Source organism: Mustelus asterias, chromosome 1, assembly GCF_964213995.1.
Source record: "Mustelus asterias chromosome 1, sMusAst1.hap1.1, whole genome shotgun sequence".
In the NCBI taxonomy this organism is placed as follows: Eukaryota; Metazoa; Chordata; class Chondrichthyes; order Carcharhiniformes; family Triakidae; genus Mustelus; species Mustelus asterias.
The window spans coordinates 157,680,749-157,824,927 of record NC_135801.1 but is presented as its reverse complement, the minus strand read 5'-3'; the positions used below and the strand labels follow the sequence as shown (position 1 = coordinate 157,824,927).

The 144,179-nt window shown below is 42.4% G+C and overlaps 2 protein-coding genes across 3 annotated transcripts in view; both read right to left on the bottom strand.

Annotated features, from left to right (window-relative positions):
* Positions 1 to 33,458, bottom strand: part of pdzd2 (PDZ domain containing 2) — a 486,622-nt gene extending 453,164 nt beyond the window's left edge. The window contains exon 1 of the mRNA XM_078221651.1: positions 33,279 to 33,458. The gene's annotated coding sequence lies outside the window, so the exon portion shown is untranslated. The remainder of the gene's footprint in view (positions 1 to 33,278) is intronic.
* Positions 33,459 to 58,249: 24,791 nt separating this feature from the next.
* On the bottom strand, positions 58,250 to 135,474 carry LOC144499539 (Golgi phosphoprotein 3). 2 transcript variants are annotated; one of them, XM_078221631.1, is made up of 5 exons: positions 135,044 to 135,474; positions 85,387 to 85,518; positions 80,503 to 80,617; positions 62,609 to 62,716; positions 58,252 to 60,786 (listed from the first exon to the last, which is right to left on the bottom strand). In XM_078221631.1, the coding sequence occupies exons 1-5, from the start codon at positions 135,239 to 135,241 to the stop codon at positions 60,362 to 60,364; spliced, it is 978 nt and encodes a 325-aa protein (XP_078077757.1). In that variant the 5' UTR covers positions 135,242 to 135,474; the 3' UTR covers positions 58,252 to 60,361. The 2 variants fall into 2 exon arrangements, with proteins under 2 accessions (XP_078077765.1, XP_078077757.1); XM_078221639.1 differs by lacking the exon at positions 62,609 to 62,716 and having other exon boundaries at positions 58,250 to 60,786.
* Between the last annotated feature and the right edge of the window lie 8,705 nt (positions 135,475 to 144,179).

Genomic DNA, 144,179 nt, shown 5'->3' with positions numbered 1-144,179 from the left:
TCAATGGTAACCCCCAGGATGTTGATAGTGGGGGATTTGGCGATGGTAATGTCATTGAGTATCAAGGGGTGATGATGATGGAGGGAAGACATTGATGAAACAGCTGAAGATGGTTGTGCCTAAGACACAATCTTGAGGAACTCTTGCAGTGATGGGGAGGTATTGGCCTAGTGGCATTATCGCTGGACTATTAATCCAGAAACGCAACTAATATTCTGAGAACCTGGGTTCAAATCCCACCATGGCAGATGGTGGAACTTGAATTCAAGTAAAAATATCTGGAATTGAGGATCTACTGAAGACCATGAAACCATTGTCGATTGTCAGAAAAACCCATCTGGTTCACTAATGTCTTTTTGGGAAGGAAATCTACCATCCTCACCTGGTCTGGCCTATTCCAAAGTCATAGCAAGGTGATTGACTTGCAACTGCCCTCTGAAATGGCCTAACAAGCCACTCACTAAGGGTAACTAGGGACGGGCAATAAATGTTGGCCAGCCAGCAACGCCCATGTCCCATGAATGAAGAAATAAAAGAACATGGAGACAACCTACTAATTGGCCCAATGAACTCAAATCTAGGCCAAGAGCTGAGATCGCTATCCTGTAAATTTTCAAGTCTTCATATTTTACGACGTAAAGATTTTCTTGTAACTTTGTGCTAATCATAGAATCCTACAGCACAGAAGGAGGCCAATCGGCCCATCGAGCACCGACCACAATCCTACCCAGGCCCTATCCCCATAACCCCAGGCATTTAGCCTTGCTAGTCTCCCTGACACTAAGGGGCTAAATTGCATGGCCAGTCCACCTAATCCACAGATCTTTGGACTGTGGGAGGAAACTGGAGCACCCGGAGGAAACCAAATCAAAATGAGGCACATTTGTTCTAAAGAATGAACCAGCCCCTCCATTTACAGACACCCAGTATCAGCATCAAGCACACGCACATGAGATACAGCACACAGTAAAAGTTCCCTTTACTCTGCCCAATGTGCCTCAACCTCAAACTCATTGGGCCCTATTTTACCATTTTGATTCTAAGTGCTGAGCGGACTTGAAACTGGGAGTGTTTCAGATCCGACTTTTAGACCCGTTCTCAGGAGCCCCCATACGCACTCTGCCTGAATAAAATATCAGCGAGTCCGAATCGCGCTGCACAAACCTGTGGGCGGGGCTTAACACACCCAAAATCCTGCAGCTCCGATTGGCGCCTCCAACTGCGCATGCGCAGAAAAAAAATGATAGAATGCGACTCTCCTACCACATCCTTCCCAGGCCTCCCCCTGACCCCCACAGACATTGCCCCACCCGCACAACATTACTGACCCCTTTATCCACCCTCCCCTTCCCCCTCCACCGATCTCAAGCAGCGTGGCAGCGGACCCACTCTCCCCTTCCCCCCCCCCCACCGATCTCAGGCAGAGTGATCCACCCTCCCCTTCCCCCCACCACCAATCTCAGGTAGAGTGATCCAACCCCCCCCCCCCCCCCCCCCCCCCATCAATCTCAAGCAGAGAGCCGTCAGACTCTAGGTACTAACTGGAGCACCCAAAATGGACTTATAAGGAGCATGTCTGTTTCTCGCCGATTCTGGATGGGCGAACGCAGTAGTAAAGGGGGAAGTGTCAGTAAAGTCGGGTGTGCAGCCCATTAAGTCAATTTAAATGCATGCACAAGCATTTAAATGGCTGTCACGTCCGTTTTGGGCGCGTTCCTGATTGCGACCATTTTCAGGCCTTGGTAAAGCCAGCGTGGAGGCGGGTGCAGATCGCGCTATTCGCCTCACGCCCAACTTTACCAAATTTTCGCGCCTGAAAACGGGTGCAACGTGATAGCAAAATTGGGCCCTTAGTATCCTTTAGCACATTGGTGTTCCATTGTTATTTCAGATTCTCGCCTCTTTCGAGTGAGAATATCAACTTAGTGAAAAGCTATTATTTTGTATGCAATTGTTGGTCAGTTTTTCAAGTTAACTGACTGCCAGCAAACGGTGTCACTGTCATCACATTAATAGATTAATAGTAGCAATGTTGTTGCTGGAAATGTTTTGAGAGATTGAAAACTTTGCTGTCCACCACAAGACAATTTCATTGCTGATATCTACTCTTTCTTGAGTTCCAATTGTGGGGTCAAGATGTGAACTGGAGGAACCTGAATTTCTGATGAGAGCGAAAGTGGTAGAAATGAAATTGGTGGACAATGCCGCTGAAATGGAATATTCCTGCCAGTAAAAGGAAAATGTTCATCAAATTTAAAATATCAAAAAGCATGCTTTTGTAGATTTTCAATAACATGTTTTTGTTTATTTGTGCTCAGGATGTGAGTGACATTAACAAGGCCGTATTTACTGTTCATCCCTAGCTGCCCAAACAATACAGGCACTGTCTCTTTTATAATAGGACATTTTTTGTCCAAATTACAGCGCGGGTTCAAATACCAGACATATACTGTTTTCTTACAATTAAATCACTGAGCCAGCTAACTGTTGGATTAGGGATTTAAGCATTTAGGTAGCAAATAAATAGCAGCTTACTCGGCTAATGAAATACTGTTGGCGCTGTGTTTGCTGCCAGAAGATTCAAGTAGTTGATTTTCAGCTTGTTTGCCTAGAGGATGAGAGACACAGCTGGTCCAACACCCATTACTAGGATAAGCGGCATGTTCATTTCCGATAGTCTAGAAACTTTGCTAATCCGCGGAAAGACAATACTCAACCACTGGCAGCTTACTTCAAAAAGGCACTGTTCAGTCCCCAAAATGGCTAATTGCTAAGTGCGTTGTTCAACATAAAAATGAGCCACAGAGATGAAGATTCAAGAACCAATCCAGTGGGGCACAGTGGTTAGCACTGCTGCCTCACAGCGCCAGAGATCCGGGTTCGATTCCCGGCTTGAGTCTGTCTACACGTTCTCCCCGTGTCTGTGTGGGTCTCCTCCGGGTGTTCCAGTTTCCTTCCACAGTCTGAAAGATGTGCGGGTTAGGTGGATTGGCCATGCTACATTGCCCCTTAGTGTGAGGGGAACTAGCTGGGGTAAGTGCATGGGGTTATGGGGATAGGGCCTGGGTGCAGACTCGATGGGCCAGATAGCCTCCTTCTGCACTGTGGGATTCTATGATTCACTTGAGTCAAATCACATTCAGGTTTGGAGGGATGAAATTTCTGTCAGTAATGCAAGAGCCCCAGCTAAGAGACATCGATAGACCTAATAGTTAGGTCCCCCATGGCGAAGCAACCTGCTGATGCAGATAGTCGCAAGCTGAGAAATCTGACGGGCCACTTCTGGTCCTCGATCCAGCTCCTGACAGGGTTTGGCCTGGCAGAGAAACTATCACTGCCGCTCAGGCTGCCAGCAGGTCAGGTGAGCCCTAATTAACGTATTAAAGGAGAGTGGGTATGGTGGTGGGCTTAGCTGCCTTCCAAGTAGATGACCTGGGTTCGATTCCTGGCAATCACATTGATAATTTATTGGAGCGGCACAGTAGCACAGTGGTTACCACCGCTGCCTCACAGCGCCAGGGACCCGAGTTCAATTGCCGGCCTGGATCACTGTCTGTGCGGAGTCTGCATGTTCCCCCCAGCGTCTGCGTGGGTTTCCTCTGGGTGCTCCAGTTTCCACCCACAGTCCGAAAGACGTGCTGGTTAGGTACATTGGCCATGCTAAATTCTCCCTCAGTGTACTTGAATGGGCATCGGAGTGTGGCGACTAGGGGATTTTCACAGTAACCTCATTGCAGTGTTAATGTAAGCCTACTTGTGGCTAATAAATAAATAACTAAATGGGTGACCTCCACTCCTGCCATTTTGAACTGCAGGTAATCAGGTTGGGTCAGAAGAGGAAGGGGTTCAGTCTGCCACTACCCAGCCCTCTCCTGTCCCCATCCTGGTTTATGCTGGAAAGGGAAATTAAAACCAGAGCTCAAGAGATCTTAACCTTTAGTCAGAGAGAGAAGCATGCAGCCTGTAACAGAGTGAGAAGCCAGTTCTCTTGGGAAGAGAAAGCTTGAGATATATTTTGGTTTATTATTTTAATATGCACAGAGTACAAAATACATGTATCTCACTGGAAAACAGTATTCCATACATTCATATATGTGGAAAATAAATCAGCTCATTTGTTATAAGTGTGTCTCCACTCAGTTACAGTAGGTAGTCTCACACACCAGGTTAAAGTCCAACAGGTTTATTTGGTATCACGAGCTTTCGGAGCGCTGAGTGACTCACCTGATGAAGGAGCAGCACTCTGAAAGCTCGTGCTACCAAATAAACCTGTTGGACTTTAACCTGGTGTTGTGAGACTACTTACTTGCCCACTCCAGTCCAACGCCGGCAACTCCACATCATGGAGTCAGTAACACTTAGTAACACTTTTCCATAAAGTTAAGAAAGCCCCACCAACACCTCTACTTTCTCAGAAGACTAAGGAAATTTGACATGTCAGCTACGACTCTCACCAACTTTTACAGATGCATAGAAAGCATTATTTCCAGTTGTATCACAGCTTGGTGTGGCTCCTGCTCTGCTCAAGACCGCAATAAACTACAAAGGGTCATGAACGAAGCCCAGTCCATCACTCAAATCAACCTCCCACCCATTCACTCTGTCTACACTTCCTGCTGCCTCGGAAAAGCAACCAGCATAATCAAGGACCCCACGCACCGCGGACATTCTCTCTTCCACCTTCTTCCATCGGATAAAAGGTACAAAAGTCTGAGGTCACATACCAATCGACTCGAAAATAGCTTCTTCTCTGCTGCCGTCAGACTTTTGGATGGACATATCTCGCATTAACTTGATCTTTCTCTACACCCTAGCTATGACTGTAACACTATATTCTGCACTCTCTCCTTTCCTTCTCTATGAATGGTATGCTCTGTATAGTGTGCAAGAAATACTTTTCACTGTATACTAATGCATGTGACAATAATAAATCAGATCAAATCAAAATGGGGTATGTAGGAACAAATGTGAAGGATGAGAAGGATCTGTCAAGCCTGTCTCACACTTCCTACCACAGCTTGCACCTAAGCCCTTCCCCAGCCATGTGAATCTAGGCAATAGGCGAAAAACCAAGGGAAATATGAGAACAAAAATACTCCGAAAAATTCCTCTCCAATCTCTTCAGGAGATCAAAAGCGGTCAGGAAATCACAAAGACCGCATAACCCTGAACTCTTAATCCACTTATCTTTACACATTGCTATCTCTCTTCCATTACAGAAGCAATCCTGCGCTTTCTTGAAAACATGCAGAGAGTTAGCAGCCACCACATCAGCCAGCAACACAATCCAGAGGCTCACTACTCTGTGAGGGGGAAAAGTGTCTAATATCTAATTAATTCCTGCTTTTACATTGTTTAAATATATGTTGCCTGACCCTCCCCAGTCTGTTTAAGTGAATACACTATCATGCAGTCTTGCCATTTCACAGTGCCAGGGACCCAGGTTCGATGGGGGGGGAGTGGCACTGTTGATCAGGGATAGTGTCACGGCTGTAGAGAAGGTGGACGCCGTGGAGGGATTGACTACGGAGTCTCTGTGGGTGGAGGTTAGGAACAGGAAGGGGTCGGTAACGTTGCTGGGTGTTTTCTATAGGCCGCCCAATAGTAACAGAGATGTTGAGGAGCAGATGGGGAAACAGATCCTGGAGAGATGTAGGAATAACAGAGTTGTCATGATGGGAGATTTTAATTTCCCAAACATAGATTGGAATATCCCTAGGGCTAGGGGTTTGGATGGAGAGGAGTTTGTTAGGTGTGTCCATGAGAGTTTCCTGACACAGTATGTGGATAAGCCTACTAGAGGACAGGCTGTACTTGATCTGGTGCTGGCTAATGAACCTGGACAGGTGGAGCATCTCTCGGTGGGTGAGCATCTTGGGGATAGCGATCATAATTCTATCTCCTTCACGATAGCATTGGAAAGAGATAGGATCAGGCAGGCTAGGAAAGTGTTTCTCTGGAGTAAAGGGAAATACAGTGTCATCAGGGAGGAAATTAGACGGGTAAATTGGAAGGAGGCATTCTTGGGGAAAAGTACCGAAGGAAAGTGGAGGATTTTCAAGGAATGTTTGTCTGGAGCTCTGCATGACAACGTTCCGATGAGACAGGGGGGTGTTGGTAGGGTACGGGAACCGTGGTGCACGAAGGTTGTGATGAACCTGGTGAATAAGAAAAGAGAGGCGTACAGAAGGTTCAGAGAGCTAGGAGGTGTTAAGGATTTAGAGGAGTATACGGGATGTAGGAAGGAGCTTAAGAAGGAAATTAGGAGAGCGAGAAGGGGTCATGAGAAGGCCTTGGCGGGTAAGATTAAGGAGAATCCCAAGGCTTTCTACAAATATGTCAAGAGTAAAAGGATGAGATGTGAAGGCATAGGACCCTTAAAAGGTGAAGGGAGAAAAGTTTGTGCGGAACCGTTAGAAATGGCGGAGCTGCTTAATGAATACTTTACCTCGGTATTCACGGTGGAAAGGGATCTGGGTGGTTGTACTGCTGGTTTGCGGTGGACAGAAAGGATCGAGCATGTGGACATAAAGAAAGAGGATGTGTTGGAACTATTGAATGGCATCAAGGTTGGTAAGTCGCCGGGACCGGATGGGATGTACCCCAGGTTACTGTGGGAGGCGAGGGAGGAGATTGCGGAGCCTTTGGCGATGATCTTTGCATCGTCGATGGAGACGGGAGAGGTTCCGGAGGATTGGAGGATTGCAGATGTGGTCCCTATATTCAAGAAAGGGAACAGGGACAGCCCGGGAAATTACCGACCGGTGAGTCTAACCTCAGTGGTTGGTAAGTTGATGGAGAGGATCCTGAGAGACAGGATTTATGATCATCTAGAGAAGTTTAGTATGATCAAAAGTAGTCAGCACGGCTTTGTCAAGGGCAGGTCGTGCCTTACGAGCCTGGTTGAGTTCTTTGAAAATGTGACCAAACACATTGACGAAGGAAGAGCGGTGGATGTGGTCTATATGGACTTCAGCAAGGCGTTCGATAAGGTCCCCCATGCAAGACTTCTTGAGAAAGTGAGAGGGCATGGGATCCAAGGGGCTGTTGCCTTGTGGATCCAGAACTGGCTTGCCTGCAGAAGGCAGAGAGTGGCTGTGGAGGGGTCTTTCTCTGCATGGAGGTCAGTGACCAGTGGAGTGCCCCAGGGATCTGTTCTGGGACCCTTGCTGTTTGTCATTTTCATAAATGACCTGGATGAGGAAGTGGAGGGATGGGTTGGTAAGTTTGCTGACGACACCAAGGTAGGTGGTGTTGTGGATAGTTTGGAGGGATGTCAGAAGTTGCAGCGAGACATAGATAGAATGCAAGACTGGGCGGAGAAGTGGCAGATGGACTTCAACCCGGATAAGTGTGTGGTGATCCATTTTGGCAGATCCAATGGGATGAAGCAGCAGTATAATATGAAGGGTACCATTCTTAGCAGTGTAGAGGATCAGAAGGACCTTGGGGTCCGGGTCCATAGGACTCTTAAATCGGCCTCGCAGGTGGAGGATGCGGTCAAGAAGGCGTACGGCGTACTGGCCTTCATTAATCGAGGGATTGAGTTTAGGAGTCGGGAGATAATGCTGCAGCTTTATAGGACCCTGGTTAGACCCCACTTGGAGTACTGCGCGCAGTTCTGGTCACCTCATTACAGGAAAGATGTTGAAGCCATTGAAAGGGTGCAGAGGAGATTTACAAGGATGTTGCCTGGATTGGGGGGCATGCCTTATGAGGATAGGTTGAGGGAGCTTGGTCTCTTCTCCCTGGAGAGACGAAGGATGAGAGGTGACCTGATAGAGGTTTACAAGATGTTGAGAGGTCTGGATAGGGTAGACTCTCAGAGGCTATTTCCAAGGGCTGAAATGGTTGCTACGAGAGGACACAGGTTTAAGGTGCTGGGGGGTAGGTACAGAGGAGATGTCAGGGGTAAGTTTTTCACTCAGAGGGTGGTGGGTGAGTGGAATCGGCTGACGTCGGTGGTGGTGGAGGCAAACTCGTTGGGGTCTTTTAAGAGACTTCTGGATGAGTACATGGGATTTAATGGGATTGAGGGCTATAGATAGGCCTAGAGGTGGGGATGTGATCGGCGCAACTTGTGGGCCGAAGGGCCTGTTTGTGCTGTGGCTTTCTATGTTCTATGTTCTATGATTCCCGGGCTTGTCTGTGTGGAGTTTGCACATTTTCCCCGTGTCTGCGTGGGTTTCCTCCGGGTGCTCCGGTTTCCTCCCACAGTCTGAAAGACGTGCTGGCCAGGTGCATTGACCTGAACAGGCGCCAGACTTGGCGACTAGGGGAATTTCACAGTAACTTCATTGCAGTGTTAATGTAAGCCTTACTTGTGACTAATAAATAAACTTTACTTTACTTTTTTCATTATTTTATAAGATTTACTCTATGTGGGGTAAATAGACTCAGCTGTTTAAGACTATAGGGTAACTAAGATTTATTAAATTAAGAATCATTGACACAGTTCTCCGTTGAACCTTTCTCCTGTAATTAACTCGGGCACAGTACACCAGATTTGGTACAACCAGTCTGTGCAATAGCAAACTGAGGCCTTTTGATTTGCACTGAATGGTTTTATAAATGCAAGTCAATATTCTATCAGCTTTAGCTACAGCTCAAATATCTTTAAGGCAGAGTTGATAGATTCTTGATACACAAGGGGGTGGGAAGGTTACCAGGGGTCAGCAGGAATGTGAAATTGAGGTTACAATCAGATCAGCCATGATCTTGTTGAATGCCAGAGCCATACAAGATGCACTGCAGGAACTCACCAAGCCTCCTTAGACAGCACCTTCCAAACCCACAGCTGCTAACATCTAGAAGGACAAGGGCATGGGAACACCACCACCTGGAAATTCCCTTCAAAGCCACACGCTACCCTGACTTGGAAATATATCACCATTCCTTCATTGTCACTGGGTCAAAATCCTGGAACTCTCTCCCTAACAGCAGTGTAGATGTACCTACACCTCAGGGACTGCAGTGATTCAAGAAGGCAGCTCGCCATCACCTCCTCCAGGGAATTAGGGATGGACAATAAATACTGGCCTAGCCAGCAATGCCCACATCTCATACATTTTTTTTTAAAGTCTTGAGGGACCAAGTGGCCTACTCCTGCTCCTAATTTGTATGTACGTACAAACCAGAAATGATCTGTTGGTTAGCTCCATTGGCTGGTTGATGATGCAGAGCGACGCTAACAGCACAAGTTCAATTCCCGTAGTGGCTCAGGTTATACGAAGGCCTTGCCTTCTCAGACTTGCCCCTCGCTGGAGGTACGGTGACCCTCAGGTGAAATTAGCAGCTGTTAGTCATGCCTACAGTCATCTGGGAATGCAGCAACTTTATCTTTTTTTTTAAATGATCTGTGGGTAAGGATATCTGGATCTGTTCTCTCTCAAAGACTTGCAATATCATTCCCCATAAGTCAGCTGGTTCGGGAATCAGTTTAGAAGGGAACATGATAATTTACTCAATAACTGTTCTGTTTTATTTCAATGTTAAATGCACTTGGTAACTAAGTTAAAGCTTCTCACAGTGGCTCGTTCACTAAGTATTTGCATTACCTGTGGCTGCACTCAGCCATACAAACCAGGACGGTCGCAGGTTGATTCTTGAGCCAGGTTAAATGGCTTTGGCTATTGCAGCAGACTTACAACTCACTTTGGTGTTCTGCAGAAGGCAGAGAGTGGTTGTAGATGGGTCTTTTTCTGAATGAAGGTCGGTCACTAGTGGAGTGCCCCAGGGATCTGTTCTGGGACCCTTGCTGTTTGTCATTTTCATAAATGACCTGGATGAGGAGGTGGAGGGATGGGTTGGTAAGTTTGCCGATGACACGAAGGTTGGTGGTGTTGTGGATAGGTTGGAGGGATGTCAGAAGCTGCAGCGTGACAAAGATAGGATGCAAGACTGGGCGGAGAAATGGCAGATGGACTTCAACCCAGATAAATACTGGGCGGCACGGTAGCACAGTGGTTAGCACTGCTGCTTCACAGCTCCAGGGTCCTGGGTTCGATTCCCGGCTCGGGTCACTGTCTGTGTGGAGTTTGCACATTCTCCTCGTGTCTGCGTGGGTTTCCTCCGGGTGCTCCGGTTTCCTCCCACAGTCCAAAGATGTGCGGGTTAGGTTGATTGGCCAGGTTAAAAATTGCCCCTTAGAGTCCTGAGATGCGTAGGTTAGAGGGATTAGTGGGTAAAAATATGTGGGGGTAGGGCCTGGGTGGGATTGTGGTCGGTGCAGACTCGATGGGCCGAATGGCCTCCTTCTGCACTGTAGGGTTTCTATGATTCTATGATAAATGTGTAGTGGTCCATTTTGGCAGGTCAAATGGGATGAAGGAGTATAATATCAAGGGTAAGACTCTTAGCAGTGTAGAGGATCAGAAAGACCTTGGGCTCCAGGTCCATAGGACTCTTAAATCGGCCTCGCAGGTAGAGGAGGTGGTTAAGGCGGCGTATGGTGTGCTGGCCTTCATCAATCGAGGGATTGAGTATAGGAGTCGGGAGCTAATGATGCAGCTTTATAAGACCCTCGTCAGACCCCATTTGGAGTACTGTGCTCAGTTCTGGTCGCCTCATTACAGGAGGGATGTGGAAATGATTGAAAAGGTGCAGAGAAGATTTACAAGGATGTTGCCTGGATTGGTTGGCATGCCTTATGAGGATAGGCTAAGGGAGCTCGGTCTTTTCTCCTTGGAGAGACGAAGGATGAGAGATGACCTGATAGAGGTGGACAAGATGTTGAGAGGTATAGATCGGGTGGATTCTCGGAGGCTTTTTCCCAGAGCTGAAATGGCTGCTACGAGAGGACACAGGTTTAAGGTGCTGGGGAGTAGGTACAGAGGAGATGTCAGGGGTACGTTTTTCACTCAGGGGGTGGTGGGTGAGTGGAATCGGATGCCGTCAGTGGTGGTGGAGGCAAACTCGATAGGGTCTTTTAAGAGACTTCTGGATGAATACATGGGACTTAATAGGATTGAGGGTCATAGGTAAGCCTATACATAAGCCTAGGTAGGTAGGGACATGACCGGCGCAACTTGTGGGCCGAAGGGCCTGTTTGTGCTGTATTTTTTCTATGTTCTTCTATGTTCTAAGAGGAAATTAAGCCAAGAACACTGATTGCTTTTCACTGGATTCTAGTAGAAAGCTTGCATGTATGACCAAAGGGTGAGAAAATGACTGGCCTTGGCCTTGATGCCTGTCTGATGTCTGGATAATTTGTTGAAATCTCAACCTGGACATTAGAAGTTAAAAGGAAAGAAGGATTTTAGCCAGACCACACCAGGAGTAAGTACGGTGTACAGCTTGGTCCACTTTTCCATGAAACATATATTTGCCTTAGAGAAGATGCAACAAGTTCACTAGATTGACTTTTGGGATGAAAGAATTGTCCAATGAGGAGAGATCGAGTAGAACGGGCCTATATTCTCTGGAGTTTAGAAGGATGAGAACAGAAATATACAACATTCATAGGCAGCTTGACAGGGTAGATGCTGAGAGGTTGCTTCTCTGGCTGGAGATTCTGGAAATAATGGTCATTTAGAGGCCAGCCAACACTGAGATGAAGAGAAACCTTCACTCAGAAGCTGGAGAATCTTTGGAATTTTTCTATCCGAGAGAATTGTGGATGCTTAGCCATCAGGTATATTCTACACTGAAATCTTGGGATGCTAATGGAATCAAGGGGTATGGGGGTGGGGAGGAAAGTGCAGTTGAGATAAAAAATCAACTATGATCTTTGATTTGATTTATTATTGTCACATGTATTAGCATACAGTGAAAAGTATTGCTTCTTGCACGCTATACAAAGCATACCGTTCATAGAGAAGGAAAGGAGAGAGTGCAGGATGTAGTGTTACAGTCATAGCTAGGGTGTAGACAAAGATCAACTTAATGTGAGGTAGGTCCAATCAAAAGTCTGACAGCAGCTGGGAAGAGGCATAACTGAATGGTGGAACAGACTTGAGGGGCCATATAGCCAACTCCAATTTCTTATGCCTTTATCTACTTGCATGCAGATGAGCTAATGAAACCTTTGGAACTGTCCCCCACCAAAGGTCACAGTGGAAACAGGGAAAAACTGAAGCTTAAGAAATGGTGCCAGATAACACTACATTTTACAATCTTCCATTCGATTTTGTCCAGTTAAAATTCCATGGAGATCCTCCCACTCCACCCACCATAACTTTGGCAAAAAGCCTGCAGAAACACCGGAACATCAGCTTTCCCAGTGCATGGATAGCTCAGTTGCTGAAGTTACAGATATAGAGCGAGTGGGAGAACCTGAGAGAACAGTCCCATTCTCAACTCCAGAAATAACCCAAATCCAAAGTGTCAATTCAGAGGAGGGACCTACAATGTTATCATTAACCTGTCTTCTCCCTTTTCAAATGCTGGCAGATATACAGTGCCCTGAAGAGGAGTCAGACAGGCATGAAACATTAACTCTGTTTTTCTCTCTCTCTTTCCACAGCTGCTGCCGGACCTGCTGAGTTTTTCCAGCATTTTCTGTTTTTATTTCAGATGTGCAGTACTCTCGGTTTCTATTATCAAACCTTTTCCCCACTGACTTCCATTGTTCAGGTTTCCTGATCCCAGTACAAAATTCTAATTTACCAAACCTATCCCATTGATAGAATTCCAACTTCCCAAACCACTTCTCTTGCGCACCCATGTCCAGGTTTCCCGGCATAAGTGTCAAATTTAAAATCTTTGGTTCTCCTGTTTTTCATCTTTACCCCTTGTAAAAATTACTCGTCAATCTACTACTAGCTTCCTATTAGGACAGTAACACAATTTTAGTTCGAATTCCTTCTTTAGGATACATCTGAAGAGTTACTATCCATTGCTTGTTTTTTTTAACATTAAGGTTTTAAATGAATGATGTGTAAACAGCATTGAATCAGAGTACTATCATTTATCTAATTTACTCTTTGTGAAATCTGGATGTGTACAAATTAGTTTCCATGTTTGCCTATGAAATAATAGTAACCGCACATCAAAAATAATATATTATTGTGAAGCACCCTGAGAGGTACTAAGTATTTGCAAATTCTTTTTTAATCTTTCTACCCTAGTCATTTTAATCAGGAGAATTTTTAAATCATACTTCATTATACTTAGAACCAAACCAATATATGCCAAATAAAATCAACCAGCAATGACACTTGGCTAAAATATTCCTATCTATATTTTAAAAAATCACTTCTGCAAGTACTACCTTAAACTTTTTCCACTGTGCCTTCCTCATTTAAAACGGAAACTGCCTACGTACATTTATTGAAGGATCTTAGAATGGTTACAAGGGCCGGTTAGCTCAGTTGGCTAGATAGCTAGTGTATGGTTTACAATAATGCCAAAGGTGCAGGTTTGACTCCTGCTCCAGCTATAGACTTGGCTCCTGCCTCCTTGCTCTATTCCTGAGAGTGGAAGCAAATCACCATTGACAGAACTGCCCAGGAAAAAAGCTCAGGATGAAGTGTCAGCAGACATCGAGCCAAGGATCTGCCTTCAGGCAGAGCGCACATGAATGAATGAAGAATGGTTACTGTGCAGGTATTTGGTATTAGGTTACATTTACGTTCCTCTCTCAGTGGAGGCACTATAGATCTTCGAGGAGTAGTATAATCACAGATGAATGAATTTACCAAGAAATGCACAGAAGTTACAACACTGAAACATTTGGTCCATGTTGGCATTTACCCACCAAATTGTGCTAACTGCATTATCCACCTTATTTACATATTCAATCTAATCACAAATGTTGGTATAGTTGTTGCTTCAACCAGCACACAGTTTCACACTCTCACAACTCTGTGTAAACGGGTTTCCCTAGCCCAAGGCAGCACGGTGGCGCAGTGGTTAGCACTGCTGCCTCACAGCAAGAAGTTTAACAACACCAGGTTAAAGTCCAACAGGTTTATTTGGTAGCAAAAGCCACACAAGCTTTCGAGGCTCTGAGCCCCTTCTTCAGGTGAGTGGGCGCCAGGGACCCGGGTTCGATTCCTGACTTGGGTCACTGTCTGTGTGGAGTTTGCACATTCTCCTCGTGTCTGTGTGGATTTCGTCCGGGTGCTCCGGTTTCCTCCCACAATCTGAAAGATGTGCTGGTTAGGTGCATTGGCCATGCTAAATTCTCCCTCAGTGTACCCGAATAGGTGCTGGAGTGTGGTGACTAGGGGATTTTCACAGTAACTTAATTGCAGTGTAAATGTAAGCCTACTTGTAACTAATAAATAAACATTACATTACTTTAACATTACTTCTATTTCAAATCTCTAACATTTCATATTGTATCTATGGCCTTCCTTCTTAACCATTTAACCACTGGAAATAGTCTTTGGATCTACTTAGTTCCATTGTTCATAATCTTAAGCACTTATATCACCACACAGTCCATGTTGTTCAAATGAAGGAGGACCGACTACATTTCTCAAATCTTTGCACTTGTGTTTCCTCAGAACAATGAGTCTGTGTTGTAAAGCCTCTCTCCTATAGCATGACACCGAATACTGCACACACATTCTAGTTTTGTTTTTAAAATCCATCCTGCCCAATCCTGAATTTTAATCTGAAATCTATTTTTTTTTAAATCAACTCGGAATACAATTCTAGTGCAGGTAATACTGTTCTCTATAAACAGGTGCTGTATTGATCAGGATTTAAAGTTGCTTTGGGCATGTTGTATGGTTCAAAATGTGATTATTACATTATGTCCTATAAATGGTTTCAGCCTGGAAGACCTTTGATGATTGCAAACATTTTCTTGTTTCAGCTTTAAAGCATATCTACTCCAGGACTTTCTCAGCTGCTATCATGAACCTTTATCAACTTCAGTTAAACTTCATGCTTGCTTGGTTCAACTGACAAAGTTCCAAGATCAGGGAGCGAAACGTCCTAAAGTATGCACTGTGCGTGCATGTGTTCGGTGACACAAAGTAAAACAAAACTGTGGCGACATTACACTACATTATGAAAAATAATTCTGTTGTTTGCATTAAGAAATTGTCAATTTTCCTGGTTCCACAAAACGTTTCGCCACAGCAGAGATAAAAACTATTAAAGGAGAAGGAAAGTATACACCACTAAACGTCTGTCTGTGTCATTTACATATTTTAGAAAAAAGAAAATTCTAGAAGGTCGAATTCCAATCCTTGAAGAACCTTCAGCCCAGACTCCAGTGAGAAAACATATTTATCCGCTCTGACTTCACTTCCACCTCAGAACCCCATTCCCCACCCTCAATTTTCCATTCTCCAAATCACATATGTTTATAACCTCTCAGAGTTTGACAATTTATGCAAAATGGTGAGCAATTTAGTACTGTCTATTCATGGTCATTCGAAATTATGCTAAGACTGTTAAGATATGCTTCAGCCAAGTCCCTGCCTGACAGTTTGCAGAGACTCTTTAATCTTATCAGTGTAGGCTGGAAACAAATCCTAGTCCCGGACTTAAAAGATAGTCTGCTAGTCCACGTGGCCATTCAAACTTCATTAAAATAACTGTCTCTACAGGGCTTAGTGTATTCAAACAAAGAATCTTTTGGCCAGTTTAAGACAAGTTACCTAAACAATGATATAGACCAAATGTCCTATTAAACTCGCATGAGATAAAGTTTATTGTCACAAAAAATTAAATCCCTTTTTGGGAGATGAGACACACATGGAGAATAATAATGTGTGCGTGTGCGTGCATGTGTTCGAAGAACTGAAATGAAACAGTATAACATCAGACAAAGTGAAAAAAAATATACAAATTCTGTAAATCTGAAATAAATACATCAGCCAGTACATCTCTCTCTCAAAGAAAATATCAACTCATTCTCTGGACATCACCTGCACTGATAGCATGATTTATTTTACCTTCTGCCCATTTCCTGCATTACTCTCTTTATAGTAAGAAGTCTAACAACACCAGGTGAAAGTCCAACAGGTTTATTTGGCAGCAAAAGCCACTAGCTTTCGGAACGCTGTTCCTTTGTCAGGTGGGTGGGAGTTCTGATCACAAACAGGGCACAAGGACACAAACTCTTAGGCGGTGCCTAATGCTCTCTCCACTCATATTGTCTGTACCTTTAAGACTTGATTAGCTTAAAGACTCACATTCCAATCATTATTCATGTAAATTGAGTTTGTGTCTTTGTGCCCTGTTTGTGATCAGAACTCCCACCCACCTGATGAAGGAACAGCGTTCCGAAAGCTAGTGGCTTTTGCTGCCAAATAAACCTGTTGGACTTTAACCTGGTGTTGTTAGACTTCTTACTGTGTTTACCCTAGTCCAACGTCGGCATCTCCACATCATTACTCTCTTTATGCCAGGAAGCCAACCCTGTGTGCTATATAGGCAATTTGCATTTATATAGCATTGCTGATTTTGGTAAAGGATAAATGTTGGTCAGAGCAAGAGGAAGAACCCCCCCCATCCCCCACTTCATATAGAAACATGGGGTCTGTTATGTACCCAAAAGGCCAGATGGAGCCTTGGTTTAATATCTTGTTCAAAAGATTCCTCCTTTAGACAGTACAACATTCCTTCAGTTCTGCAAGCTTCATCTTTGTAGATTATGGCATCTCAAATATAATCTCCAGGCTACCTATCCCGTCTAACAATTCCTAGGTTAGCAGTCTGGTGAAAAGTGAAAACAGAAAGGTTAGCTAACCATGCATGGGATAGCGATTCCCCATTTGATTTGAGTTATTTAGCTAATGTGTTGTTTAAATAAGCAACCACAAAATAACCTGTTAATGAACAATTTTACTGCTAGGCAGTCCACAAAAGTCTAATCTACGAGTATGACCTTTGTCTCTGTTCAGGAATATTTTGTAGGATGCCGGTCTCAAGCCCTTTTAAACTCTACAACTTGTGCAAAACAGGTCCTGCGTTAATGTTCTTCTTTCTATTCACCTTTGGATCTGTGCTGAAGGCTGTAAACTAAGGACTTACTCGACCCTGTTTACCTCAGAATGTTAAGGCAGCATCAAAAGCATCCATTTAACTCAAGCAATCAACAGGCTGGATGCACATTGCTACAAAATTGTATAATCAACTTGCCTAAGCACTAAAAATAGCATGTCAACAAATCATTCATGCAATCCAAAATAAAATTAGAGGGCACACTCCTTGGGAAGGAGAAGAGTCTTTCACTATGATAATATCACATTCATCCAATAATATAATTCAGATCATTTTTTTTCAAATAAATGAAAATATATCCACAACGCTTTTCTGTGAAAAATATTAAAGTTAAAGTTTATTTATTGGTCACAAGTGAGGCTTACATTAACACTGCAATGAAGTTACTGTGAAATTCCCCTAGTCGCCACACTCCAGTGCCTGTTCGGGTCCATGCACCTAGCCAGCACGTCTTTTCAGACTGTGGGAGGAAACCGGAGCACCCGGAGGAAACCCACGCAGATATGGGGAGAACGTGCAAACTCCACACAAACAGTGACCCAAAGCGGGAATGTGCTAGTCTTGGAAAGGGTCCAGAGGAGGTTCACAAGAATGATCCCTGGAATGAAGAGCTTGTCGTATGAGGAACGGTTGAGGACTCTAGGTCTGTACTCGTTGGGGTTTAGAAGGATGAGGGGAATCTTATTGAAGCTTGCAGGATACTGCGAGGCCTGGATAGAGTAGACATGGAGAGGATGTTTCCACAAGTAGGAAAAACTAGAACCAGAGGGCACAACCTCAGGTTAAATGGACTATCCTTTAAAACAGAGATGAGGAGGAATTTGTTCAACCAGAGAGTGGTGAATCTGCGGAACTATTTGCCACAGAAGGCTGTGGAGGCCAGGTCATTGAGTATCTTTAAGACAGAGATAGATAGGTTCTTGATTAATAAAGGGATCAGGGGTTATGGGGAAAAGGCAGGAGAATGGGGGTGAGAAAAATATCAGCCATGATTGAATGGCGGAGCAGACTTGATGGGCCGAGTGGCCTAATTCTGCTCCTATGTCTTATGGTCTTACGGAATCGCACCCAGGTCCCTGATGCTGTGAGGCAGCAGTGCTAATCACTGTGCCACCGTGCTGCCTACATGTGCCTTTACGGTCACAATTAACTCTCCCTCTTCATTCCCATATAACAACATATTCCTGATTTCCAGGCCTTGGTCATTAACCATAGCTGCTAAGAAGTGTGTAACCACATTACAAAATGACACTATCTTCTTCAAACGGTGCATCCCATGAATGTATCAAGTATCAGAGGAGGTTCAAATTGAGAGCTCTCAAGTCTCCAAGTCGTCAATCAAATTGTCAGGTGTATCCCTATCATCATCTCCTTCTCGTAAGAGAGGAATCTAGAACAAGATAACCTTTGATCCAGAAGCAGTTTGGTAAGGAAAATTTGTAATTTCTTTGAAAGGTGTGTGGAATTCAATTGCTTTTAAGAATGTTTGAAAAGGACTTAGTGTTTGGATCCATTGTCATTTTCTTTGATAGTAGAAAATAATGGTCCATGTGATCTGGGAGCAGCACCAACAAGAAGAAAGTTAAGAAAGAAATACTTAGAATCATCATAGAATCATAGAAACCCTACAGTGCAGGGAGAGGCCATTCGGCCCATCGAGTCTACACCGACCACAATCCCACCCAGGCCCTACCCCCATATCCCTACATATTTTACCTGCTAATCTCTCTAACCTACACATCTCAGGACACTAAGGGCAATTTTAGCATGGCCAATCAACCTAACCTGCACATCTTTAGACTGTGGGAGGAAACCAGAGCACACCCACGCAGACACTGTGTCTCCCTGTGTCTGCGTGGGTTTCCTCTGGGTGCTCCGGTTTCCTCCCACAATCCAAAGATGTGCAGGCGAGGTTGATTGGCCATTCTAAATTGCCCCTTCGTGTCCCGGGATGCATAGGTTAGAGGGATTAGTGGGTAAATATGTAGGGATATGTGGATAGGGCCTGGGTGGGATTGTGGTTGGTGCAGACTCGATGGGCCAAATGGCTTATTTCTGCATTGTAGGATTCTATGATTCTATGAGACACGAGGAGAATGTGCAAACTCCACACAGACAGTGACCCAAGCCGGGAATCGAACCCAGGTCCCTGGAGCTGTGAAGCAGCAGTGCTAACCACTGTGCTATCGTGCCACCCACTGTGGCTGGCAAACACAAAGTAGTTGCAGACAAAAAGGAGAGCTATAACTGGAGGAGCTGGGCGATGAAGGCAATTAATGCACAGATGCAGATTTTTTTAAAAAGCAGACAGAGACAGAAAGAGGAACACAGAATTCATATGAAGAGAAGAAGCAAATCACTCTCAAGGAGAGGTCAGGGAGAAGGAGACAGGAGCTCCTGGAGGCAATGTGCAAGCTGGCTATAAAGATTTAGAAACTGGAAAACTGTGTGACTAGCACAGGGATGCTAAAGAGCTAGGCATTTTCTCAGAAGTGGTCAAACCATGGACCAGGGTGTAATGGGTTGATCAACTGAAATTCTGGAAAGCTGCACCATCCAGATTGTCGCATCTTGAGGGAGAGAGCATTCGTAGGAGTATGCCTTGCGGAGGATTAACATACCTGTGAAACTGGAAGGTGAAAGCTGTTGTCGAATAGGATTCCTGACCTACCCTGTGTGAATAGAGAACACAGTAAGAAGTTTAACAACACCAGGTTAAAGTCCAACAGGTTTATTTGGTAGCAAAAGCCACACAAGCTTTCGGAGCTCTAAGAGAGCTTTTAGAGCTCCGAAAGCTTGTGTGGCTTTTGCTACCAAATAAACCTGTTGGACTTTAACCTGGTGTTGTTAAACTTCTTACTGTGTTTACCCCAGTCCAACGCCGGCATCTCCACATCATGAATAGAGAACTGCAGACTGTGTAGCGATGTCGTGCCACATGTCTGCAGGAAGTGATGCAAATGCTTGTGGTTGTGTAAGACATGCGTTTGTTGTATCAACTGTTTAAAGTGAAAACTACCTCAACTTCAAGTTTTTTTCATTTGTTTCTCCTTTTGCTTTTCTGAAAGTTGTGATAGTAGGGGATTTTAATTTTCCACATATAGATTGGGACTCGCATACTGTTAAAGGTTTAGATGGGGTAGAGTTTGTAAAATGTGTTCAGGAGAATTTTCTACATCAGTATATAGAGGTGCCAACTAGAGAGGATGCGATATTGGATCTCCTATTGGGAAATGAGTTAGGGCAGGTGATGGATGTGAGTGTGAGGGAACACTTTGGATCCAGTGATCATAATGCCATTAGTTTCAACCTGATCGTGGATAAGGATAGATCTGGTCCTCGGGTTGAAGTTCTGAACTGGAAAAAGGCCCAAGTTTGATGAAATGAGAAGGGATCTGGGAAGTGTGGATTGGCACAGGCTGTTCTCTGGTAAGGATGTAAATGGAAAGTGGGAGGCCTTCAAAGGAGAAATTTTGAGAGTGCAGAGTTTGTATGTTCCTGTCAGGATTAAAGGCAAAGTAAATAGGAATAAGGAACCTTGGTTCTCGAGGGAGATTGTAACACTGATTAAGAGGAAGAGAGAGTTGTATGAAATGTACAGGCAGCAAGGAACACATCAGATGCTCGAGGAGTATAAAAAGTGCAAGAAGCTACTTAAGAGGGAAATCAGGAGGGCTAAAAGAAGACATGAGGTTGCTTTGGCAGACAGAGTGAAGGAAAATCCAAAGAGCTTCTATAGGTATGTTAGGAGCAAAAGGATAGTGAGGGATAAAATTGGTCCTCTTGAAGACCAGAGTGGTACACTGTGTATGGAACCAAAAGAGATGGGGGAGATACTAAATGGTTTTTTTGCATCCGTATTTACTGAGGAAACGGGCATGGAGTCTACGGAAATAGGGCAAACTGGTAAGGAGGCCATGGAACCTTTACAGATTAAAGGGGAGGAGGTGCTCGCTGTCTTGAGGCAAATCAGAGTGGATAAATCCCCAGGACCGGACAGGGTATTCCCACGGACCTTGAGGGAAGCTAGTGTTGAACTTGCAGGGGCCCTGGCAGACATATTTAAAATGTCAGTATTCACGGGGGAGGTGCTGGATGATTGGAGGGTGGCTCATGTTGTTCCGTTGTTTAAAAAAGGTTCCAAAAGAAATCCGGGAAATTATCGGCCAGTAAGTTTGACGTCGGTGGTGGGCAAGTTATTGGAAGGTGTGATAAGGGATAGGATCTACAAATATTTGGATAGACAGGGACTTATTAGGGAGAGTCAACATGGCTTTGTGCATGGTAGGTCATGTTTGACCAATCTATTAGAGTTTTTTGAGGAGGTTACCAGGAAAGTGGATGAAGGGAAGGCGGTGGATGTTGTCTACCTGGATTTCAGCAAGGCCTTTGACAAGGTCCCTCATGGGAGGTTAGTTAGGAAGGTTCAGTCGCTGGGTATACATGGGGAGGTAGTAAATTGGATAAGACACTGGCTCAATGGAAGAAGCCAGAGAGTGGTTGTGGAGGATTGCTTCTCTGAGTGGAGGCCTGTGACTAGTGGTGTGCCGCAGGGATCGGTGTTGGGTCCATTGTTGTTTGTCATCTATATCAATGATCTGGATGATAATGTGGTAAATTGGATCAGCAAGTTTGCTGATGATACAAAGATTGGAGGTGTAGTAGACAGTGAGGAAGGTTTTCAAAGCTTGCAGAGGGATTTGGACCAACTAGAAAAATGGGCTGAAAAATGGCAAATGGAATTTAACGCAGACAAGTGTGAGATATTGCACATTGGAAGGACAAACCAAAGAAGAACGTACAGGGTAAATGGTAGGACTCTGAAGAGTGCAGTTGAACAGAGGGATCTGGGAATACAGGTACAGAATTCCCTAAAAGTGACGTCACAGGTGGATAGGGTCGTAAAGAGTGCCTTTGGTACATTGGCCTTTATAAATCGGAGTATCGAGTATAAAAGTTGGAGTGTTATGGTAAGGTTATATAAGGCATTGGTGAGGCCGAATTTGGAGTATTGTGTACAGTTTTGGTCACCTAGTTACAGGAAGGATGTAAATAAGATTGAAAGAGTGCAGAGAAGGTTCACAAGAATGTTGCCGGGACTTGAGAAGCTGAGTTACAGAGAGAGATTGAATAGGTTGGGACTTTATTCCCTGGAGTGTAGAAGATTGAGGGGAGATTTGATAGAGGTGTATAAGATTTTGATGGGTATAGATAGAGTGAATGCAAGCAGGCTTTTTCCGCTGAGGCTAGGGGAGAAAAAAACCAGAGGGCATGGGTTAAGGGTGAAAGGAGAAAAGTTTAAAGGGAATATTAGGGGGGGCTTCTTCACGCAGAGAGTGGTGGGAGTGTGGAATGAGCTGCCGGATAAAGTGGTAAATGCGGGGTCACTTTTAACATTTAAGAAAAACTTGGACGGGTTCATGGATGAGAGGGGTGTGGAGGGATATGGTCCAAGTGCAGGTCAGTGGGACTAGGCATAAAATAGTTCGGCACAGACAGGAAGGGCCAAAAGGCCTGTTTCTGAGCTGTAATTTTCTATGGTTCTATGGTTCTAATCCAATTCCAGTTTTTTTTATTGTACCTGAATCCTAGAATTTATATTGATCACCTTTTTCTTGCTCAAGGTTCAAATGTTGAGCCAATAACTGGAAGAACAGAGCTTGGAATGGGGGCCCAAAGGGCAGATCTAGGCTTAGAGGGTGATGAGAGGACATAGGGCGTGAGTGGAAGGCAGGGTTGGCTTGGGGGATGAGGGGACAATGTGAAATGGAAAGGGCATGGGGAATGTTTGGAGCGTGAAGGCAATGTGAGGACTTGAGGGGCTATTTGTGTCTTTTCATTCATTGGGTGGGCCTGTTAAGTAGCCTCATTTTAAATGACTCCAGCTTACACTCAGTCCCTGGCAGTGAAAATCCCGCCTTTATGGGTATTTTCTCCTGAGGAAGGTGGTTTCCCAACCCATCTGATCCACCCCAAGGATGAAAATCCAGGCCTTAGTCTCAGAACTGTCTTTCACTCCCCTCCCCCACCCTGAGATTCTTTCTTGAGCGCAAGTTGGGCAACTCGTCCAGCCTCATTTTAATTCCTCATGAATTTGATCTTTCCAATCCAAGCATGAGCTCCCACCCACATTATTTACATAGTGAACCAGAACATTGTGTTAAATATATAGCTGCACTCCCTCTCCCAGATCCTGGCAGACTGACCTGGTCTGAGAATCTCAGGGTCATCTTAAACCTTTTCCCAGTCAAAAAGCATTTCCATGACAACGTGCATCGTATGGGTCTTGGATCCAATCAGAAATGCTAATTAGCTATTTTGAGTCTCCATCTTTCTTTTATCTTGGAAGTAATTGGACAGATTAAAGCACAACTATTTGCAACCAGATGTGCTCAAACTTTTCTGGGGCTTTGGAGGTTCATAGTCTACATACCGTTCGCACACATTGCGCTTCTATTGTCTCCACTTCTTCTCAATAAAACAATCTGCGTTCCCTTTAATTTCTAACACTCAAACTATTCAGGCTTGCTGTCAGACATTCAGAACAGGGTACATAATTCCCTTCATTTCACCTGAAAATAAAGGCAGTTCCAAACCTAATATTTGTAACATGAGCAACGTGACTTCCAAACTGAGTTCATCTGACAGAATCAAAAAAGTATATTTCAATATTTTTCTCGAGATGGGATATCGCACAGGAGTATTTCTAAATGACACAAACATTGGGTGGGCTTTTCCAGTCCCACCTGCCATGGGAATCGTCACCGGTGGGATGGAAAATTTGACAGACCACCAACAGTCCATTGACTTCAGATGGTTTCTGTAACGTTAGCTCAATAAGCCAATAACACCAGAGGCCCACACAAAATAAATTAATGTAATAAACATAAAAAACAAGTGACCGGGAAATCTTGAACTCACATAAAATATTAACATAGAAACAGGAATAAACCATAGAATCCCTGCGGTGAAGAAGGAGGCCATTTGGCCCATTCAGTCTGCACCGACCACAATCCCACCCAGGCCCTTTTCCCGTAACCCCACATATTTACTCTGCTAATCCCCTGACACTAGGATCAATTTAGCATGGCCAATCAACCTAACCTGCACACCTTTGGATCTTTAGTCTCCCAAGCTTATTCTGCCATTCAATCAGATCGCGGCTGATCACCTAACTCAAACGCCACCTTTAGCTCCATATTCTTATTGCCTTAGGCAAATAAAAATCTATTAATCTCCGAATTCAAGATAACTTACGATCTAGCTTTAATTGCCATTTGCAGAAAAGAGTTCCAAACTTCTACCACCGTTGCTGTAGAAGAGTTTCCTAATTTCACTCCTGAAACAAGGAAAATTATTAATTTTACATCTGAGAATGTTAGATTTTTGTAAACCAAATACATTAAAGGGAATGGGACAAAGGTGAGCATATGGAGTCAGGTCACGGATCCCACTGAATGGTGGACTGGCTCAAGAGGCTAAATAACCAACTCCTGCTATCTTAGACCTGGTTCTGGGAAACGAGCCCGGACAGGTGATTGATGTTTCAGTGGGGGACCATTTGGGGAACAGTGATCACAATTCTATAAGTTTCAAAATACTTGTAGAAAAGGATAGAAGTAGTCCCAGAACGAAAGTACTAGACTGGGGGAAGGCAAACTACGACAGTATTAGGCAGGAGTTAGGAAATGTAGACTGGGGCAGCTGTTTGAGGGTAAATTCACATCCGATATGTGGGAGTCTTTTAAAAGCCAGTTGTTAACAATTCAGGACGAGTATGTCCCTGTAAAAATGAAGGGTAAAGATGGCAAGATTCGAGAACATAGAACATAGAACATAGAACATAGAACATTACAGCGCAGAACAGGCCCTTCGGCCCACGATGTTGCACCGACCAGTTAAAAAAAAAAAAACTGTGACCCTCCAACCTAAACCAATTTCTTTTCGTCCATGAACCTATCTACGGATCTCTTAAACGCCCCCAAACTAGGCGCATTTACAACTGATGCTGGCAGGGCATTCCAATCCCTCACCACCCTCTGGGTAAAGAACCTACCCCTGACATCGGTTCTATAACTACCCCCCCTCAATTTAAAGCCATGCCCCCTCGTGCTGGATTTCTCCATCAGAGGAAAAAGGCTATCACTATCCACCCTATCTAAACCTCTAATCATCTTATATGTTTCAATAAGATCCCCTCTTAGCCGCCGCCTTTCCAGCGAAAACAATCCCAAATCCCTCAGCCTCTCCTCATAGGATCTCCCCTCCATACCAGGCAACATCCTGGTAAACCTCCTCTGCACCCTCTCCAAAGCCTCCACATCCTTCCTGTAATGTGGGGACCAGAACTGCACACAGTACTCCAAGTGCGGCCGCACCAGAGTTGTGTACAGTTGCAACATAACGCTACGACTCCTAAATTCAATCCCCCTACCAATAAACGCCAAGACACCATATGCCTTCTTAACAACCTTATCTACTTGATTCCCAACTTTCAGGGATCTATGCACACATACACCTAGATCCCTCTGCTCCTCCACACTATTCAAAGTCCTCCCGTTAGCCCTATACTCAACACATCTGTTATTCCTACCAAAGTGAATTACCTCACACTTCTCCGCATTAAACTCCATCCGCCACCTCTCGGCCCAACTTTGCAACCTGTCTAAGTCTTCCTGCAAACTACGACACCCTTCCTCACTGTCTACCACACCACCGACTTTGGTGTCATCAGCAAATTTGCTAATCCACCCAACTATACCCTCATCCAGATCATTAATAAATATTACAAACAGCAGTGGCCCCAAAACAGATCCCTGAGGTACACCACTTGTAACCGCACTCCATGATGAATATTTACTATCAACCACCACCCTCTGTTTCCTATCCGCTAGCCAATTCCTGATCCAATTTCCTAGATCACCCCCAATCCCATACATCTGCATTTTCTGCAGAAGCCTACCATGGTGAACCTTATCAAACGCCTTACTAAAATCCATATATACCACGTCCACTGCCTTGCCCCCATCCACCTCCTTGGTCACTTTCTCAAAAAACTCAATAAGGTTAGTAAGGCACGACCTACCTGCCACAAAACCATGCTGACTATCACCTATCAATTCATTACTCTCCAAATAACTATAAATCCTATCCCTTATAATTTTTTCCAACATCTTGCCGACAACAGAAGTGAGACTCACCGGTCTATAATTCCCGGGGAAGTCTCTGTTCCCCTTCTTAAACAATGGGACAACATTCGCTAACCTCCAATCTTCTGGTACTATACCAGAGGCCAACGACGACTGAAGATCAGAGCCAGAGGCTCTGCAATCACTTCTCTTGCCTCCCAGAGAATCCTTGGATAAATCCCATCCGGACCAGGGGATTTATCTATTTTCAGACCCTCCAGAATATCCTGCACATCCTCCTTATCAACTGTAATACTGTCTATTCTACTCCCCTGCAACCCAGTGTCCTCCTCAGCTATATTCATGTCCCCTTGCGTGAACACCGAAGAGAAATATTGGTTCAATGCTTCACCAATCTCCTCCGGTTCCACACATAACTTCCCTCTGCCATCTATAACTGGCCCTAAACTTGCCCTAACCAACCTTCTGTTCTTGACATACCTATAGAACGCCTTAGGATTCTCTTTAACCCTATCCGCCAAAGTCTTCTCATGTCCCCTTTTAGCCCTTCTAAGCTCGCTCTTCAACTCCCTCTTAGCCAATCTAAAGCTTTCTAGTGCACTACCCGAGTGCTCACGTCTCATCCGAACATAAGCCTCCTTTTTCTTTTTAACCAACAAAGAAACTTTTTTGGTGCACCACGGTTCCCTAGCCCTACCAATTCCTCCTTGCCTGACAGGGACATACCTATCACAGACTCGCAGTAGCTGCTCCTTGAAAAAACTCCACATGTCGGACGTTCCCAATCCCTGTAATCTCCTAGTCCAACCTATGTTTCCTAATTCTCTCCTAATAGCCTCATAATTACCCTTCCCCCAGCTAAAACCACTGGCCCGAGGTTCATGCCTATCCCTTTCCATCACTAAGGTGAACGTAACCGAATTGTGGTCACTATCACCAAAATGCACACCAACTTCCAAGTCTAGCACCTGGTCTGGCTCATTTCCCAGCACCAGATCCAATATAGCCTCACCTCTAGTTGGCCTGTCTACATACTGAGTCAAAAAACCTTCCTGCACGCTTTGAACAAAAACTGACCCCTCTAACGAGCTAGAGCTATAACAATTCCAGTCAATATTAGTCAAGTTAAAATCCCCCATAATAATTGCCCTATTACTTTCACTCCTAAGCAGGATTGACTCCGCAATCCTTTCCTCAACCTCTCTAGAACTTTTAGGAGGTCTATAAAAGACTCCCAACAGGGTGACCTCTCCTCTCCTATTTCTAATCTCCGCCCATACTACCTCAACAGATAAGTCCTCATCAAACCTCCTCTCTGACACTGTGATACAATCTCTGACCAATAATGCTACCCCTCCCCCTCTTCTACCTCCTTCCCTACTTCGACTAAAACATTTGAACCCCGGGACCTGGATGACGAGAAAGATTGTGAGCTTAGTGAAAAAGAAGGAGGCATACATAAATTTCAGGAAATTAAAAACGGATAAGGCTCTTGAGAAATACAAAGATAACAGGAAAGAGCTTAAACAGGGACTTAGGAGAGCAAAACGGGGCCATGAAATGTCCTTGGAAGGCAGGATTAAGGAGAATCCCAAGACTTTTTATGCGTATATAAGGAGGAAGAGGGTTGCTAAGGGAAAGGGTGGTACCACTCAAGGACATTGGAGGGAATTTGTGTGTGGAGCCCGATGAGGTGGGTGAGGTCCTTCACAAGTTACATTGCATCGGTATTCACAAAGGAGAAGGATGTGGTAGGTGATGAATGTAGAAAGGAGGATGTTGACATTCTAGGACATGTTGAGTTAAAAAGGGAGGAGGTATTGGAGGTTTTGAAGAACATTAAGGTGGCAAGTCCCCAGGGCCAGATAGGGTCTATCCCAGAATACTGAGAGACGTGAGGGAAGAAATTGCTGAGGCCTTGGCCAAAATCTTTATATCCTCTTTAGCCACGGGTGAGGTATCAGAGGATTGGAGAGTAGCTAACATCGTTCCTCTGTTTAATAAGGGCAGAAGAGACAATCCAGGAAATTACAGGCCTGTGAGCCTCACATCAGTGGTGAGGAAATTATTGGAGAGGATTCTAAGGGACAAGATGTACTCACATCTGGAAGAGTAAAATTTAAATTAAAGAGGCTTATTAGCGATAGGCAGCATGGTTTTGTGAAGGGGAGGTTGTGTCTCACAAACTTGATTGAATTCTTTGAGGAAGTGACAAGAAAAATTGACCAGGGCAGGGCAGTGGATGTTGTATACATGGACTTTAGTAAAGCCTTCGATAAGGTTCCTCATGGCAGGCTGATACAGAAGATGAAGTCATGTGAGATCCGAGGTGGGCTGGTAAGATGGATACAAAACTGGCTTGGACATAGAAAGGTTGTGGCTTTTGCTACCAAATAAACCTGTTGGACTTTAACCTGGTGTTGTTAAACTTCTTACTGTGTTTACCCCAGTCCAACGCCGGCATCTCCACATTTGGACATAGAAAGCAGAGAGTAGCAGTAAAAGGGTACTTTTCTAACTGGAGATCTGTGACAAGCGGAGTTCCACAAGGATCAGTGCTGGGACCTCTGTTGTTTGTAAGATATATATAAATGATTTGGAGGAAAACGTAGGTAGTCTGATTAGTAAATTTGCAGATGTTACAGAAATTGGGGGAGCAGCAGATAATGAGGAGGATTGTCAGAGGATACAGCAGGATATATATCGGCTAGAGACCTGGGCCAAAAGATGGCAGATTAAATTTAACCCGGACAAATGGAGCGGCACGGTAGCACAGTGGTTAGCACTGCTGCTTCACAGCTCCAGGGACCTGGGTTCAATTCCCGGCTTGGGTCACTGTCTGTGTGGAGTTTGCACATTCTCCTCGTGTCTGCGTGGGTTTCCTCCGGGTGCTCCGGTTTCCTCCCACAGTCCAAAGATGTGCGGGTTAGGTTGATTGGCCATGCTAAAATTGCCCTTAGTATCCTGGGTTGCGTAGGTTAGAGGGATTAGTGGGTAAATATGTAGGGATATAGGGGTAGGGTCTGGGTGGGATTGTGGTCGGTGCAGACTCGATGGGCCGAATGGCCTTTCTCTGTGCTGTAGGGTTTCTAAGATTCTAAGAAATGTGAGGTGATGCAATTTGGAAGGTCTACTGCAGAAGGAAAGTATACAATAAATGGTAGAGCCCTTAGAAATATTAGCATACAGAGGGATCTAGGCGTGCAGATCCACAGTTCCCTGAAGGTGGCAATTCAGGTGGACAAGGTGGTCAAGAAGGCGTATGGCATGCTGGCCTTCATCAGTCAGGGCATTGAGTATAAGAATTGGAAAATCATATTGCAGCTGTATAAGACTTTGGTTAGGCCACATTTGGAGTATTGTGTACAATTTTGCTCGCCACACTACCACACGCCACACGATGTTGATGCATTGGAAAGGGTGCAGAACAGATTTACCAGGATGTTGCCTGGTTTGCAGGATATGGACTATGAAGAAAGGTTGAACAAACTTGGATTGTTTTCATTGGAGCATTGGAGGATGAGGAGGGACCTGATAGAAGTTGACAAGATTATGACGGGTTTGGATAGAATGGATAGTCAGAGTCTTTTTCCCAGAGTTGAAGAGTCAATTGCTCAGGGGCATAGGTTGAAAGTGAGAGTGGGAATGTTTAAAAGAGATGTAAGGGGCAAGTTTTTCACACAGAGGGTGGTGAATGCCTGGAACGTGCTGCTGGAGGAGGTGGTGGAAGCAGATTCTATCACAACGTTCAAGAGGCATCTGGATAGATACATGAATAGGCAGGGGATAGAGGGCTATGGACCCCATCGAGGCAAGAAAATATTAGATTAGAGAGGCATGTTAGCACAGACTTGGTGGGCCAAAGGGCCTGCTCCTGTGCTGTACAGTTCTTTGTCCTTTGCTCCTTCATTCCTGTTTTGAAATAAATATGAAATAAATAAGCTTCCTTGAAGTGATATATTTTTCCAATGAAGATCTTCTAATAACGATAACCACAGTGTGACATTTGAAAGGTGTTGGTGTTTGAATGAAGCTGGAAGAGATGATGTTTTATAAGCTTGGCTTAAAAAGGAAGATTTATCAGGAACAGATGTAATTTGGAGCTTGTTAAATCTGAATGAATTTCATTTCATGATTTTGTCACTGAAAATCATCAGGAACTATTTCAGAAAAGGACTGCTTGAACTTGAGTGAGAAGCCCACAGATCCAAGTCCCAACAATTTCAATCAGCAGCTGCAAACAATTTTCTAGAATACAGACCTTACTAAAACTGCCAACTCAGACCACAAGCAGTGACTGATTAGTTACTCCAAGATGCAGGTGTCCCTCTAACTTCATAAAAGTTAAAGTTTATTTATTATTGTCACAAATAAGGCTTACATTAACATTGCAATGAAGTTACTGTGAAATTCCCCTAGTTGCCACACTAGGAGGACAGCACGGTGGCACAGTGGCAGGGACCCGTGTTCGATTCCCGGCTTGGATCACTGTCTGTGTGGAGTTTGCACATTCTCCCCGTGGCTGCGTGGGTTTCCTCCGGGTGCTCCGGTTTCCTTCCACAATCCAAAGATGTGCGGGTTAGGTGGATTGGCCATGCTAAGTTGCCCCTTAGTGTCGGGGGACTAGCTGGGGTAAATGCATGGGGTTATGGGGATAGGGCCTGTGTGGGATTGCAGTTGGTGCAGACTCGATGGGCCGAATGGCCTCCTTCTGCACTGTAGGATTCTATGTCTATGAATCTATGTCTATGATTCCGGTGCCTATTCGGGTCAATGCACCTAACCAGCACGTCTTTCAGAATGTGGGAAGAAACCGGAGCACCTGGAGGAAACCCATACAGACACGGGGAGAACGTACAAACTCCACACAGACAGTGACCCAAGCCGCGAATCAAACCCGGGTCCCTGGCACTGTGAGGCAGCAGTGCTAACCACTGTGTCATATGCAAGACTAATGGCTCTCCTAGTTATAACTGAGCAGCCTGTTTGGAGTCCAGATATTTCTAGTTGGACACAATACACCTTTTTAAAAAATAAAAAAATTGAAGTCCATTTTCTACTCACTTTTATCTTGTGGAGATATTGCAAATGTGTTTAAGGATTTCAGTGAATTTTTGTCACCAGCACACATAGAACTCAAGGCATCTCACCCATACCCACTGCCTGGCCTCATCCAAACCCCGCCTTGTTTTCTACTTAATAAGAACTTCCAAACATTTGTTCACAAGACTATTAGAACTTATTCATAATCGCATCAAATGTGAAATATAATCCCTCCCATTCATTCCTAACTATCATGCCTTTCTCTCAATGGGGCAATAGCTTTAACTGATGAGTGACATTCTTACAATGACAGTAAATCTGGGCGCAACAAAAGCTGATTGTCTCTCTTTTTCAGTGTCTGAGCAAAATTACTAACTTTATAATTAGAACCTGGCAGCACACAGGAAGCTTAATAAGCTTACTTGTCACTCATCCCTGGCAAGGACAGCACAAACACTTAGAAATCTGGCAACTATTGTAGGCCGCCAAGAGCCTAGGAGCTGACTGGAATCGAGTTTGAAAATATTATGCAAAGCAACTATAAAACCTTTTAAAAAAAGCAACCTGCCTGGTTCGGCCTTTGATCAGAGATATACACCAAGCAGGTGGCAGGTGTTTTAGTGTCCTACCAAAATGTGTTGCAAGCACAGCCCCAGAAGTGTGTGCGTGATGGAGGGGGGGGGGGGGGGGCGGAGACATTGGATTTTTATTGGGCCCTTCACAACCTCAGTGTTGCGAAATGCCTTACGGTAACTTGGAAGTGTAGTCTCTATTCTAATGTGGGGGACATGATGTGAAGATGCCAGCGTTGGACTGGGGTGGGCACAGTAAGAAGTCTCACAACACCAGGTTTGGTGTAGTGAGACTTCTTAATGTGGGGGGAAAAAAGAGTGTGAAGACTGAAAAATTAATAGAGGGAAAATAATTGAAATTAGTTTTGCAGATGAGGCTAAGGAAATAATAAGGATTAAATTGTTTTATCTGTAGAAAACTGTAGAGTTACAATCCACGCATGCATCTTTGGAGAAGCACCCATGATGGTAACAAGCTGGAAGCTTCAAAAACCTTTGTGTGTTATGTTGATTTCAGTAAGTACAGAGCCCCCACTGGTTTTGAGAGTACATAGCTGCACTGCATCATTTACCACTGGAGAGGTTTAAAATTTCCCCGGTTGGATCTGCTCAGTAGGAGACAGATTTCTGTTATTTCAAACTCTTTGGCTTCCAGCGCAGAAAGCTGTCATGAATTCCTACCATCATGCAAATTTAAAACTGTTTCTCTCTGAGCTCAGCAGCTTGGTCCAGTAATTTCTCAACCATGGAAGAGAACCAAACAGTAATATTCACTGAGATCGGAGCACCAGAACCGGGAAACCCTGATGGAATATTGGATAAAAGAGATGGGCAGATTTCATTTGCCGCTTCTGTTTAACTGTGCTTATTATTTCTTCACATAGGACTGACACCTATAACATGGTGAGAAAACAGTCTGCGGAAATGTTAAAAAGTTAGTTTGGATTGAAAAAGAGGGAAGGTTCTGAACCTATCTCTGCACTTTTCCAATTCCAGATTTGAATTGCCCCACACAATTTGCTCTGACAAAAAGTCACCCTGACTCCTAAGGTTGGCTCTGCTCTCTCTCCACAGATGCTATCAGACCTGCTGAGATTTTTCAGCATTTTGGGATTTTGATTCAGATTCCAGCATTCGCAGTATTTTGATTTAATTGCTCCGCCATCGGTGCACCTTCAGCCGTCTCAGGCCAATCCGAAATTCCCTCCCTAAACCCCTTCAGCTCCCTTTCCTCCTTCAAGATGCCTTTATCTGTCTTAATACATTCTTGAGTGACTTCGTGTCAAACTTCGTTTCGTAACGTTCTTAGGAAGCACCGTGGCGGGGGGGGGGGGTCGTTTTATTGCGTTAGAGGCGCTTTACAAATGCAAGTACTTGTCGCTGAACCCAATACTGAGCTGATCATCCTTTCTCCAGCCATGTACTGGGGACAGCACTGAGTGCGAGCAATCTCGACTATCATTTCCGCGGATCCTAATCAAACCCAACATTTCTGCTCGGGAGTTTGTGTTACAAGATCAGGAGAACTTCCGCCAACCGGCAACAACCAGGATAAAATAGACGCGACAAGATCTCAGGGATGAAACGGAGTTGGCCAACATTCACCTACCTGAAGGAGTTGCTGCTCTCTCTGTTATTGGGCTCCAGTTACGCTTCTCCTCAAACACTTGGTATTTTCTTGATCTCGCCACCCCACTCTCTCACAGTCTAGATACTTTAGCCCCGGTGATTTGATCAGTGGTTGTGCTAAATGAAGGGTCGGCAGCGCTGAGCCTCCCGCCGCTGCTCTGGCCAGTTTCTTGCTGGCGATGCCTCTCAGTCCCGCCTCGCCGCTCCGGCTCAGCCCCGCCCCCTGCCTGCTCCCGCCCCTCCAATCACAGCCCGGCCCTGCTGACTGACAGCTCGCTCTGCCCAATCAGCTGCTGCGGCCGCGTGCCGTCTGTCCAATGAAAGCCGCGGGGCGGGACTCTGGTGCCCAACCTGGGTTTGAATGGGTTACACCAGAGAGTGTGGTGGGCAATTTATAATGGTGATCTGTCAGGATCTAATGGTGATCTGTCAGGATCTAATGGTGAGCTGTCAGGATCTAATGGTGATCTGTCAGGATCTAATGGTGATCTGTCAGGATCTAATGGCGATCTGTCAGGATCTAATGGTGAGCTGTCAGGATCTAATGGTGATCTGTCAGGATCTAATGGTGATCTGTCAGGATCTAATGGCGATCTGTCAGGATCTAATGATGATCTGTCAGAATCTAATGTTGCTCTGTCAGGATTTAATGATGATCTGTCAGAATCTAATGGTGATCTGTCAGTATCTAATGTTGATCTATCAGGATTTAATGGTGATCTGTCAGGATCTAATGGTGATCTGTCAGGCTCTAATGTTGATCTGTCAGGATTTAATGGTGATCTGTCAGGATTTAATGGTGATCTGTCAGAATCTAATGGTGATCTGTCAGGATCTAATGGTGATCTGTCAGAATCTAATGGTGATCTGTCAGTATCTAATGTTGCTCTGTCAGGATTTAATGATGATCTGTCAGAATCTAATGGTGATCTGTCAGTATCTAATGTTGATCTATCAGGATTTAATGGTGATCTGTCAGGATCTAATGGTGATCTGTCAGGCTCTAATGTTGATCTGTCAGGATTTAATGGTGATCTGTCAGGATTTAATGGTGATCTGTCAGAATCTAATGGTGATCTGTCAGGATCTAATGGTGATCTGTCAGAATCTAATGGTGATCTGTCAGTATCTAATGGTGATCTGTCAGGATTTAATGGTGATCTGTCAGAATCTAATGGTGATCTGTCAGGATCTAATGGTGATCTGTCAGAATCTAATGGTGATCTGCCAGGATCTAACGGCGATCTGTCAGCCTCTAATGTTGATCTGTCAGGATCTAACGGCGATCTGTCAGCCTCTAATGTTGATCTGTCAGGATCTAATGGTGATCTGTCAGAATCTGCTACAGCTTGCTCTGCCCGTCCCCCCAGGATAGTTACTAATCCAATGACTATTAGCAGTTGTGGTGCAGCCACATCCTCTGTGCAATAAATACCATGATGTGGAGATGCCGGCGTTGGACTGGGGTGAACACAGTGAATTTCCACTCCATCTGACGAAGGAGCTGTGCTCCGAAAGCTTATGGTATTTGCTACCAAATAAACCTGTTGGACTTTAACCTGGTGTTGTGAGACTTCTTACAATAAATAACAGCCAACCCATAATTCACTAGAACAGATCTTTTCTCTTAGGCAGGCAAAACGTTTTCATGTGTGGGGGTCTCTTTTTAATGCGTTCAGAAATAATAACGATCAGAAACTACGCAAGGATTGAGTTTTTTACACATCTGTAATGATTCACATTTGGGGGAAGGAGGGAGTTTAAGTGGACATTCAGGAACGGTTAGCAGGAACTATGAACTGAGTCGACTGATTCCTAATCCTCAGGCAATGAAGTGTAAAATCTGTCACTTCAGAAAACAACATGAAACAACGCGTAGCGTTAGCTTTAAAATTACATCTTTATTTGTCAAGTTCAGTGGGCTTCAGTTAGAGCCCGAGGTAGATAAAACCCAGATAGGTAGAAAATACCCAGGGAGATAGGTAGATAATACCCAGGGAGATAGGTAGATAATACCCAGGGAGATAGGTAGATAATACCCAGATAGATAGGTAGATAATACCCAGATATATAGGTAGATAATACCCAGGGAGATAGGTAGATAATACCCAGATATATAGGTAGATAATACCCAGGGAGATAGGTAGATAATACCCAGATATATAGGTAGATAATACCCAGATATATAGGTAGATAATACCCAGATATATAGGTAGATAATACCCAGGGAGATAGGTAGATAATACCCAGGTAGACAGGTAGATAATACCCAGATAGACAAGTAGATAATACCCAGATAGATAGATAGATAATACCCAGATAGACAGGTCGATAGGTAGATAATGCAACAGCCTCCAAGGGCAACGTTTCTACTGCATGTAAACTTCACAGAATGTGTCACTGTGTACGAACCTATTTATTTTGCTGTCATATTAAAGGGCCGCTCGCAGGCACACAAGATCCAGAAAGGACCGCAGATCCGCGAGTACTCAGAGTAAGGCTGTTGCCCTGGGAACAGCTGGAAGATTGCGAGGGGATATTCATCACAAAATATCCGCAGAGGTTCATTTCTTTTTAAAAAAGGCTCAGCAGCAGCGGCAATGAATAAGAACAGAATACGATATAGACTGCTGGCGTAAGGGAAACTCCAACCCGCCCCTTCTGTGTATTTCACTGCAAACCAGATTCAACACCCTGGCACTTTGCACAAGGTAGATTCTTATGCTGTGGTGAAATTGTGGTCCACAGTATTACAAAAAAGCCCACAACCATCATTTAGCCAGAAGGGGCACCAATCAATATTCCATTGTCCTACAAGTTCAATTCATGCAAACAGGACATTCTTTTCATTGAGGACTCTTCTTGACTTCCCTGCAGTGCTGGCACCCACTCAGCAGTTGGGTAAACTGGAGTTTCCTTGAGTCCTTAGATCAACAAATAACTGGGGGGTGAAGAGAATTAAAAGTCCAAAATCTAACCACTGTAGCATAGCAATCTCCTGTTTCTGGCAGTATTTACATTATTTAGTATTTTTGATTTATTTTACAGCCATTCATTAAATTAATTGATCTTCGACCTAGTTTTCACTAATGAAAATCGGAAGCATTATGCCATACGCGTGACATAATACATGCAGTTAGTTGCAGATTACTGTCTATCTTTCAATATTCAATGATCCTTTGAGCTCCAGGGTCTTATCTTTGTACTTACCAATACATCTTCGTAACATCCCCATCATAAAGACAAATAAATATTCTAATCATTACTTGAAGCAAAATTCCTATCTAAAAATCCAACCATTACAATTAATTAACTGAACCTATTTTGAATCATGTTGTTCTAAACAATAATTACATATTTTGTCTTACCCTCCAGTTGATTGTATGGATCTGGCTGGACCACATCAGGTCCCACTCTGTTCTGACAAAACTGTTCATCACCCTGGATTGCAAAGATAATTGTTGGATTCTTTTCTCTACTGCAAGCCATCTTCTATAACCCTACAACCATATACACCTATAACTGTGTGGCCAATTTCCCCTTCAACTCAATTTTCAAGTTTGCTGATGACACCACCATAGTGGGTCGGATCTCAAACAATGACGAGACAGAGTACAGGAAAGAGGTAGAGAATCTGGTGAACTGGTGCGACGGCAATAATCTCTCCCTCAATGTCAACAAAACAAAGGAGATAGTCATCGACTTCAGGAAATGTAGTGGAGAACATGCCCCTGTCTATGTTAATGGGGATAAAGTAGAAATGGTTCAGAGCTTCAAATTTCTAGGTGTCCAGATCACCAACAACCTGTCCTAGTCCTCCATTCCAATGCTATAGTTAAGAAAGCCCACCGACGCCTCTACTTTCTCAGGAGGCCAAGGAAATTTGGCATGTCCGCTACGACTTTCACCAACCTTTAGTGATGCACGATAAAAAGCATTCTTTCTGGTTGTATCACAGCTTGGTATGGCGTCTGCTCTGTCCAAGACCATAAAAAACTACAAAAGGTTGTGAATGTAGCCCAATCCATTACGCAAAACAGCCTCCCAACCATTGACTCTGTCTATACTTCCCGTTGCCTTGGAAAAGCAGCCACCATAATTAAGGACCCCACACACCCCAGACATTCTCTCTTCCATCTTCTTCCATCAGGAAAAAGATACAAAAGTCTGAGGCCACATACCAACCGACTCAAGAACAGCTTTCCCCCTGCTGATGTCAGACTTTTGAATGAACCTACCTCGGATTAAGTTGATTTTCCTCTACACCCTAGCTATGACTGTAACACTACATTCTGCACTCTCTCGTTTCCTTCTCTATGTATGGCATGCTTTAGAACCAGAGAACCATAGAACATTACAGCACAGAAATAGGCCTTTTGGCCCTTCTTGGCTGTGCCGAACCATTTTTCTGCCTAGTCCCACTGACCTGCACCTGGACCATATCCCTCCACACCCCTCTCATCCATGTACCTGTCCAAGTTTTTCTTAAATGTTAAAAGTGAGCTCGCATTCACCACTTCATCTGGCAGCTCATTCCACACTCCCACCACTCTCTGTGTGAAGAAGCCCCCCCTAATATTCCCTTTAAACTTTTCCCCCTTCCCCCTTAACCCATGTCCTCTAGTTTTTTTCCCCCTAGCCTCAGTGGAAAAAGCCTGCTTGCATTCACTCTGTCTATACCCATCATAATTTTATACACCTCTATCAAATCTCCCCTCATTCTTCTACGGTCCAGGGAATAAAGTCCTAACCTATTCAACCTTTCTCTGTAACTCCGTTTCTCAAGTCCCGGCAACATCCTTGTAAACCTTCTCTGCACTCTTTCAACCTTATTAATATCCTTCCTGTAATTAGGTGACCAAAACTGCACACAATATTCTAAATTCGGCCTCACCAATGTCTTATACAACCTCACCATAACATTCCAACTCTTATACTCAATACTTTTGATTTATAAAGGCCAATGTACCAAAAGCACTCTTTACGACCCTATCTACCTGTGACGCCACTTATAGGGAATTATGTATCTGTATTCCCAGATCCCTCTGTTCTACTGCACTCTTCAGTGTCCTACCATTTACCTTGTATGTTCTACCTTGGTTTGTCCTTCCAAAGTGCAATACCTCACACTTGTCTGCATTAAACTCCATCTGCCATTTTTCAGCCCATTTTTCTAGCTGGTCCAAATCCCTCAGCAAGCTTTGAAAACCTGCCTCACTGTCCACTGCACCTCCAATCTTTGAATCATCAGCAAATTTGCTGATCCAATTTATCACATTATCATCCAGATCATTGATATAGATGACAAACAACAATGGACCCAGCACTGATCCCTGTGGCACACCACTAGTCACAGGCTATTGATTCAGAGAAGCAATCCTCCACTACCACTCTCTGGCTTCTTCCATTGATGTGGAGATGCCGGCGTTGTACTGGGGTAAACACAGTAAGAGTTTTAACAACACCAGGTTAAAGTCCAACAGGTTTATTTGGTAGCAAATGCCATGGAATGCTACCAAATAAATCTGTTGGACTTTAACCTGGTGTTGTTAAAACTCTGACTGTGTTCTTCCATTGAGCAATGTCTAATCCAATTTACTACCTCTCCATGTATACCTAGCGACTGAACCTTCCTAACTAACCTCCCATGCGGGACCTTGTCAAAGGCCTTACTGAAGTCCATGTAGACAACATCCACTGCCATCCCTTCATCCACTTTCCTGGTAACCTCCTTGAAAACCTCTAATAAATTGGTTAAACATGACCTACCACGCACAAAACCATGTTGACTCTCCCTAATAAGTCCCTGTCTATCCAAGTATTTGTAGATCCTATCTCTTAGTACTCCTTCCAATAATTTACCTACTACTGACATCAAACTTACAGGCCTATAATTTCCCGCATTACTTTTTGAGCCTTTTTTAAACAATGGAACAACATGAGCTTTGTCTGTATAGCACGCAAGAAACAATATTTTACACTGTATACTAAGACATGTGACAAGAATAAATCAAACAAAATCAAATCAAACCCTACCCCCTCCACCCTCCTCTTCAACAAGTGTGAGGAATTCATATGCTTCATGATGACTGACATTTCCTACCCTCCCCTAATCCACTGGGATAGACTTCTTTTAAAGAACCCCCTGCCCTAGGCCTGAACTTGCATCTTTCTCTAGTTTCTCTCCTATCTCTCTCTGGTCATGTCATCTCCGAGCTCACCTTGGCCATAATAACTATCTCCTGCTCCCTCGTCCCAGTTCCTTCTAAAATCTGACCAGCCAACTTCCATTCCCTGTGCCTATGTTAGTTCCCTCTTTGGGTATTGTCCCTCTCTGCCATCATCACTTCACTCCTCAAATCAAAATAACCCTTGACCCATTAATCCTTGAAAACTTTTGCCTCTTCTCCAACCCAGTGGTGTTAATCCAGAAGCTCAGCTAATGTTCTGAAACCTGGTTTCGAATCCCGCCACAGCAAATGGTGGAATTTGAATTCAATAAAAAAATCTGGAATTAAGAATCTACTGATGACTGTGAAACCATTGTCAATTGCCGGAAAAACCCATCTGGTTCACTAATGTCCTTTAGGGAAGGAAATCTGCCGTCCTTACCTAGTCTGACCTACATGAACTCCAGAGCCACAGCAATGGCGGCACGGTAGCACAGTGGTTAGGGCGGCACGGTAGCACAGTGGTTAGCACTGCTGCTTCACAGCTCCAGGGTCCCGGGTTCGATTCCCGGCTCGGGTCACTGTCTGTGTGGAGTTTGCACATTCTTCTCGTGTTTGCGTGGGTTTCCTCCGGGTGCTCCGGTTTCCTCCCACAGTCCAAAGATGTGCGGGTTAGGTTGATTGGCCAGGTTAAAATTGCCCCTGAGATGCGTAGGTTAGAGAGATTAGCGGGTAAAATATGTGGGGGTAGGGCCTGGGTGGGATTGTGGTCGGTGCAGACTTGATGGGCCGAATGGCCTCCTTCTGCACTGTAGGGTTTCTATGGGTTTCTAATGTGATTGACTCTCAACTGCCCTCTTAGGGTAACTAGGAATGGGCAATAAATGCTATAAGAAGTTTAACAACACCAGGTTAAAGTCCAACAGGTTTATTTGGTAGCAAAAGCCACACAAGCTTTCGGAGCCCCAAGCCCCTTCTTCAGGTGAGTGGGAATTCTGTTCACAAACAGGGCATATAAAGACACAGACTCAATTTACATCAATAATGGTTGGAATGGTTCTGACCGAAACCTGACATGTTTCTCCCCTAAAACAGTCTGGTTTTCACTCCAGATCTTCTGACACTTTGCCAAAGAAAATCCATTCGCATAATGGGAATCAAACCAATAGGGTTTTCTAGAGGTACTGCAAGGTGAGCAGGTGGCAGACCTTAAAGTTAAAGTTTTATTTATTAGTCACAAGTAAGGCTTACATTAACACTGCAATGAAGTTACTGTGAAATTCCCCTAGACGCCACACTCTGGCGCCTGTTCAGGTCAATGCACGTCTTTCAGAATGTGGGAGGAAACCGGAGCACCCAGAGGAAACCCACACAGACACGGGGAGAACGTGCAAACTCCATGCAGACAGTGACCCAAGCCGGGAATCGAACCTGGGTCCCTGGTGCTGTGAAGCAGCAGTGCTAACCACTGTGCCACCCCATCTTAACCTTAAGGCCTAGGTCAGCACAAAGTCTTTGTAAACTAAATGCAGGCTGATCATTCTTATTTAGATCTCAGTATCTAACATTATCAGAACAGTAACAATGGTCACATTTACTGACATGAACAGAAACATAAGATGCCCCAACAAGAACTCTCTTTGAGTATCCACTAAAAGTGACCTCCATGTACCAAACCTTTAAAGTAACCCAGGAAACATTAAAAACGTATGCACTTATTATGCATAACGCAGTAAAAATGTTCACAGGCTTTTTCGGGTTATGCCAGTGACAACTATTTTATAACAACAGTTGCTGTCTCTACTTGGGAATTGTGCTTGTTTTGACATGTTACTCTTTGTGGATTAGAAGAAAGATTTTACTGGAATTCCCCCTTATCTTCATGATGTATATTAATGACCTAGATGTTGATGTACAGGGTACAATTTCAAAATTTGCAGACAATACCAAACTTGGAAACATTATGAACTGAGGGGAGGATAGTGTTGAGTCGTTCACAGGAATTATACCACCACGCCCGCCCCAGAACCGGGGCAGGCACGTCTCGCAGAACAGAATTCTCCAATGGCCTCGGGCAGGATTTTACGAGCCTCGCCCAAGCGAGGTTGTAAAACACCGGCTGTTGTTCTCAATTTGTGATCCATGGACTACTGGTGATCCGTGAGGGTACTGCAGGTGGTGCGTGGGGAAAAAAATGTACCTCACATAGATGAACGCTTTTTTGAAGATAAAGTTATATGAAAATAAAGTGGAAAAAAAAGTTGCAAAAGCATGCAGCGTAGTTGGTGCTGTGTGACGAGGAGAGAATCTCAAAGATTCAGTTGCTGAAGTCGTTAAGCAGGACAGGTAGAAAGACCTTCTACTGCAGACTTTAAAAATACGGTAAGTACTCTGAAAGATACCAGAATTAATTCAGCCCTGACAAGTGCTGCATTGCCATCGTGCCCAGATCTCATGAAGTTGCTTAGCCATACACCTCATCTGGTTCTGCAGGAGGACTTACAAAGTCCAGCTCAGGTGTTCTCTCACATGGAGGTGGTTCCTCTGGCTACAGAACTGAGTAAGAGTTTTAACAACACCAGGTTAAAGTCCAACAGGTTTATTTGGTTGTTGATATGCGCGATCTTCTTGGAGATCCTCTCCACTTGGAGCCGGCAGTTTGCGGCGTTGATGGTCGTCATGATGTGGAGATGCCGGCGTTGGACTGGGCTAAACACAGTAAGAGTTTTAACAACACCAGGTTAAAGTCCAACAGGTTTATTTGGTTACTGTGTTTACCCCAGTCCAACGCCGACATCTCCACATCATGACTACTACAGAACTGAGCCAGCCTTTAATACCATTGCCGACCCTCTCTCAGAGTCTAAGAGACATGAGCAAACTGAATCCACACTATCCGTCTCAAAACGGATGAATGATAAATTGATAGGAGGTGTACAGAGCTTCACTGCAGTGCCAGACAACCAATTATGTCATTTGAGTTGTGCTGTCGCTTGCTTCTTGCACAGCGCAGAGAAATGTAACTACAAAGACCTGACCAAGGCAAATGTTTCTGAAATTGGCAATATGATTGGAGAATAGAAGCGAGAGCTGCAAAACTCTCTTGATAATAAAGAAACGAGCATGGCTGAAGATTCAGTGGCCACCAAGTCCCAGAGGCAGATAGACTTCCCATTTATTACCTTCAATGAGTACATACAGGTAGCAATGAGTCAACGCAGCTCAAATTCCTTAGCATCATAAGCTATTACAAATAGCTGCAATTTTAATACCTGTTATATAAGAATCATAGAATCATTTCATAGAATCATACAGTGCAGAAGAGGCCCTTCGGCCCATCAACTCAATGACATATGCACCAACACATTAGAAACACCTGAACTCTTACCTAATTCATCTGCCAGCACGTGGCCCATAGCCCTTAATGTTATGATATGCCATGTGCTCATCCAGATACTTGCTAAAAGATGTGAGGCAACCTTCCTCCACCACCCTCCCAGGCAGCGCATTCCAAACCGTCACCACCCTTTGGGTAAAAAAGATTTTCCTCACATCCCCCTAAACCTCCTGCCCCTCACCTTGAACCTATGCCCCCTCGTGACTGACCCTTCAACTAAGGGAAACAGCTGCTCCTTATCCACTCTGTACATATCTTTCATAATCGTGTACACCTCAAACAGGTTGCCCCTCCATCTTCTCTGTTCCAACGAAAACAACCCAAACCTATTCAACCTCTCTTCATAACTTGAAAGTTCCATCCCAGGCAACATCCTGGTGAATCTCCTCTGCATTCCCCTCCAGTGCAATCACATCCTTCCGATAATGTGGCGACCAGAACTGCACCCAGTACTCTAGCTGTGGCCTCACCAAAGTTCGATACAACTCCAACATGACTTCCCTGATTTTGCAATCTATGCCTCGACTGATAAAGCCAAGTTTCCCATATGCCTTTTTCACCACCCTACTAAGATGCCCTTCCGCTTTCAAGGATCTGTGGACAAACACACCAAGGTCACTTTATTCCACAGAACTTCCGAGTGTCCTACCATTCATTGACTACTTTCTCGTCAAATGACTCCTCCCAAAGTGTGTCACCTCACACTTTTCAGGCTTAAATTCCTTCTGTCACTTATCTGCCCATTTGACCATTCCATTGATATCTTCTTGTAGCCCAAGACACTCTACCTCACTCTTAACCACCCATCCAATCTTTGTGTCATCCACAAACTTATTAATCCTACCCCCCCCCCCCCCACATAGTCATCAATGTCATTTATATAAATGACGAATAATATGGGACCCAATACCCTGTGATAAACCACTGGACACAGGCTTCCAGCCACTGAAGCAGTCTTCTGGCGTCACTCTCTGTCTCCCCCTGAGCCCATTTTGAATCCACTTTATCAAATTAGCTGGTACTCCGTGTGAATTTACCTTCTTTACAAGTCTCCCATGTGGGACCTTGTCAAAGTCTTTGCTGAAATCCATATAAACTACATCGACTGCACTACCCTCATCTACACACCTGGTCACCTCAAAAAATTCAATCAAATTTGTTAGGCATGATCTCCCTCTGATGAAGCTTTGCCTCTCCAAGTGGAGATGGATGCTCTCCTTCAGAAGTTTCTCTAATAGTTTCCCTATAAGTTTGACTCCCACCAACCACTGGCAATGTAAAAAAAATGTTTAAAATGGCTTGTGATCCACAAAAGCTTTTGATGACAATCTAGTGGTCCACATGGAGGAAAGGTTGGGAATCCCTGGTGTGGAGCTTGAAAGGAGCTGCTGGAACGGGCAACAACTGGTAGATGAAATTTAATGCAGAGAAGTGTGAAGTGATCCAATATGGTAGGAAGAACTCAGAGATAATACAAATTAAAGGGAACAAAATGAAAAGGAGTGCAAGAGCAGAGGGACCTTTGTGTGTGTATATGCATAAATCATTGAAGGTGGCTGAACAGGTTGAGAAAGCAGTTAATTGTAAAGTAAATAAAGTAAAAGTATAGTAAAGTTTATTTATCAGTCACAAGTAAGGCTTACATTAACATTGCAATGAAGTTACTGTGAAATTCCCCTAATCGCCACACTCCAGCACCTGTTCGGGTCAATGAACCTAACCCCGCACATCTTTCGGACTGCAGGAGGAAACCGGAGCACCCGGAGGAAACCCACACAGACACGGGGAGAACGTGCAAACTCCACACTGACAGTGACCCAAGCCGGGAATCGAACCCAGGTCCCTGGTGCTGTGAGGCAGCAATGCTAACTACTGTGCTACTGATGCAGCATCCTGGGCTTTATCAACTGGGGCATGGATTACAAAAGTATGGTTACAAAATCAAGGAAATTAGGTTAAGTCTGCATAAAGCACTGGTTCGACCTCAAACTAGCACACTGGGTCCAACACCTTAGGAAGGGTGTGAAGTCATCAGAGAAGGTGCAGAAAAGATTCACAAGAATGATTCTGGGGATGAGGAACTTCAGTTTCATTCACAGACTGAAGAAATTAAACTTGTCCCCTTTGAAGAAGAGAAGGCTGAAAGGAGGTTTGGTCGAGGTATTCAAAATCATGGGGGTCTGGACACAGAGAGAAACTCTTCCCATTGGTGGAAAGATTGGGAAACCGAAGGCACAGATTTAAAGTAACTGGCAAAAGGAGCCAATGACATGAGGAAAAATTTATTCACGCAACAGATGGTTAGGGTCTAGAATGCTGCCTCAGAAAATGGAAGGCTCAATTACTTCATTCAAGGGGGAATTGGATTATTATCTGAAGAAGAGTGTTCAGGGCTCCAATGCAAGGGAATGGCACGAGGTGAATTGCTCCTTCAGAGAGTCAGTACAACCATGATGGGCCAAATGGCCTTCTGCGCTGTTATGATTCTGTGTTTGTTTACTTAATTGCTCTGATATACGTGATCTAATATGAAAATAGATAAAAATAGAACAAAATCCTTTCTATCTATGCTTTGCTAAATTCTTGATTCAAAGTTCAGATGAGATATTTCTTGCAACTAGATCTTACAGGGACAGTGGCAGTTAAGGATTCTGTCACATTCCTAGGATTTATTTTATTCCATTATTGGTTTTCTACTGTTGGTTCACCATGGAACGACACATGATCACAACTAACACTTGGACTTCAGCTTCACAGATTAATTATGTGTCACTCTTTGTAACTTGCAGTTTCAGCCCCTGTACAAATCACAGAGGGAAGGGGGAGGGGAGGGAAGGGAGGGGGAAGAGGGGGTGGAGGAAGAGGGGGAAGAGGGGGTGGAGGAAGAGGGGGAAGGGGGAGGGGAAGAGGGGAAAGGGGGGAGGGAGAAGAGGAGGTGGGGGAAGAGGGGGAGGGGGAAGAGGGGGAGGGGGAGGGGGGGAGGGGGAAGAGGGGGAGGGGGAAGAGGGGGAAGGGGGGAAGGGGGCAGTGTTGTTGCCTGGAGGCAGCTTCCCAGAAATAAACTGAGGGCCCAGCGCCTCAGGCAAACTGAAAAGCCTCCTCGCTTGCCTGGCTTCAAGCTGCAATATGGGCTGCCTGACGATGATGTTGTGGAGATGCCGGCGTTGGACTGAGGTAAGCACAGTAATAAGTCTCACAACACCAGGTTAAAGTCAAAGAACAAAGAAAATTACAGCACAGGAACAGGCCCTTCGGCCCTCCAAGCCTGCACCGATCATGCTGCCCGACTTAACTAAAACCCCCACTGGTAGCACTCTTGCCTCCAAATATCAAGGTTGTGGGGTCAAATCCTACTCCAGAACCTGAGCACAAAAATCATGGCAAACACACTACTGCAGTACTGAGGGAATGCTAATTTCTAGATTTGACATTAGATTTGTGCACTTTCAGGTGGTGTAAAAGACTCCATGGCACTATTGTGAAGAAAAGCATGGGAATATCCCTGGTATCTTAGCCTATTTATATTCTACATTTCCTACATTCCAACAGTGACTACACTTCATCGTTACTCAGTTGCCTGGAAAGCACTTTGAGATGGTTGCAAAAGAAAGACTAGCATTCATATACCACGTTTCATGACCTCAAAACATCCAAAATATGTTACAGCCAATAAAGTACTTCCGAAGTGCAGACACGGTTGTATTGTAGGGAACACGACAGCCAATCTGCACACAGCAAATTCCTAAAAACTGTAATGTCACAGTGACAGATAATGTGTTTTTGCCATGTTGATTCAGAGATAAATATTAAAGATGCTTCATAAATGTAAGTCTTACTTATGTATGACTTAAGTAATTTAAAAACTCTATTACAGCTCCTCAGTGAGGGTTTTTCCAACAAGATAAACAGCATTTAGAAGTGGAAAATCATTTCAAATCAATGATATCAGATTGAATTCCAACAGCACGCACCGAGTCCCTACTCCTTCACAATGACAGCAACTTCATAGAATCATAGAATCCCTACAGTGCAGAAGGAGGCCATTCGGCCCATCGAGTCTGCACCAACAACAATCCCACCCCAGGCTCCATCCCCACAACCCGACACATTTATCCTGCTAATCCCTCTAACCTACACATCTTGGGCAATTTAAAATGGCTGATCAACCTGACCCACACACCTTTGGACTGTGGGAGGAAACTGGAGCACCCGGAGTAAACCCACACAGACAGGGGGAGAATGTGCAAACTCCACACAGACAGTGACCCAAGCCGGGAATCGAACCCAGGTCTCTGGAGCTGTGAGGTGGCAGTGCTAACGACTGCCAACTTCCGCATATAACTGCGTATGTGCAGATGCCAGAATTTACTAAAATAAAAACAAAAAATACTGCGGATCCTGGGGATCTGAAATAAAAACAGAAAATGCCGGGAAAAGAGTCATATTGGGCACAAAATGTTTCTCTTCCACAGAGCAGCTGAGTTTTTCCAGTAGGTTGTTTTTATGCCAGAGTAATGAAAATGAATGGTGACAGTTTTATCACCATTTAAAACAAAATCCGGGCCATCAGGGAGGTGATGGCCTAGTGGTATTAACGCTCGACTACTGATCCAGAAACTCAGCTAATGTTCTGGGGACTGGATTTGAATCTCACCACAGCAGATGGTTGATTTTGAATTCAATAAAAAATATCTGGAATTAAGAATCTACTGATGACCTTGAAACCAATGTCAGAAAAACCCATCTGGTTCACTAATGTCCTTTAGGGAAGGAAATCTGTCATCCTTACATGGTCTGGCCTACATGTGACTTCAGAGCCACAGCAATGTGGTTGACTTTCAACTGCCCCTTAAATAAGGACAACTAGGGATGTGCAATAAATGCTGGCCCGGCCAGCAATGCCCATGTCCCATCCAGGACTAAGCAGCCTGCTTGATTGGCACCACTTCTGCAAACATTCAATCCCTCCACCACCAACGCTCAGTAGCAGCAGTGTGTACTACCTACAAGATGCACTGCAGCAATTCACCAAAGATCCTTAGACAGCACCTTCCAAACCCACGACCACTTCCATCTTGAAGGACAAGGGCAGCAGATACATGGGAACACCACCACCTGCAAGTTCCCCTCAAAGCCACTCACCATCCTGACTTGGAAATATATCACTGTTCCTTCGCAGTCACTGGGTCAAAATCCTGGAATTCCCTCCCTAACGGCATTGCGGGTCAACCCACAGAACGTGGACTGCAGCGATTCAAGAAGGCAGCTCACCACCACCTTCTCAAGGGCAACTAGGGATGGGCAATAAATGCTGGCCAACCAGCGATGCCCATGTCCCACAAATGAATAAAAAAAAGGATGCATAAAAATTGATAATCCATACATTTTATTCACTCAGGAGATTGTGGTGTTTTTTCTTAAAATCTAAAACAATGAAACTCGAATTGACTCATTTTATATTTAAGAGATGAAACATCTCGCCATCACGTTTAGCAGCTACTGCGATTCATCTGCTACTCAAATCTATATTCTCATACAAAACGCAATCACACAAGCAATTGAACAATCACTGCTTTGACTCATGACGTTGAAAATTAGTATTTATACCTAAGGAACAGTAACAACAAATCTTTCAAATAAGTGGATCTTGTGGGAAAAGAGAAACTATTTGGTATTTTTGTTTGAAACTCTATTTTTGATCTGCGGGAAAGAGAGAATATGTTATGTTTTGAAGACGGGCCAAGAACAAGCAGGTTACGAAGTGCTGCACAAAATCAATTTTAAGACCATATTGATAAATAGAACATAGAACATAGAACAGTACAGCACAGAACAGGCCCTTCGGCCCACGATGTTGTGCCGAGCTTTATCTGAAACCAAGATCAAGCTATCCCACTCCCTATCATCCTGGTGTGCTCCATGTGCCTATCCAATAACCGCTTAAATGTTTCTAAAGTGTCTGACTCCACTATCACTGCAGGCAGTCCATTCCACACCCCAACCACTCTCTGCGTAAAGAACCTACCTCTGATATCCGTCCTGTATCTCCCACCACGAACCCTATAGTTATGCCCCCTTGTAATAGCTCCATCCACCCGAGGAAATAGTCTTTGAACGTTCACTCTATCTATCCCCTTCATCATTTTATACACCTCTATTAAGTCTCCCCTCAGCCTCCTCCGCTCCAGAGAGAACAGCCCTAGCTCCCTCAACCTTTCCTCATATGACCTACCCTCCAAACCAGGCAGCATCCTGGTAAATCTCCTCTGCACTCTTTCCAGCGCTTCCACATCCTTCTTATAGTGAGGTGACCAGAACTGCACACAATATTCCAAATGTGGTCTCACCAAGGTCCTGTACAGTTGCAGCATAACCCCACGGCTCTTAAACTCCAACCCCCTGTTAATAAAAGCTAACACACTATAGGCCTTCTTCACAGCTCTATCCACTTGACTGGCAACCTTTAGAGATCTGTGGATATGGACCCCAAGATCTCTCTGTTCCTCCACAGTCTTCAGAACCCTACCTTTGACCCTGTAATCCACATTTAAATTAGTCCTACCAAAATGAATCACCTCACATTTATCAGGGTTAAACTCCATTTGCCATTTTTCAGCCCAGCTTTGCATCCTATCTATGTCTCTTTGCAGCCTACAACAGCCCTCCACCTCATCCACTACTCCACCAATCTTGGTGTCATCAGCAAATTTACTGATCCACCCTTCAGCCCCCTCCTCTAAGTCATGATTTTAAAAAGCCTGAAGCCATAAACAGCTATCTAAAACAAATAGCAAAAGATAATTAACTCAATAAAATGTTGAAGGAGAAAGCTTATATTACTTTAAACTGGTGTCACATTTTACTCATGCTAATTCTTTATAATAAAGAGCAAAGACTGGAGGAGAAACTACGTGCTTTGACATCACTGATGGAAGAAGCAAAAAAGACACAGGTTCAATCTTGCAAGTACTCATTATTCAGCCTAAACAGTGACTGACAACAGCACGTCTTAGCTGTGCAGCTGTAAGAGCCTGGAGCATGTACTATCACTCCCACCTCGCACCCCCCCACCCCCTTCACCCACACATACACACCTACTTCACGTTCCATTCAAGGGTATTTAGCCATATGTAAATATTAACAGTAGTCATTGTCCACAATGAGATGTAGGAGTCTTACACACATGCAACTGCTGTCTTTTAGAGACAGTGCTGCATTAATTTTTGTTATGTCTTTCACTATTGTATCATGGTCTAAATCACTAGGATTGGGTTCTGATATCTCGTGATCTTGAGTATTTTAACCTATTACTAATTAGCAATTTAAAGTGATACATTTCAGATAAAATAATGAACGGAACTCATTATTATAATTTAGCTAACCTTGCTGATAAAAGCATTAAAATCCTGGTTATGCAATGTGAGACAATTAAATATTAATGATGCAAAATCTAATGGAACTGAAGAAAGGGCAAAGCATTTTTAAAATCAATTAGAAATGCATAGTTAACTTGCATTGAGATTTAAATACATATAGGTACGTTAATTGAAAACCATGATGGAGAACATATTTGGCAGAATGAAGTCTTGAGAAATGATGAAAAGCATTGTGTTTTTATAGGAGAGTAATGAAAATAACTCAGACTCGAATATACACATGGGGAAGGCCAAAGGGGTGGCAGGAAAGAACTTTGGATCTAAGCAACTGATATGGACCTAGAGACCTACTTTTGTGTGTGTGTGTATGGGGGTGGGGGTGTCTTTAATATCCTGGCAGGGAAGATATTAGGCCCAAGCCACAATCAACCTGTGTAGGTTCTCAGCTTCTACAGAATGTGGAGCAGCTGCAACTCCATTTGCTGCTAAAGGGGGAGCTGTTGGCTTGAGTGAAAATTAAGGCAATTACTACAACACAGGTTGTGAACCTTCAGAGACTCATACAACATTTAAGTCTCTCTCCAGCTCAACAAGAATTCAATATGGTATATACATAGCATTACTCTTTTGCAAAATACTAAATTGAACTACATTAAATGAAATAAACAACCCCCACAAAAGAATTGTGGTATGTCGTGTAAAGGGACGCAGAATTAAGGTCCTTGTCTGGCGAGTAACAAGGAAAATGTCCTCCTCAACCTGACAGCATAAATCTTTAGCATTTCCTCTCTGACGTGCTTAGGAAGTTGCACAGGTCTTTTGTCTCAGGCTATAGATATAAACATAGAAAATTGGTGCAGGAGTAGGCCATTCGGCCCTTCGAGCACCACCATTCAATATGACCATGGCTGAACATGCACTTTCAGTATCCCACTCCCGTTTTCTCTCCATACCCCTTGATCCCTTTAGCCCCAAGGACTACATCCAGCTCCCTCTTGAACATATCTAATGAACTGGCCCCAACAGCTTTCTGTGGTAGAGAATTCCACAGGTTCACAACTCCCCGAGTGAAGACGTTCTTCCTCATCTCAGTCCTGAATGGCTTACCCCTTATTCTTAGACTGTGACTTCTAGTTCTGCACTTCTACACCATTGGGAACATTCTTCCCACATCTAGTCTGTCCAGTCTCATTAGGATTTAATACATTTATATGAGATCCCCTCTCATTCTTCTAAATTCCATTGAGTATAAGCCCAATCAATCCAATCTCTCTTCATATGTCAGTCCTGCCATTCAACAAATCAGTCTGGTGAACCTTCGCTGGACTCCCTCAATAGCAAGAATGTCCTTCCTCAGACTAGAAGACCAAAACTGCACACAATACTCAAGGTGTGGCCTCACCCAAGCCCTGTATAACTACAAATCATCCTTACTCCTATAGAGTCATAGAGGTTTACAGCATGGAAACAGGCCCTTCGGCCCAACTTGTCCATGCCGCCCTTATTTATTTTTAAAACCCCTAAGCTAATCCCAATTGCCCGCATTTGGCCCATATCCCTCTATACTCATCGTACCCATCTAACTATCTAAATGCTTTTTAAAAGATAAAATTGCACCTACCTCTACTACTACCTCTGGCAGCTTGTTCCAGACACTCACCATCCTCTGTGTGAAAAAATTGCCCCTCTAGACACTTTTGTATCTCTCCCCTCTCACCTTAAACCTATGCCCTCTAGTTTTAGACTCCCCTACCTTTGGGGAAAGATATTGACTATCTACCTTGTCTATGCCCCTCATTATTTTATAGACCTCACCCCTCAGCCTCCTACGCTCCAAAGAAAAAAGTCCCAGTCTATTCAGCCTCTCCTTATAACTCAATCCATCAAGTCCCGGTAGCATCCTAGTAAATCTTTTCTGCACTCTTTCTAGTTTAATAACATCCTTTCTATAATAGGGTGACCAGAATTGCACACAGTATTCCAAGTGTGGCCTTACCAATGTCTTGTACAACTTCAACAAGACGTCCCAACTCCTGTATTCAATGTTCTGACCAATGAAACCAAACATGCCGAATGCCTTCTTCATCACTCTGTCCACCTGTGACTCCACTTTCAAGGAGCTATGAACATGTACCCCTAGATCTCTTTGTTCTGTAACTGTCCCCAACACCCTACCATTAACTGAGTAAGTCCTGCCCTGGTACAATCTACCAAAATGCATTACCTCGCATTTGTCTAAATTAAACTCCATCTGCCATTCGTCAGCCCACTGGCCCAATTGATCAAACTTTGCAGACCAACATTAAGATCAATAATATACATCAGGAAAAGCAACGATCCCAATGCTGACCCCCAGAGGAGCTCCACTACAAATCATCCTCCAGCCTGAAAAATAACCATTATTCACTGTTTCCTGTTACTTAAGTCAATTTTATATCCATGTTCTTATAGTCCCTTTGTATCTCATGAATTGTAAATTTGCTCACAAGTCTGTTGTGCGGCACTGTATCAAATGCCTTTTCGAAGTCCATATACACCACATCAACAACATTACCCTCATCAACCCACTCTATTACCTCTTCAAAAAAACTCTAATAAGGTATTTAAACATGATTTTTGCTTAATAAACTCATGCTTGCTCTTCCAAGTCAAGTCTCACTTTTTCCATTAGATTATTAATTCTATCCCAAATAATTGTCTCTAGAAGTTTCCCCACCACTGAAGTTAAACTGGTCTGTAATTGCTGGGCTTATCCTTATAGCTGTGGCCAAACGGGCCATCTAAAATGGGACAATTGGGCAAGAACTAAAATGACAGGCTGCAGCCTAAAAGAGATAACTATACTTAAATCCTCTCGCTATGAAGGCCAGCATGTCATTAGCTTTCCTCACCATTTGCTGTACCTGCATGCCAACCTTCAGCGACTGTTCCACCATGACACCCAGGTCATGTTGCACTTCCCCTTTTCCTAAACTGCCACCACTCAGATAGTAAACTTCCTTCCTGTTTTTGCCACCAAAGTGGATAATCTCACATTTATCCACATTATGTTGCATTTGCCAAGTATTTACCCAATAGCCAGCCTGTCCAAGTCACGCTATAGCCTCTTAGCATCCTCCTCACAGAACACACTGCCACCCTGCTTGGTGTTGTCTATAAACAGGGATGAGGTAAATTTTCATGTAGATAAATTAACAATGAATCTATACTTAAGCAATAATATTAGTGCATTATAGCTGGTTTGTGTTTATTTGAATTATTTTACATTCTCCCATCTTATAGACCATCTGGAAATGTGAGAATGTGTTTCCAAATATTCACTGATCTCTGCTCATCTGTACAAAATCAATACAAAACAGATCAATACTATTGTTGCTATAAATTTGCTTATAAGAAATTCAGCAATGCCCTGTAAATTATTTATTTTTGATGTGTTTAGTTCAGTTTAAAAAACACACAAAACATTAAAACTTTATACATGCTTTGATAAATTTATATTGAGAAAGTTGTCATTAAATGAGATAAAATAACATTCATGTAGGCAAACATCATCTTCGGTATTGCTTAATGAATTGGGGATTGGGGGCGGCATGGTAGCACAGTGGTTAGCACTGCTGCTTCACAGCTCCAGGGACCTGGGTTCGGTTCCCAGCTTGGGTCACTGTCTGTGTGGAGTTTGCACATCCTCCTCTTGTCTGTGTGGGTTTCCTCCCACAGTCCAAAAATGTGCGGGTTAGGTTGATTGGCTATGCTAAAATTTCCCCTTAATGTCCTGAGATGCATAGGTTGGAGGGATTAGCGGGTAAATGTGTAGGGATATGGGGGTAGGGCCTGGGTGGGATTGTGGTCGGTGCAGACTTGATGGGCCAGATGGCCTCTTTCTGTTTCTAGGGTTTCTATGAAGGAAGAGTATTAAATCATGTAATATGTGTTTTTTAATATTCAGTTTAATATACAGATAAAGTAAGGTTTGGGAAACCTTCATTTATGAAATGCTATTACATGTACTTCGGCAGAACACAGAAGTGAATCTTGCCTCAAGACAATCAAGTCTAATCTCTGCAATGACATCATTTGTGGGTTTTACATATCCCAGACTACATTGAAAACTTTCTTTTGAGTGAAGCTGTAAGCACCTACAGAGCACACTGATCTGTCAGTGTTCATTTATGTGATGCATCAGCCTGATAATCCATAGCTCAAATGCTGTCTGTATTCAGTCATGTAGATACAGGAAAATAGTTAATTTCTCAGCAGATTTGAAGAGGAATCCAGCCTAGTTTCTCATTGAGGTTGATCCTTGCTTTGCACTGCTTTTGTTTCAGTAAGAAGTCTCACAACACCAGGTTAAAGTCCAACAGGTTTATTTGGAATCACGAGTTTTCGGAGTACTGCTCCTTCATCAGGTGAATTGACTCACCTGATGAAGGAGCAGCGCTCCGAAAGCTCGTGATTCCAAATAAACCTGTTGGACTTCAACCTGGTGTTTTGAGACTTTTTACTGTGCCCACCCCAGTGCAATGCCAGCATCTCCGTATCATGGCTGTTTTTCATTAATCTTTTTAACAATGAAAAATAGCTTAAACAATTGGCTGTTACATAGAACATAGAACAGTACAGCACAGAACAGGCCCTTCGGCCCACGATGTTGTGCCGAGCTTTATCTGAAACCAAGATCAAGCTATCCCACTCCCTATCATCCTGGTGTGCTCCATGTGCCTATCCAATAACCGCTTAAATGTTTCTAAAGTGTCTGACTCCACTATCACTGCAGGCAGTCCATTCCACACCCCAACCACTCTCTGCGTAAAGAACCTACCTCTGATATCCGTCCTGTATCTCCCACCACGAACCCTATAGTTATGCCCCCTTGTAATAGCTCCATCCACCCGAGGAAATAGTCTTTGAACGTTCACTCTATCTATCCCCTTCATCATTTTATACACCTCTATTAAGTCTCCCCTCAGCCTCCTCCACTCCAGAGAGAACAGCCCTAGCTCCCTCAACCTTTCCTCATATGACCTACCCTCCAAACCAGGCAGCATCCTGGTAAATCTCCTCTGCACTCTTTCCAGCGCTTCCACATCCTTCTTATAGTGAGGTGACCAGAACTGCACACAATATTCCAAATGTGGTCTCACCAAGGTCCTGTACAGTTGCAGCATAACCCCACGGCTCTTAAACTCCAACCCCCTGTTAATAAAAGCTAACACACTATAGGCCTTCTTCACAGCTCTATCCACTTGACTGGCAACCTTTAGAGATCTGTGGATATGGACCCCAAGATCTCTCTGTTCCTCCACAGTCTTCAGAACCCTACCTTTGACCCTGTAATCCACATTTAAATTAGTCCTACCAAAATGAATCACCTCACATTTATCAGGGTTAAACTCCATTTGCCATTTTTCAGCCCAGCTTTGCATCCTATCTATGTCTCTTTGCAGCCTACAACAGCCCTCCACCTCATCCACTACTCCACCAATCTTGGTGTCATCAGCAAATTTACTGATCCACCCTTCAGCCCCCTCCTCTAAGTCATTAATAAAAATCTCAAAGAGCAGAGGACCAAGCACTGATCCCTGCGGCACACCGCTAGCAACCTGCCTCCAATCCGAAAATTTTCCATCGACCACCACCCTCTGTCTTCGGTCAGACAGCCAGTTACCTATCCAATCGGCCAACTTTCCCTGATCCTTTATGCAGAAAGTTACATAGGGAAGTAGCACTCCATGGTGTCAAACAGGGACTCGACACTCCATGTGGCTGAATAGGGAAGTAACACTCTCCATGTGGGAAGGTAGAGAGGTAGCACACCATGTGGAAAAGTATAGAGGAAGCACACCAAGACTGAAGGTAGGCAGATGGCTTTAAAAAAAAATACATACATGCAACTTGCTAAAAGCAGTGGTTTCTGCGAATTGCATTTCAGTTTTTTGGCACAATTCCCTTGCTCTAGAATGTGTTGTTTTAAACATTATAGGTCTAGCTTGAAGCAAATCTGTGGAAAGTCAAGTTTATTTCTTATTCAATGTTTATTTTAGAAATGTATTTTAAGGATTAAATGCTCGGGCCATTAAGAAATTAAGATGGCAGTAAAAATCGCTGATAACTGTTTTAAGCAATTTATTAGCTTTGCAATGCTTCCCAATTGATTGGTCTTATTTTTAAAATTTGTAGTTTTAAATTTAAGTTTATTTATTAGTGTCACAAGTAGGCTTACATTAACACTGCAATGAAGTCACTGTGAAAATCCCCTAGTCGCCACACTCCAGTGTCTGTTCAAGTACACTGAGGGAGAATTTAGCATGGCCAATGTACCTAACCAGCACCTCTTTCAGACTGTGGGAGGAAACCGGAGCACCAGGACACAGGGAGAATGTGCAGAGTCCGCACAGTGACGCAAGCTGGGAATCGAACCCAGGTCTCTGGCACTATGAGACAGCAGTGCTAACCAGTCAGATATGCATCCTGCAGTTATTTTGCTGTGCAAAAATAGATTTTAAAAATGTAGTGTGAAGAGGAAGTTCTCATAACATTGTTTTGAAAAACGTAACCACACTTATACCATTTCATCTATTATTTTATAGACTTCATTTAAAGTACAAGAGATATGCTAATTTTATTCATAACACAAAATTGGGAAGCTTTACTCTCTCGATCTAAAATATCAATACCAAATTAAGAATTCCATAATGAAAGTCTCTGTAGATTACAAAGTAGAGGCATTTTTCATCTATTTAAACACAATTTCATATTAGTCTGCTACCAGGAAGTCTGTGCACAGAATTTATCATCATGACCACAAATAAAATTGTTGCAACTTGCATTGTTTAAGTTTTTCGCAGGAAAATATCTTAAACACCAGAGTTTAAGTTTTCTGGCTGCCTGAATGCCAAGTTATGAAATAGAAATAACAAAAGCATGGAAATGCAGTTAAAATTAAATCAGATTAACACAAGTGTTTATAGAACATAGAACAGTACAGCACAGAACAGGCCCTTCGGCCCACGATGTTGTGCCGAGCTTTATCTGAAACCAAGATCAAGCTATCCCACTCCCTATCATCCTGGTGTGCTCCATGTGCCTATCCAATAACCGCTTAAATGTTTCTAAAGTGTCTGACTCCACTATCACTGCAGACAGTCCATTCCACACCCCAACCACTCTCTGCGTAAAGAACCTACCTCTGATATCCGTCCTGTATCTCCCACCACGAACCCTATAGTTATGCCCCCTTGTAATAGCTCCATCCACCCGAGGAAATAGTCTTTGAACGTTCACTCTATCTATCCCCTTCATCATTTTATACACCTCTATTAAGTCTCCCCTCAGCCTCCTCCGCTCCAGAGAGAATAGCCCTAGCTCCCTCAACCTTTCCTCATATGACCTACCCTCCAAACCAGGCAGCATCCTGGTAAATCTCCTCTGCACTCCTTCCAGCGCTTCCACATCCTTCCTATAGTGAGGTGACCAGAACTGCACACAATATTCCAAATGTGGTCTCACCAAGGTCCTGTACAGTTGCAGCATAACCCCACGGCTCTTAAACTCCAACCCCCTGTTAATAAAAGCTAACACACTACTGGCCTTCTTCACAGCTCTATCCACTTGAGTGGCAACAGGAATAGGAAGATAATTTTAAGGAAAGTGGCCATATTTCAGATAAACCAGAGTAACGCCCCAATGTATGGCACATAGCATTCTCTAAAAATTACCAGATTAAATGCCACCATTCTATAATTTGATCTCCATCATGTTTGAATTCCCAAATTAAGATAATTTGGGTTTTTGCATTCTCCACCGCTATCATTACTGTGCCATAATGAGCCAACAGGATGATAGCAGTCTTTGTTCATCAGTTTTGCTGAATCTCGATGGAGTATTCCATTATGTCAAAAGAGAGAATGGAGATTTAAGATTCAATTAGATCTTATATTTCAGCATAATGCTTCCTTGCATGATATTTCAAAGAGAATGAATAAATGTATAAATGATGTGCGATAATTCAGGAACTTTCAAAATCATAGTTTATTAACTGAAAGGTAAAAAGCTAGTATACAGATCAGGGATCCCTTTAATTTCAAGTCTACAGTTCTACACCATCTAGCATTTTTGCTTTGAATATTTAAACAAAAATAATTTCCAAACACCTGTAAGCCCCATCATTAGTATGCAGTATACCTTGAATCACTATTTCTAATCATCTCCTTGTTATATATACATCTGGTGAAACCAGCAACAGTGAAGCAAGCAATGGAAAGAGCTCACAGGTTTAAAAAGCCAATAATTTCATAAGATAATATGCTAAATCAAGTTATATATAAAACTAAGAAATTTTGTGCCATAATTGGAATATTTGCTATCCAACAAAAGGAACATCCTTAATACAGTGGCTGTCATTGCTACAAACAATTCACATGCCATGCCTATAAAGGAACATTTCTAAAGCTGGTATTAATTAAAAGTTAGTAATATTTGCAGAAAATGGAAAATGTGATTTTACATCCTTTTTCAGTGTACAAAGAACAGAGAAATGAAAAAAATTGCACTCAGCTTGCCATTGGTCACAAGCGTTCTTTGACATGAAATATATTCTTTACAATGACATAGAATCAACTCTTACTGTACATTGAATAACATAATAAAAGGCAATGCATAGGTCAAAGTGCCTGAAAGGTACTTTTCCACATACATCAAAATCACATACAAGAGTTTTGCACATGCTTTACAGAAAAAGCCCCTTTTCACCATAAATCAGTGGCTAAGCACAGATGAGGTCAGGTGTAGAATTCATTGTGTCTTGCAAAAAACTAGGATGGGGTAGGTAAATATACAAGTTGAACTATATACATGATATACTGGAATGTTGGCTATCCCAGAATTGCTTCCATTTAAAATTGTGAATTGATGGACCATTGTTAGAAGGCACCCTCTGCCAACTAAGTTGATGTAATAATTTAAAAACAGAGATGCCTTACAAAAAGTATATATGTAACAAAAACATATAAACTTACAAAAACCAACAGAAATCTTCAAACTTTAAAGAGATTTGTTCTTCTGTTACTGGGGCAGGATTGAAAAGGGAGAAGAAATGCACACTCACAATCTATTCTCAATAGAGAAGAATCTCGCTAAGGCAGGAAAACACTACTAAATTGTGACTATGTAAATACTTTCCCATGTTCCTTTCAGACATGAACCAGGAAAATAAAATCTTTTCCTGATCATGTTTTATAATTTTGTCAGACTTGTGCAAGCTTTTTTAATGTTTTATGGTTTTATTAATTTACGTGCACACACCTATTTTTCCAATGCCCATTGTGAGCAGTATTGTCACAATAGATCAATAGTTTCACTACTGTCAAAGCAATGAACACTTAGTCTCAGTGGAATGAAAAGATCACTTCTGGTAACATTTCAGAGTTAATGCTACATAAACTATAACATAATACTGCAAAGCTTTACTTAAACCTCTAAAATGTAGTGTGCACAGAACACCTAAATGTGAGAAACTGATTTTAAAAGGATGGTATGGAGGAGAGGAAACAAAACACTAGACATATTCTCTTACGTATCTCACCTTTATAACAATGACATTTTAAACTGTAGCAGAAAACACTGCAGTTAAAAGGCAGATCTTAAATGTTTTACACTGCAGCACTTAAATTTTCTTTTAAAAGGTAAGTGCATATGATGGTCATTCTAATTGGCAATGCAGCTTACAGTCCAGATAAATACATATCTGATTTAAAACCTACCTTCCCCATACATTCCTATTACATAAACAAGACAAAATATCTTGGTAGACTGGCTCTGGATTTATCAGAAATAAACTGCATTTGCTTTTCTTTTGACACGATGAATCAATTAAATGCACATGGGGATAGAGAATAGACAGGCCACAAAAGAAAGTATATTGTATTTCTTTGGCTGTACTAAATGCAGTGTTTCATAGGCCATTTATGATCTTCCTGGATTAATTGGAAGCAAAGCCTTTAGCAGCTTTGGAAGGAAAGGACACATTTCATGGATAAAAAACTACAGTTTAGGGAGGGCATGAATAATAGTGGGGGAGAAGAAAACAGGAAAAAAATATATACTTCACATAATTCAATAAATTTTACTTAGTAAAGGCTGCTACTACAGCCCAAAGCAATTCATTTGTATTCGGCTTCATAGATTCAACTTCAGGATCCAAGTCCAGTAGCTGTCGTACTCTTTTCATGGCCAAGTCATAGTGTTCATCCAAAAGTGGAGCAAAAGCATTCTCCAGCACATCTGAGGCATGGGCTAAGTAAATGAGGGCAAGCAAGCGCTTGTCCATCCGGTGAGGATCATTCACCCACTTATCCAGCACTGCTTCCTGCACTTTTTTGATGAGGCGTTGTTTGATGACATTGTTGGTAAGTGGGTGAGTTGTCATGTCGAACAGCAGGAAGTTCTGTTTCTCTGTAGTCAGTACACCTTTCTCCACCAGATTTTTAGCCAACCGTTCACGGACATTTCGTAACTGATAGTGTAACTTTAATGGATTCCATGTTTCACCTTGGGGTGTGAGAGAAAAGAAAAAAGAAAATGCACAATTAGTACATCAGCTTTGTAGGGAAGGAGTTAGAATAAATTGTGTAACTTTCAGAAATTTATAACAAACTTGAAGGTCAACTTATTTCTGAATAACGTCAGAGGACCCACTATTCACTGATATTTTCTTTCCAAGTATTATGATTATAAAATAACTGTAGTAAAACAGGAACAAAGTAACATTGAACGTTGTATCTAAATTAAAAAGCCTATATATGAGAGAGTCTGTTTCAATCATTGTAAGGAACCTTAGGTAACACCTAAATCCCATGAATTGAAAGGATCGTGCATGTTAGGTTGTGCAATGAAATAACAAATTGACGATCGTTTCAATTCATGGGACTGGTTTCTAAATCTGCCCAACCAACAAAGCAAGTTTCCTTTTCGCTGGCTGGAAATGTCTCCATTACCTATGGGGTCCAACAAGTGGCTGCGAGCACTGTCAAGGTTGGTCTGTATAAGCAATAGGGAAAAGAATCAAAGAGGTGCAGTGGGTGCCCTTCCGTGATTAGAGTCAAGGCACACTGGACAAGATCGTTATTTTTTGCAACTAGCTACATTACTCCTCATCAGACAGCACTTGTTAATAAAAACTTCATACGTGTGGGGTGAGGCATTTTGCAATTCCAACAAGCTAGGACAACGATAGGCTGCTAATTTGTGGTGCTTATGATACAGCAAGATACTGATGTTATAATGGAAAGGTGGCAGGTGAAGGCCAGTTTACCTGCAGGAGGAATCAACCAAGTCAGACTCACTAATTCTGGTGGGTATTACCAGAGAGACAATCCAAGGCCATGCTGATTAACTAATTTTATTAGCCCAGAATAACTATAGAATAACTATGAACAACAAACAAAACCAGGATGAGTATAGGAAATGTAGGGTAGGAAAAGGCCATTCAGCCTAAAGCCCATTACTGTGTGAATCAAGTCACTAATAGTTTCATGTCCTTGGTAGGTTATTCTGAATACTTATCATTCTTTAAGTAATAAACTTTTTACCAGAATACTGATTCTAAATTCTGAATGCCACTAGTTTTTATCTACATCCCCCAGACTTATTTGATAGTGTTACTAGGTTTCATTGAAACATCATAATGAGCACACGAATATTTCCTACCAGCGTCCCCTTCACTTAGAGATGGCACATCCGCATTAGCGCAATTTGCTAGGACACTGGCTGGATTTAAAGGGGGAAAGTGTATTGCTTGAGCCTCCAGAAGGAAAGTCTTTTCCAAGCCAATTGACTTCTAAAAAAGACCGCCCCACAGCGATAACATAATCTGGGTAGCTTCAAGAACTGAGAGGAACTTCCATCCCTCAGTGGAAGGAAGCCACACCCTCAAGCGCTGCAAGCCAAGCAGCAGCAGAACTCAGCAGTGGGCGCTGTTGGGGCTGCTTCGCTTGTAATCTCCGATACATTCAACAAATTTCTCTGCCTGAGATACTCTTTGCAACTTACGGTATATTGTATGCCGAGGAAAATTCATTACAAACTTTCCAACATATAATTCATCCGAGGTGCGGTTTAATTATTTGAGTAACGGCAAGTTTCTCTTTATGTGGCATAGAGTGATAGTGCATAGGACCATAATTTACTGGCTAAAATATTGTAGATTAGAAAAATAATTGCTTTGGTTTACCAATTTCCTGCAGAATATGTATACAAATGAGAATAAGCTAACAGTTAAAAATACAAATTAAATGGAATAATGTATTCAAGTTTTCAGTGTAATAGAAATAATAATTGACGTAACACTTAATTGCCAAGTACAAGTACTAACATAAAACACGTTCTCTGGCCGAATATTTTCCAACATCACAAGCTGGGTACAGGAAGTTTTCAAAATACAAAATTGCTGGAGGAAGCCCCACCTCAATGCTTGTGAAATCTAAAGGAAGGATAGGTGACAAGTCAAAACAAGTGTGTTAGTGTTCGATTCTGAATGTTATTTGCAAAATAAGCGTAGAGAATCGTGTCCTGGATTTGCTATTGTTTGTTCCCCACTTTTAAATGGGTGGTTCTTATGTAGACATTTTAAAAGGCAATGGTACTTTTGTACATAAGAAATTTAATTTTAAACCCAGATATTAGCAAAGATGTGTCTCCACTCACAATTACAATCTCAGCAGAGAAATATGGCCCATTTTCAATTGAATAGCTTGAGTGTATTACTTAAAAATTGGATCAATTCAGTCCAAAAAGATTACATCAAAAGCTTCAAGAGGAATCCATTCTTTAAACTATTTATTCAGGTCCTCATTAAATATTACCCACAGCAAGTTACTTATAAACTGATGCTAATTTTGCATAAAATTCATATTCTTTTTTATTTCAGAACTTTATTTTTACACTCACAATATTTCAAAAGAGACACACAAAACATTTTGCAGTGATATTAGTATTTTTATTGCAACTGAACTACCTTAAATCCCCATCCCATGCCATTTCAACCCCTTCCATTATGCATCCAACTCCCCATGCCATTCCATACCTGTCACACCATTTGTACCACCCCAAATGTCATCTTATCCTCTCCCCTCATGCAGTCTCTTCCAGCCAAGGTAACTTTTTGTCGTGGGTTCCCCAACTGTATCCCGACAGAGTGTCAGCAATGCCTGCATCAAACAAAATGGACTGTCCTTGCCCACATTTGGCTCCAGATTCACAGCAATGTGAAAATGCCCTCTAAAATGGCCTAGCAAGTCACTCAGTTCAAAGGCAATTTAGGGATGGGCAACAAATACTGGCCTAGCCAGCGACCCCCAAATCCTGAGAAAGAATAACTTTGTGCTGGACAGTGTTGACTTGAAGTGTTGCTGTATTACACTTAAACAAGTGGCAAGTATTCACCACAGTCCTGGCTTGAGTTTAGTAGTTGGAAAGGATTTGATGATCCAGGAGATGAGCTATGCATTGCAAAGTACCAGTTCCTCTCCTGCTCCAATAGCTACATTGCTGATATGACTGGTCCAGTTCAGTTTCTAGTCAATGGTAACCCCCATATTGGCAATGCTGAAGAACTTGAGTGAAGTTCAAAAGGAGATGGTTGAGCTTTCTCTTGTTCAAAATGGTAATAAGCAAGAACAAAGATGAGGTGAATATTATTTGCCACTTGGCATCACATGTTCTAATGTTAGTTACGTCCAACCATAGACTGCTTCACCATCGGAGGTGTTACTGGAATAATCAATAAACAGCCCTACACCTAATCCATGCAGAAAGAATGTCATAGATGGAACAGTTGCACTAAGTTGACCAGTGCTACTTTCCTGAGAAACTCTTATAGTAATGGCTGCGGGCTGTGATCTCTTACAACCGCAGTCATCTTCACTTGCATCAGTTATGACTCCAGCCACCAAACGATTTCCCTTTGGCCTGCACTGATCTCAGCTTTGCCAGGATCCTTCATATCAATACTCTGTTAAATGATGCCTTGATGTGGAGATGCCAGCGTTGGACTGGGGTGAACATGTCTGCTTTCTTGCATGTTTGTAGAAACTTGATGTCTGTGTCGATATGCGCGATCTTCTTGGAGATCCTCTCCACTTGGAGCCGGCAGTTTGCGGTGTCGATGGTAGTCATGATGTGGAGATGCCGGCGTTGGACTGGGGTGAACCCACATCATGACTACCATCGACACCGCAAACTGCCGGCTCCAAGTGGAGAGGATCTCCAAGAAGATCGCGCATATCGACACAGACATCAAGTTTCTACAAAAATGATGCCTTGGCAGAGAGCATCCACTCTCTCTTTCTGCTTGAATGTACATCTAGATCAACGCACAGATTAGATCACAAAGCCAAACTAAATATCTGTGAGCAGGTTATCATTAAGGTGTTGTTTGATGGCACCGATGATGACTCTTTATTGAAAGAAGATTGATTGTCAGGTAATTGGATGGTTAGATTTATCCAGTTTTTTGTAGATAGGATACTCCTTGACAATCTTCCAAACTGTCAGATTGATGCAATTGTCATAACTTTGCTGAACATAACCTGCAAGATACTTCAAAAACAGCGATATGGTTCTACAGATGGCAGCTCACATATTTTCTAAGTGGCAATTCTTATTGGATAAGCCAGTGAAAAATATGAAGGACAGCAAGTTTTTAAATCTTGAGGGAATTATAACCGAGCACAAGCATCCTCTCCAAATATTCACACATGCTTACTCTGCAGCAGGGATGACTGCATGTGATTAATAATGAGCTGGCTGTTCTTGCCCTAGCCCAGAGACACCATGGCAAATGCCAACACAGCTTATCAAACACAGACAAGAAATTCAACTTCACACTTGCCGATGCCTGTGGTTTGCCCAATACTGAGCCATTAAAAAGAAAAAACAAATTGTCATTTACATAGTGCTTTTCACAACCATATGATGTCCCTAAAGCACTTCAAGGGAATGAAGTATTTTGGAAACATAGTCACTGTTGTAATGTATGAAAAGAAGCAGCCAATTTGCACACATGAAACTCCCACATACAACAATGTGATAATGACCGGATAAAATGTTTCTGATGTTGATTGAGGATAAATATTAACCAGGACACCAGGAATCACTCCCATGCTTTTCTTCAAATAGTACCATGGAAACTTTTACATCCAACTGAGAGAGCAGACAGGGGCTCGGTTTAACTTCTCATCCAAAAGACAGTGCCTCCAGCAGTAACCAATAACAGGCCCACAAGGCTGTGTCCTCAACCCCTTACGCTACTCCTTATACACTTATGACTGTGTGGTCAAATTCCGCCCCATCCCCATTTTCAAGTTTGCTGAAGGCACCAACGTAGTGGGTCGGATCTCAAACAATGACGAGTCACAGCACAGTAAAGAGATAGAGAATCTGGTAACTGGTGCAATGACAATAATCTCTATCTCAATGTCAGTAAAACAAAGGAGATTGTCATCGACTTCAAGAAGCATCGTGGAGGACATGCCCCTATCTACATATAGAGTCATAGAGTAAAACAGCACGGAAACAGGCCATTCGATCCAACTGGTCCATGCCGACCATGGTGTCCTCCCAGCTAGTCCCAATTGCCCCATAGCTTTGCATCTTCCTTTGCTTCAAATATGTATCCAACACCTTCTTAAAAGGCACAATCATCTGGCTTTGATCATTCCCTGCATAGAAGAATTTATCTTCATGTCTCTGTGCTCTCAACAACAATTTTAAATCAATGCACCCCACCCTCTGCCCCAATCACCAATTTCCCAAATAGAATAAAATCATAGGCACGTGCTATTCAACTTTATGTCCATCTAGACCTTTCCGGGAATGATTAAGTTGCCTTCCAAAAAGCAGTTTAGAAGCATGCAATACATTCATTATTAGAGATCACAACACTTCAGGATATTGGAAGATTAATAATGCAAGAGGGATCCCGCAACACAGTAGCACAATAGTTAGCATTGCTGCTTCGCAGTGTCAGGGACCCAGGTTCGACTCCCGGCTTGGGTCACTCTCAGTGTGGAGTTTGCACATTCTCCCTGTGTCTGCATGGGTTTCCTCTGGGTGCTCCGGTTTCCTCCCACATTCTGAAAGACGAGCTAGTTAGGTGCATTGACCTGAACAGGCGCCGGAGTGTGACGACTAGGGGAATTTCATAGTAACTTCATTGCAGTATAACGTAAGCCCTACTTGTGACTAATAATAAATAAACATTAACGATTTGGAGGAAGGAACTGAAGGCACTGTTGCTAAGTTTGCAGATGATACAAAGATATGTAGAGGGACAGGTAGTGTTGAGGAAGCAGGGGAGCTGCAGAAGGACTTGAACAGGTTAGGAGAGTGGGCAAAGAAGTGGCAGATGGAATACAATGTGGAAAAGTGTGAGGTCATGCACTTTGGAAGGAGGAATGGAGGCATAGACTATTTTCTAAATGGGAAAATGCTTAGGAAATCAGAAACACAAAGGGACTTGGGAGTCATTGTTCAAGATTCTCTTAAGGCTAACGTGCAGGTTCAGTCGGCAGTTAGGAAGGTAAATGCAATGTTAGCATTCATGTCGAGAGGGCTAGAATACAACAGCAGGGATGTACTTCTGAGGCTGCATAAGGCTCTGGTCAGATTCCATTTGGAGTATTGTGAGCAGTTTTGGGCCCCATATCTAAGGAAGGATGTGCTGGCCTTGGAAAGGGTCCAGAGGAGGTTCACAAGAATGATTCTTGGAATGAAGAGCTTGTCGTATGAGGAACGGCTGAGGACTCTGGATCTGTACTTGTTGGAGTTTAGAAGGATGAAAGGAGATCTTACTGAGATTTATAGGCTACTGCGAGGCCTGGATAGAGTGGATGTGGAGAGGATGTTTCCACTAGTAGGAAAAACTAGAATCAGAGGGCGCAACCTCAGGCTAAAGGGACGATCCTTTGAAACAGAGATGAGGAGGAACTTCTTCAGCCAGAGAGAGTGGTGAATCTGTGGAACTCTTTGCCGCAGAAGGTTGTAGAGGCCAAGTAATTGAGTGTCTTTAAGACAGCGATAGATAGGTTCTTGATTAATAAGGGGATCAGGGGTTATGGGGAAAAGGCAGGAGAATGGGAATGAGAAAAACATCAGCCATGATTGAATGGCGGAGCAGACTCGATGGGCCGAGTGGCCTAATTCTGTTCCTCTGTCTTATGGTCTTCTGTAGAATCAGTTTCTAAATCCTAGAAGCAGTGTGATCAGCAGGATACAAACTTGAGTACGTAAATTTAAATCAAATTTTCTATAAAATTATTTTAACATGCAAAAAAATGCAGAATTAAATCCTTCAATTTCTGCACAAGTGGTATTTCAGAACCCCAGGCCTTCATTACTATCACTTACATTGTTGAATAATTGTACCTTGTTGAATAACATGTTTACTATTTAGAAATATTAGTGATATTTTAAAAGCACTAGCATAAAGATAAAGCGAATGCCACTTGAGACACAGTTGCAAAAATGGTGCCTCAGCCACCAGCACACGGTTTCGAATCAGAAACCTGAGAGACAGAGGCTTTCAAAAGATTTCATAAAAACAAAACTGATGCAGAAAATGAAATTACCTTCACAGAATTAGAAATCACTTTCTGGCAGCTGCACAGCAGGATATAGGTACAATTCTTTTAAATACAAATTCTGTTGTCGATTAGAGGGGACTAAGATAGCAAAATATTCGGATTCAACAGAGAATCATCACTAGAATGGAGTCAAACAGACTATTGATTGAGGTCTCAGGTGAGCTGGATGGAGCCTATACTTTTCCCAGTAATTGATCAATTAACTTAAAACACAGAAAATCAAACTCTAATATTGTCTTTTAAAATTTCCCCAAGAAGAATTTCTGCACACTTAAAAGCTCAATGGAAGATTTCATGTAATCAAAGGATTTGAAATATGTCAACTAATGTAAATGATAATGTATAAAGCAGACTGCTGTCAATTGGAGGCATTCCAAAAATCAACTGCCTGTAAAACATAATGTGTGCTACCCAGCACAAAATAATACATTTCAAAAGATTCCCTGGAATTGCCAGTTTACTGCATCAACCATCGGACTATCTCGAGCGGAGTTTGTAATAACACTCTCTTTAAAAAAGGATCTTTATAATTGTATGAAAGCATTGATTATACTGCCATTTCCACAACATTCAGACCAGCAACTTCAGCATATCTGAACAGAAAATTTGGAAACCAAGGAGATTGGCTAGTTGCAATAAAGGCCTCCTATGAGGCAAGTTTAATCTGAGCCAGGATGTCAATGCACACATCCCTAATAAAACATGAAGCTGGCAAGGATCTTGTTCATGAGTAAATGGATATTCTGGTGGGAAATGAGATAATCTGCTGGCACCAATCAAGGGGGTAGTTGTGAGCACGGTGGGAAGGTAGGAATATTAAAAAGGGGAATGAGTATGGCTAGTTTACAATGGGAAAGTAGTAATTTAAATAATGTGAAATTGAAATAACTCCTCAGACGCTGATGTCCCTTCATCAGATTCCCTTTATTTTCAAACCTATCACCACTCCTCGAGTGCTTCAGGTACAAAGTCAGAATCCGGAGTGTCAGTAGCTCTTACACTCCACAATATACAGGTGAGACTCCCTGATTGGGCAGGCAATCATTACCTCAATCAGGGGACTCATATTCCAAAAGGCCAACCTCATGGGCCTCATTAAGATCATCACAGAAATCATATAGTATTTGATGTAGGGGGCAAATTAGGCTAATAAACATAACCATAGTTTAGGAGCTCTACACAATACTAACTTTAGAATGAATATTCTTGGACTATGTGGACGTAAGCCAGGACTGTTGCCATAGAAGACAGCTCTGTATGATTAATAAATATTTCTCATTTAAAACATATATTTTGAATTTACAAGATGGCTGTGTTTTGCTTTTGGTTACATTTTGTGAAACTTCAGTCATAGAACATAGAACAGTGCAGCACAGAACAGGCCCTTCAGCCCACGATGTTGTGCCGAGCTTTATCTGACAAAATACAGGGAGAGGGAAGGAACAATAGTTCCACTGAAAGCAGTAATGCTATCAGCAGTGGTCAGGAACAAGATGCTTACCAATGCTAGCCTCATGAATAGGGTTATACAACTCAGAGATAATGCAGGTGACGAGAAGACATGAAGAATTTCTCAGGATCGGACGAGAGTCACGTGGGTTCAATTCGGTGGGAATCACTTCACTGTCCAGTGTCCCATGTTGCTGGGCAACAGAAGGGAGGTAACATCCGTAATATAATAACAAATGAAATCCCATTGGGTCATGATGTGTATTGTTATTGGCTGGAGTTAATGGCAGGATGATTATTGACTGATTTGTATTAATGTTTACTGGATAATGCCCACCGGAAAGGTAGGCAATGTGATTTTGGGAATGTATAATTTCCTTCACAGGGGCATTGTTCTTCAGACTGATATCTGGCTGCCCGCATTCTATACCTTGAATGCAGGGTTTCCTCATATCATTCTCTCAATCGATCGTTTGGTTAGATAAAATCAGTACACCGCATTTTGAGTCATTGTATTAGCTTTAGTAGCTATACATAGCCTCGAGAGGAAACCCCCATCCACAGTATTCTTTTTCAAAAGCAAATTGTTATAATTCAGGTCAGAAACTCCAAAGTGTTTTATGAAGTCTGCCTGGATCATAAGTTTTGCAATTTGAATTTGGCGAGGGTAAACATGAAATGTTTCACTTCAGGTTTGGTTCAAATGACCCACTAGCGAGCTTTTATCAAACAAAGTTTAGTTAAGAATACAGTTAACATATAGCAATAACTTTTACCATTGCAAACAAGAAAAAAAACCCCATGATATTGTATAAACCATAACAACTCTATGAAATGTTCCAAACAAACAAACTTCCTGGTAAACATATACCTGCCACAGGTTTAACACAGAAAATAAGGATGCTCACGTGATGCTGGAACTTAATCCTTTGGTTGGAGAATTGAAACTCTGACTTCCCAGCTTTGTAACTTCCAGCAGCCCTCTTCATACAGACACAGGCAAGCTTGAAGTCAGAACTTAGTGCTTCCCAAAACACCAGGGAGTGAGAGAGACTCTGGTTACTAGCTAGCAAACCACCAACAGCAGAATTCTCCAGGAAGGCAAGAAGATCAGCTTCCAGCTAGTCAGCAGAACTTACAATACCAGGGAGAGAGAGAGAGAGAGAAACACTGCTTTTCAGTCTGATGTCCAAACACCTTCAAAACTAAAACAGCAGCCCAAAACTGAAAATTAAAGAACTCCTGTCACCTGGCCTGTCAATCATTCTTCCCCCGAACAATTCAGGGTCATAAAAAAAATCCCAGAAAATACCTGAGGCCCAGAGTAAAAATAAACAAAATCCCATTCAAACCATTGAAGCAGCAATAAAAGGACTTCTAAGCAGACAGCTTGGCAACAATGAAAAAAACTTTTTACAAACTGGAGAAAACATGATTTTAAAAAATACCTTTCTTAAAGGTACACTATGGTCACAAAATTGAAATTATAATGCATCTCAGACCTTCTAATTAACAAATAAGATTACAAGTAAGAAGACCAAGGGCCTATTGGTAGATCCCAAATCACTAGTTTTAGTGTGACAATCATTTTGTAGGTTGAAGTAATATATTCTTAAGCATTTTCTGCTAAAATTGATGGAAGACATTTCAATAACAACTAAACAGTATTATTGGAAACCAGACAGATTAGCCAAGTAGACAGCCTTAACTGTGAGACAATTAAAGAATAAGCAATTCATGAAGATATGTCAGAAAGCCCAGAAGTGTAATTTGGAACTCAAGTATTCATAATTTTTATAATTATAAACATTATTAACACTTGATTATTAATACAGACTCTTAAAGTGCTGTGGGAATAAGATTATTGTGTATTTCTCAGGTCACAGAATAAAGAGATAACACAAATGTTAACCGTGACTAGGAGGAATGAATAGCCCCTTGTCTAAGGGACCTGAACTCTAAATGACAAACAGCAATATTGACCAAATATTGGTCAAGACCCAGTCTACCTCAAGGTAAAAGATACAGTTTAAGAAGAAACATTGCCCCTAGCCAAGCTGTTCCAGTACAGTTACAAAACTGGCATCTACCCAGCAACGTAGAAAATTGCCCAGGTATGTCCTGTACACAAGAAACAGGATAAATCCAACCTGGGCAATTGCTGCCCCATCAGGCTACTCTCAATCATCAGCAAAGTGATGGAAAAGGTCATCAACAGTGCTCTCAAGTGGCACTTACTCATGAATAACCTGCTCAAAGATGCTCAGTTTGGGTTCCACCAGAGTCACTCAGCTTCTGACCTCATTACAGCCTTGGTTCAAACTTGGTTCAAACCATTATCAAAAGGTGAAGTGAGTGTCACTGCCTTTGATATCAAGGTAGCATTTGACCAAGCATGGCATCAAGGAGCTCTAGCAAAACTGGAGCCAATGGGAATCATGGGAAAATGTTTTGCTTGCTGGAGTCATACCAGGCACAAATGAAGATGGTTGTGGTGGTTGGAGGTCAATCATCTCAGTTCCATGACATCATTGCAGCAGTTCCTCAGGGTAGTGTTCTATGCCCAAACATCATCAGCTGCTTCAGCAATGACCTCCCTTCCACCATAGGTCAGAAGTGGGGATGTTCGCAGATGACTGCACAATGTTCAGAACCATTCGCGACTCCTCAGACACTGAAGCAGTTCATGTTCTAATGCAACAAGATCTGGACAATATCTAGGCTTAGGCTGACAAGTGACAACTAACATTCGTGCCACAAACGTGCCAGGCAATGACCATCTCCAACAAGAGAGGATCTAACCATCCCTTGACATTTAATGGTATTACCATAGCTAAATCTCCCACCATCAACATTCTGGGGGTTACCACTGACCAGAAACTGAAATGGACTAGCCATATAAATACAGTGGCTACAAGAACAGATTAAAGGCTAGGAATCCTGCAGTGTGTAACTCACCTCCTGTCACCCCAAAGTCTGTCCACCATCGACAAGGCACAAGTCAGGAGTGTAATGGAATACTCTCCAGCTGGCTGTATGAGTGCAACTCCAACAACACTCAAGAAGCTCCATACCGTCCAGGATAAACAACTTACATGTTTGCAACCCCTTTCAAAAATACTCAATCCCCCCACCACTGATCAACAGTGACAGTTGTGCGTACCATTAACAAGATGCACTGCGGGAACTCACAAGGTTGCTTAGGCAGCACCTTCCAGACCCATGAACGCTACCATCCAGAAGGGCAAGGGCAGCAGATGCCTGGGAACACCACCACTTAGAAGTTCCCCTCCATGTCACTCATCACCCTGACTTGGAAATATATTGCCGTTTCTTCACTGTCGCTGAGTCAAAATACTGGAATTCTTTCCCTATTGGTACTATGGATGTACCTACACCTCAGGGACTGATTATCACGTGCCAAAAGCTGACAGTGCCTGCAGGAATCACTCCAACTTTCCTGCTAGCAGAGCACTTCGTTTTTTTTAAACGGAGAATCACAGCCATTGTTAGGTTAAGTGAGCGGGCAAAAAGTCTGACAAATGGAGTATAATGTCAGAAAATGTGAAATTGTCCATTTTGGCAGGAGATTAAAGAAGAAGCTTATTATCTAAATGGTGGGAAATTGAAGAGCTCTGAGGTGCAAAGGGAATTGGGTGTCCTATCACCAAAAGCTAGTACATAGATACAGCAAGCAATTAGAAAAGCTAATACAATGTTATTCACTGAGGGGAATCGAATACAAAAGTTGAGAGGCGATATTTCAGTTGTACGGTGCCCTTGTGAGTCCACATCTGGAGTACTGTGAACAGTACTGGTCTTCTTACTTAAGGAAAGACGTAAATGCGTTGGAAGCAATTCAGAGAAGGTTTACCAGACTAATACCTGAAATGATGGGTTGTCTAATGAGGAAAGACAAAGAAAAAGTTAGACAAACTAGGCTTATATCTTTTTTTATTCATTCGTGAGACATGGGTGTCGCTAACTGTCCAGCATTTATTGTCCATCCCTAGTTGCCATTGGAGGGCAGTTGAGAGACAACCACTTTGCTGTGGCTCTAGAGTCACATGTAGGCCAGACCAGGGAAGGACGGTAGATTTTCTTCCCTCAAAGGACATTAGTGAACCAAATGGATTTTCCGACAATCGACAATAGTTTTATGATCATCAGTTATTTCCTAATTCCAGATTTATAAAAATTCAAATTCCGCCACCTGCCATGGAGGGATTAGAACCCGGGTTCCCAGAACATTAACTGAGTTTTCTGGATAGCAATAATACCACGAGGCCATTGCTTCCCCATTTGTTGGCATTTGGAAGATTAAAAGGCATCATGATTGAAGTTTTTGACAAGGTCTCACATAACAGATTACTATGTAAAGTTAAAGCACATGGGATTGCAGGTAATGTCTTGAGATGGACAGTAAACTGGTTAGCAGATAGGAAACAAAGAGTTGGCATAAAGGGTCTTTTTCTGATTGGCAGTCAGTGACTAGTGGTGTTCTGCAGGGATCCTTGCTCGGACCCCAACTGTTCACATTATATATTGTTGATTTGGAAGAGGGAACTGAACATATTATCTCCATATTTGAAGATGATACAAAGTTGGGTGGGAGGGTGAGCTATGAGGAGGATGCAGAAATGTTTCAGTGTGACTTGGACAGGCTGAGTGTGTGGGCATCTGCATGGCAGATACATTATAATGTGGATAAATGTGAGGTTATCCACTTTGGTAGCAATAATAGGAAGACAGATTATTACTTGAATGGGTGTAAATTGAGAGAGGTAGATACTCAATGAGATCTTGGAGTCCTCATGCATCAGTCGCTGAATGTAAGCGCACCGGTACAGCAGGCAGTAACGAAGGCAAATGGTATGTTGGCCTTCATAGCAAGAGGATTTGAGTACAGGGATGTTTTGCTGCAATTGTATAGGGCGATGGTGAGGCCACACATGGAGTAGTGTGTCCTTATCTGAGGAAGGATGTCCTTGCTATAGAGGGAGTACAGCAAAGATTTACCAGGCTGATTCCTGGGATGGCAGGTCTGGCATATGAGGAGAGATTAAATCAGTTAGGATTATATTCACTGGAGTTTAGAAGGGTAAGAAGGGATCTCATAGAAACTTATAAAATTCTAACAGGCTTAGACAGGGTAGATTCAGAAGAATGGTGGGGGAGTCCAGAACTAGGAGTCATAGTTTGAGGATAAGGGATAAATCTTTTAGAAACTGAGGCGAGGAGAAATTTCTTCACCCAGAGGGTGGTTAATGTGTGGAATTCACTATCACAGAATGTAGTTGCGGCCAAAACATTGTCTGATTTCAAGAAGAAATTAGACATAGCTCTTGGGGCTAAAGGGATCAAGGGATATAGGAGGAAGCGGGGGAATCAGGATATTGAATTCGATGATCAGCCATGATCAAAACGAATAGCGGAGCAGGATCGAAGGGAAGAATGGCCTACTCCTGCTCTAGTTTCAAAAAATCAGAGACATACAAGAACTTGAGCGGTCTTGGCAGGGTGGATGTGGAGAGGTTGCTTCTTCATGGACAAATCTAGAACTAGAGGTTATTATTTAAAAATAAGGGATTGCCAATTTAGAATGGAGATGAGGCAAGATTTTTCATTCAAAGAGTTGAGAGTCTTTGGAACACTCTTCCTGAAAAGGCTGTGGAAGTGGAGACTTTGATTATTAAGACGGAGGTAGATAAGATACTTGGTAAGCAAGGGAGTGATAGGTTATCAGGAGTTGGCAGGATGCAGATTTAAAATCAGCCATGGTCTTATTAAATGGTGGAGCGGGCTCTAAGGGCTGAATGACCTACTCCTGCTCCTTGTTCATATGTTCGTATGATCTGATCATCTTCTGACAGTTAATAAATTGCCTTATGGTGACACCATGTGGACACAACTGCTAAGTGCAGAATACACTGCAAAACAGTCGTCACTTTAATAAAGTAAGAATGAGAAAGAACAGCCAGAAGATAAATTCATTTGCAGAAGGATAATTATGTAAAAGTTAGAATGTGCATTGACTCCTGTCTAAACAGGTAAGATATTCAGGCAAAATTAGGTTGAAACTAGCTCTGACAGCTTTTCCAAACAGAAAATGCTGGCAATACTCAGCAGGTCTGCACTATGGGCCATCAGCCACAATCTGTAACCTCTTGGCTCAGCGCATCTCCAATTGTACCATTACCATCAAGCCACAGGAGCAATCCTGGTTCAATGAGGACTGTAGGAGAACTTGTCAGGAGCAGCAGCACACACACCTAAAAATGACATGCCAACATTATGGTGAAGCTACAACACAGGTCTACGTGCATTTTAAAAAGCGGAAGCAGCATGTTGCAGACAACACCAAGCAATCCCATAACCAACAGGTCAGATCTAAGCTCTGCAATCCTGCCAAGTGCAATGAAAGGTGCTGGAAAGAAGGAGAAGGTATTCCCATTGACCAGAAATTTAACTGGATCAGCCATATAAATACTGTGGCTGCAACAGCAGGTCAGAGGTTGGAAATTCCTCCTGACACTCCAAAGCCTGTCCACCAGCTACAAGACACAAGGGAGTCTGAAACCTGCACAAGAAAACAAACACTGCCATCACAGAAAAAGGATCAATTTGAACAATGGTCGGGTAATAAGCTAGCTGTTTGGTGTGTATCTGGTGAGCATCTAAATTAGGTCCTTCAGGTTTATTCCATTCCTAAAGTTTAAAATAGTATAGGAACTGTATTTTTCAAGTTGAAAATATGTAAAAAGCACCAAAATATAAATTGAGTAACTAATTAAAACACATTAAAAATGGCAGGACGTGTCATTTTTTGCAGCATGTGAGAGCTCCTACATAACAGGGAATAGTAAGAAGTCTCACAACACCAGGTTAAAGTCCAACAGGCTTATTTGGTATCACGAGCTTTCTGTGCACTGCTCCTTCATCAGGTGAGTGGTGATGAAGGAGCAGCTGATGAAGGAACAGCTCTCCAAAAGCTCTTGATACCAAATAAACCTGTTGGACTTTAACCTGGTATTGCGAGACTTCTTACTGTGCCCACCCCAATCCAAAGCCGGCATCTCCACATCATAACAGGAAATGGTAGAGGAGTTAGATAAATAGTATCAGTCTTCACTGTATAAGACATTTAAACAGTACAAGATACTAAATATTCAAGGGGCAAAAGGGGGAGAGGAAATAAATACAATAACTATCACCAGAGAAAAACTAATAGGAAAGCCAGTGGCCTAAAGACCAATGGTCCTTGGGCCTGATGGGTTGCAACCTAGGATACTAAATGAAATAGCTACAGCGATAGTGGGTGCACTGGCAGTAATCTTTTAAGAATCCTTAAATTCTAGAAAAGTCTCAGAGATTTGAAAAACTGCCAATGTAACACCTTTATTTCAAAAGGGAGGGAGACAAAAACAGGTAACTATAGGCAGTTAGCTTACATCTCTCATTGGGAAAACGGAGCCCATTAAAGGAGGTAATGGCAGGGCATTTCAAAATACATAATATAATCAAATAGAGTCAGCATGGCTTCACGGAGGGGAAATTATGCGTGACAAATATATTCCAATTCTTTGAGGTGGTAACGGGCTGGATAGATGAAGATGTAAATGGATGTAATATTCATGGATTTGTGTTTGATAAGTTACTGCACAAAAGGCTATTTTAAAAGCCCGTGGTGATGGGGTTAGTATATTGGCATGGATAGAGGATTGGTTAACTGATAGAAGACAGAGAGTTGGGATGAGAGGCATTTTCACAATGGCAACCTGTAACTAGTGAAGTGCCACAAGGATCAGTGCTGGGCCACAATTATTTATAATACAAATTAATGATTTAGATGAGAAAAGTGAATGTACTTTTGCTAAGTTTGTGGATGACGCAAAAATAGGTGGGAAGGCAGTATGGTGGCACAGTGGTTAGCACTGCTGCCTCAAAGCACCAGGGACCCGGCTTCGATTTCCGGTTTGGATCACTGTCTGTGAGGAGTTTGCACATTCTCCCCATGTCTGCGTGGGTTTCCTCTGGTGCTCCGATTTCCTCCCACAGTCCAAAGATGTGCGGGTTAGGTGGATTGGCCATCTTAAATTGTCCCTTAGTGTCAGGGGGCTAGCTAGGGTAAGTGCATGGGGTTATGGGTGGGATTGTGGTCGGTCCAGACCCGATGGGCCAAATGGCCTCCTTCTGCACTGTAGGATTCTGTGATCTATGATTCTGTGGTGAGGATGACACAAACAGCCTACTGATGGATATAGGAAGGTTAAGTGAGTGGGCAAAAACTTGGCAGGTAGAATATAATGTAGGAAAATGTGAAGTTAGGCACTTTGGTCCTTATCTGCTTCAAGGAGATGACCATCATCCTGGTACCAAAGAAAAGCCAGGCAGTGTGCCTTGATGAAGTCTGGTGGCTCTGACATCCATCCTTATAAAGTGCTTTGAAAGATTGGTCATGGCACAAATCAATTCCCATCTCCCAGATTGCCTGGATCCACTACAGTTCACCTACCACTGCAACTGGTCCACAGCAGACACCATCTCCCTGGCCCTACACTCAACCCTGGAACATCTAGATAACAAAGACACCTATGTCAGACTCCTACTTATCGACTACAGCTCAACACCATTATTCATATGAAACTTATCTCCAAACTCCATGGCCTGGGGCTCGGCTCCTCCCTCTATGACTGGATCCTGTATTTCCATAACCCACAGACCACAGTCAGTAAGGGTAGGCAACAACACCTCCTCCACGATCATCTTCAACACTGGTGCCCAACAAGGCTGTGTCCTCAGCCCATTATTATACTCCGTATACACCTATGACTGTGTGGCCAAATTCCCCTCCAACTCAATTTTCAAGTTTGCTGATTACACCACGGTAGTGGTCGGATCTCAAACAATGACAAGACGGAGTACAGGAATGAGATAGAGAATCTGATGAACTGGTGCAACGGCAATAATCTCTCCCTCAACAAAATGAAGGAGATTGTCATCGACTTCAGGAAGCGTAAAGGAGAACATGCCCTTGTCTACATCAATGGGGATGAAGTAGAAATGGTCGAGAGCTTCATGTTTTTAGATGTCCAGACCACCAACAATCTGTCCTGGTCCCTCCATGCCGATGCTATGGTTAAGAAAGCCAAGCAATGCCTCTACTTTCTCAGAAGATTAAGGAAATTTGGCATGTCCACAACGACTCTCACCAACTTTTACAGTTGCACCATAGAAAGCATTCTTTCTGGTTGTATCACAGTTTGGTATGGCTGCTGCTCGATCCAAGACCGCAAGAAACCACAAAGGGTTATGAACGAAGCCCAGTCCATCACTTAATCCAACCTACCACCCATTAACACTATCTATACTTCCCACTGCCTTGGAAAAGCAGCCAGCATAATCAAGGACCCCATGCACCCCGGACATACTCTTCCACCTACAAACGTCTGAGAACAGGTACCAACATGTACCAACCGGGGCGGCACGGTAGCACAATGGTTAGCACTGCTGCTTCACAGCTCCAGGGACCTGGGTTCGATTCCCGGCTTGGGTCACTGTCTGTGTGGAGTTTGCACATTCTCCTCGTGTCTGCGTGGGTTTCCTCCGGGTGCTCCGGTTTCCTCCCACAGTCCAAAGATGTGTGGGTTAGGTTGATTGGCCGTGCTAAAATTGCCCCTTATTGTCTTGAGATGGGTAGGTTAGAGGGATTAGCGGGTAAATATGTAGGGATATGGGAGTAGGACCTGGGTGGGATTGTGGTCGGTGTAGACTCGATGGGCCGAATGGCCTCTTTCTACACTGTAGGGTTTCTATGATTTCTATGACTCAAGATCAGCTTCTTCCCTGCTGCCATCAGACTTTTGAATGGACCTACCTCACATTAAGTTGATCTTTCTCTACACCCTAGCTATAACTGTAACACTACATTCTGCACTCTCTCGTTTTCTTCTGTCTGAACGGTATTCTTCGTCTGTATAGCGTGCAAAAAGCAATACTTTTCACTGTATGCTAATACATGTGACAATAATAAATCAAATCAAAATTATTAACTGGTAACTTATATAGACCAACAGATTTTAAGAAAGTAGATGGGAGAAAAAAGGTCTTTCTCTACACCCGAGCCATGGCTGTAACACTACATTCTGCACTCTCTCCTTTCCTTTCCTTTGTATCAGACTTGATGGCTCCTAGGTCTTATGGTCTTAATCAGGAGTGTAGTTGCCTGGATGAGTGCAGCACCAAAACCACTCAAGAAATTTGACATCATCCAAGACAAAATGTCCCACTTGATCAGTGCCCCATCCACCAATTTAAACATTCACTCCCTCCACCACAGGTGCACAGTGGCAGCATTATGTGTACCAGTTACAAGATGCATTGCAGCAACTCACCAAGATTCTAACAGCAGCTTCCAAAACAGCGACCCTTATCACCCAGATGTTGAGAGTACCATCATCAGCAAGTTCCCCTCACCATTCCTTCACTGCCACTGTCAACATTCTGGAACTCACTTCCTAACAGCACTGTTGGTGTACCAACACCCACATGGACTGCAGTGGAACAAGAAGGTGATTCACCCACCACCTTATCAAGGGCAATTAGAGATATGCAATAAATACTAGCCTTGCCAATGATGCTAATATACCAAAAATGAATGAAAAGACCTTCAACACAGTAAAAGTCCTATGAAACAAGACCTTAATGGGACTTAAACCTACAGACAAAAACCAGCCTACCACATTTTTAACATTCAATTTGTAAGTTATAGGTAAGTTATATTATTTTCCAAATATCTCATTGAAAACTTATTCACAACAATTACAAAATAGTGAAGTACTTCCTCACATTTCTAATAAAATCAACACAAACAATGATGAGCATTCTCTCATTTCCTGCTGTAAAGTTAGTGGAGACTCCACCGAGACAGTGCAAACATCCTTGTTTCTCCAGTGTCTCCGGCAATCTTCTGAAGCAAATAATCAAGAAAACCATTCTGGAAATACATAGATTTTTTTCAAGTATACAGCTGCATTAATTAAAACATACGAAGACAACTAAACTTGAATTGTTTTTAATATTTGTGAAATATTTGAAATTATTGTTTTGCATTTCTATCAATTTTGTTTTAGATCGCTGGTCATTTCTACCCTTCTGGGTTCTTTTGCTCACTTACCACTGAGAAGTTCAATCCAGCTTTGCACTGCTTCTGGAGGCTGTGTTTCCTTAATATGTTTCAAGGCTTCATCAAGTAAAACATCCCCAGTAGGAGTATCTGACTTACAGATGACCTAGGAGGAACAAGGGTTAAAAAACCAAATTTTGAATATTAATTTCCAAGCTTGTTAATAATCTGCTGCGTCAAATGACAGTTATGCTTTTGTAATTTGACAAATCACACGTTCATAATGTATGAGTGGGTGTAAGGAGAAATTGGATTGCATGTAGGCCTAGATGTGTTGCGGGAATGTGCCCTTATCAGTGAATAAAGTGAATATTATACACTTAGAAACATAGAAACATAGAAAACTACAGCACAAAACAGGCCCTTCGGCCCCACAAGTTGTGCCGAACATATCCCTACCTTTTAGGCCTACCTATAACCCTCCATCCTATTAAGTCCCATGTACTCATCCAGGAGTCTCTTAAAAGACCCTATTGAGTTTGCCTCCACCACCACTGACGGGGGCTGCCGATTCCACTCGCCCACCACCCTCTGTGTGAAAAACTTCCCCCTAACATTTCCCCTGTACCTACCCCCCAGCACCTTAAACCTGTGTCCTCACGTAGCAGACATTTCCACCCTGGGAAAAAGCCTCTGAGAGTCCACCCGATCTATGCCTCTCAACATCTTATATACCTCTATTAGATCTCCTCTCATCCTACGTCTCTCCAAGGAAAAAAGACCGAGCTCCCTCAGCCTATCCTCATAAGGCATGCCACTCAATCCAGGCAACATCCTTATAAATCGCCTCTGCACCCTTTCAATCCTTTTCACATCCTGTAATGAGGCGACCAGAACTGAGCACAGTACTCCAAATGGGGTCTGACGAGGGTCTTATATAGCTGCATCATTATCCCTGGACTCCTAAACTCAATCCCTCGATTGATAAAGGCCAGCACACCATACGCCTTCTTAACCACCTCCTCCACCTGCGGGGTCAATTTTAGAGTCCTATGGACCCGGACCCCAAGGTCCTTGCCAGGGACATGTTCACACTGTGCAGATTGCATGCTCAAGGTGGCTGAACAAGAGAAGGGCTTGCTGTTAGGGTGTATGAATCATTGAAAACCCATGACCTAAGGTTATTTCTAACACGAGTCAAATGTTGGATGTATTGGCAGAATACTTAAAACAAAAGAAAAAAAATCCTATTCTGTCACTGTCATGCCTGATCTCGATTACAGTGTCCTAATCTTGTTCACTCATGGTGGGTGCAATAGAGGGGTGCATTAGAACATAGAAATAGGATAAGGCCAGGGAAAGACTTCCCCTACAGAAGTGTTGCATGTTTCTCACCAGTTCTCCAACTGGTGGATGGGACCCATATTAGGAACATTAAATTCTGCCCCTTGAACCCTGCATTAAATTTTACTGTTTTAATATAGGATGAAAAATTGCAACTAAAATGTAGGCACATAGCCATCCAAAGAAGAATTACTACTGAAAATAGGAAAAGGATTATGTGCAATTAAATTTGAAAAAGGAATAAAACACATTATATACACCTTACAGCACACTAAAATGCTCATTTTTAAGGAAAATTCCAAATCAAATCTCACAAATTCCTGTGTCTACGAAGATGGTTGTCTCCTTCTTCCTTTAGCAATCTACACGTTTGCCCAACCAAACTCCCTTGTTGCCTTTGGGTAACTCACCAACTCTTCTTTGAAATAATGTCATAGGAACCTTTACATCCAAATTGCGGTTTGACATCTCATCTTCCTTAGGTTGAGGCACTGGAGCCTCAACCTAGATTATTATGCTCAAGTCATGGAGTGGGACTCAAAATCACAACCTCTGACAGAGTCGAGAATATTACCTATGGACCCACAGCTGACATATAAGAATTAATGCATGCAGCACCTTCTCTTTCCAAAGGAAGCTGGAACACCGAGTTGAAACAGCAAATCAATACTCATGCCTTCAATTGTCCTGCATGAAAGAAGCCATGCCAAGGTAATTAACAGCTAGTGTCACCTGGCTGGCCATATTTGCCAATAAACTAGTATGTAAAGATGCAAGCACAACCAGGAACAACCACATATCCAACCATCTCGTGCTAAATCACCTCCATTTCAGCAGCTGGAATGCTGAATGTTCTGTCATTTGCATGCAGACTCGTGCCTAAAAATTGAATTCCTTTTCTTTTTTCCCACTATGTCCTAATCCATTGATAGTATTTGCCATGGTTGAAAGGGGAAACGGTTGAGTTACCTTCTGAGCCTTTTCAAACATAATAGTTTTGTCCCATTACTCTATATTTCACCTATATGCAATTTTCCACTCCTGTTTGTTTGCTCCCTTCATCCATAGCTATCATAAATTACTCACAATTGATTGCTATTGACAGAAGAATATTCTGATAGGATTTGCATCCATCCTTATTTAGAATTTGCATTCCAGTAGATAAAAATAAGCACCAGTATCTCTGAGGCAATGTCATCTCCAAATAACTTAGGAAATCTTGAATTTTGAGACAACATTAAAGGAGTGGAGAATGTCCTACTGGTTTTTCTAACTATCCAAGGCACATTTGATTAGAAAATTATCAGATTCAACAGGCTTTAATTCCTCCTATCATTAATGTGGTATCCAAAACGTTTGTTTTTGTAAGCTTCATGTCAGTTTTTCTCCATATATATCTTTAATTCATGCTCAGATACAACATTATCTTGAGAGAAACATCATTTTTATTTTGAATAATTACTCTGCTTCCGAGGCCTAAATTTGCACCAATCCCACTATGTTCGCTGACTTACATTTACTCCTGGTCAGTCAACATCATGATTTTTAAATTTTCAAATCCCTCCATGGCCTTGCCCTTCCCCATCTCTATACTCTCCTTCAGCTCTGGAAACTTTCGAGATATCTGCACTCCTCTAATTCTGGACTCGAGCATCCCCGATTTTAATCACTCCACCACTGCTGGCCATGCATTCAACTGCCCCACTCCCTACAACTCTACCTTTCTCCCTCACTTTTCTCCTTCAAGACATATCTTAAATAATGCCTCTTTGACCGGTATCTTCTCATGTGCTGTATTTTGTTTTATAATGCTCCTTTGAAGCACCTTGAGAAGTGTTGAATAACAGGAAGAAAGTCCTCCCCAATTTAGAAACTAGATACTCTTCTTCCATTTTAATAGTTTAACACACTTAACCCACCAGATGTCTGATAAACAATTTCATTTGTGAAAAGGAGAACTACTAGAAGCTAATCTGTACTCAGCTTCATACGGCACAGAAAATAGGGATATTATGAAATCATACACCAACATTGATTAAAGGGACAACGAAAACAACAATCCGAAACAAAGAAATATATTCAAGTGTGTCTTACAATATTGCAAAAACATTTCAAGGTGTATCAGCAATAAAAAAGAAATAAACTAGTATATTATCAAGGCAAACTGAGCAGTCATTCCATTGTGCCTTTTTTTGGTGTTCTGATAGAGCAAAAATGTTGGCTGGCACAGAGAGAACTCCCTATTTTTCTTTGTATAATAGTATCTAGGCCCCCAAGCAAACAGAGAACCTCAGTTTTAGACTAAGACTTCACCTGAAGGACAGGCCGATAGGCTGGCAGGCATTATACTCTGGTATGCCATAAAGGTACTTTGTCATGTACTAGATGTAGAAATACAGCAATGTGCCCATTATAAATATATGACACGTCTTTTCACCGAGAGGCACACAAGATGGCTAGATTTTTGCAAGTACTATTTATCTTTACAAAAAAAATACAGAACTAGCTTCAGAAAGATTGTAGGTACTTAATGGAAATAGAACCAGAAGAAGGTTATCTCGGATTGCAACGGGATCTTGATCAATTGGGCCAGTGGGCTGACGAATGGCGGATGGAGTTTTATTTAGATAAATGCGAGCTGATGCATTTTGGTAGATTGAACCAGAGCAGGACTTACTCAATTAATGACAAGGTGTTGGGGAAAGTTAGAGAACAAAGAGATCTAGGGGTACAAGTTCATAGCTCCTTGAAAGTGGAGTCACAGGTGGACAGAGTGGTGAAGAAGGCATTCAGCATGCTTGGCTTCATTGGTCAGAACACTGAATACAGGAATTGGGGCGTCTTGTTGAAGCTGTATAAGACATTGGTAAGGCTACACTTGGAATACTGTGTACAGTTCTGGTCACCCTATTATAGAAAAGATATTGTTAAACTAGAAAGAGTGCAGAAGAGATTTACTAGGATGCTACCGGGACTTGATGGTTTGAGTTATAAGGAGAGGCTGGATAGACTGGGACTTTTTTCTCTGGAGCATAGAAGGCTGAGGAGTGATCTTATAGAGGTCTATAAAATAATGAGGGGCATAGATCAGCTAGATAGTCAATATATTTTCCCAAAGGTAGGGGAATCTAAAACTATAGGGCATAGGTTAAAGGTGAGAGGGGAGAAATACAAAAGGGTCCAGAGGGGCAATTGTTTCACACAGAGGGTGGTGAGTGTCTGGAACAAGCTGCCAGAGGTAGAAGTAGAGGCGGGTACAATTTTGTCTTTTAAAAAGCATTTAGACAGTTACATAGGTAAGATGGGTATAGAGGGATATGGGCCAAATGTGGACAATTGGGACCACCTTAGGGGTTTAAAAAAAAGGGCGGCATGGACAAGGTGGGCCAAAGGGTCTGTTTCCATGCTTTAAATGTCTGTGACTCTATGATTCTATAACCAACGCCTCTACATGCAATGCAGCTCAAATAGAAATAAGACATTCAGCACAAGATTTTGCTGTCAAATATACTGTAAATGTGTAAATGACCCATTATTATTCCTGCAAAACAAATTCTGCATAATTTGGAATGCCACCAATATTGTACTTACCTTTCTCGTTAGTAAACTTTTGCGTCTCATCCCAAATGATTCCAATTGCAAACGTCCTCTAAGTGCTAATTCAATCAGCATGCATCCACGCAACCCAGATGAGATGCAGTCATTCCAAAATGACGTGTAACCCTACAGCACAAGCAAAAATCTTAACGTTAGTTTCCTGTTAAGAAACTTAGTGCATATGTACTTGTATATTCAATAATGATGTATTGTTTCATGTATCCACAGAAACAGAGGAGGAAATAAATGCTACTTCGGAAGCTTATGAACTTTACACATATATTCCTCAGTCACAATTCAATTCAAGCAGGTTGCTTACACCTAAATTCTCTAAGTCCTTCAGCATCTTAAAATGCTGAATTGATAGTCAGAGAGGTCTACAGCACAGAAAAAAGCCCTTCAGCCCATCGATGTACCTCCTCAGTGCTTTTGTCTCCGGTGCAAATAATTTCATATTTCAACATTTCTCCATTAGAGCTATTTTTTGATGGTATTTGTTCTGCTAAATCCATTCATTTGCAACTACCAAAATGAATAATTTGCTTTTACTTTGACTCAAACTGGGCAGTCCTTCAGTTTGCACACATTCTGTTTCCTTATCCAATAAACATTGCCATTTATGTATTTAAGTTAAAGTCCATCTGCAATTTAGTGGGTCATCTGCTTAACGAATTCACAGTTCTTTAATGCCAATTCTCCCCATAAATTTGTCCTCATGGACATCACAAATTTCATATTGCTGCAAGTACTAATTATGAATAAGTAGCATGGTACCCAGGACAGATCTTTGCTAAACTAAACTCAATCACTACGTCCCAGAGACAGCCTTTTTTGCAGTTATTAAGCTTTTTAAACAGTTGCATGGTTTTGTTAATTACAAAGATCTCTTGAAAAAATTAGATGCAAATAATCATGCTTATGCAGGCAATTTTGGACCAGTGCAGCAGGATTTGTTTTCCTTCACGCACAAGATATCAGCAGCGCTGGCAAGGTCAGTATTTATTATCCATCACTATACAACTGAATGGCTTGCGAGGCCATTTCAGAGAACAGTTTTCAACCATATTGTTGTGGTCTGAAGTCACATACAGGCCAGACTGTGCAATTAATAACAACTGATTTCCTTTCCTAACCTAAAAGACAGTGCATTATATGGCTATTTACAAAAATCCAGTAGTTTCATGATCACCATTATGGATACTAGCTTTTTATTGATTCGCTGATTTTGAATTCTCCAGCTGCCATGATGGAATTTGAAACAAAAACCGAAAATGCTGGAAAATCTCAGCATTTGTGAAGAGAGAACAGAGTTAACCTTTCGAGTCTGGATGACCCTTGGTCAGAGCTGATGATGGAATTTGAACTGTCTCCAGGTCATTAGTCCAGGCCTCCAGATGACTAGTCTAATAACAAACCACCATGCTACTCATTTCAGATAAAAAATAAAAACAATTTAACTCTCGGGTGGATAAAGAACCCAGTTCTTATTGTTAAAAAATCAGTCAAAATGAATTACTGAGCTAAATAGCATTAATAACAATAACAGACTGATTAAATTACCCCAATGATAGGTACATTGAGCTCCCCTCCCCATAAAAACTGCTAGATGTCACTCTTTCTAACATTGCTAGATCCCACCATTCAGGCCCCGCTTTGGCCCCCACCCAGGGCTCTATAATCTCCTCAAGCAGCTGCTAAAAGTTGATAAGTCACCAGGAAGAGATGGGATCTCTCTGAGAGGGTGGAAATTGCATCATCTTCTGATCCTCATAGATCATACAGTGCAGAAGGAGGTCTTTTGGCCCATTTGAGTCCCCACCAACAGAGCATCCTGCCAAGGCCCACCCCCTGCTATCCCCGTGACCACACAAATTTATCCCACTAATTCCCCTAACCTATACAACTTGGGATGCTGAAGGCCAATTTAGCACAGCCAATCCATGTAACCTGCACATCTTTGGACTGTGGGAAGAAACCGGCACATCTTTGGACACCCAAAGCACCCGGAGGAAACCCACACAGGCACGGGGAGAACGTGCAAACTCCACACAGACAGTCATCCAAGGCTGAAACTGAACACGGATCCCTGGCGCTGTGAGGCAGCATTGTTAACCACTGTGCCGCCCTATCCTCCTTAGATACAGGCGATGCCAGATGGCTAGAGAAAATGTTACAACCTTGTTTAAAAAGAGCGCAAGGAAGGAATGCTTTTAGAAATGATAATGAGAGACAAAATTAACATTTAGTCGGATACTTAGGAACTATTTAAGGAGTGCCAGCACAGAATTATTACGGAAAAATTGTGTTAACTAACTTGACTGAATTTTTTGAAGAGGTAACAGAGAGGTTTGAGGAGGGTAATGCAATTGATATTGTGTACACGGACATCCAAAAGACATTTGATTAAGTGCCACATGATAGGTTCATCAGGAAAGTTGAGGCCCATGGAATATTAAGGGTAAATGGCAGTATGGATACAAAGTTGGCTTGGTGGCAGGAAACAGATTAGCAGCAAAGTTACTTTTTGCAGCAAAAGTAGACATATAATGGGGCTCCAAGGAGTAGATGCTAAAACCACTACAAATTTTCAGATGAAAAAAGCTTGGAAATATTGAGAACAGCAAGGGCATTAGTGCAGAACATCTAAAGTACATAGACAGGCTGGTGGAATAGGCAGATACATGGCAGATGAAATTTAATGCAGAGAAGTGTGAAGCAATACATTTTGATAGTAAGAATAAGTCAAAGCAACGTTGTACAATAAATGGTACAATTGTAAAGAGGGTGCAGGAACCTAGCATACAGGATCCTAGCTTTCATAGAGGACAAAAGCAATTAAGTTCTAGTGAACCTTTATTAAATCACTGATTCGGGCTCAAGTGAAGTAGTGTCCAATTCTGGACACAGCAATTTGGAATCAGATGATGTCAAGACTTTAGAGAGAGTGCAGAAAAGATTTACTAATCATTCCAGGATTAGAGACTTCAGTTACTTGGAGAGATTGGAGAAGCAGGGTTTATTCTCCTCAGAAAAAAGGTTGGGAGGAGATTTCATAATGATATTCAAAAGCATCCAACTCTGCTTATAGCTACTCCTATCAGGAGATCTGGTGTCATGTTATGTCTTGCGCAGGACATCTTCCTATATCCACTGTTTCCCATTACAACAGCTGTATGATGTCCAGCCATGCCTAGATAGACCTTCTTTCTGTTGCCGTCAAGAAAGCCATGAATCAGTTCAGCTGTTCTAAAAGCCAAAATACTGACATTTCCTTTTCTGGATGCCACTTTTTTATTTCTTTTAGCTCTTGCAATTTCAAGCACTTCATTTTACAATTGTTACAGTTATAGAAGGAGGTCATTTGGCCCATCGTGCCTGCACCAGCTCTCTGAATGAGCAATTCACTTAGTACCATTCTCTCACCTTCTCCCTGTAACCCCGAATTATTTTTAAATAACAGAGTAATTTACTTTTGAATGTTCCGATTGAACCTGCCTGCACCACACTCTCGGGCAGTGCATACCAAACCTTAACCACGAGCTGCATGAAGAAGCTTTCTCTTGTATCACTTTTGCCAATTACTTTAAATTTATCAGGAGTCTTGTCCTCAACTCTGTCACGAGTGGGGACAGTTTCTTCCGATCTACTCTGTCCAGATCCTTCATGACTTTGAATACTTCGTATCAAATCCCCTTCTAGTGTCCTAGGAAAACAGCCCCAACATCTCCAAACTGTGTGATGACACTGTGCCTTTAAGAAATATATTTATATCATGTTTTTGTAAGGGGCAAGTTTAGGATTCAGATCTGTTTTGCAGGATGCCGATTTATCTAGCAAAGCGTTTAGATTGGTAGCTGGGAGCACAGGGTAAATACTTATTTTAGACCTGGAGTGTTTGTTTTAAGCTGAGCTAATGCATTTGTGTTTACTTGGGTCTCCCCTGGGGGTTTCAATGTAGAGTTTGATTAGGTTGATTGACAGGGACAGAGTCACGTGCTTAGTGGAAGGAGCTAAGCTTGCAGGCAAGAAAGGATTTCTGTTTCATTTTTAAAAATACAAACAGTTGCTGCCTGGACTGCCAGAAAAAAACAGGTGTCTCTTTGTTGCTCTCTCTCAAGAGGTGATCTGAAAGCTCCCAGACTGTTAACTGGAGACAAACAAGCATGCATGTGTTTTGCTAACTAATTTTAAAGAGAGAGTTTAAGTCTATAAGATGAATATTGCTTGAATTGGAATTCATTGAGAGGTTAGCAGTTAAGAATTGTATCTTGTCTTGTTTGAGTATTGTTCAATTGTTAAAGGTTAAGTAATTCATTTGTTATAATTAAACTGTTGTTACATAAAACTTGTTTTGATAAAAGCTTCCTAGTATGTCAGTAGAATCGCGCTGGAGTGAAACATCAGGACGGGATTCTCTCGTCCTGCTACAATGAACGGAGATTTGGCTGAGTGCCAGATTCTGTGTCCTTGCTGACAGCAACTGCAGGGCAAGAATGGCCAGAGAATTCCAGCCCATCTCCTCACATTAATGCCAAAATAGCAAATCGTTGGGGTCTAGTCTGACTTCATAATATATCTTGGGGTTTCTGATCTGGTGTACTAAAAGCAGTGCCTCTGCAGTTTCCACTCTCATTTCCTTGATTTTCCTTGTTACCCAGTCCTACTGTCCTTTCAATTTTAAGTAGCAATAACTTACAAAACACCACCACCTGATCAGTTTTGAAACCATTCTAGTGTCTGAATTACCTCCTCTTCATTCACCATTTTCTGGGTAGCACCTTCTTGCTTAGTAAAGGCAGATGCAAACACAAGAAACAAAGAAGTAGGAGCAGGAGTAGACCACATGGCCCGTCAATCCTGCTGCACTATTCAATGCGATTATGGCTGATCCTGGGCTTCAATCCATTTTCCCACCCCTCCCCATATTCCTTGATTCCCTGTGACACCAAAATGTTAATTTGCTACCTCAGCTATGCCCTCTGTCTCCATGCGTATGTCTTCTGTTTGATCCTTAATCAACCTTCCTCCTTTTATCACCCTTTTATTATTTGTATACCTATCGACGACTTTGAGATTCCCTTTTATGCTGGTTGCTAGTCTCTTTGCATACTCTCTCTTTGCTTCTCTTATTTGCTTTTTCACCTCCCCTCTGAACCTTCTATGTTCAGGCTGTTTCTCAGTTGTATTTCCTACCTTACATCTGTTATATGCCCGCTTTTTCTTCTTAATTTCTATTTATTTTATCATCCAGAGAGTTCAGTATTTGTCAGCCCTTTGTTTCCCTTTCAAGGGAATATATGCTGACTATGCCCAAACTCAGTCTTCTTGGAAGGTAGCCACTGATCATCTACCATTTTTCCTGCCAACATTTGACTCCAATTTATTTGGCCCAGATCCATTTTTACACCATTGATGTTGGTTTACCCCCAGTTAACTATTTTTATTTTGTATTGTTTTTTCATAGCTAGCCTGAACATTATGGTACAAGGATCACTGCCCAAGTTGCGGAGGCAGATACAATTGTGGCTTTCAAACGAGAACTGGATAATCACCACAAAGAAAAACATTTGCAGAGATGCAAGAAATACATAATGCCTGATGAGGCTCTGCTGAGAGCCCAGATATCTATTAATCTGTTGAAACAGCTGCACCCAAACGAAAGAAAATGCTTGATTGAGAGCTTTCGCTTTCTCAACTGCCCAATCATTGTTTATACATGAATGAATGACTTATTTTTGCACATGACATTGTTACTACAGAATCACTGCTTTTGTGTAGACTGTATACTGTGGGATTGGACATTGAAGTGCATTGGTTGATATGGAGGATATGAGGGGCCATTATCCTGCATTGATGAAAATTGGGAGCACCAAGAATTGGGCCAGGAATCCCCGAATTATGTCATGGCCGCCATTTTTAAAGATCCATAGAGTCTCTGCAATTCCAGGAAAATCCAGCCCAATATCTCTGTTCCAGTTTGAATGCTGGCCATCCAGGTTTCTGGGGCGCAAGAAGCCCAGCAGTTAAAGGAAGGTCTATAATGCTGAGCCTTTTTAGGGCTATTTGTGAATCTGGAGGAGCAGGAGTGCTTCATCAAAGATCCCCAAACCGGGATCCAACAGAGCTAAGTGATCCCACAACCAATGGATCAGATCTAAACTCTGAAATCATGTACAAATAACTGGAGGAGAAGCCGCCACAAATATCCCATCCTCAAGATGAGGAGGGTCCTACGTCAGTGCAAAAGAGAAAGCTGAAACATTTGGGTACAATCTCCAACCAAAAGTACTGAATCCATCTCGACCTATTCCCAAGGTCTCCAGCATCACAGATGCCAATTGATTCACTGCATGCGATATTAAGAAATGGAGGAAGGCATTGGATACTGCAAAGACGATGGGCCCTGACAATATTCCAGCAATGATACTGAAGACTTGTGCTCCAGAACGAGCTGCACCCTTAGCCAAGCTGTTCCAGTACAGCTACTAGACTGGCATCTACTGGGCAGTGTGGAAAACTGCCTAGGTTATAACCTGTTTACAAAAAAAACAGGGCAAATCCAAACTGGCCAATTACCGTGCCATCAGTCTACTCTCGATCATCAGTAAAGTGATGGAAGTGGTTGTCGATAGTGCTATGAAGCAGCACTTACTCTGAAACAACCTGCTCACGGATGCTCAGTTTGGGTTCCCCCAAGGTCACTCAGCACCTGATCTCATTACAGCCTTGGTTAAAAGAGCCGAACTCCAGAGGTAAGGTAAGAGTCCGTGCCCTCGACAGCAAGGCAGCATTTGACCGAATACAGCATCAAATACTCGAACAAAATTGAGTCAATCAAAATCAGGGGGAAATCTGTCCATTGGCTTGAGTCATACCTAGCACAAAGACAGATGGTTATCTTGATAGAGGTATTCAAATTCCTGAGGGGTATGGACAGGGTAGATAGTGAGAAACTGTTTCCACTCAACAGAGCATCAAGAACTAGATTCAACATAATTGGCAAAAGGAGTAAAAGTGAGGATTTTGTTTTCACCCAAAGGATGGTTGGGGTCTGCAATAAACTTTCTGAGAGGGTAGATAGAGGATGCAGATTCAATTGGTATATTCAAAAGGGAATTAGATTGCTTTCTGAAAAGAAAGAATGTGTAAGGTTATGTGGATAAGGCAGGAAAGTAAGACTAGGTAGAATGCTCAGAAAGCCAGTTCAGACTTGATGGGCTGAATGGTCTCCTGCACTGTAAAGGTTTTCTGATTCTGGTTGAGGGATAAATATTGGCCAGGTCACTGGGAAGACCTCCCCCTGCTCTTTCTCAAGTAGTGCCACAGGATTGTTATGTTTGTTTATGTTTATATTATGACGCAGATGGGAACCGTGGTTTAATGTCTCATTTGAAAGAAGCAAATGCAGCAGTGCAGCACTCTCTCAGTACTGCATTGGGCTGTCATCGTCTCGATTTTATATTCATGTTTCTGGTGTATAGGCCTTGGGTCTATAACCTCTCAGCTCAAAAAGCAAGTGTGCTGCCACTAAGCCATAGATAGCAATGCAGGGTCACGGATGTACCTTCAGCTAAAGTAATCCATACATGCAGTTTGGATAGTTGAGCATGCAGTAGTACTTCATAGAATCCTTACAGTGCAGACAGAGGCCAGTTGACCCATCAAGCCTGCACTGACAACAATCCTACCCAGGCCCTATCCCTGTAACCCCACGTATTTAACCTGCTAATCTCCTTGACACTAAGGGGCAATTGAGCATGGCCAATCAACCTAACCCACATATCTTTGGACTGTGGGAGGAAACCAAAGCACCTGGTGGAAACCCATGCAGACATGGGGAGAAGGTGCAAACTCCACACAGTCACTTAAGGCTGGAATTGAACCCGGGTCCCTGGTGCTGTCAGGTAACAGTGCGAACCACCGTGCTGCTACCATGCTGCCATTTGTGACTTTACGAAATGCAGTTTTCAAAGTATGTGAGAACGACAATTTGCGACACTAGGAGTCAACTGAAATTATCTTACTTTCAACATAACTCTTTGATTCTACAACTCATATAAATAATTTATATTGCTAATGGAGTTTTGTGACTCTTTCTGCAGAATCCCTACGTCCATGAAGTAACTCCATGTTTGCAAATCATCCAAACTCTACATACATAATTTAAATATTTTATAGAAGAACAGATCTTCAGGCTCAATTAAAGTAGAAGACCCCTTATTGTTTATTTATTGCGACTCTACTGCTGCTATTATAAGTTAAACATAGGTTTAACTTATAAGAGCAGCACTTATGTGGCGGCACGGTAGCACAGTGGTTAGCACTGCTGCTTCACAGCTCCAGGGACCTGGGTTCGATTCCCGGCTTGGGTCACTGTCTGTGTGGAGTTTGCACATTCTCTTTGTGTCTGCATGGGTTTCCTCCCACAGTCCAAAGATGTGCGAGTTAGGTTGATTGGCCATGCTAAAAATTGCCCTTAGTGTCCTGAGATGCGTAGGTTAGAGGGATTAGTGGGTAAATCTGTAGGGATATGCTGGTAGGGCCTGAGTGGGATTGTGGTTGGTGCAGACTCGATGGGCCGAATGGCCTCTTTCTGTACTGTAGGATTTCTATGATGATAGGTTAGCTTTGAACTGTAATTAACTCCAAGCTTGTTTGAATTGCGTTTACTTCAGGGTTAGCTATCAGTTTCTCAATCAGAACTCCCTAAATTTAAATTCTAAAACATATAAACCATGAACAATATTTTTGCAACAGTATTCTCAAGTATTGTAGCCTTGTCCTGTGCCTCAAAGTATATATCATCCTCTCTGCCCCCAAAAGGTCCAAAATTCACCTCTTTGCTACCAGCTTACTATTTAAATAATGGTAGAGGTTTTTGGGATCCCTTTTATGTTAACTGTTGTTCTAATCTCAAATTCTCTTATTTCCAGACTTGTTTTCTTCTTCATTTCTCTTCTCAACTTATTGCAAATTGCCTGGTTCTCTCTTGAAGAATTCAACCGACATGCATCATACATGCTTTATCTTGCTTCAACATTTTCTCCATCTCTCTCTCATCATCTAAGGAGCATTGGCTTTGGTGCCCCTACCTATCACCTTTGTTGGAATGTACCTAGTTTGAAACATTGTCCCCTTAAAGATTATCCAATGCTCATGGACTTTCTTTCATTACATTTAATGTAATTGCATTGTAAAGATGCAAGGTGATATTAATTGGTTTCATTAAATTAGAGACTGATACAATAAATACCATATTTAATGTTCATATTTAATTAGCACAGATCTATTACAATTTAAATGTTATGAAGTTTCTACCATTATATTAATCTAAATAACTAAAACTTTAGCTCAGGTATCCTACAATATAAAAGTTGGTTAGCAGTTACTAACTTGTAACCTGATCCACTGTACTCTCCATTAGCACTTATAAACTGCAGGTCTCCACAGCACTGAAAAATGGAAAAGAAATTGGCAGGCAGCTTACTCAGCAAGTGGTACTATTTCTAAAATATGTTAACACTTACAACCATCAAAATGTTATTCAATAGACTTTCATTTTGAACCACATTAAAAAAGAATTATATGCACAAATCTGCCTTCTCCACTGTTAACACCAAGCCTGTATTATGCAATGGCGTGAATAGTTAAGTGCTTATGTAACACAATGAATCATACAGATTTAAACTGTTATATTTTGGATTAAAACTATGGCTACAGGGTTCAATACGTGCTTCTTGTAAGGAAATAAACATGAGGCTGGCAGACTGCCTTCTCTGTGGGACACGACACACAATGTTGCTGAACAAATATATTCGTTTCTGTCCCTTCGGAGGTTAAGTTATGTGACTTTACTCAGCTGATTCAAACACCTTTGTTTTTAAAATCAGTTTTCTCCTTGGCTCATACTTGGATGCAACACAAAAGATAGTATTAAGTCAGAGGGTACACGTCAGTGTTCTTGTTCCGATTATTCACTTAAATTTCAGATAAGCTAATAAGAAAAGGACTCATAGGCAGGATACAAATGGATAGAGAAAATATGCGAAATAGATTAGCATTACTAAAGGTTAAATCACCTAGTTCAGATAGTATGCATCCTATATCACTGAAAGTAGGAACGGTAGAAATAAGGAGAGGCATTAATGGTAATTTTCAATCTTCATTGGACACAGGAGTGATGATGTGGAGATGCCGGCGTTGGACTGGGGTAAGCACAGCAAGAAGTCTCACAACACCAGGTTAAAGTCCAACAGGTTTATTTGGTAGCAAATACCATAAGCTTTCGGAGCAGAGCTCCTTCGTCAGATGGAGTGGATATCTGTTCTCAAACAGGGCACAGACACAGAAATCAAATTACAGAATACTGATTAGAATGCAAATCTCTACAGCCAGCCAGGTCTTAAATGTACAGACAATGTGGGTGGAGGGAGCATTCAACACAGGTTAAAGAGATGTGTATTGTCTCCAGACAGAACAGCTTGTGAAATTCTGCAAGTCCAGGAGGCAAGCTGTGGGGGTTTCTGTTCAGCGATGAGGAGGGTGAGAGAGGTGCGACGGCACAGTCTCTCAGCGTAGTCCGTGTTAAAGGTTGACCTGAGTGGGTTCGTGATCCGTAGTCCTTTCGGTATCCTGTCTGCTTTCTTGCATGTTTGTAGAAACTTGATGTCTGTGTCGATATATGAGTCGCTGAGCAGAAACTGATAGCCAAGTTCCGCACACATGAGTCCAAAGATGTGTGGGTTAGGTTGATTGGCCAGGTTAAAGATTGCCCCTTAGAGTCCTGGGATGTGTAGATTAGTGGGCAAATATGTGGGGGTAGGGCCTGGGTGGGATTGTGGTCTGTGCAGACTCAATGGGCCGAATGGCCTCCTTCTGCACTGTAGGGTTTCTATGATTTCTATGATTTCTATGATGAGGACGGCCTAAACCGGGATGTTGGATTTATGTCACATTATCAGTAACCCCCACAGCTTGCCTCCTGGACTTGCAGAATTTCACAAGCTGTTCTGTCTGGAGACAATACACATCTCTTTAACCTGTGTTGAATGCTCCCTCCACCCACATTATCTGTACATTTAAGACCTGGCTGGCTGTAGAGATTTGCATTCTAATCAGTATTCTGTAATTTGATTTCTGTGTCTGTGCCCTGTTTGAGAACAGATATCCACTCTATCTGACGAAGGAGCTCTGCTCCGAAAGCTTATGGTATTTGCTACCAAATAAACCTGTTGGACTTTAACCTGGTGTTGTGAGACTTCTCACAGGAGTGATGCCAGAGGACGAGAAGGTTGCTAATGTTATACCACTGCTAAAGAAAGCGGGGAGAGATAAAGCAAGATAGATAGATGGATAGAACAGTACAGCACAGTACAGGCCCTTCGGCCCTCGATGTTGTGCCGAGCTTAGTCCGAAACCAAGATCAAGTTATCCCACTCCCTATCATTCTGGTGTGCTCCATGCGCCTATCCAGTAACCGCTTGAAAGTTCCTAAAGTGTCCGACTCCACTATCACAGCAGGCAGTCCATTCCACACCCCAACCACTCTCTGAGTAAAGAACCTACCTCGGACATCCCTCCTATATCTCCCACCATGAACCTTATAGTTATGCCCCCTAGTAACAGCCACATCCACCCGAGGAAATAGTCTCTGAACGTCCACCCTATCTATCCCCCTCATCATCTTATAAACCTCTATTAAGTCGCCTCTCATCCTCCTCCGTTCTAAAAAGAAAAGCCCCAGCTCCCTCAACCTTTCCTCATAAGACCTACCCTCCAAACCAGGCAGCATCCTGGTAAATCTCCTCTGCACTCTCTCCAATGCTTCCACATCCTTCTTATAGTGAGGTGACCAGAACTGCACACAATATTCCAAATGTGGTCTCACCAAGGTCCTGTACAGTTGCAGCATAACCCCATGGCTCTTAAACTCAAACCCCCTGTTAATAAACGCTCACACACTATAGGCCTTCTTCACGGCTCTATCCACTTGAGTGGCAACCTTCAGAGATCTGTGGATATGAACCCCAAGATCTCTCTGCTCCTCGACATTCCTCAGAACCCTGCCATTGACCCTGTAATCCGCATTCAAATTTGTCCTACCAAAATGAATAACCTCGTACTTATCAGGGTTAAACTCCATCTGCCATTTCTCGGCTCAGCTCTGCGTCCTATCAATGTCTCTTTGCAGCCTACAACAGCCCTCCACCTCATCCACTACTCCACCTATCTTGGTGTCATCAGCAAATTTACTGACCCACCCTTCAGCCCCCTCCTCCAAGTCATTGATAAAAATCACAAATAGCAGAGGACCCAGCACTGATCCCTGTGGTACAGCGCTGGTAACTGATCTCCAGTCTGAAAAATTTCCATCCACCACCACCCTCTGTCTTCTATGAGATACTATGAGATAGCCAGTTACTTATCCAATCAGCCAAATTTCCCTCTATCCCACACCTCCTTACTTTCTTCATGAGCCGACCATGGGGAACCTTATCAAACGCCTTACTAAAATCCATGTATACGACATCAACTGCTCTAGCTTCATCTGCACACTTAGTTACCTCCTCAAAGAATTCAATCAAATTTGTGAGCCACTTGTCAATCGGCCTAACAATGTGATGGAGAAATTATTGGAAATCATTTTAGGGGCAACATAAACTTTCATCTGGAAAGATATAGGTTCAAAAAGGAGAGTCAGCATGATTTATTGAAGCCCCTGGAGATTTTTAATAATTAATATTTGGGGTGTGGGCGTCACTGACAGGGCATATATTTGCCCATCCCTAATTGTCTTTCTGAAAGGGATTATAAGACACCTTGAGACATGGCACTCTATGCAATATTGGAATATTGAAATCCTTCATTAATATATTGTGATGCTCTACAGCCCTTTTTTTCTTCCATCTGCTTTCTTAACGACTGTTAGTCTATATAACAGCTACCAGTCAATAATTTGCCATCCTTATTGTTATTCAGTTCTATAAATAGTTCCAACCTTATATACTGCTATATCCAACCTTTCTATAGATACTGCGTTGAACAGCTTATAGGTCTATCTTTGAACAACATTTTATACTCCAACTCCAGCTTTTAGCCATCTTCTGCTGAGAGTCATGTTTCTGAGATGGAGATATTCTATTTGCGGACTTCTAAATTCATTATTTTAATCATACTTAATTTGTATAAAAAGTTAAACCTGTCGAGCAAAAAATTCCCTTTCTTATTTAATTGTTCTTCAACTATTAACTTATTTTCTATTTGGACTGTTTCTTATCCCCCTTCAGGGAGTAGAATTAGTATTAGTAGAATGGAGATTAGGAATAGCGAGGGTCAGAAAATGCTGATGGGAGTAGTTTATAACTCCCCTAACAGTAGCTGTATCATTGGATAAAGCATTAAACAGGAAATTATTGGAGCTTGTGTCAAAGACAATGTAATGGTTGTTGGTTGTTGTGGAATTTAATCTTCATATAGGCTGGGCCAATCAAATTGGGAAAGGTGGTCTGGAAGATATGTTTGTATAATGGTTTTGTTAGTTTCCTGGGACAATATATTGTGAAACCAAGCAATTTTAGATGAGTAATCTCATAATAAAAGATCCGCTGGGAAAACAAATCATAATTGGGCAAATAGACTAAAAGGTATGATGGTAAACAAACAGTTGGGAAATATTTAAAGAAATCATTCAAAAAGTTCAATAAAAGCATTTTCTTTGATTTATTATTGTCACATGTATTAGTATACAGTGAAAAGTATTGTTTCTTGCGCGCTATACAGACAAAACATACTGTTCATAGAGAAGAAAACGAGAGAGTGCAGAATGTAGTGTTACAGTTATAGCTAGGGTGTAAAGAAAGATCAACTTAATGTGAGGTAGGTCCATTCAAAAGTCTGACAGCAGCAGGGAAGAAGCTGTTCTTGAGTTGGTTGGTACGTGACCTCAGACTTTTGTATCTTTTTCCTGACGAAAGAAGGTTGAAGAGAGAATGTCCGGGGTGCGATGGGTCCTTAATTATGCTGGCTGTTTTGCTGAGGCAGCGTGAAGTGTAGACAGAGTCAATGGATGGGAGACTGGTTTGCGTGATGGATTGGGCTACATTCACGACCCTTTGTAGTATCTTGCGGTCTTGGGCAGAGCAGGAATCCATTTAAAAACAAAAACCCAGTGAGAAAGACTCATCTATGGCTTACCAAGGAGGTTAAGAAAAGCGCTAGATTAAAAGGAGAAGCTTATTTATATTGCAAATAATAGTAGGATTGGAAATGTTTTAGAAACCAAAAAGTTGATAAAAATTAGAGTAAACAAACCAGAAATATAAAAACTGACTGTAAGAACTTTTACAAGTACATAAAAAGGAAGAGAGTAGCTGAAGACATGTTGGTCCCTTAGAAACAGAGACAGGAAAAATTATCATGGGAAACTAAAAAATGGCAAAGACATGGACACAAAATATTAATTCTGTCTTCACAGTGGAAGAGAACAGTTACAAAGCAGAAGCAGAGGGCAACCTAGTACGGAAATTAAGGTAATTAATGACAGCAGAGATGAAGTATTAGAAAAAATATTAGTACAAGGGGCTAAAATTTGACAAATCCCTGAGACCTGATGGCCTACAACCTAGGGTTCTAAAGGGAGAGCTGCAGAGATCATGGTAGTGTTAGCTATGATTTTCCAAAATTCCCTAGATTTGGAATTAGCAAATATAACACCAGTATTTAAGAAAGGAGGGAGAGAGAAAACAGGGAATGACAGTTAGCCTGACATCAGTAATCAAGAAAGTGCTTGGATCTATTATTAAGGAAGTCTTGACACTGCACTTCGAAAAATGTAGTATGATTAGAACAAACCAACAAATCTACCAAAGGGAAACGAGAAGAGAAAATGCTGGAAAATCTCAGCAGGTCTGGCAGCATCTGCAAGGAGACAAAAGCATCTGCTGAAATCCTCATCCATGTCCATCAACTTAAGAGTTAACTATTCTAACTCTCTGCTCACCGGGTCTGGCATTCTACCCTTTGTAAGTTTGAGGCCATCTAAAACTCTGTTGCTCCTGTCTTTATTTGCACTAAGTTCCATTCATCCATCATCCATGCACTCCCAAACTACTTTGACTTCTGGTCAAGCAACACCTCAATTCTGAAATTCTCTTCCTTGTTTTCAAGTTTCTCCATGGCTTCATAATCTCCTCCAGCATCAAAGCCCTCAGATATCTGCACTCTTGTAATGCTGGCTTTGAACATCACTGATTTTAATTGCTCCACCATTGGGGACCATGCCTTCAGCTGCCAAGATCCCAAGCTCTGGAATTCCTTCTCAAGGGCAACTAGGGATGGGCAATAAATGCTGGCCAGCCAGCGATGCCCATGTCCCATGAATGAATTTTTAAAAATCCTTCCTTAAACCACTCCATGTCTTTACTCCTCTTCCTTTTAAGACACTTTTTAAAACCTAACCCATTGAACAAGCTTTCAGTCATCTGCCCTTATATCACTTTATGTAGCTCAGTGGTCAATTTTGCTTCATAGTGTCTTGGGAACTCTTATATCAAAAAGGTTACACTTAATTTGTTGCTGTACCTGACACCAAAAGCAAGTTATCTTGTCACTTATTTTGTTGTTGTTTGGACTTTGCTGTGCAACACTGTCTCCTTTACCCTCACATTACAATAATTCACAGAAGTAAACCATTGTTACGAAGTAATGGGACATTTTGAGCTTGTAAAAGGCACTATCTCACATCCATAATAAAGTTTGATGGTCTCCACGAGTAGTCCACAATTTAGAACATAAGAAGAAAATAGGAATAAGGAGTAGGCCACTTCTCCCCTCAAGCCTAGATAAGATCATGGCAAGTACTCCACTTGCCTGCCTGCTTCCCAAAACCTTCCACTTCTTTCTAGATCAAAAGTCTGTCTAACGCTGCCTTCAATATATTCAGTACTGCAGCCTTCTCTGCAGTAATGAATTTCAAAGATTAATAATCCTCAGAGAAAAATTCCTCCTTACATCTGTCTTAAATGGAAAACTGCTTATTTTTAAAACTGTGCCCTAGTTCTAGATTTCCCTACAGGGAAATATTCTGTTAGCATCTAACCTGTCAAGCCCCCTCAAGATTTTATATTTTTCACTAAAATCACCCCTCATTCTTCTCAACTCCAATGAGGATCAGCTACAATCATGTTGAATGGTAGAGGAGACACAACCTACTCCTGCTCCTATTTTCTATGAGTATAGGCTCAATCTACTCAACTTTTCCCATAATATAGTCCCTTCGTGCTGGGAATCTCGTGAATCTTTTCTGAACAGCCTCCAATGCAAGTACATTGTTATGATCCCAGTAGGAACTGTTTAAAGAGCTACGCCACAAGATTTCACATGATTAAATAAAAGAACAAAGAACAAAGAACAGTACAGCACAGGAAACAGGCCCTTCGGCCCTCCAAGCCTGTGCCGCTCCTTGGTCCAACTAGACCAATCGTTTGTATCCCTCCATTCCCAGGCTGCTCATGTGACTATCCAGGTAAGTCTTAAACGATGTCAGCGTGCCTGCCTCCACCACCCTACTTGGCAGTGCATTCCAGGCCCCCACCACCCTCTGTGTAAAAAACGTCCCTCTGATATCTGAGTTATACTTCGCCCCTCTCACCTTGAGCCCGTGACCCCTCGTGATCGTCACCTCCGACCTGGGAAAAAGCTTCCCACTGTTCACCCTATCTATACCCTTCATAATCTTGTACACCTCTATTAGATCTCCCCTCATTCTCCGTCTTTCCAGGGAGAACAACCCCAGTTTACCCAATCTCTCCTCATAGCTAAGACCCTCCATTACCACTAAAGCAAACATTATTGTATGCATAAAGAAAAAGAAAGCAAACACTACTAACTTAATATGATTAATTTAAACTGCATATGCCATTAATCAACATCCTAGGGGTTCCCATTGACACAAACCAAAGTGGACTAGCCACATAATTAAAATGCATACTAGAGCAGCCCGCTTGATTGCTTTGCCTTCCACAAACATTCAATCCCTCCGCCACTAACAGTGGCAGCCATGTGTACCATATACAAGATGTACTGTAGGATCTCACCAAGGCTCCTTAGGCAGCACCTCCTAAACTCACGACTACTGCCATCTAGAAGAGCAACAGATACCTGGGGACACCACCTGAATGTTCCCCTCCAAGTCATTCACCTTCCTGACTTGGAAAGCTGTTCCTTCACTGTCGCTGGGTCAAAATCCTGGAATCCCTCCCTAATAGCACTGTGGGTGAACCTACACCACATGGACTGCAGCAGTTCAAGGAGGCAGCTGACCACCACCTTCTGAAGGGCAAAAAGGATGGACAATAAATGTTGGACTAGCCAGTGATGCCCACTTAGCTTAAATAATTTTTTTTTAAAATCATGCTTGCTGCAAATGCACCTATCCATGACAGTATTGGTAAGAGGGATCTTCATCTTCATAATCCTTGTGAAGATGAAGCCCCCCGTGGGCGGCACGGTAGCACAGTGGTTAGCACTGCTGCTTCACAGCTCCAGGGTCCCGGGTTCGATTCCTGGCTTGGGTCACTGTCTGTGTGGAGTTTGCACATTCTCCTCGTGTCTGCGTGGGTTTCCTCCGGGTGCTCCGGTTTCCTCCCACAGTCCAAAGATGTGCGGATTAGGTTGATTGGCCAGGTTAAAAATTGCCCCTTAGAGTCCTGGGATGTGTAGGTTAGAGGGATTAGCGGATAGAAATATGTGGGGATAGGGCCTGGGTGGGATTGTGGTCAGTGCAGACTCGATGGGCCAAATGGCCTCCTTCTGCACTGTAGGGTTTCTATGATATTCACGATGAGTACACTCTTCATTGTGTGTGTGGCACTATGAAAGCTAAGTGGGATAGATTTCAAACAGACCTAGCAACTCGAGACTGGGAAACATGAGGTGCTGTGGCCCATCAACAGCAGCAAAACTGTACACAACCACAATCGGTAACCTCATGGCCCAGCATATTCCCCCCTCTCCATTACCACCAAGCCAGGGGATCAACCCTGGTTCAATGAAGAATACAGGAGGGCGTGCCAGGAGCAGCACCTAAAAATGAGTGTCAACCTGCTGAAGCTACAACACAGAGCATTTTTATTCATTCACTAGATGTGGGCATCACTAGTTAGGCTAGCATTCATTTCCCATCACTAGTTGCCCTTCAGAAGGTAATGAGCTGCCTGCTTGAACCGCTGCTGTCGCTGCAGTGTACGCACACCCACAGTGCATTTTTACAGAGGGTTTATGGTTTTTTAAAATTCGTAATGTTCTCATTTCTGCTTGGCATAACATTGCTTCCCTCAACACGCTCCCCCCAGCCCCCAAATACCCTTGGGGGGGGGGGGGGGGGGGGGGGGGGGGGCGGCGGCGGGGAGAATGAAGTTTGAGTTCATTTTTTAAATGATTTCTCAGATGTATACATTCATTTTTCCATTCACATTGGAGTCTTCAAACATAGTTCACTGACACATTGTTTTCCTTCTCTCTAAGCATTTCTCAGTTACATGTTATCTGGTGAATGACTTTTACAGTTAGGGTACAAATTTCAGATTGTGAATTAAGAATTCATGCTGGTTGTTAAAGCTGTATCAAACGTCACCAGGTTACTTTTGGCAAGAAGGCTTTTAATGTGTAAATTTTGATTGTTTGCGGGAAGGTGTGGTAAAGCCTTTAACCATTGCTCGACCATTGCATCTGGAATCTGAGATAACCCACCAGCCTGTCAGGTCATTTCCCAATAAAAGCTCGACCCCTCGCACGGGCAAAGTTTGAAATTACACCAATTGTTACTAGCCCCATAACAAACTCACTCTTCCAGTAAAATTTCTACTAATGGTACCTCAATACATTCTCCAGTGAATTCTTTGATGAGTACACTGGAATTTGTTCTGTCTCCATGTGGGAAATCTTCCATTTCTATCTCAGAGAATGTTGATCTCCTTTTCTGGTTCCTTGAAGGCATTCAGGGTCACTTTCCCCTTGAATCCTGTTAGATACTCACACCCTCTGCTGTGTTTGCACAAGAGACTTGCAGCTTTTGTGACCACAGACACTGCTATGCTGTAATGATGATATGGAGATGCCGGCGTTGGACTGGGGTAAACACAGTAAGAAGTTTAACAACACCAGGTTAGAGTCCAACAGGTTTATTTGGTAGCAAAAGCCACACAAGCTTTCAGAGCCCCAAGCCCCTTCTTCGCTTGGGGCTCCGAAAGCTTGTGTGGCTTTTGCTACCAAATAAACCTGTTGGATTTTAACCTGGTGTTGTTAAACTTCTTACTATGCTGTAATGATGCAGAGATTTCTGAACATGCCAATAGTTCTCCTTAACATAATGAAAGCATTTAGGGCATGGCCCTAATGGTCTGTTTTCCAGACGTCTTCTTTTAAAAGTTGAAGACTTGTTTGGCCTGTTTTCCCTTGTGCTCTACTTCTGTTCCTTCCGTCTCCCTTTTATCTCTTTCTTGTTGATATGAACTACCCGGCCCTTGTCTGCTATGGTCTAGCGGCAGTTTGTAGTCCTCAGCCATAACTGCAGCTGCCCTTGCTGAGGTAACCAACCCCATTCCTCAAGGTGCATTTTTATATTATAGGGAAGACAGGTTTTATGCTCCTCTGATGGTACCAATCCCTTTATCCCTGCATAAATATGTGGTATGTTTAAAGCACAGACTCACTTGTCAAACATGATGTTTAATTCTTTTTGAATTCCAAATAAATCTGTGTGGGTTACTTGCAGGAAATCCAGAATTGCTGTCAATAGGCTCTGAGACCAACACATAAGCATTAAGAATTGTTGCTTTGGTGTGCTCGTAATTAACAGTCACTTCAGGGGACAGTGTGGAACAGATTTCCTGGGCCTTACCTGACAGCTGACCCTGCTTCATGAGTTTCCATAATTATTTTAGCCAATGTAATTGATCAACTACTTTCCCAAGAGTGACATCTTCCTCTTCAAATGTGGCCACAAATGTGGAGAATTTTAAGGCCTCAAAACCAGTTTCTGGGTTACTGGAATTTGGACTGTTACAAGGAGAATTTTTTTTTTTGCTGGCAGCCTCAAGCTGTCTTAGGTCAGTCTCTTTCTGTGCCTGCAACTGCATCCCAATTTTTGGAGCTGGAAAACGCTTTCTCTTGGGCTTTCCTTTTTTTCCCCCCAGAAATTCCAGCTCTTTTTTCAGCTTTTCCACCTGTATTTGGCAAAAGTAACATGGTCTAGTTTCAATTCAGCTTCTTCTATCTGGTACGACTCTGGACTGAGTGCCAATTGCTCAGCCAGCATCTAAAAAAACTTATTTTTGGTGCTAAGGCTTCTAGCTGTTGTGTTGAAGGATGCTAATTTATATTGCATTAAGACTTCCTGTTCTACAAACATCTGTGTATCAAAATTAGCCAACTTAATGTCTAATTGTTAATTTAAAATACTCACTGCTGCAAATTCTCATTTGATTTCAAACAATTTTGTCTATGTTATTTCCCCCTTCTACTTCCAATGTATTTGAAGTTTAAATTTGACAGGTATGCAAGTGGCTTAAATTCCAGACCCAAAAACCCAATTGTCACGGACATTTTAAAGATGTTTTCCAAAGTCGCCAGTGAACATTGCATTTGTATGCAAGAGTATATATTTGCTTAGAGTGGAGTCAGTTTAAAATAACCCAGCAGCAAAGCCATTCACTTAAAAAGGAAAAAGTTAGTTTATTTTGCACTATTACTCTGGAAGTTACTTTAAAAAAAGTTACTAATGTACACACACACAAAGACTAGTTACAAATTAAGATGAAATGATACTTATACATGCAAATCAAGATTAATCCATATTTGGTGGAGGCCTGGCATCTTTTGAAGTTGACGTGTTGCATTGTCTGAAATGAGGTTGTAGTGTTGATAGACTTGACTCTGCAGCTGTGATGACTTCTACTGTGAAATTGCAAAAGGCTGCTTTAACAGCGAGCGTAGTGGGTGGAATTAGGGTTTACAGGGAGAAAGTTCCTTTCTTCTGGTTCTGCAGGCATGGCATTTTCCAGTTACTTACAGCAGGAGCCAATGCTGTTTCTGGATGTCTCTCCCTGGGTTGAAGCTGCTTCAAGATGGATCTGCAACTACAGGTTGAACTTTCTTGCTAGATCTTTAGGAGACAGCCAAGATGGCTTTTGTATCGCGTATCCTGGACAAAATGCCAAGTCACCTTCCAAATAAGGCAAGCAGCAATCCCATTTAGCAATCCAAAATCTCCTCATCAACTACGATGTTCAAAAGGGACCAAAGTTTTCACACCTTTAGGGAAAACCATTATCTGTTTGAGAACTCATTGAATTTCAAAAATCTATTTATGTCTGGGCGTATCTGCCTGTAATCAACTCAGAGTTCTCCGGAAGCTTGCCAACATTGCAGATGTTAACTCAGTTGATCTATGTCAGCCATCTTAAAGATCATCAGTCTCCCTTTTAAAGACAGCATACTTTCTGAACATTTATAATGTTTGCATGCCAGCTTGGCATGGCACTAACCATTCAAGGGCAACTTGCAATGGTCAATAAATACCAGCAACGGCCCCGAATGAAAATAAACAATTCGGACCAGTGTTCTTATTTCCCCGTTTTATTGTTTTTACCTCCTGAGTGAAAAATTTACTTCACCACAATATTTTACAATATCCAGAAATATAAATAAATCATAAAAGTCCAACAATTCCCCCACCCCACTCCCAATGCCGAGAAAGATAAGTGATTCATTTTGATATGGAGTTGAATATAAAATAACGAGTAGAATTCTAAAGGGGATGCAGGAACAGAGGAACTTGGATGTATATGTGCATAATACATTGAAGGTGGCAGAACAGGTTGAGAGGGGAGTTAGTAAAACATATATCCTTTGTATCCTGGACATTATTAATAAGGGCATAGAATATAAGAGCAAGAAGGTCGTGTGGAATTTGAGCAAGTCACTAGGCTGGCCTCAGTCTTTTTTATTCATTCATGGGATGTGGACGCTGCTGGCCAGACCAGAATTTATTGCCCATCCCCAATTGCCTGAAGGTGTTGGTGGTGAGCCACCTTGAACTGCTGCAGTCCATGTGTTGTAGGAACACTCCCACAGTGCTGTTAGGGAGTTCCAGGATTTTGACCCAGTAATAGTGATGAACAACGATACAGTTCCAAGTCAGGATGGGTGTGACTTGAAGGTTGTGCTGTTCCAATGCATCTGCTGCTCTAGTCCATCTAGGAAGTAGAAGTCATAGGCTTGAAAGATACTGCTGAAGGAGCCTTGGTTCGTAGCTGCTGTGCATCTTGCAGATACACTACTGCTACTGTGTATCAGTGGATGAAGGGAGTGAATATTGAAGGAAGTGGATGGAATACCAATCAAACAGGCTGCTTTGCCCTGGATTGACGAAGATTCAAGTGAATAGTTGAAGGACAAGGAACTAGGTCAACAGATCACCTTCTGCACTTCCAACATGATTCTACCACTAAACTCAATTTACCCACCCTTCCCCTTTCATCAGTTCATAATGACTACACCTGCCATGATGGCCTGGCCCACTCTTCATGACGTTTAACAGCTGCTCTTCTTTTCCTGGCATCTTGTCAAACAAATATAAAAGATGCAACATCAGCCTAGTTGGATCTTGTCACACATTTTATTCCAATGTTTGGTCTCCTGTTTTCATGTTCCTTAGAGTATGTCAATAAACTTATGATTTGTTCATTTCTATCCAAGATTACTCACATTTCCCCAAGAATTCAATACATTCTTTAAAGGGGGGGAAATCATGATGCACAATAGTGTCATGGAATAGCTTGAAAAGATTATTCCATTACACCCAGTGAAACAGTTTCCTTAAACAACAAGCACATTCTCCAGCAAACTAAAATGTAAATTGAATGAGACAACAAACGTAGCTCTTTTTTTAATAAAAGCAAAATACTGCAGATGCTAAAAATTTGAAACTTAACAAGTCTCGCAGCATCTGTGGAGGGAGTAAGAGTTAATGTTTCGAGACCGTCTGACTCTTCAGACCATTAACAAAACGCAAACGTATATTTGCCGTATTTCTGGAAGGACATAGGATCATACATTAATAAAATCAGAAAGCAAATTAGTACTCTGGATGCCATTAACCTATTAAATCACTATAAAACAGAGTATAAAGAAAGACAGACCAGAGCAGCAATTTCTTTAAAAACCTGTTTAATTATTATACACAGCAGGGTCCAGGATATTCTCCACATTGAGGTTCATTTTTTAAATTATCCATCAATTTAATTTTTGTACTAATAGATGGATTTTTAACCTGAAAGAGAAAAAGTATTTCAGCAGATGAACCAAACCATCCATTTCCCCACAAATTAATTCATCACTTTTCCTTTTGTTGAGTTCAGAGGCATTCAGACCCAGTCCAGAGATATAATAACCGAACCTTTCAGATTCTCCCTCCCCTCTTCCAACACTCCCAGTTAATTTTAGCATTTTCACACCCCTCAATTAAAGCTGACATTCTTTACCTTGAACACAGTTAAGGTTAGTATGCTGCTGCCATCCCACCCAGAGTTTATGGTGGGGCTCCTTCCCTCCCAATTCCCAGTTTTTTTTATTCTTTCATGGGATGTGGATGGTAAGGCCAGTGTTTATTGCCCAACTCTAATTGCTTTTGAGAAGGTGGCGGTGAGCCACCTTCGTGAACCATTGCAGTCCATCTGGAGCAGGTACTTCCACTGTGCCATTAGGAAGGGAGTTCCAGGATTTCGACCCAGTGATAGTGAAGGAGTGATGATATAGTTTCAAGTCAGGACGGTGTGTGGTTTGGAGGGGAACTTAGAGGTGGTGGTGTTCCCATGCACCTGCTACTCTTATCCTTGTAGGTTGTTATTTTAAAAGAAGGTGCTGTCAATGGAGCCTTAAGTTGTTAATGGATGCCAATCAAGCAGGCTGCTTTGTCCTGGATTACTTGGAGCTTCTTGATTGCTGTTGAAGCTGCACTCATCCAGTCAAGTGGATGGAGTTGCCTTTAAATTCTGTGCCTGTGCGGCCATACAACTATCAAGTACCACACCCTTAATTATTAAACCCATGCATACCGTCACAGTTAAATAAGGTTTAGTACCATTCTACCCACAAGAATGGGTAGACTCTCCCATTATAGGAAATTAATGGATGAAAACCAAGCCTGACATGATTAATAAGGTGGAATGAGCAAATGAAATTCACTCATTCAGTTCTTGGAGCCTGACTAATGCACACCAGCGGATTCCCTGAAACAGCAAGAAGATATTCTCCTGAAGTCTTCAGCCCCCACTCGGGGTAGGAAGGTGGCGAATGAAACTGTTTTTAGGAACTCAAGAATTAAGATTCTATCGAAGAATCCTGAGCTAAGAATTGATACTTTATGGTCAGAAACAGGAGAATTTATAATGGGGAACAAAGAAATAGCTGACCAACTAGATACATATTCTAGTTCTATCTTCACAAAGGAGGACACAAATAACATACCAGAAATGTTGGGGATCACAGGGTTTAGTGAGAGGGAGGAACTGAAGGAAATCTGTATTAGATAAACGATGTTGGGGAAATTGATGAGATTGAGAGCTGATAAATCCCCAGGGCCTGATAATCTACACTGCAGGGTATTTAAGGCCTTAGAACTAGTGGATGCATTGATGGTCAACTTCCAAGATTCTATAGACTCTGGAACAGTAGCTACCCTCCAATCTGTAGGAAATGTAACCCCACTATTTAAAAAGGGAAGTAGAGAGAAAACAGGGAATTATAGACCAGTCAGCTTGACGTCGGTAGTGGGGAAAATTCTAGAGTTCATTATCAAAGATTTTATAGCAGAGCACTTGGTAAACAGTGGCCGAATCGGACAGAGTTAGCATGGATTTATGGGAAGGAAACCATGCTTTACAAATCTACCAGAAATCTTCGAGGATGAAACTAGTAGAGTTGATGAGAGGAAGCCAGTGGATGTAGTTTATTTCGATTTTCAGAAGATTCTCGACTAAATCCCAAACAAGAGATTAGCATGTAAATTTAAAATGCATGGGATTGGGGGTAGTGTACTGAGATGGATAGAAAGTTGGTTGGCAAACAGAAACAAAAGGTCGGAATGAACAGACTTTTTTCCAAATAGCAGGCAGTGACTAGTGGGGTACCACAGTGACCAGTGCAAGGACTCCAGTTATTCACAATATATATTAATGACTTACTTAGATGAGGGAACCAAATGTAATATCTTCAAATTTGCAGATGACACAAACCGGAGTGGGAGGGTGAGCTGTGAGAAGGATGCAGAGATGCCTCAGTGTGATTCAGACAAGCAGAATGTGTGTGCAAATGCATGGCAGATGCAGTATAATGTGGATAAATGTAAGGTTATTCACTTTGGTAGCAAAAACAGGAAGACAGATTATCTGACTGCTTATAAATTGAGGGAAGGGAATGTGCAACAAGACCTGGGTCCTTGTACACGAGCCAATGAAGATAAACATGCGGGTGAAGCAGGCAGTAAAGAAGGCAAATGGTATGTTGGCCTTCATAGTGAGAAGATTCAAGTACAAGAGCAGGGCTTTGGTAAGGCCACATCTGGAATACTGTGTGCAGTTCATAGGATCATAGAATCCCGACAGTGCAGAAAGAGGCCATTTGGCCCATTGAGTCTGCACCAACAACCATCCCACCCAGGCCCGATCCCCAGCATGGCCAATCCATCTAACTTGCCCATTTTTGTATCTTTTGGTTTCCTTATCTCCTAATCCGACGAAGGATTTTCTTGCGTTGGAGGGAGTGCAGTGAAGGTTTACCAGGCTGATTCCTGGGATGGTAGGACTGACATATCAGGAGAGATTAAGTCAGTGAGGATTATATTTGCTGGAGTTTATAAGAATGAGGGGGGAATCTCATTGAAACCTATAAAATTCTAACAAGACTAGATGTGCGGGTTAGGAGCATTGGCCGTGCTAAATTGCCCCTTAGTGTCTTGGAATGTGTAGGTTAGAGATATTAGTGGGGTAAATATGTGGGGTTACGGGGACAGTGCCTCGATGGGATGGTTGTCAGTGCAGACTCGATGGGCCAAATGACTTCCTTCTGCATTGTAGGATTTCTATGGTTCTATGATTAGACAGGGTAGATTGCAGAAAGGATGTTCCCGATGGTGGCGGTGTCCAGAACCAGAGGTCATAGTCTCAGGATACAGGGGTAAACCTTTTAGGATTGAGAAAAGGAGAAATTTCTTCACCCAGATTGTTTTAGAAGTTTATTTATTAGTGTCACATGTAGGTTTACATTAACATTGCAATAAAGTTATTGAGAAAATCCCCTAGTCGCCACACTCCGACGCCTGTTCAGGTACACTGAGGAGAATTCAGCATGGCCAATGCACCTAACCAGCACATCTTTCAGACTGTGGGAGGAAACAAGAGCATCCAGAGGAAACCCACAGGGAGAACGTGCAGACTTCACACAGACAGTGACCCAAGCCGGGAATCGAATCTAGGTCCCTGGCACTGGGAGGCAGCAATGCTAACCACTGTGCCATCATGCCACCCCGTGGTATGCCTATGGAATTCGCTACCACAGAAAGCAGTTGAGGCCAAAACATTGTATGTTTTCAAGGAAGAGTTAGATATAGCTCTCGGAATGAAAGGCATCAAAGAATATGGAGGGGGGGGGGTGGGTGGGGGTGGTAGGCGAATAGGCTATTGAGTTGGATGATCAGCCATGATCATAAGAACGGCAGAGCAGGCTTGAAGGGCCGAATGGCCTTCTCCTGCTCCTATTTTCTATGTTTCTACAATATGGTGACACAAAATAATGCAGAGGCTTCAGGGGACCTCGGGTTACAAATTCAGTCACAGAGCGACTTAACTCCTGGATCATCTTTAACTTCCTTTGTTTTCATTCATTCCTGGGATGCAAAAATTGCTGCTAATATCAGCATTTATTGCCCATCCCAACTGGCCTTGAGGAGGAGGTCGTAAGTCGCCTTCTTGAGCACAACTGAGTGGCTTACTAGCCATTTCAGAGAGCAATTAAGTGCTGTGGGTCTGGAGTCACATATAGGCCAGACCAGGTAAGGATGTCAAATTAGCTTCCCTAAAGGATATTAGTGAACCAGAGGGATGTTTACAATAACCCAGTGATTTCTAGGTCAACATCACTGATGATTTTTAATTCCAAATTTTATTTGATCAATTGAATTTAAATTCCCCAGCTGCCATGGTGGGATTTAAACTCATGTCTACCAGTCCAGTAACATGGACACAGTCTTACCATACTCCTAAACAGTTTAAAATCAATGCTATTGTTTGTTGTTAGCTTCACAAAAACAGCATTGTGCTTGTGGTTTGTCTTTCAGATGTATTAAAGGCATGAAATTCCTGTACTAGCACGGTAGATACGAACTGAACTTGACAGAGGTTAAGTCAAGTAATTTCAAACCCAAGCAGCCTTTTAAAAGTGCTAAACTTCCATTCGATGTCCCGAGTACTGAAAATTAAAGATTGCAAATGTGCAGTCTCACTCCCTCAGGTTTTAGCTGTTGTCTGTGATTTAAAATGCACCTTAGTTGACATTGATAATTTTACACTTTGATGTTCAGTCCGTATGCTATTAATTTCGTAATCCTTCAATCCAGTTGGTTAAAGAGATACAACATTGCTTTCTCTGTGCCCTTAGATTCCAGATGCCCTGCGAAGGGCGTGCGCTACTTTCACCTTCCACTTTTAGCAACTTGCTGACAAAATAATATGGAGATTAAAGAAAAAAGGCAATCTAACTAACAAACTGTACCATTCACTAGTCTGCCACAGCAATTTCTAAACTGTTGACACCAAACAGATATATCTTCTCCAAGGTTAGAACCACCCAAGGCTATTGACAACAATGTATGGCGACAATGAGTACAACTTTAGAGATTGGAGCCGATTTGTTGACCTCCTACAGACATTGACGACTTAATCAGATTCTTCAAAATTTGGATTATAAATGAGGTTTTGAACATAAAATGGATTCTTTAATATTTTTTCCTGTCAGCATTCCTAACACAGTCTATCAAAGAGGACTGTAATCAATCAATAACCTTATTATCTATGCAAAGATCTCAGCTACAACTGATTTGATTTGTCACATGTATTGGTATACAGTGAAAAGTATTGTTTCTTGCGCTATACAGACAAAGCATACAGTTACATAGAGAAGGAAAGGAGAGAGTGCAGAGTACAGTCATAGCTAGAGTGTAGAGCAAGATCAACTTAATGCGAGGTAGGTCCATTCAAAAGTCAGATGGCAGCAGATAAGTTGTTCTTGAGTCGGTTGGTACGTGTCCTCAGATTTTTGTATAATTTTCCTCCTCGATTATGCTGGCTGGTTTTCCGAGGCAGCTGGAAGTGTAGATAATGTCAATGGATGGGAGGCTGGTTTGTGTGATGGACTGGGCTTCATTCACGGCCCTTTGTAGTTTTATCACTGTCAATCAAATTTATCAATTTAATCAACCAAGAACTGGTACTAATTCTTTAACCCTCAAAGGCTATACAGAAACAAACAGCAAATAGATATTTGCATTGCTCATAATCTCACAATCATTTATCAATGTTGAATGAAAAGCCAACATTTGACATGATGAAGATGTTTGCTGAATCATCTGAAGTCATTCAACTGCAGTTAACACAAAGGCATCAGTATCACATCTTCTGGATGTCTTGTAGCCTAAACTATCTTATCTAAATGGAAAACTTGCTGCAGGAAGGCAGCTCACCACCACCTTCTCAAGTGCAAATAGGAATGGGCAATAAATATTGCCCAAGCCAGTGGCATGCACTACCCATGAAAGAATCAAAAAACATGATCTCCCATGTGTTTGTCAATTTCAGAAATTTGTCCTCCTGGCTAATCCATCTAACCTATACATCTTGGAACACTAAGGGGCAATTTAGCATGGCCAATCCACCCAACCTTCACATCTTTGGACTTTTGGTCCCTGTATATGAATATATGTAGCCTCTAGCAAGCATACCATTTGCCATGGCATCATTGACCAACTAGAGTAACTTGCCAACCGAGCAGCACCCCTTTTCTTACACAGTATAAATTGTTGTTCCCTTTGAAATTTCGTATTCTTGTATTGTCCTAATGTGGCCAAGTGGCCAATGGCTTGAGCAACTAGGTTCAACACAAAATTGGACAATCTAAATTCAACGGCACTCAACAGCCTCTGCAGCCAGCTCACCTCTGACCTGTGTTTGCATTTAGACTTGGCCTGTCCGAATTCCCTGATGGAAAGGGGCAATGTGCACTTGAGGGTAGACACCTCAGGGGCCCTGGAATCTTCCATATATGGAATCAGCAATCCCATTGGGTGCTGCAACTCCCGCCCGGTAATCTCATTAGCTGGAAGCCAGAGAACCTTCCAGAAGGGCACGAGAGGGGCATAAGAAAAGACACCGAGAGGCCACCTCCAGCAAAGCCTCAACTCAACCATCTATGAAGACTCAATCTACAGCAAAGACGGATGAGGACGTGCGAGACCAACCTTCGTGAAGAAGATCCTGAGTCAAGACATGAGAGAGCTCAGCGAATTGGACCCGGCAGCTCAGTCAAGTTCATCGACACGGGTAGTATCAGGAATCTCAGACAGATAGCAGAAAGCATTAAGTTATTGTGGGAATTGGGAGTTGTTTTCATATAGAGTTTGTATGATAAGGATTGGTTAATAAAGTTAGGTTAACCATGAATCGATTCTTGTCTCACGAGTAAGAGCATCTGGGTAAACAAGTTTTAGTGCAAACTGGTCGAAATGTCTAATTTTCAGACAACACTAATAAATTACTGAAAATAGCTGGTCACCCACTACATCTCCAGTCAATCTGGCAAAGATCATACCATTAAATTAACAAATCAAAAATGAGAACAAATACTTTGGCATCTTTTTGACTTCGGATTACCCATCCATTAGATAACTGATATTCATTGAAACAGCTATAAATGAAACATCAACTGAACAAATATCTTTCCACCCTTTTTTTAATCCCATGTCTTACCTTTTCTCCACCTTTGCTTCCCTTTTCCCCCTTTTTCTCAATTTTACCTCTCTCCCACCTCCCCCCACATCTTCATCTGTCACAGTTTACCCTCTGATTTCAGCTTCTCTACCATTTGGCCATTCACACCTTCTATTCTCTCCATGGACTGCCATTAGCACCTCATAGCCTTTCCCCTTTGTTTTGTGGCTATGACTCATCTTTCATTCCCTCACCCTACAGTATAAATATCTCTCAGTTCTTATGCCTTTTAGCTTTGACAAAGGTGTGGTAAACCACTGTTAGCTTATTGCCTGTGTGTGTGTGTGACATGCCTGGACATGCCCCTGCCGGCCCTGCCTGGGACTCCTCCCCGCCCTGGTCCAGGTATAAAGGTGACTGCTCCCCACCCCCTGCCTCAGTCTCTGGACCAGTTCATCAGCATGGGTGTGCTCCAAGTCTTTTGCTAATAAAAGCCTATTTGTTCTTGCATACAAACTAGTCTTTGCTTGATTGATAGTGCATCAAAAGGGTCATCTGGACTCGAAACATCAGCTCTTTTCTCTCCTTACAGATGCTGCCAGAGAAGGATGAGTGATGCATATTTGGATGGAAACATGAGGATATATAAATTAAATGGTTTTGTTTAGGGCAGAAGACATTAAAGGGATATTTAATAGAGGTGTTCAAACATATGAAGAGTTTTGACAGTAAATAGGGAAAAACTATTTCCACTGACAGATACAGATTTAAAATAATTGGCAAAGAGACAGTGGGCAAATAAGTAGGTAAACACTGCAGAATTGGGTTGAATGGTTTTCTACTATGCTGTATGATGCTTTGATTTTGCCTTCTATTACCAGTTTTGTCAATTATCTATCTTCCACCTATTTTCCTTCTCCTGACTCCTTTCCCTGATGCTGTTTCTCCCAATAAGCTCTTCATCCATATCATCTGATTCTAACAAAAGATCAACTTTAACTGTACTTTCTTCCATCCACAGATGTTATCAGACATACTGTGAACTTTCTTATAGTATATACAACAGAGAAACAGCCCAACTGGTCCATGAAGTTATTTATGTCCACCACACATGCCTCCTCCCACCACTTTTCATCTAACCTCATCATATATCCTTCCATACCTTTTTCAATCATGTGTTATCTGCTTTATCTTAAACGCATCCATGTTGTTCCTCTTTCAGGTACCATGCCTTAAGGGCACATTGCCAACCACAGATTTCCATTGGAATGATCCATGATTATGCTTGGCAAAGTACTGCAGTGGTTTGCTGTTGCTTTTTGCAATATGGCTGACCAGGAGAACTCCCCCTCTTACTACCTGCCATCAGGAATATTGGAAGGACATAAGCAGGTTGATCAACCTGTTTGGCCACATTATGAATTCACCTTCCATGATCATTAAGCCCTGAAATGGGACTTTAACAACAGATTCTGGCCTGGGGAGTTAGGGACACTACCACAACAACACAAGACCTCTCACATCTATGCTGGTGGCCTCAAATACAACTTTTGGTAGCAAGTTCCACATTCTAACCATTTTTTGGATAAAGGTGCTTCTCCTAAATTGTCTATTTGATTTATCAGTCACTATTTCATACATATGCCTTCCCACAACCCAACAAGCAAAAATATCCTTTTTAAAAATTAATTGATGAGATGTAGGTATCACTGGCTAGGCCAGCATTTATTGCCCATCCCTTTGAGAAGGTTGTAGTGAGCTGCATTCTTGAACCACTGCAGTCCCTGAGATGTAGGTACACCCACGGAGTTGTTAGGGAAGGAGTTCCAGGAATTTGGTATAGCGACAGTGAAGGAACGGCGACATATTTCCAAGTCAGGATGGTGAGAAACTTGAACGGGAACTTCCAGGTGGTAGTATTCCCAGGTATCTGCTGCCCTGTTCTTCTACATGGTAACTGTCATATCATATCAAGCATTTTCATAATCTTAAAGGCTGTCAGATTATCTGTCTTTCCTTTCTTCCCTTTTCTAGAGAAGAGTCCCAGCCTTTTCAATCTATCCTTATAGCATCAGTTTTTCACACTGCACTCAATTCTGTTATACTTGAACTGAAGAGTGCTTAAATTTGATACTCTTTCCAAAATGGAAAGTATTCTATCGCTTAGTACGAAAATCCTTCACATACTAAGCACAAAAATACAGGGACACAAAATTAAAATAGCATCTCCAAATGATGGGTTTCCTGGACTTCATAAGATCAAGAAAGCACATTTGCTCACACAAATGCAAATGAGTACTCAATTTAAGTCCTATATTTAGGTTGTTTAAATTACAGAATCCGTGATAATTTTGTAAAATTATTGGCTTAACACGACTAGCCTTGGACTTCTTTGGTGAAACAACATTTTATGAGGTAGAGATAGCTATGATTTCACAATAACCTTACCACTGAGCTAGCCATCAAAAGGCTACCATAAACACTTTCTATATGAATCCCAACATCCAAAAAATCAGAACTATTATTTGGAATGATATTTCTCTTAAATTCCAGGGTGAAATTACTTTTTCACACAGCATATTACTGACATACTAAATAATGTAGCATTGTATCTATTGACGGATTATTTAAAAATCAGTTTTGCACAAATCTCACGTTAGCACTTGGCAAGCAGCTACAATTGGCTTTGCACTGAATTAACCATGCACAGCTACTGCGTATTCAAATAAATTGTGCCACTCATTGTGTTCAATTAACCAAGCTACAATGTCTTTTTTTTGTCCCATATCCACCCACGACCCCAACCCCATATTAAAAATGTCAAATAGCATTTGGATTTTGTCAAGCCTATCAAAAGAACGTGGTCACAATCTGCTTCAAGCCTCAATATGAGCCTTCTAAAGAGGACGAGATTGTAAAATCAATACTGAATGATTATGGTCAAACCCAGATCTTAAGTGACCACAATGCACGACAGGATATTTAACGTATAAATTATTTATCTGCGGTTAGCATATTAAAAACCATGCATACAATAAACACTGATAATACTTTCTCTGTCACCCTTCATTGATTGCCTTAAACCAAATCAAAACTGATTAGATAAGTCACAAAACAAAATTGAGAAAACTGTGAATGATAAATGAAGGAATTATAAAAACAGGTACACTGAATGACCAGTCACGAGACTAATCACAAATGAGGTAAACTAACAAATTAAACACTTTAAAAATTGTCCATCTTTTTTACCCCTCAGCGACAAACTTTTTTGGGGCTCAAAAAAAGATTAGAAACAAATTAAACAATTACCCATTTTGCAACATAACTAAATTTACCCAGTAAATTATCCTTGTTTTAATACCTTCTTTAAAGGTATTTATTTGAAGTCATCCATCTTTCCCTGTGAAGCCTAGGTTTCAACTTGATCCTTTACAAGCAAATTGCTGTTGGTTGCCTCTCAGAATATACAAGGAGTCTAGGATTATTCCCACTGACTGATGTTAGGTCCATGAATTGTCTATATGAGAATTGCCAGAACTAGGAAATCATTGGCACATTTCTTTAACTTCAGTTACAGGCAAAGTTGCTAAAGTGGATCATTAGAAATACATTGTACAGTTATAGAGAATGGGTTAATACAGAATTTTACAGTACTGCTCTCTCACTAATCTGCTAGAATTTATCAGGTTGACAGATTTTGGTAGCCAAGTCTATTAACTGGTCAGTATCTTAATTTGCCAAAGGCCTTTAACGAGGTAGCGCAAACAAAGTTACCTAATAAAAAGCAGCCTTCTGTAAGATTAGCGGCTGAGTTTGTGTTTAGCATGTATTCATGGACAAAAGTTAATTATTATTGGCGGTTGTGCAAGACTATCAAAGAGCAATGTGTGCAGTTTTGGTCCCTTCTCATGGTGGCTGCTGTAGAAGCCCCAGAAAAGGTTCAGATGAAACCATTTACAAGGTCGTTGTGAACCGCAAAAGTAAGAGAGCTACAGCTTTATATGTGAGAAAAATTTCCAAAAGGAAGTTTTGACTGAGATCTTGAAAAGAACAAAGGATTAGGCTAAGTCCACATGGATAGATGATTCGAGTTAAATAGACACGCACATAAAGTTAAGCAAGCATGTTAGATTTACAAAGTACTTATTTTGACAGAGAATCATCAAATGTCTGCAACAAATTGCAGATGCACGCCACGCAAGGAGTGCAGATTTGCTGTAAGTACTCAAGTAGGAGCTGGAAGAGTTTGATTTGATTTATTGTCACATGTATTAACATACAGTGAAAAGTATTGTTTCTTGCGCGCTATACAGACGGAGCATACCGTTCATAGAGAAGGGAACGAGAGAGTGCAGAATATAGTGTTAAAGTCATAGCTAGGGTGCAGAGAAAGATCAACTTAATGCAAGGTAGGTCCATTCAAAAGTCTGATGGCAGCAGGGAAGAAGCTGTTCCTGAATCAGTTGGTACATGTCCTCAGACTTTTGTATCTTTTTCCCAACGGCAGAAGGTGGAAGAGAGAATGTCCAGGGTGCGATGGGTCCTTAATTATGCTGGCTGCTTTGCTGAGGCAGTGGGAAGTGTAGACAGAGTCAATGGATGGGAGGTTGGTTTGCGTGATGGACTGGGCTACATTCACAACCTTTTGTAGTTTCTTGCGGTCTTGGGCAGAGCAGGAGCCATACCAAGCTGTGATACAACTAGAAAGAATGCTTTCTATGGTGCATCTGTAAAAGTTGGAGAGTCGTAGCTGACATGCCAAATTTTCTTAGTCTTCTGAGAAAGTAGAGACATTGGTGGGCTTTCTTAACTATAGTGTCGGCATGGGGGACCAGGACAGGTTGTTGGTGATCTGGACACCTAAAACCTTGAAGCTCTCGAACCTTTCTACTTCATTCCCATTGATGTAGACAGGGGCATGTTCTCCTCTACGCTTCCTGAAGTCAATGACAATCTCCTTCGTTTTGTTGACATTGAGGGAGAGATTATTGTTGCTGCACCAGCTCACCAGATTCTCTATCTCATACCTTTATTCTGTCTCATCATTGTTTGAGATCTGTCCCACTACGGTGGTGTCGTCAGCAAACTTGAAAATCGAATTGGTGGGGAATTTAGCCACAGTCATGGGTGCATAAGGAGCATAGTAGGGGGCTGAGAACACAGCCTTGTGGGGCACCGGTGTTGAGGATGATCATGGAGGCGGCGTTGTTGCCTAGTCTTACTGATTGCAGACTGTGGGTTAGGAAGTTCAGAATCCAGTCGCAGAAGGAGGAGCGAGGCCCAGGCCACAAGTTTGGAGATGAGTTTCATATGAATAATGGTGTTGAAGGCTGAGCTGTAGTCAATAAATAGGAGTCTGACATAGGTGACTTTGTTATCTAGGTGTTCCAGGCTTGAATGCAGGGCCAAGGAGATGGCGTCTGCTGTGGACCTGTTGTGGCGGTAGGCAAACTGTAGTGGATCCAGGTAGTCTGGGAGGCTGGAATTGATTCATGTCATGACTAGCCTTTCGAAGTACTTCATAATGATGGATATCGGAGCCACCGGACGATAGTCATTTAGGTACCGGGATGATGGTCGTCTTCTTGAAGCAGATAGAGACCTCAGATTGTCGTCAAGAGAGGTTGAAGATGTCTGCGAATATCCCCGGCAGCTGATCTGCAGGATCTGAGTGCTCGTCCGGGTACCCCATCTGGGCCAGTCGCTTTCCATGGGTTGACCTTCGAGAAAGCTACACTGACATCTGCAATGGTGACCCCAGATACAGGTTCATCCAGGGCTTCCAGGGTGAAAGGCATGCTCTCACTGACCTCTTGCTCAAAATGGGCATAGAATGCATTGAGCTCATCAGGGAGGGTTGCGTTGGAGCCGGCGATTTTACATGCCTTCATATTGTAGCCTATGTCTTGCAGATCTTGCCACAGTCGGCGGGGGTCTGTGTGGCTAGCCTGGGACTCTAGCTTGTTCCAGTACTGTCTTTTGACATCTTTGATGGATCTCCTTAGATCGTATCTGGCTTTCTTGTATAGGTCAGGGTCGCCTGACTTGAACGCCTCAGACCTGGACTTCAGCAAGCAGTGAATATCCCTATTCACCCATGGTTTCTGGTTGGAGAACACACAGATTTGCTTCGTTGGCACACAGTCTTCTACACACTTACTAATGAAGTCTGTTACTGTAGCGGCATACTCGTTCAGGCTGGTTGCAGAGTTTTTAAATACTGACCAGTTGACTGATTCCAAGCAGCCCCATAGGAGATTATCCGATTCCTCAGACCAACATTGCACAACTTTTTTAGATGGATTCTCCCGCTTCAGTTTTTGTTAGTAAGCTGGGAGCAGGAGTACAGCCTTGTGGTCTGATTTGCCAAAGTGTGGACGGACAATAGAGCTGTAGGCATGTTTGATATTTGTGTAGCAGTGGTCGAGGATGTTTGGGCCTCTGGTGGAACAGGAGATGTGTTGGTGGTAACTCAGTAGTACGTTCCCGAGCTGACCGACATGACCCAATATAAAATTGTTTTTTGAAGTGGTATTAAAATTAGTGTTAGAAGTATTGATGTTAGAAGTATTATGGGCAGCACTGCTGCCTCACAGCATCAGGTCCCGGGTTTGATTCTAGCGTAGTTTTGTCAGGGAAGATCATGTCTAACAAAATTGACTGAATTTTTTTGAAGAGATGACTAGGGGTGCAGAAGAAGGCAATGCAGTTAATGTTGTCTACATGGACTTCAGTGAGGCATCTGATAAGGTGCCGCATGGGAGACTGATCAAGGTGGTAATAGCCCAGGGGATCCAGGGCAATTTGACAAATTAGATCCAAAATTGGCTTAGAGGCAGGAGGCAGAAGGTGATGATCGAAAGTTGTTTTGTGACTGGAGACCTGTGTCCAGTGGTGTACTGCAGGGATTGGTGCTGGGCCCCTTGCTGTTAGTGGTGTATATTAATGATCTAGACACGAATGAGAGAGATATGATCAGTAACTTCACAGATAACATGAAAATTAGTAGTGTGGTAAATAGCAAGGAGGAAAGCCTTAAATGACAGGAAGATATAGACGGGCTAGTCAAATGGGCAGCACGGTGGCAAATGGAAATTAACTCTGAAAGGTGTGAGATGATGCAATTTGGGAGGACTAACAATGCAAGGGAATACACAATGAATGGTAGGACCCTAGGAAGTACAGAGGACCAGAGCAATCTTGGAGTGCAAAGATCATTGAAGGCAGCAGGATAGGTAGATAAAGTGGTTAAGGCAGCAAATGGCACAGTGTAAATGGCACAGTGGCAAGCACTGCTGCCTCACAGCACCAGGGACCCGGGTTCGATTCCCAGCTCGGGTCACTGTCTGTGTGGAGTTTGCACGTTTGCTCCGTGTCTGCTGGGTTTCCTCCAGGTGCTCCAGTTTCCTCCCACAGTCTGAAAGACGTGCTGATTAGGTGAATTGGCCATGTAAATTCTCCCTCAGTGCACCCGGACAGGTAAGTGTCACACACCAGGTTAAAGTCCAACAGGTTTATTTGGCAGCACTAGCTTTCAGAGTCTCGGGAAAGACTGAGACTCCGAAAGCTAGTGCTGCCAAATAAATCTGTTGAACTTTAACCTGGTGTTGTGAGACTTCTTACTATGCTTACCCCAGTCCAACGCCAGCATCTCCACATCCCGAACAGATGCCAGACTGTGGCGACTAGGGGATTTTCACAGTAACTTCATTGCAGTGTTAATGTAAATCTACTTGTGACTAATAAATAATAATAAAAAAAGGGATATATGCCTTTATTAGCCAAGGCATAGAATATAAGAGCAGGGAGGTTATGATGAAGCTGTATAAAACACTCATGAGGCCACAGCTAGAATACTATGTGCAGATCTGATCGCCATACCATAGGAAGGATGTGATTGCAGATTCACTAGGATGTTGCCTGGGCTGAAATGCTTCAGCTATGAAGGGAGACTGGTTAGGCTGGGGCTGTTTTCCTTAGAGGAGAGAAAGCTGAGGGAGAGACCCTGATTGGGGTGTAGAAAATTAGAAGGACATAGATAGGAAGAACTTTCCCCCTTAATAGAGGGGTCAATAACCAGGGGACATAGATTAAAAGTAAAGGGCAGGAGGTTTAGAGGGGAGTTGAGGAAAACCGTTTTCATCTAGAGGGTCGTAGGAATCTGGAACTCAATGCCTTAAAGAGTGGCAGAGGCAGGAACCCTCATAATATTTAAGCATTTAGATGAGCACTTGAAACACCATAGCATACAAGGCTATGGATCAAGTGCTGACAAATGGGATTAGAATAGATAGGTGCTTGATGGCCAGCGCAGACACAATGGGCTGAAGGGCCCTCTTTCTGTGCTGTAAAACTCTAAGTCTATGACTCCATGACTATGGCTAATTTAATGTACTTGGCTGATGCTCGAGATTACACTCTGAAGGCCCAAATCAGAAAAGTACACAGTCAAAAAGCAAGTCTAGAAAAGGGTGGAAGAAAAAAATGTGGCACAAAATGAATTGGAGTATGAGAAAGCAAAATCAGTTACAGAAAGATGCCATTTTTTTTGTCCATGCTTGGAAATGAATTCTACTGATTATTGGCCTACAGCATATGTCAAATAAAATAACAGCATATCCTTTAGCTAAGCAATAACAGGGCGATAAGTTTGTAATGAAAAATATTCCTATTGCTACATTCACTGCCTTCTTCAAAATATTTAGTCTCTGAACAACTGTGGGGTAGAGTATCCACTTGTTCACACCCAGTAATATCATGCAATCTGGGCAGAATCAGCACATAAGATAAAGAAATTGGAAACACCAAATGGATTTATGGATCAGTTTGCTAGATCAGCATCCACATTGACATTGCGAGAGTTTACTGATTAGGTAAGGTTCTTCAACTTGTGTTGCACAAGCCCTAGCAGATACATATTTATTAGGAAAATGACTAATGCGCACCAATGAAATTGGTAAACAGTTTCAACGGTGTGTTTTTGTAGAAAGTAACTTTAATATCAGCTTAGTTACAGTTGGAAGGACCAGACACTTACTGGAAGAGCTGTGTAATGCATCCATTTTCAGCTGCATTAAATAAAACTGGACCACCTCCGCTCTTGAACTATATCAATACTTTCCCAATTCAAAGAAAAAAACAATTAAGTTCTCTTAAGATACCCAAATACACAGATTCATAGAAGATTTTATTCAATTACACAAATTATCATCAGAAACTTGAATTGTAATCTAACCAGCACAAGTGAATATAGGCACAATTTCCCGGTTACACTCAAATCTTAAATTCTACCCTTTTTATACTCATGATACAAAATGCATATTCCAAATACTGCTCCCCTTTCTAAAACTGCACTGTCTATTCAGCATAATGTTTCAGCAGGACAGCAATATAAAGCAAAATTTGATTGCCTTCATAGTAGACTATTTGATGTCTAATAACCAGCTTTCTTTAACCAACAAAACAACAGACTTTTTAAAATGGTCTTCCTTTTGGGAACTCTCAGACTAAGAGCAAAGGCAGAATTTGTTTCAAGGCAAACAGTATACAGTAACTGGTCTGGCAAGATGCATTAGTAATCCTCATGACCTTGGCTTTCGCCCCCATCTGTTTCTTATATTACACTAGACGGTTTGATTAAAATCAGGAATTCACCATGTAAGATTAACGTGCAATCCCAACATATTGTTTTCCACTAATAAAAACAGAAGATGCTGCAAATTCTTAGCATGTCTGGAAACATCTGTGGGTGGAAAATCAGAGTTAACATTCCAGATCAATAATGTTTCAAAATCTGAAATGTTGGGCTAGATTTTTGCAAACAAGGTTATTTCCTAACAACACAAAATGACACAATTTTTGCTCCGGGAAGCGAAGGTGTGACCAAGACAGTCCCAACAACCCTAAAGCAGCTCGAGGGTGGGCAAGTGGTGAGGCACGACTATTTAGAAGGACTACCTCATTCTCCTTGGTTCAAACATGGACAAAAGAGCTGAACTTCAGTGGTGAGGTAAGAGAGGCAGCTCTTGACATCAAGCAGCAATTGACCAAATATGGCATCAAGGAGCCCAAGCAAAACGTGTCAATGGAAATCAGGGATGAATTCTCCACTGGTTGGAGTCATACCTGGCACAAAGGAAGATGACTGTAGTGGTTGGAGATCAATGATCTCAGCTCCAGCACAGCAGTTAGCAAAGAACAAAGAACAGTACAGCACAGGAAACAGGCCCTTCGGCCCTCCAAGCCTGTGCCGCTCCTTGGTCCAACTCGACCAATCGTTTGTATCCCTCCATTCCCAGGCTGCTCATGTGACTAATGTGAAGCAGCACTGCTGCTTCACAGTGCCAGCAATCTGGATTCAATTCCCAGTTTGGGTCACTGTCTGTGTGGAGTTTGCACCTTCTCCCCGTGTCTGCGTGGGTTTCCTCCGGGTGCTCCGGTTTCCTCCCACATTCTGAAAGACATGCTGGTTAGGTGCATTGACCCGAACTGGCGCCGGACTGTGATAACTAGGGGAATTTCACAGTAACATCGTTGCAGTGTTAATGTAAGCCTTACTTGTGACTAATAAATAAACTTTATTTTGCTGCAGGATGCCTAGGCCTAATTCAGCTGCTTCAGCAATGACTTTCCTTTCAGAAGTGGGGGTGTTTGCAGATGACTGCGCAATGTTCATCACCATTTGCAACTCATCAAATACTGAAGAGGTTCATTTCCAAATGCAACAAGACCTAGATTAATATCCAGACTTGGGCTGACAAAGTGGCAAGTGCCAGGCAATGACCATCTCGAACAAGAGAAGATATAACCATCACCCCTTAACATTCACTGGTATTACCATCGCTGAACCCCCACTATCAACATTCTGGGGGTTACCATTGACCAGAAACTGAACTAGCCATATAAATATTGTGGCTATCAAAGCAGGTCAAAGGCTAAGAATTCTCACCTCCTGACCCCACAAAGCCTGTCCACCATCTACAAGGCACAAGTCAGAAGTGTAATGGAATACACTTCACTTACTTGGATGAGTGCAGCTCCAACAACACTAGAAGCTTGACACTATCCACAACAAAGCAGTCTGCTTGATCGCTACCCCTTTCACAAACATTTAATCCCTCCACTGACGAACAGCCATGTGTACCATCACAAGATGCACTGCAGGAAATCATCGCAGCACCTTCCATACTCTCAACCACGACCATCTAGAAGGACAAGAGCAGCAGATACTTGGGTACACCACCATCTGGAAATTCCCCTACAAGTCACTCCACCATCCAGGCTTGGAAATATATCACCGTTTCTTCACTGTTGCTGGGTCAAAATTCTCCCTCCCTAACAGCACACTGGGTGTATCTACACTTCAGGGACTGCAGCTGTTCACTTTCTGAAGGGCAACCATGGGCAATAAATGCTTGTCTTGCTAGCAACGCCCACATCCCGCAAATTAAATTTTAAAAAATCTCTGATACTATGTTCCAGTTGGTTTAAAAAGTATTCAGCCCTCCAGTTCACAGCCCTCACACACTCTCCCTATGCGCCATCTATGCCCACTCACCCACCCAATTGAGCCATATAGTAATAACGGCAAGTCTTGAAATGTTGAGGAAAAAATATCCTTTCAGAAAACTGCTTGGAAAGAAACTGTTCGCACATCAATCAGGCAGGGCCATTCATAACATGAATAACATGTCCCTCACTTCACATCTCTTAGCCTTATCCAAATAGACGTACGGGAATTTACAAAATGGAACCAAGAATAACTTATAACATCAAAGATGTCAATCAAAGCAAACACTCCACTTTCACCTGTCAAAACAGAACCTCTGCTGAGCTAATCCTTTTGAATTTATTGGGGCTCAGCCATTATTGGGGCTCAGCCATTAGGGTGGCACGGTAGCACAGTGGTTAGCACTGCTGTTTCACAGCTCCAGGGTCCCGGGTTCGATTCCCGGCTTGGGTCACTGCCTGTGTGGAGTTTGCACATTCTCCTCGTGTCTGCGTGGGTTTCCTCCGGGTGCTCCGGTTTCCTCCCACAGTCCAAAGATGTGCGGGTTAGGTTAATTGGCCAGGTTTAAAAAAAAAATTGCCCCTTAGAGTCCTGGGATGCGTAGGTTAGAGGGATTAGTGGGTAAAATATGTGGGGGTAGGGCCTGGGTGGGATTGTGGTCGGTGCAGACTCGATGGGCCGAATGGCCTCCTTCTGCACTGTAGGGTTTCTATGATTCTATGCATTTATGACAAGGCCATCTGGGAACTGTATCAACAGAGAGGTGGTCAGAAATTATGTTTTTCCAAGTGTTGTTATATGGTCTCTTGGTTCTCTAAATAGCACAAACTATGTGCACGGAAGGGATATGGACGGCACAGGAAAACTTATCTTTCGAAAGGATTCCAGAATCGCAACTCCTCAAAGGCCACAAACCACAAGTTGTCCAGAAGTTGTTCCAACACCACAAAAATTGTGGGGATATGAAATATCTACATCCACAATGGAGCCAGACAGATCAGGGTGTTTTCTCCCTAACCACTGGCCCAACTGCACGGAAATCCAGGCCATGAACTCTGTTTCTTTCCCTGTGGATGACGCCAGGCCTGTGGTATCTCCAGGATTTTGTTTTCATTTCAAAAATTTCCAATATCTGTAATATTTTGCTTTTGCATTGTTCTTCCCACCAATTTTTTCAAATCAGTATTGCAAGGAACACCATCACTACACAAGGAAAGTATACATAAAAGAAAGATTGAACAAGATCTTGAGAGTTTTTTTGTATTTAATATTCCAAGGCTGATCATGGAGCAGTTTCCATGGAAGCACTTATTACGTGTAGCTGTTAGACGAGATGGCAACATGTTTGGCTCAGCTTCATGGCTTTGCATTGACTTACCCTACAGATAATATAATCCCAATGCCTCAGCATATTCTTTGTAACTGTTCTGCACTACTACCAGTTGTCTATTTACTAGCTTCTTTCAGCACCAAAGAAAGACCATGTTTTAAGTTGAATTGTTTGTATATTTTGCAGAAATCCTGGGTACTAAAATTGTAATATTATTACCAATTATGTCTTCTCCACACCCTGGTTAGGCCTACCAGCAACCACATACTCAACATTTTTTCTCACTCCAAGGTGTAAAAGTAAAAGGATTGCTTCCCCTATATTGACTGGGACTCACTTAGTGCTAGGGGCATGGATGGGGCAGAGTTTGTAAGGAGCATCCAGGAGGGCTTCTTGATTGTAGATAATCCAACTGGGGAAGAGGCCGTATTGGACCTGGTGTTGGGGAATGAGCCCGGCCAGGTGGTCGATGTTTCAGCAGGGGAGCAGTTTGAGAACAGTGACCACAATTCAGTAAGCTTTAAAGGTACTGATGGATAAAGATAAATGTAGTCCTCAGGTGAAGGTGCTAAATTGGGGGAAGGCTAATTACAACAATATTAGGCAGGAACTGAAGAATTCAGATTGGGGGCAGATGTTTGAGGGCAAATCAACATCTGGCATGTGGGAGACTTTCAAGTGTAAGTTGATAGGAATTCAGGACTGGCATGTTCCTGTAAGAATGAAGGGTAAGTTTGGCAAGTGTCGGGAATCTCGGATAATGAGAGATATTGTGAGCCTAGTTCAAAAAGAAAAAGGAAGCATTTGTCAAGGCTAGGAAGCTGGGAACACACAAAGCAAGTGTGGAATACAAGGAAAGTAGAAAGAAACTTAAGCAAGGAGTAAGGAGGGCTAAAGGGGTCACAAAAAGTCATTGGCTAGTAGGATTAAGGAAAATACCAAGGCTTTTTATACATGTATAAAGAGCAAGAGAGTAGCCAGGGAGAGGGTTGGCCCACTCAAGGACAGGGAAGGGAATCTATGCGTGGAGCCAGAGGAAATGGGCGAGGTATTAAATGAGTACTTTGTGTCAGTATTCAAAGAGAAGGACTTGGTGGATGATGAGTCTGGGGAAGGGTGTGCAGATAGTTTGGGTCACGTTGAGATCAAAAAGGAGGTATTGGGACTCTTGAAAAACATTAAGGTAGACAAGTCCCCAGAGTCTGATGGGATATACCCCAGAATACTGAGAGAGGCAAGGGAGGAAATTGCTGGGGCCTTAAGAGAAATCTTTGTATTCTCACTGGCTACAGGGGAGGTCTGAGAGGATTGGAGAATAGCCAATGTTGTTCCTTTAAGGAGGGTAGCAAGAATAATCCAGGTAATTACAGGCCAGTGAGCCTTACATCAGTGGTAAGGAAATTATTGGAGAGGATTCTTCGAGATAGGATTTACTCCCATTTGGAAATAAGTGGACGTATTAGCAAGAGGCAACATAGTTTTGTGAAGGGGAGGTCGTGTCACACTAACTTGATCAAGTTTTTTGAGGAAGTGACGAAGGTGATTGATGAAGATAGGGCAGTGGATGTTGTCTACATGGCTTCAGTAAGGCCTTTGACAAGGTCCCTCATGGCAGACTGGTACAGAAGATGAAATCACACAGGATCAGATGTGAGCTTACAGAATGGATACAGAACTGGATCGGTCATAGAAGACAGAGGGTAGCAGTGGAAGGGTGCGTTTCTGAATAAGGGGCTGTGACTAGTAGCATTCCTCAGGGAGCTGTGCTGGGACATTTGCTGTTTGTTATATATAAAAATGTTTTGGAAGAAAATGTAATTGGCTTGATTAGTAAGTTTGTGGACGACACAAAAGTTGGTGGAATTGCAGACAGCGATGACGACCGTCAGAGGATACAGATAGGTTGGAAGCTTGGGCGAAGAGATGGCAGATGGAATTTAATCCAGACAAATGTGAGGTAATACAGATAGGAAATATACAGTAAATGGCAGGACGCTTAAGAGTATTGATAGGCAGAGGGATCTGGGCGTACAGGTACACAGGTCACTGAAAGTGGCAACGCAAGTGGAGAAAGTAGTCAAGAAGGCATATGGCATGCTTGCCCTCATCAGCCAAGGTACTGAGTTTAAAAATTGGCAAGTCATGTTGCAGCCTTATAGAACCTTAGTTAGGCCACACTTGGAATATAGTTTCAATTCTGGTTGCCACACTACCAGAAGGATGTGGAGGCTTCGGAGAGGTACAGAAAAGATTTACTAGGATTTGCCTGGTATAGAAAGCATTACTATGAGGAGAGGTTGGAGAAACTTGGTTTGTTCTCACTGGAACGACTGTGATTGAGGGGCGACCTGATAGAAATCTACAAGATTATGAGGGGCATGAACAGAGTGGATAGTCAGAAGAGTCAATTGCTAGGGGCATAGGTTTAAGGTGTGAGGGGCAAGGTTTAAAGGAGATGTACAAGGCAAGTTTTTTTTTAATGCAGAGGGTGGTGGGTGCCTGGAACACGCTGCCGAGGGAGCTAGTGGAAGCAGATATAATAGTGACTTTTAAGGGGCATCTTGACAAATACATGAATAGGATGAGAATAGAGGGATATGGTCCCCAGAAGCATGGTCGGTGCAGGTTTGGAGGGCCAAAGGGCCTGTTGCTGTGCTGTAACTTTCTTTGTTCTTTGTCATTTAGACCTGAATTATTAACTCCGTTTCTCTACACAAATGCTGCCAAACCTGCTGAGTTTATCCAGCATTTTTAATTTTACTTCAGATTTACAGCATCCATAGTATTTTGCCTTTATTTATAGGTTAGCTGATCCATAAGAAACAGAAGATCTAGACTAAAGAGAAGAAAATCAGCCTAATTCTCCCCTCCCCCACTTAGACCCAAACCTGATCAACTGCCAGTGACCCCTCCTGGAAATACATAATTGGATGATGTGTCATATCAGGACAGGATCAGGCTGAACTTCAATACCTAACAGTTAAAATATTCTGACACTTGTCCTATATTTACGTATGAAAATTTGTCATTTGAACAAAATAAAAGAGTGGCCATTGACCACAAAAAGACAAAGAATCAAAACGGTTTTAACACAGGAACAAGAACGTTAGCTGGAGTGACAAAAGTAGTGAAAGAGAAAATGTGAATTCTGTAAAATGATTCATCGCAACCACAAATACATGATAGGACCACTGTAACAATACAGTGGCAATTTTTGATTTTACTTTTCAGGGACACAATTGCCACGTTTTTAATTTATTTTTGGGATGCGGGCATTATTAGCAAGACCAGATTTACTGTCCATTCTTAGTTGTCCTCGAGATGGTGGGAGTAAGCTTGCTCCCCTAGCTGCTGAACTCAAGAGTAGCAAAGCTACTCCCACAGTATTCGTGGACAAAATATTCCTGGATTTTTACCGAATTGGAGGGGAACCCAGAGATGATGTTATTCCTGTGCACTTGTTGCCCTGGTCCTTCCAATGATGGAACTCAGTTTGTTGGTGTTGTCAAAGCGAAGGTGAGTCATTTACATTGACCCTATCTCAAATATCCAAACCCAGACTAAATAGGCTCAGGTTTTATTCAGCATTATTATTATTCTACCATCATAGAACTATTTCCATTTTATTCAAATCAAAGTTATTACAATTTTAATTTCACTAATTGTTTTTAGACTGGATATTTTTTAAATTTATGTTAATGGTAAATTTGAAATTAATTACAAATGTTAGATTGTAATTGACCAATTTAATCTCAACTACAAGTTTAAAACTTTTGCATGGACAAGCCTATTAATGAACAAATCTTTATTTATATATAGCACATCACATCCTCAATAATTCCAATGCCTTTTACATCCAATTGATTACTTTGAAGTACAGTGACTGTTAAAATCTAAAGATGAACTTGATCAAATCCACAAACCAAGAATCATTGCTACAACATGAAAAACTTTTCCTGAACCAGTTAAAAGTTAAATTCCTACTTTAAAAGTTCAAATGCAACTTCAAACCTATAATAGTTTGCCCTCAGAGCAAAAAAGTTGTGGTGTAAATGGTGTTTTCTAACTTTGTTTACACAAGTTGCACAAGAAAGATACTCAATAAATGAAGAAAAAGGTAAATACCATAAAATCAACATTTTTATAAGCAAACTTTGCTTTGGGCATGTCCTTTATTGAGCTACTGAAACCACAAAGTCAATGGACAAAACACAATTTAAATGATGGAAAATCAATAAGCTCATTTTTACACTGTGCTTGGAAAATTTGACAAGTTAGATTAGGACTACTCTGAAAAGTCAGTTATTAAACACCCTGGCCTAATTTCTGGAGCATTTTACTTAAAAATACAAACTTTCATTGAACAGTTAACAGTCAACAGCTGTTACAAGCATTTTTTAAAATTAAGACAAGCCATTTAGTCATGTTTAGAAATGCAGATTCTGAAGTATTTTTAAACGAGACTGACTCCTGTATCGAGGCTGAGTGTGTTACATTCATTTTGTAACAGCAAGTTCTACAGACATTCCAAAATTTCAGCAGTCAGGTTGCTACACTAAATGTATATTGTAGTAATTACTATGCTCGCTTTCCTTGATACCAAACCTCAAACATTTCTTTAAAAAATTACTATACTGAAAGTATACAGCATGTCCATCAATCTACAAAAATAACAGTCTAACATGTCATGAAAAGATTCTTTGTTGTTAGCTATGTTCACATACGAACATACATATTAGGGACAGATGGCTCTTTAGCCCCTTGAGCCTGCCTTGTCATTCAATAAGACCATGTCTGATGTAATGGTGGCCTCAACTCCACTATCATGCCTCCCCCTTTGAACACTTTGGATCTCTGATTAGTCATCAATTCACCTACTCTGCCTTAACAAAATATACAGTAACCTCACCCCCTACAACTCTCTGAGTTCCAAAGACTAACATTCAGAGATAAAATTATGCATGGCCTCTACCAACTCCATGCCAATCCTTCTGGGAGCTTAACATTTAAATCTTCCCAATCAGATTCCTGCCTCTGTCACAGTATTGAAGTAACTCCTATCAAAAATCACAAATGTTGTGACTATGGTAAACTATCCCTCCAGATCCTGTCTGCTGCCTTTGACACAGGCGACTACATCATCCATTTCCAACAACTCTCCAACATCTAGTTTGATAAGAATGCATCCAACTGGTTCCATTCATATCTATCCAATCAAATCCAAAGACTCACCAGTAATGGCTTGTCTTCCTGCTCCACACCATTATCTCTGGTGTCCCAAGGATCTAACCTTGGTCACCATTTTCATCTACAATACTGCCCATGACAACATCAACCAAGAACGCATCAGTTTCCACTTGTATATTGATGACACACAGCTGTGCCTCATCATCTCTCTCTATTCCTCACTATTTCTCCATTGTCAGACTCTTGTCCGACAGCCAGGACTAGATGAGCTAAGTGTCCCAAAATTTAGTTGAAGGAAAATCAAAACCATTGTCTTTGATTCCCACCACAAACTATGTTCCTTACTCTAGGCCTTTGTCTAAGGTCAAACTGCATTGTTTCCAGCTCCAGCATCTTATGTGACCCTTAGTTGAGCTTTGGCCACATAGTGCATCAAGACCCCTTATTTCCATCTGCATCTCAATGCCCAACCTCACACTTGCCTCACCCGCCACTGAAACCCTCATCCATGGCTTTATTACCTCTAACCGTGACAACTTCAGTACACTCTTGGCCAGCCCTTTGCATTTTAATTTCTGTAAACTTGAGATCATCCTAAACTCTGCCACCCTTATACTAGCTCATGAATATCCCATTCACCCATCATCGCTATGCCTGTTAATCTATACTGGCTCCCTGTTGATGCAACAATTTGATTTTAAAATACACGCCCTGGCTTTCAAATCTGTCCCTCAGTTGCCACATCCATATCCATCTGTCATTCCCTCTGGCCCGCAACCTTTTGTGCATTCTGCGCTCTTCCAATTTGGGCCTCTCAAGCATCTAGTTTTAAAATTGCTCCACCGATAGTGACCATTCCTTCAACCATCAATGGCCAAAGCTTCTCTTCCTTTAACTTCCTCCTTAAAACCTACATATTTGACGTGGCTTTTAGCCATCAGCTCCAGTGATTTCCTCAGGTACCTGGGTGTCAAATTTTGTTTTGCAGAAGTTGCTGTGAAAGCCCCTTGGGACTTTTATAAATAGAAACTGTTTATGGTCTCGTGTTATGAGCAGTGGTAAGGAATTAGTTGTAATTTCAGATGCCCAGTGTTTTTTTTTTAAATCTCCTGTTCAGTTCGATAAAAAAATGGCATGGCCTGTCCATTTAAGAAGCCACCGTAAGTATAATTTGCTGTACGGTGATTATTATTGCAATACCTGGCCCTGAATCAACATGCTACAGGAACTGAGCTGGTGTTCACTCACTGGGGGGGTATTGTGTACTTTTACCAACAACCACACTTGCTGTGCGGAAGCAGCCACCCCCCCCTCCCTTCACTCACATTGGGGCAATGCCACCCACCCCCTCTAATTCAACAGCCATTCCCTTCACTGTTGGTTCATGGCAATGTCAATCATCTCCAAAAAAAAACCTGCCTCCACCCCATCCCCCCCTGAAGTCCTTCCGTCCAGGTTAGGTTGACTGCTACAATCCTGGAGGCCTATATTTTCACACCAATCACACCGTGTGTTTTCTAAATACTCGGCAGAAATAAATCAATTTTTTTTTTGTTTCATCTCATGGAAACGGAATAAAACAAATCAGACCTCCCGGTCCTTCAGGCCCAACAGCAGCACCTCCTCCATCAGGGTCAGGCGAGTTTCTTTCGAGTCGCCTTTCTCGTCCTCCTGCTCCTGCTCGGCCCTCCGCTCCTCGTCGTCGTCGTCGGGGATTTTGTCTGCGTTCCTCGAAGCTTCGGTTTTCCTCTGGACGAGGCCGGAGCTCCTCTGGGTGAGAGTCGACATGGCTCCCAGGAGGAGGAGGGGTGGGCAGCCGCTGGTGCTTGTTGTCTTGTCAGCAGTGAGGCTTCATAAATTTAAGCGGGTGGGTGGATTGGGGGGGGAAGGGGAGGGGAGCGGTTGTTGTCGCTCGGTGCCGGCCGTACAGGGGTGAAAGGTCCGGCTGGAGGAGCCCGGAATCCCCCCCTCACTGGATTCACTTTCCAGCAAATATGGCGGCGGCTCGCTTCGGCCGCACTGACGTCACAGTGGGATGTGGGATGTGTCAGGCGCCGCCGCCGAGTGCTGAGAGAGGCGGCCGAAGGGGGGCGCTCGAGGCGGGGGAGGGCGGGGCGTCATGGAGGGGGCGGAGCAAGAGGGGAGAGGGAGAAGGGTGGGGTGTCATGGAGGGGGCGGAGCAAAAGGGGGAGGGGAGAGGGCAGGGCGAGAGGGGCTGGACACCCAAGCCAGGAGGGGCGGGGCGAGAGGGAGAGGGCAGGTTGAAGGGGCGGAGAGCCGAGGAGGTGGGGGCGGGGCACGAGTATTTACAATTATCTCATAGGATTTAATTTTGTTACTTTCCAAAGTATCTGAAATTTAATGCTGTGCCTCCACAAAGGGAAGTCTAACAACACCAGGTTAAAGTCCAACAGGTTTATTTGGTAGCAAATGCCACTAGCTTTCGGAGCACTGCCCCTTCAAGCAGTGCTCTGAAAGCTAGTGGCATTTGCTACCAAATAAACCTGTTGGACTTTAACCTGGTGTTGTTAGACTCCTTACTGTGTTTACCCCAGTCCAACGCCGGCATCTCCACATCATGACCTCCACAGAGGGCCATGGCGGCCAGGTCATTTAGAGTGTCTTTAAGACAGAGATAGATAGGTTCTCGATCAATAGATTGGAGAATGGGGATGAGAATCATATGAGCCATGATTGAATGGCAGAGCAGACTGCGAAGGGCCGAATGGCCAAATTCTGCTCCTATATGGTACAACACCAGGTTAAAGTCCAACAGGCTTATTTGTTATCACAAGCTTTCGGAGCACTGCACCTTCATCAGGTGAGTCATAGATGCTATAGGAAAGATACAAAAGGAGGTAAGAGAGGTGGAGGAGTTGCACTTTTGATTAAGGAAAACATCTCGGCAGTACTCAGAGGGGATATATCCGAAGGTTTGCCCACTGAGTCTATATAGGTAGAACTGAGAAATAAGAAGGGGGAAATCACTTTGATAGGGTTGTACTATAGGCCCCCAAATAGTCAGCAGGAAATTGAGGAGCAAATATGTAAGGAGATTACAGAAAGCTCCAAGAAAAGTAGGGTGGTAATAGTAGGGGATTTTAACTTCCACAACATTGACTGGGACAGCCATTGTGTTAGAGGGTTGGATGGAGAGAAATTTGTTGAGTGTATTCAGGAGAAATTTCTCATTCAGTATTTGGGTGACCCAACTAGAGAGGGGGCAAAACTTGACCTCCTGTTGTGAAATAAGGAAGGTGACAGAAGTGTTAGTGAGGGATACTTTGGGACCAGTGACCATAATTCTATTAGTTTTAAGACAGCTATGTAGAATGAAAGGTCTGGCCCAAAAGTTAAAATTCTAAATTGGGATCAAGTGAATCCCTTGAAGAGTATAGGGGATGTAGGAGTAGAATTAAGAGAGAAATCAGGAGGGCAAAAAGGGGACACGAGATTGTTTTGGCAGATAAGGCAAAGGAGAAGCCAAAGAGCTTCTACAAATACATAAAGGCCAAAAGAGTAACTAGGGAGAGAGTAGGGCCTCTTAAGGATCAACAAGGTCATCTATGTGCAGATCCACAAGAGATGGGTGAGATCCTAAATGAATATTTCTCATCAGTATTTACTGTTGAGAAAAGCATGGATGTTAGAGAACTTGGGGAAATAAATAGAGATGTCTTGAGGAATGTACATGTAACAGAGAAGGAGGTGCTGGAAGTCATAAAGCGCATCAAGGTAGATGAATCCCCGGGACCTGATGAAGTGTATCCCAGGACATTGTGGGAGACTAGGGAGGAAATTGCGGGTCCCCTAGCAGAGATACTTGAATCATCGATAGTCATAGGTGAGGTGCCTGAAGATTGGAGAGTGGCAAATGTTGTGTCTTTGTTTAAAAAGGGCTGCAGGGAAAAGCCTGGGAACTACAGGCCGGTGAGCCTCACATCTGTGGTGGGTAAGTTGTTAGAAGGTATTTTGAGAGACAGGATCTACAGGCAATTAGAGAGCCAAAAACTGACTAGGGACAGTGAGCACGGCTTTGAGAGTGGAAAATCATGTCTCACAAATTTGAAGGGGTAACAAGCTTATTGAAGGGGTAACAAAGAAGGTAGATGAGGGCAGTGCAGTGATGTTGTCTACATGGACTTTAGCAAGGCCTTTGACAAGGTACCGCATGGCAGGTCGTTGCATCACAGGATCCAGGGTGGGGTAGGTAAATAGATACAAAATTAGATGATGACAGAAGACAGGGGGTGGTTGTAGAGGGTTGTTTTTCAAACTGGAGCCCTGTGACCAGTGGTGTGCCTCAGGGATCAGTGCTGGGTCCACTGTTATTTGTCATTTATATTAATGATTCGGATGAGCAGATGTGAGATAATCTTTTAGAAGTACATAAGATAAATAGTACAGGTAAAATTAATCCAAAATAGGTTTTAAAATAAATACAGGTAGGTTATGGAAACAGATGTTTACACCAATTAAAGATAACTTTATGATTGCTATCAGGAGATTCTCTGGATCATTTGCATGTTTACTAAGTTTGCAGATGACACCAAGATTGGTGGCATAGTGGACAGTGAAGAAGGTTATCTAGGATTGCAACGGGATCTTGGTCAATTGGGCCAGTGGGCTGATGAAAGGCAGATGGAGTTTAATTTAAATAAATGCGAGGTGGTGCATTTTGGTAGATTGAACCAGGGCAGGACTTACTCAGTTAATGGTAGGGCATTGGGGAGAATTATAGAACAAAGAGATCTAAGGGTACATGTTCATAGCTCATTGAAAGTGGAGTCACAGGTGGACAGAGTGGTGAAGAAAGCATTTGGCATGCTTGGTTTCATTGGTCAGAACATTGAATACAGGAGTTGGGACATCTTGTTGAAGTTGTACAAGACATTGGTAAGGCCACACTTAGAATACTGTGTACAGTTCTGGTCACCCTATTATAGAAAGGATATTATACTAGAAAGAGTGCAGAAAAAAATTACTAGGATGCTACCAGGACTTGATGGTTTGAGTTATAAGGAGAGGCTGGATAGACTGGGACTTTTTTCTCTGGAGCGTAGGTGGCTGAGGGGTGATCTTATAGAGGTCTATAAAATAATGAGGCATAGATCCGCTAGATAGTCAATATCTTTTCCCAAAGGTAGGGGAGTCTAAAACTAGAGGGCATAGGTTTAAGATGAGAGGGGAGAGAAACAAAAGGGTCCAGAGGGGCAATGTTTTCACACACAGGGTGGTGAGTGACTGGAACAAGCTGCCAGAGGTAGTAGTAGAGGTGGGTACAATTTTGTCTTTTAAAAAGCATTTAGATAGTTACATGGGTAAGATGGGTATAGAGGGATATGGGCCAAATGCAGGCAATTGGGACTAGCTTAGAGGTTAAAAAAAGGGCAGCATGGACAAGTTGGGCCAAAGGGTCTGTTTCCATGCTGTAAACCTCTGACCTCTTAAGAACAGGATATGGCGCTCAACTCATTGATCGACAGCCAAGGCCATCCCCACACCCCCACCACTTGCCTTCAAACAACCGCGCAACCTCAGACCATTGTTCGCTGCAAACAATTTACCCTTCCGAACAGCGACCACGACACCACACAACCCTTGCACTGCAACCTCTGCAAGACGTGCCAGATCATCGACACGGGTGCCATCATCACACGTGAGAACATCATCCACCAGGTACATGGTACATACTCATGCAACTCGGCCAACATCGTCTACCTCATAGGTTGCAGGAAAGGATGTCCCGAGGCATAGTACATCGGCGAGAACATGCAGATGCTATGACAATGGATGAATGGACACCACTTGACAGTCACCAGGCAGGAGTGTTCCCTTCCTGTCGGGGAACACGTCAGCAGTCAAGGCATTCAGCCTCTGATCTTCAGGTAAGCGTTCTCCAAGGCGGCCTTCAAGACACACGACAACGCAGAATTGCCGAACAGAAACTGAGAGCCAAGTTCCGCACACGAGGACAGCCTCAACAGGAATCTTGAGTTCATGTCACACTACGTGTAACCCCCACCATTTGGCCTGGGCTTGCAAAATCCTACCAACTGTCCTGGCTTGAGACAATTCACACCTCTTTATTATCCTTCTCTCCACTCGTACTGTCTGTACCTGTAAAGACTCGCATTCCAACCATTATCTTGCAATTGAGTCTTTGCCTATAAATGCCCTGTTTTTTTTTGTATACTTTTCCAATTCAATCAAATCAAATCCAATTCAAAGTCTCAACAAGTTGGGACATTTCAGATCCAGGCTGACAAGACAGGGCGAGTGACCAAACCACCCTGTCCTGGGCCTGATCTACATGAGCCAAGCTGATTGGAGAAGGGGGAGGTTCCTCCTCCAAGACTTGAGCTCATTTGCATCTTAGCCAAAAGGCCGAGATGCCGCTTTTAAAAATTGCTTCATATGAAACATATGAAGCTTCAGTATAACCTAATGACCTCGACCAAGTGCGGCCGACCATGGGCTGCCGACCATACTACACTTGATCTTAGCCAAAAGGCCGAGAAGCCCTGTTTGTGAACCCAACTCTCCACTCACCTTGAGGGAGCAGCGCTCCAAAAGCTTATGCTACCAAATAAACCTGTTGGACTTTAACCTGCTGTTGCGAGACTTCTAACTGTTCAAATTTCAAGTCAGTGGCACCTCAACCACCATGGATCCCACTTCTGACGCCAGTCGGCATTTTGCATTGATGCAGAAACTCGTGCAACAAATTATGGTAGTTCACAACTCATAGGATAACTTTACCTCACCACAAATTTTGTTTTTTTACACAACCCCAATGACAATGCATGCGATGAGCTATGCTTTTGGTCTAACATTTGCTGGAAAAATAATTTTCAGGATTTTTACTCCTGGGAAGCTATTTCATTTGCATTGGTGCCTCTCTGGTCAGGTATTACAACTGTGGTTTTGGGATTAAACTTGGCCGTTCGTGTTTATGCTAATTGTAATTTAATACTCTGTTGAGTCCCTGATTAAAGAGAATTCTGTTATTTTATAGGATATAGTAACCCAAGCACAGTTTTCTAAATACTAGTTTTGCTTGTGTGTTCATTTTGAAACATCCTATTGAGGACAGTGACACAGCAATACTGAAACAGGGCTCCTTTGTATTGCGCATAACTCTCCTGTGTATATTATCAAGATGTGGAGGTGCCGGCGTTGGACAGGGGTAAGCACAGTAAGAAGTCTCACAACACCAGGTTAAAGTCCAACAGGTTTATTAACCTGTTGGACTTTAACCTGGTGTTGTGAGACTTCTTACTATATTATCAAGACCAGAATGTCATTTTTTTTCTACATTTCTTCTTTCTTTGTTTTCAGATTTGATCCATTCTGTAAATTTATCAATGTTTACACAAGTGACTATTTTGCAAATTGAGATTAATTTGACCTCGCTGATCAAATTGTGATAGTGTTCTACCTGTTAGAGTTACATTTATTTTATTACATAATTCTGAAACTCTTTATAGGGCAAACTGAGCACAAGATTTTTATGGATGAAAAAGGGCATTTGGCCATCTTCGTCCATGCACACCAATCCTACACTCGCACACCAGTGTGTGATTGTTTCCAAAATTATTCTAGGGTTTCATCTTCATTACAGCGTCCATTTCAAACAATTCTCTGGGCAGAGAACCTCCTGATAGCAATCATAAAGTTACCTTTAATTGGTGTAAACATCTGTTTCCATAACCTACCTGTATTTATTTTAAAACCTATTTTGGATTAATCTTACCTGTACTATTTATCTTATGTACTTCTAAAAGATTATCTCACATCTGCTCAAAGTTCAAATCTCTCTAGTCTTTCTTTGTAACTCAGACAAGCTGCTCCCTGTAAACACTGACATTTTTTCTTTCGCTCTTTGAAGGGACAACACAATTTGATCATTTATCAGATTTGTAGATTTATTGCAAATAGCGTACATTGTAGTGAAGAAGGATCATTTACATCCAAAATGTTTACTGTTTTCTCCACAGATGCTGCCAGACCTGCTGAGTTTATCCAGCATTTTCTGTTTTTAGTACATCGTAGTAGTGTGTGCCATTGGAGTGGAGAAATGGAACTAGCTCTAAGATGAAACAATATAAGGCAGAATAATTAACGAGTGGGGGGAAAAAAATCAGGACAAAGCAAAAATCAAGACTTGGAATTTGGAAAGTTGAGTAAATAGAAAAATGAAATTTACCAAGAAATGTTCTTCAAATAAAGAATAAAAGGAAACACAGAATTCTGGGAAAACAAGTCTAAAAAGGGCCAATTAAGCATTATTTATTTGAAATGTGTAATTTTCAAATGCAGCTATACTTCAGCTATCAGATTTCTTTCCAGAGTTAACGCTAAGCATTTACTAAAGTTAATCTAAACTTATAAAATAATCAGAAATAAAGAAGTTGCAAAGTATTATACAGAACCACCTTGAATAATTTTAAAGATCAGCCAACTAAATCAGGAACCCATTGTGGTGAAAGATCACAGACTCGAAATGTTAACTCTTTCTCTTTCCACAAGTACTGCCAGACCTGCTGAGTATATACATCATTCTCATTGAAGACAACTTACTCAGAGGCTAAGCATCAAGCCAGTAGTGAATGATATTTATCCAAGTGTTTATCTTCTTGGTCGGTAGCATCAAATTCCACAACCATGAGAATCAGAAAATTTTAAATAGAGGTTTAAAAATTTTTGATTTGATCAATTGATGTGGAAAAGGGACATTATTTTTTTGATTGGGTACTGAACATCCAGGGGCCACAATCCCAATAGAAAATAATTAGCCTTAGTAGGATTTGCTTGTATATTGACAAAATAATGATTTCTGGCAGCAGCAGTCCTGCGTGTTAACTATGATGTTCATTAAAATGCCCGAAAAGTTAGTAGTGCAAGATTAGCTCAAATTGCCTTAGGTTTATTTTTATCCTCCTATTTGAAGTGTTTTCTTTCCTTTCACTATGTACCAGAAGAAAGAAATAAATGTCCGCTTCCAGGCATTTGCCAGTGCCATTTAAAACTTCAAACCAGAAATGTAGGAGACCTTCAGGGTGGCTCTTCAGATTTTCTTTCTTCCTCCTAAAAGTTACACAATAAAGATTTGTTATTTAGCTTCAGAGGGCAGATGCCTCTCAAATGGAAGAATTGGAGCACCAAAATAATTGTAGCTTCGAATTTGCTCAATATTTCAAGTTCCACAACAGCAGAACCTACAATCTTTTCCTCTTTTCTACCATGATGCACCAGCCAGATCTGGCTGACATTGGAGAAATGACGACCTTACCTATGCCTTGGTTCAAGGCAGCACAGTGATTAGCACGACTGCCCCTCAGCGCCAGGGACCGGGGTTCAATTCCCTGCCAGTGCAGAATGTGCATTTTCTCCCCGGGTCTGCATGGGTTTCCTCCAGGTGCTCTGGTTTCTTCGCACAATCTGAAAGACATGCTGGTTAGGTGTATTGGCTATGCTAAATTCTCCCTCAGTGTACCCGAACAAGTGTCAGAGTGTGGCAACTAGGGTATTTTCATCGTAAGATAAAAGCGGATGCTGGAATCCGAAACAAAAACAGAAAATGCTGGGAAATCTCAGCAGGTCTGACAGCATCTGTGGAAAGAGAATAGATCCAACGTTTCAAGTCTGGATGACCCTTCGTCAGAGACAAAAGGCTCTGATGAAGGGTCATCCAGATTCGAAACATTGGCTCTATTCCCTATCCCCAGATTCTGTCAGACCTGCTGAGATTTTACAGCATTTTCTGGATTTTCACAATAACTTCATTGCAGTGTTAATGTAAGCCTACTTGTGACACTAATAAATAAACTTTAAGCTTTACATTGGTCAGTTAAGAGCAGTGACTGTATGTGACTGGACAGAGATTCTCACTAAAAATAAACTACAAGTATGAATCCAATCCAATGCGATGTGTGTAAGCCAGTGGACATGTAGGAGTGGGGGGTGTGGAACACACAGGGGAAGGAAGTGTCTTGGGAGCTGGTGGCATCCAAGGCAGATTAATGATTGTTCTCCATCTGAAATGAAATGCAAGGTCAGTCGAATTCTTTGAACGTGGTTCACAGGACATCAACTCGCAGATCAAAAAAAACGACTAGCCTAGAAATCACCATTTTAGTTGAGCATTGAGGGTTACTTGGTTTGTGCACCAACTCATTAAAGACTTATCACCCTGGCATTCTGAGTGATTCAGGATTCGGCTTCCAATAGTTTCCTCTTCATAAATATTGTTTATTTTCATCTCTGTAACATTGCCCACCTCCACACCATCTCAGCCCATCTTTTGCAGAAGCCCTCATCCATTTATTTTCCACCTCTAGCTTAAACTATCCCTGTGCTGTTCTGGCTGGCTCTCGCCCTCAATAATTTGATCAGCCATGATCAAAATGAATGGCAGAGCAGGCTCGGAGCCAAAAGTCCTGCTTCTAGTTTCTATAATCCAAATCTTTGCTATGTGGAACAAAGAAGCACTCTCCCACACACCTGTCCTAATTAACTAGATTGGCTACAATTTAAAGTTCTTATCTGCCCAGTTAAAGGCAAATGAGGACACTGAAATGTGAGGTGATACACCTTTAATACTTCCTTGTCAAATTACTCCTTCCAATGAACAGCATGACACTAGGAAGTTTTGAGGAACAATGGGACCTTGGCGTGTTTGTCCTTGGATCTCTGAAGGTGGAAGGGCATGTTAGTAGGGTGG

Coding starts and splice junctions, on each gene's coding strand:
- LOC144499539 (XM_078221631.1), bottom strand. CDS start 135,241: ATGTCGACTCTCACCCAGAGGAGCTCCGGCCTCGTCCAGAGGAAAACC. Junction 80,618..85,386: donor AAAGTTTACTAACGAGAAAG/GTAAGTACAATA, acceptor TGTTCCTCCTAG/GTCATCTGTAAGTCAGATAC. Junction 60,787..62,608: donor GGCCAGAGAACGTGTTTTAT/GTTAGTACTTGT, acceptor TCACACCCCAAG/GTGAAACATGGAATCCATTA.